Source organism: Ochotona princeps, chromosome 10, assembly GCF_030435755.1.
Source record: "Ochotona princeps isolate mOchPri1 chromosome 10, mOchPri1.hap1, whole genome shotgun sequence".
Taxonomy (NCBI): Eukaryota; Metazoa; Chordata; class Mammalia; order Lagomorpha; family Ochotonidae; genus Ochotona; species Ochotona princeps.
The window spans coordinates 43,257,582-43,401,760 of NC_080841.1; positions in this window are offsets into that span (position 1 = coordinate 43,257,582).

The following is a 144,179-nucleotide window of genomic DNA, read 5'->3' on the forward strand; positions in this document are numbered from 1 at the left end:
TGGTCCCTGCTCTTCCGCAGCTGAGAATCCTGTGAGACTGACCACCATAAAAGGCAAGACTAGCTCATCCTTCACAGCGTCTTCCCTGCACTCTCCCACTCCCTCTTTTATTATATTTTCATGGAAAAAAAAAAACACGTGAGGGTAAGGGAGGGGTCTGGGAGGCTCCACGCCCTGGTCCCCTGGCAGCCTATCAATTACCATTAATCTCAGAGGCTCCCAGCTTCCATGCCCATTGGCTGAAAAAGAGTGACTCCTCCTGACTCAAGCAGCCATGCTGGCAGTGAGCTGATTTCCACGAGCACCTCCACCTACCTGTGACATGTTTCACAGCTCAGAGCCCAGATGGTTTATAAGGGAAACAGGGCCTTTTTCAAGTGACTGAAAGGCTCATGTGTACGTGTAATAATTCTTCTTTTTTCTTTTTTCTTTTACTTTCAGATACAGAACCATCATGAACTTCCTCTAGGAGAAAAAGGACAAGAGAGCTACTTTGGTCAAAGATTGCTGTTACTATCCTCCCATGGGGTGTTGGGGGAGGGTGATGGCAGAGCTGCCTTTTTCTATTCTCAGCCTCCACAAGGTGATCTATAAGCAGCAAGACCCTCTTTTTATTCATTTGTTACCTTCCCAGCAATGACCAATGGCAGTCGCTCGCTACTAACTGTCTTGCTTTTACGCAGGAGAGAAATGAATTCATGGGTAGAAAATTTTATTGAGAGAAGATTTATTTCTGGAGTCCCTTCACAGCAGGTGCCTATGGCAAGAGGAGAGTGGTTATGCAAAGAGAGGAGGACAATGATGTAGCTTTGGAGCATCAAGTGCTGGGCCATGGATTGATCAGTTTCATGGAAGTCAGGTTGTCATGGATTCCATGGGGAGCAGGTGGTGAATCAATGGAGGTAGTGACAGATGATTCATTCAAGTCATTTAGCAAATTGTCTCTGAGATCACGTGCACACAGAAGCAAAAATAAACTTTTTGGGAGATTCCAAATAAGGCAGCTTGGGTCTTGGAAAGAGGTCCCAGTGTGGGAGGCTCAGCCCCTCCCAGATGGCTCTTCAGATGCTTTGTTGGAAGGCATGGCTTTCTCCTGCTTGCCTGCTGACTCATGTTTGCTGAGACCTGATTACACAGGATTTACCTGAGGCGAAATGACGACAGAGGCAAGCTCCTTGGAGCCATGTCTTCCTGAAGCTTCTTTGTTCTCTGCTAGGCCTGGTCACACTGCAAACCTGCCCAGACCCATCTGTCCAGGACTCAGCCTGTAAAGCAGAAGGCGAGGGGAGCAAGCAGTAAGAGAGGAGGCCGGTGCCAAGGCCCCATTCCCGCAGAGGCCCCTGTCCCCTCCGCGGCCTGGAACTGCAAGCCCCACACCCTGGTGGGAGCAATTTAGAGATGTCTGCCAGTTTTCAGCACAGATGCTCCTTTCTGCCTTCGACCCTGAGGCTCAGACAAGGACAAATGTCTAGACTGATAGCTAAGGGATCAACATTTCTGGCCCCTCTTGTTCCCGAAGAAAAATCTGACTGACAGTTGCTCACAGCAAAGAAACTGGAACCAGAGCCCATTCTGACTCACTGTAAGTCCTTCAGATGATCCCTAGGCCAACAGCGTACTATGAGGATAGGGAGTGAAAGCATTCTAAACCAACCACTTTGATTAGGCAACACAGCCTTCCAAGACACATATACCTAGTAGAGCTTTTTTCCTTGTTCTCTAATGACAGGTTGTAGAAATTTCAGAGATACAGGTTTCATTCCTGGGTAACTTGCTGGAGTTCTGTTGGAAAGGCTTTTAACTCATTCAGGTCTTGGTTTCTTCTCCCTGAACTATTTCGAATAATGGTAGTAGAAGCAGTACTAATGATAATGATGGCAAAGCTACTTTACTTGAACTATCATGGTTATGCGAGGGTCTAAAATCATTGCAGAAGTACCAAGTCCTTAAAGTATCATGTGGGGTTATCCATAAATAAGTTCTCTTAAAAGTCAACAGCCAAACACTGCAAGGACTCTTCAAAGGCCTCATGGAAAAGTAGATTTAAAAGGTAAATTTATTTGGGTTCAATTTTTTTTGACACCTGCACATAACTTATTCATTAATATGCATTACCATGGGGTTTTTGAATTATCATTGTTTTTCTCTTTCCTTTCAACACCAGAAAGTGCTCGCTAACCTTTCCACTCTGGATCACACGCTGCTCACATGTTTACCACCTGCTGTGTGATAAAGCCTGCACCGTGCCCAGGGCAGAATTATCAAGTTAAATCAGAGAAATTCAAGTTGAATCCTGACTCTGACATTCATCTTTGACAAGAGATAATCCAGTTTACTTTCCACCTCTCTTAGCTTCAGTTATTCACCTATAACATGGATCCAACAATTCATAGATGGTGGGAGTCTGGCCTTACAGAGGGTAGATGCTAACTTATTATAATCATGTTGCCATCACCACATAAAATTTTTGATAGGTATTTTATGTGATGTGAACCTGCTCAGATCTGCTCTTGGATTCCCCAGCTTTGCATTCAAGGCCCTTGGTACTCTGACCTGTCCTGTCTTCCAACTTCAGTTGCTCTCCACACTTGATGAAACCCTAGTGGCCCCTTGTTTCCCACATGAGCCCAGTGCTCCAGCTCATCTTCTTCTCTGTTTGGGCTGCCTTCCCTTTCCACCCCTGTATTTCTAGCTTTTTTTTTTTTTAAAGATTATTTTTACTAGGAAGGTAAATTTCATAGAGAGAAGAAGAGAGAGAGAGAAAGAATTTTCACATACTGGTTCACTCCCCAAATGGCCACAATGACCACAACTGAGCCAATCTGAAGCCAGGATCCAGGAGCTTCTTCTGGATCTCCTACATGGATGCAAGGTCCCAAGGCTTTGGGCCACTCTCCACTGCTTTCCCAGGACACAAGCAGGGAGCTGAATGGGAAGTGGAACATTTGGAACACGAACCGACGCCCATATGGGATGCTGGTACTTGGAGGTGGAGGATTAATCTGTTGAACCATGATGGCCCCATGATGGCCCCAAATTTCTAGCTTTTGTCTCTGCTGGACTCTAGACCATTAATCCTTTCCCATGGCCCAGCCCTGCCACTCCCGGGAGCTGATGCATTTACTCCTCTTCCTGAAGGTCTTCCCCTAGCAGCTCAGGAAAACATATCCTTTGTTCTCAGCTTTCAAATTTCCGTTATGCTACATTTCACCTTCTGTCCCCCAAGATCAAGGACAGGTCTCCTCTCTTCTCTAAAAGCAAAACTAGCTGAATGAATGGATAAGTATGTTTTCTTCGAATAGTTGATCGATGTTTGTAGTTACCCCCATAGTTCAATTCTAAGCTTTAAAAGGCAGGGGCTCCATCTTGCCTCCAACAGTAATTTCATTAACCACCACATGGGAGGATCCAGTCTGATATGGAGCTGGAAACAACACATCAGGAAGAGAGATAGAGCCTGGGAGGCACATCCTTGACCTGCTAGAATGCACAGCGCAGTTGGAAAGACAATAAATGTACACAATAGGATGCATGGAGAAAATAACCCTAACTATCTGTTAATAGGGAAAGGAATGGAAAAGAAAAAGCATGGGACTTACATGACATGTTCCTACTAGCAGTAAAAGCAACAAACAATTGGTATACTCAATCAGCATTACTACATTTCAAGAATACTACTGTGTGTTGAGTAAAAGCAGCCAGACACAGAAAAAGCTATGGACCATTCGATTCTGTTCCAACAAGGGCACTTCAAAAAGTTTGTGACAAATGAAATTGAAATTCAAGATGTCTATAGTTGGGGTCTGTCCTGTCTCCCGGTTCCAACAAATGAAATTATTTTATCACAAAAAAATGAAGTCCATACATTTATCATAATGCACATTTTCTGTGTACTTTTTGAAAATACCCTCGAATCTGTGAATTAAAAAAAATATTTTCTGCACCAAAACAAAATTATTTTTTAAATTTCCATTTTCCAAAGTCTTTTTAAAATACTCACATATGACAGTCCAGAAGAAGAAAAGCTAAACTCAGGAAACAGAAGTCAGATCACTGGCTGCCTTGCTTGTCTGGGTTGTATTAGTGGCAAGAGGGGACTAAGGAAGAAAGCTAAGACGTAGGCAGGAATTTACTGAAATAATGGCAATGTCTTATCCCAATTGAGATGTTGCTTTATAGATCCACAGTTGCCATCAAATTATATACATCAATTTTGTGCATCTGGTTGCCTTTAAGTCATATACCTATCAAGTTGATTTCAAAATGACTAGAGAATTAAGTGGTTGGTACTTTACAATGTCAACAACAGGGCCCGGTGCAGTAGCCTAGTGGCTAAAGTCCTCGCCTTGCATGTACTGGGATCTCATATGGGCACCGGTTCTGATCTTGGCAGCCCTGTTTCCCATCCAGTTCCCTGCTTGTGGCATGGGGAAGCAGTCGAGGATGGCCCAAAGCCTTGGGACTTTGCACCCAAGTAGGAGACCCTTCACCTCCAGTGTCAGCATCCCGTATGGGCACTGGTTCGTGTTCCAGCTGCTTCACTTCCAATCCAGCTCCCTGCTTGTGGCCTAGAAAAGCAGCAGAGAATGACCCAAGTCCTTGGGATCCTGCTCCTACATGGTGACCTGGAAGAAGCTCCTGGCTCCTGATTTTAGATAGGTTCAGCTCTGACCATTGCAGCCACTTGGGGACTGAACCAGCGGAAGATCTGTGTGTGGCACAGTGTGTGAAATCCCAAATGGAGATGGCTTGTGTTTCAGTCACTCTGTTCCAATTGCAGTTACCAGCTAGTGCATTTGGGAAAAGCATTGGAAGATGGTCTAAATGTTTGGGACCCTGTCACCCACACTGGGAACCCAGATGAAGCTCCTGGATCCTCGCTTCACCTTGGCCCAGCTCTGACTACCGTGGCCATCTGGGAAGTAAGGCAGCAGATGGAAGCTCTCTCTCTCCTTGTCTCTTCTCATATGTAACTCTGACTTTCAAAACAAATAGATAAATCTTAAAAAAAATGACTGAGTGACATCAACAGCAGTTGTATTGAGAGCTTCATGGAAGAAGTCTTTGATTTCCACGTGGTAATCTTCAGAGTAAGACTTCTAGGGGGCAGGGGTTTTTCATAGTGGTTAAGATACTGTTTGAGATATCCCATCCCATATCAGATGCCTGGGTTTTGAGTCCCAGCTCCACTCCTGACTCCAACTTCCTGCTGATGTGTAACCCGAGAGGCAGCAGATGATGGCCTAAGTATTTGATCCCAGGAACTCATATGGGAGACCTAGATTGGGTTCCTGACTCCTAGGTTTGGCCTGGTCTTGCCCCAGCTGTTGTGGACAATCGGAAAGTGAAGCAGCAGATGAGAGATCTGTCTGCCTATGTCTCTCTCTCTGTTCACTCTTTCAAATAAAAATATATAAATAATTTTTTAAATGCAGTAATTTTAGAAGACTGTTGAGGACAATAAAGGGGAGGAAGAGTGTGGGCCAGGTCGGGCACCTCATTCTCCTTTTCGACTTCCCACAGCTCTTACAGATCTAGGACTCGGAATGTACTCAGCAAATAGTTTTTAAGTCAATAAATGATCTCAAAAGAACGAGTCGTTTTGTTATCTGCTCAGGAAGCGTAGACACATGCCAAACCAAAGCCGCGTTCATGCACACATGTTTATAGGCACTTCGGGTCTCTGCCTTTTCCCCAAGCTGTTCCCTCAGTTCCTTCCCTGGCCTTCCTCATTCCTCAAGATCCAGCTTTGTTCCTTACAGCTTGCCAGACTGCACCCTCCCTGACCCTTCAGGCAAGACCCCCAGAGTGGCCAATCGCTTCTTCATGCCTGGCACTCTGCTTTTGCTCCAGGGTTAACAAGTTCCAACTGGGTCTGTGAGCAACCCCCACTAGGTGTTGGCAAGCAACTAGTTACTTTCCTAGCCAGTCTTCAACAAATGCATGCAAGAAACTACACTGTGTATTGGGTGCCGGCTATGAGCCAGTCTGGTTTCATCTTCACCCCAGTCTCTTTTCCTGGGGACTTTGTGCCATTGTAACTGGGGCCAAGGCACTGTTCTAGTGGTGGCCTGCTAGAAACTCTGTGTAGAAGGCTTCCCTCAGAGTCCTTTTTTGTGTGTACCCAGAGGGCTGTGCATGGTCTGTTAGGCCTACCTGCAGGTAGCATAAAGCCAGTCCACACACCAAATCCTCCGGCCTGTTCGCTCTTGCCTACCCGGTGGTAGGAGACTAGAAAAGGGGAGATTGTTTCCAGAATGCTAAGACCTGTAATGGCAGAAGAATCCAAAAATGATCATCCTGTCCTACAGATGCGGAGACTCAGTTTTAAAAGAATAACAGTCTTAGCGTGGAGGCCTGAAAAAAAAAAATGAACAGAGAAGCAGAAGAAAAGCTTTTGTCTTTCTCTAAACACAGGGGGTGGTGAGGCAAAAATAAATCAATCAAAGTCACCAGGAACAGAACCCATCAGTAAGGAAAGACACGCTATTTTCAGGTTGTTAAAAGGATACTAGTAGCGGTAGGGGGAAGGGGAGGAGCCGCACAGAGCAACTGTACTTGATAGAGGCTTTTGAAAGCAGATAAAGGTGTGTTTTGCTACCTTATGGCCTTGAGCCTTTTCACTCTGCTTTGTCCAGCTGGGTTGGGAGATTGAGGTCTGGGAGTGTGATTGTGTGTTTGTTCCAACTGATACTGGAGTTGTTTGCTTTGAACAATGTGACTTTGTTCCTTTGTTGAATGTGGCCAGTAGCATAGCTGTTGCTTAGGAGAGGAACAAACACATCAGGAACTTGCTAAAAGTAAAACGATGTTTTTGTTCGTTGCCTGTTGGCCAAAATACTGTAGCATTGGCCAAGGCAGCCTCCGTGTGGCTGTCAGGACAGTGTCAGCGACTGCAATGGTGCCAGTGGGCTCCCTTCCTGTTGCTCTCCCAGGGCACACACATAAGCACTGGGCTGTTCCAGGAACCAGCTGAGAGCAATTTATCAGGGGTCAGGAACAGCAGCTTATTACTTAAAAATCACTTGCCGCGTGCTTCTCCCGTTCGCTGCATTCTGAAGGGCAAGATGTCCCATATTGCCCTGTGTCCTACCCCGGCTGACAGCCCTGGCTGATAGGAGCCACAGCCACAGTTAGTACTCCTACCATGTGTTAGGCACTGTGGGAGACACTTTTCCGAGTCCTGTCTGTCTACCACCTGGCTAAAGCATCACTGTAACACCGTGTCTTGGTACCAGTGTGTCCTAGAAAAAGCTCAGGAAAAACCAATGTGTGCCTGTCTTCCGGGCTCCACGTTCATGAACAGCATGGTGGTAGCTTCAGGTTGGCCATGGTAGAAGTATTTATACAACCAGAATGGGCAATGGCTATGACATCAGCAGTTTCTCTTAGTTTGTTGCATCAGTAAGCTTTTGAAGAACTGGTTGTTCATTGGCACACCACTCAATAAAGAATGTTCTTATTTATTTACTTTTACTTATTTATTATTTTTATTGGAAAAGAACATATACAGAGAGAAGGAGAGACAGAGAGGAAGATCTCCCATAAGCTGGTTCACTCCCCAAGTAGCCGCAACAGCCAGATCTGAGCTGATCTGAAGCCAGGAGCCAGGAGTTTCTTCTGGGTCTCCTACATGGGTGCAGGGTCCCAAGGCTTTGGGCCATCCTCGACTGCTTTCCCAGGCCACGAGCAGGTTACTGGAAGGGAAGTGGAGCAGCCAGAACATGAACCAACAGCCATGTGAGATCCTGGCACACACAAGACGAGGACTTTAGCCACTAAGTTATCACACTGGGCCCCTAGAGAATATTCTTATCCCCACTTCGCAGGTAAGCTCTTGAGACCTTGACATAACTTGTCCAAGGGTCACACACATTTCATACTCTTGTCTTCCTGAAATGGGAGTCTTGAAAGAAGCCCAAGAAGGACCAAGGGCTGCTCTGAGGGAGCCGGAGGGGGCAGGGACATAAAGCTCTTGGGATCCCAGGTGAGCCAGCCCTTCCCTCAAGCACCCCTGAACTGTGCTTGGGTGGTCCCAGGAGAAGGAAGCAGCCTTATTCCAGCCACTGCCCTCAGGACACTGCCTTGGGACCAGCTTCCCTGCCCATTGGATTCTTTCCCTTTTGGCCAAGGAAACTGCTGCTCCACCTCAATACCTTCAAAAGCACTCTGGCCATTTCTGGGATCAGTGATGCCTCAGAAGAATTCAAGTTCGGGGTTCCTACTTTGGAATTAACTCTTCCAGGTGCCATCCCTCTGGACCACAAACCTCAAACCCATGACTGCCTGGAGCAAGGCTGGAGCAAATAGCAAGTCAGAAAACTGTGCCAGAGGTGTTATGGCAAACCAGCCAGTCTTTCATTCCTGTAACAAAATACCAGAGGCAGATAACGTTGCATAGAGAAGTTCATGTTAGCCCCTGGTTGTGCAGGACCTGGGTGGAGGGGCCTCATCTGTCAACAGATGTTGCTGACAGGTCTCCGAGGTAGGAGCACATCCCATGGTCACAGAGGGAGAGGGTGACCATGTTGCTAATCTCTCTCCCTCTACACATAAAACCTCCAGGATTCAACCGTGGGGACTCTACTCTGGTGACCATACCTCATTCTGTTCACCTCCAAGAGAGTCCTGCATTAGTTTGCTGACTTTCTTTCTTTCTTTCTACCTTTCTTTCTTTCTTTCTTTCTTCCTTTCTTCCTTTAACTGTTGAAGGACAGGGGGTGGCTGTGGAGGCTGCCTGAGAAGGGTCTGTTACTTTACTACCACAGATGCTTTAGGTCATCTCAGTAGCCTCTGTGGGCATCCACCTCTTCTATGTATGACATCTGCTTTTGACTCACACCTGGATTCTAGAAAACTCATAAAGAAAACCGAGTTCTGAGCAACACAAGCAGACACTATCTTTCAAATGAAGCCTATGAAAACACAAAGTGAAGTAGAAACATTGTTTAGTATCAGTTTGCCTTTACTTATGTAAATCAGAATGGTCCTGAGTACTGCTATAAATTATCTCTTCTCATGCATCAATAAATTGCAGGATGGTGGAGATGGGGTAGCGATGTTGTTGGTTTTTTTCCTCTCCCTCTTAACTTTCCTCTGGTTCTGTGGAATTGCTGCCTAGTGAAATAGTAAATGATGTATGAAATGAAATAGTGTTTTCCCCCAGCCAGCCAATAGCTTTGCCATCCTGACTCCTGTATTTATTACTTGAAATTGTGTTTGGATTATAGTCAGAAAAAACGTGGAATATGGGGTAGAAAGGAGAAAAGCTAGAAAGATTTGTGTAACAAGAGAATAGGCGGAATCTATATATAGTAACATCAAAATGGTAGAGTGCGGACTTTGCCCTGGTGCTCTCAGAGAGACGGAGAAGCCCTCTCCACAGCCTCTCTGCGCATCCTCCTGTGGGATTGTTCAAGCAGGCTCATCAGATGGCTATGGGATTTGGAAAACCATGTAGAGTCATCCGGTCATGGTGATTGTCCAATAATATATCAAAAACGGGTAATTATTAGTGGAGATAGGAGAAACATGCTTCCTTTTCTGTGGATATTTTCCCATCAGTTACTTGCCCACAACCATTCTTGCCCCATTCGGTATGTGTGATCTTCTTGCAGTTGCTGCCTGCTATGGATCAAATATTTGTTTCCTTCCCCATCCCCCCCAAGAATATATTGAAATCCTTACCCCCAAGGTGAAGGTATTGTGAGGTAGGATCACTGGGAGGTGATGAGGCCATGATTGTGGAACCTTCATAAGTGGGTTAATTGTCATTGGAAAAAAGACACCTCAGGACTTATTTGGCCCTTCCACCTTGTGAGGACATAGCAAAAAGACATCTGTGATCTAGAGTGGGTCCTCACCAGGTACTGAACCTACTAGAAGCTTGATCTTGGATTATTCAAGACACCCAGGTTATGGTATTCTGTCATAGCAACCCAAACAGACTAATGCGTGCCCCAGGATCACGTAATTAGCTTCATGTTATAACCTATTCTCTATCTCTACACAAGACTTAAACCTTTTTTAGGTAGGCACTTAATTCCATCTCTTATTCCCTAATTATTAATGGAAAGATTTTTGAATCTACAGAACAATTTAAAATCCTTGCTTTGCTACTAACTCATTACGTAACCTGAAAAAGCTTGCCTCCTCATGCATGCACTTGTATGTGTGAAAACACATTGTAACATATGTTTGTGAAAGTTCTTTATTTTCAAGATTTATTTATTTTTATTGCAAGGTTAGATATACATATAGAGAGGAGGAGATACATAGAGAAATATCTTCCGTCCGATGACTCACTCCACAAGTGACCACAACAGCCGGTGCTGCACCAATCCGAAGCCAGGAGCTCTTCCAGGTCTCTCATGCAGGTGCAGGGTCCCAAGGCTGCTTTCCCCATGCCGCAAGTAGGGAGCTGGATGGGAAGCAGAGTTGCCAGGATTAGAACCAGCACCCATATGAGATTCTGGCACATTCAAGCCAAGGGCTTTAGCCTTTAGGCCATGACACCGGGCCCAAAATTCTTTATTTTTTTAAATTATCTATTTATTTTGGAAAGGCACATTTACAAAGAAAAGAAGAAACAGAGCGAGAAAGATCATCCATCTACTTCTTCACACTCCAAATGGCTGCAACAACTGGAGCTGAGCTGATCCAAAGCTAGTAGTCAGGAGCTTCTTCCGGGTCTCTCACATGGGTGCAGGGTCCCAAGGACTTTGGGATATTCTCCATTGCCCTCACAGGTTATAAACAGGGAGCCGCACGGGAAGTGGAATAACTGGGACTTGAACAGGTACCCACATGGGATACTAGTGTTTAAAGGTAAAGGATTAGCCTGTTGAGCCACTGTGCTGCCCTCCTTCCCAAAGTTATTTATTTTTTGATGCTACTTCAAGTATACATTCTCTTCACTTGACACCCCAGACAGAACTTGACTCCATCAAGTCAAGAACATTTGCATTTATCTTTTAACAGTTATAGAATCAAGCACCATGTTTTGTTGATGGGCAAATATTTTTACTTTTTTTTTTTTTCCTATCAGGCAGGATTTCAGCCAGTGCATTCTTAGAAGCCAACAATTATTAGCGTTACTAAGAGCAACACAAGATATGTTCCCAAGTTCAATAAGCAAAAGCAATCGATCTAAATGACAAGCTCCATGTACCAAAAGAGGCCACACATTCATCTTTTTGTGTGATCAATTTTGGCCAGATGTGATACCACTTTTCTTGTAAAACAAGCAGCGATTTTGTGTTCTCTATAATGGATGTATTCTATTTCTACATTTTGACTCCACATGAGCTTTACCTGGGTTTGCTAATAATAACTTCACTTATTGAAGTTGTGGGCTAAGCCTACTATGCTGTGGTGGGCTGACAAACAAGGAAAGCAATAAGCCTTGCTTTGTGGTGTTTACTAATTTTATGGTGGGAATAATCTTGCTGCAGCCAATTTTAAACTTGCCAACGTGATGCCACGAACACAACTGACCCTCACTATCCAGCAGGAGCTGAGCCTTCCAGACCCCGTACTGCATCTGCTGCTTCACCTGTATTGGCAGTCATTTTCACAAGCCTAAAAGGAAGATAGTGTTGGCTCCTATCCTACCCACGAAGAAACAGGCTTGAACAATGCTCATACTTTGTCCAAAATCACATAGCTAGTAGGAGGTGAACTGGGGATTGAAACCTATCATTTTTCCAGGCCTAAATGGAAGAATGTGGTAGCCCACCAATCAGAAGTTCTGATAGGACTGGGTGAGTAAGACAAAGAGCGAGGACTGCCCATGGAATTCAATTGTGAACTTTCCCACAACCCTTGCGATTAGAGACTGTTGGGTTGATTGGGCAGTTATTACCCTGTTGAGATTGGGCATGTTTCCCAATCTGGGATATGACCAAGCTGGTCATATGGAGTCCAGAGGCACCGCAGAGGATCAGGGTGTGGGCGGAGGCCTCATACACAGAAGGACTCTGGAGGGACACAATTGCTCCTGCCCTTCCAACAGCTATTGACTGGCCCAGTTCTTCAGCCTTCAGTGATCCTGTGTGTGAGCAGAGTGTTTCCAACACATCCCAGAGAGCTTTCCAAATAAACCCTACAGGTTAGGAGTGTTCTCTCCAGAAGCTGCTCCCGATCTTTAAAACAGGGCACCATAGTGTTTGTCTCTCTGTAACCCCAGAGGACTCATAAGTAATGCCCCTGAAGGCTGTTAAATGACAAGATGACAAGAGGTGCACAAACATACCATGGTGTCGTTTTCCTCCTGAGACTGCACTTTCTAGATGCAGCACCTTTTTCTAAGCCCCAGATGGGACCAAGGCAAAACCAAAAATTACTTTCTGCACTTACTGCAGTTTTAAAGGGGTCCTGCTTTATGAAGTCATTAGAGTACCAAAAGTCATAAAACGTTATGTTTTGGTAGCACCTTTCTTCTGAGACACTCAAAGCACTTTACGGACACAAGGAAAGTTGTCAACAGACAGACAATTTATAGGGAAAAATTGACTCATGCCTTAAGAAGTTGCCCTGTGGGAGATAATGGTTCTGTTATTCTCACAAATTGACTGGCAAACACAATATCTCTTTCTGGTCTAAGCCAAGAATAGATAGACCAAGTAGGAGGAGGACAAGGAGACTTGAGAGGGGAAGGAAATCAACAGGGTTTCTGTCCCAGCCATTTACCTGGGATAATCTTGACCCCAAGTGACCCCAAGACAACAGGTTATTCAGCAACCTGGATGAGTAGTGTGAAGGCACCCCAGCTTGCATCCCAGACCTTCCTGTGAGCATCCAGATGGAGCCTGCGTGGTCATCGCAGCAGGTGCTCAGCAGGGAGCTAACTCTGGCCGTCATTTCCAGACAACCTGTGCTCTAGGAAATATGGCCCCACCCTGCTGCTCAGTCACTTCCCATGCTCAGCTTCCAACACCTTCTGGATTTACTTCTCAGTTCTTATCTCAGATCTAAAACTGAGGATGCTCAGCTACAGCTGTTAACACTACTGACTTTGAGTAAGAAGAAATCAGCAGACCGTGGCCTTCACCGGGTCATCACTGCGGGTGGGAGTGAGACTAGTGGGAAGGGAAGGAGGATAAAACTATTGATTGACTTGGTAGAAAATGAACCAGATTTGTTACATGAGATATCAAAAACCTGGTGGTGTGGGGCCAATGCTGTGGGCAGGCTAAGCCTCTGCCTGCAATTCCAGCATCCCATTTTGATGCCAGTTTGAGTTCTAGCTGCTCCACTTCCAGTTCAATTCTCTGCTAATGCAGCTGGCAAAGCAGTGGAACATGGCCCAAGTACTTGGACCTTTGCACCTGCAGGGGAGGCTGGGGCTCCTGGCTGCAGTCTGACCCAGTCCCAGGATTTGGTGGCATGGTGTGAACCAGCAGATGGACAACCTCTTTCTCTGGCCTTGGCTCTGTAACTCTGCCTTTTGAAAAAAAAAAAACTGATGACAGAGATGTTTTTAGATAAATGAAGGCTCAGAGAGGCAAGGCAACTTGTCAGAGGCCACACAGCTCTAAAGGAATAGAACCACAATTAAAATTTGGGTTACTAATGGTGGTCTACCTCAGTGAGAAGAAGAGGAGCTGAGTGCAGGTTGCGGAAGCTGGTAGTGACAGCCAGAAGGACCATGTTCAGAAGGAGGAGGCTGGCTGGCTGGAAGGTCACGTGGAAATCATACAGCCCTTGCCAGAGGAGCGGCAAAGCTGGCTAGGACAGGACACTGGAGGGAAAGGTCTCTGGGAAGGACTGCTCCTCAGGTGCTCAAGGAGAACATGTCCAGGATGACCCGGGTGTGCTCCTTCATCCTTGTTGATAAGGAGAGGAGGCTCCTTTGCCATTGACCTAGGGCAGTAGAAACCAGCAGAGACTTCCTTTGGCTCGGTCCAGAGCCATCAGCATTATCCCAAGGGCTTGCCGAGATGTAGGGTTAGCAGGATCACCCTATGTGGGGGCTGAAAGGACAGGAGCAATAGCACCCTCTCATGGGTTGTACAGTTGTCAAGACAATTGTATGTTTGTTCTCAGGGAAAAGAAGAAAGCTATCTAAAATGAGGAAATGAAAGCCATATTTATTCGTTGATCTAAGGGAATGTTTTCTTTTTGTTCTGTGTCTTCTTCAAAATTGGTAGTGGGACAGCCAGAGCTATCACTCATTCCACCAAACCACACATTCTTCTAGGCTTGCAGGTGTCTGTTCTTAAACAGGATACATATTCTAGTTGTGGGGAGAAAGTCATTTGAAGACAAAGCTATAAATGAACAGTGGAGAACAGTGGGAGCCCAAAACCACTCTAGAAAAGCTCAAGTCTTAGCAGTTTCAGGAACAGGAAGTTTTGACATAGTTAAGTGCATGTGTGCATCCAGGGTATGGAGAGGTTTGGAAAATCTGAACACTTACATGAGAAAATGTCACTTAAAGGCCAGCCTCGTGGCATAATGCATTAAGCCTCTGCTTGCAATACCACCATCCCATATTGCAATGCTGGTCTGAGTCTCAATTTCTCCACTTCTTTTTTTTCAGATTTATTTTTATTATTTGAAAGAATTACAAAGAAAGAAAAGGAGGGACAGAGTTACAGAGAAGAGGGGGAGATTTTACAGAGAGGGAAACGGGGAAAGATCTCTCATTCCCAGTTCATTCTGAAGACAGCTGGAATAGCCAGCACTACACCAACTCAAAGTCAGGAGCCAGGAGCTACTTCTAAGTCTCCCACAGGGGTGGCAGGCGCCCAAGCACTTGGGCCATCTTCCACTGCTTTTCACAGGTCGTTAGCCAGAAGCTGAATTGGAAGTGGGTCAACTGGGACTCAAATACTTGCCCATATGCATTGAAAGCATCACCAGTGGTGACTTTTCCCATTATGTCACAACAGTTTCCGATTTCTCCACTTGTGATCCAACTTGCTGCTAATGTTCCTGGCCCAAGTATTTGTGTCCCTGGCGCCCACATTGAAGACCAAGATGGAGTTCCTGGCTCCTGGTTTCAGTCCATCCCAGCTTTGGTCATTGCAAACATTTGCAGCGGTGAACCAGCAGGTGGAAGATCTCTTGCTCGCCATCTCTCTCTTAGCTCTGCCTTTCAAATGAATAGATAAATCTTTTTAAAGAAAGAGGGAATATGTCACTTTAAGTACATGAGAAAGATACAGTAAGGAACAAACAGTGCTTGATTTCTTTGACAGCAAGTCTAGACCTGCCCTCCCCACAAAGATAGGGAGAAAGATAAGCGAAGACAAGGAAATGAGGGAGCCTGGAAAGGAAGCCAGGAGGGACACTGGCTGTAGTTGATGTCTGTAAGTGTGTAGATGTTACTTTCCTCACGCAATGTTGATGTTGCCTGGGCAAGCCTGGGGCAGCACTGACAATGTGTCATCAACCCAGGCTTCCCCAGGAAGGACAATGCCCAGATGCAGGACAGCTGCTTCCAGGGAGGACTGCCCTGGCCCAGCCTCACAACCTGTCCTGCATCCCCACTGGGACCTTGCCTCCTCCAAGGTGGCCTAATTTTCTGACCCACAGCTTATTTCACAAGCATGTGACCGCAGGGGTTTGGGACAGAAGGAAGGAGACTATGAGGAAAATGGAGAAGCAAGGTGGGTAGTGTCAGAGGGTCTCCTCACCTTTTACCTTCTGCAGCTCTGCACTCCGTGTGTGTGTGTGTGTGTGTGTGTGTGTGTGTGTAGGGGAAACACAGGATGTGTGAATGTGCCTGTGTGCATGTGCGTGTGCGCATGCGAGCAACCAAAGTGGTGAGGCTAGAGGCTTTCATTCCGGAAATGGGGAGTTCCTGTTTATAAACCTTCGCTCACTGTTTATCTGTGTGTGGGGGGCGGGATGAACCACAAAACATGAGCCACTGCTTCAAGCCCTCCATTTTCACATCCTTCACACCACTTACACTTTCTCTCTCTTCCTGAAGCCATTGGGTACCAAATAATTTCTCTCTACCCTAGGGGTGAAGGCCCAGAGAAGTGCCTCTCTCCACGGGACTGGGGTTTCCGGGATGGGGAGTCAGATTTCTCCCACGTGTGAGTGCTGGCCTAAGGGACTCACCCCAGGAAAAGTCATCAGGTATGCAGAATTTATTGGTGTCCCTGATGACTGAATGATCTCAGTGTCTGCCTGCGCCCCTTCTCTGGCCCTTGGCTATCTGCCAGTTGTTATGTGTGATACTTTGAAGCAGGGGCTGGTAGTTGCATGCCAACCACTTATTGTAGGTGACCATGACTTAAGCAGGCCTCTTTCTGCACACCTTTGGAGCCCAGAAGACATAGAGCAGAAACATATGTCTCCTGATACTCTCCTGCCAAGCAAGAAGGCACAGCAGGAGTTTATGTGATGAGAAAAGCAACACTCCAAACGACACTGCCTAAAGTCAACTTGTGCCCTTGTGCCGCAAAATCACATAAATGTTGCTTGAAGACTGTCTGGGGACAAGGTCTCAGGCCTGCCTCAGCAAACTTTGACCTATTTTACTAAAAAATTCTGAGTCAGGATGCTCTTTATTATTATTATTGTTGTTGTTATTATTATTAAAGAGTCATTAATTTATTTCAAAAGTGGAGTTACAGGGCCCAGCGGCATGGCCTAGTGGCTAAAGTCCTTGCCTTGAATGCCCCGGTCCCATATGGGCGCCGGTTCTAATCCCGGCAGCTCCACTTCCCATCCAGCTCCCTGCTTGTGGTCTGGGAAAGCAGTCGAGGACGGCCCAAATCCTTGGGACCCTGCACCGCGTGGGAGACCTGGAGGAAGAGGTTCCAGGTTCCTGGCTTCGGATCGGCGCACACCGGCCATTGTGGCTCACTTGGGGAGTGAATCGTCGGACGGAAGATCTTCCTCTCTGTCTCTCCTCCTCCTCTATATATATCTGACTTTGTAATAAAAATAAATAAATCTTTAAAAACAAAAGTGGAGTTACAGAGAGAGAGGGAGAAACAGAGAGATGTTTCATACACTGGTTTATTACTCAAATGGCTGCAACAGCCAGGTATGGACCAGGCCAAAGCCAGGAGCTTGGAGCTCCAGTCAGGCCTCCCACCTGGGTGGCAGGGATCCAAGAGCTTGGACCATCCTCTGCTTCCTTCCCAGGTACGTTAACTGGGAGCTGGATCAGAAGTGGAGCAGCCAAGACTTGAATAAGTGCTTTCAGCCTGGAAAAACAGTGGAATTTGGCCCAAAACCATCTTCTTCCAGGTCTTCCTTGTGGGTATAAGGTGGAAGACCTGAAAGAAGCTCCTGGCTCCTGGCTTTCAGATTGACTCAGCTCTGGCTGTTGCAGCCATTTGGAGAGTGAACCAGCAGATAGAAGACCTTTCTCTTTTCTCTCTCCATAATATCTGTCTTTCAAATAAAAATAAATAGTTAAAAAAGAAAGAAAGAGAGAGAAACAGAAGAAAGGAAGAAAGAAGCTTTCAAGGGCTGCAGCTTGATTTTCTAACCCACAGGGCAGGGAGAGAGGAGGGGCAGTGGAGCAGCTAAAGCTGACTGGGCACATGCCCAGACCAGCCAGCTTGCTGCCAGTGGCTCAGACTTCCATGCCCAGAGAACTCATGAACTTCCTTCACTCTGTGCATGTCCTGCCAGCTCAGGAAGACCCTTAGCAGTGTAGTCAGATACTGTATTATGCATGCGCAGCTTTTCCATCAGAACTTCCTTTCCATAGTTAAAAAAAAAAATTAGGGAGCATTAGTTATGTTTTGGATTGACTTCATAGAGATCCAGAGCATAATTTCAATAAAAACTATCATCTTGACTAGCCAGGCTATTCTTATTTGAATTTTGACCCTAGGAATTTTCCAGCCTGCCAGCCAAACCAACACTCGGGCAGTTTTACAGTTTGCAGGAGCTGAAATCCTAGTAGTCTTCTCCCGTATCCTGGGAGGGGTTTGGAATTCCATGCTCAGATGCGACAGTTTCCTTGCGTGAGTGGTCCCTTCTCTCTCCCTGTGCCTCTCAGAGCGGTAGGATGCCCTTGCATGGGGCTGGAGACTGGTGCTTGAGTCCACATGTCTTTGGGGGTGCTGCTTGCTTCTTGTTCCTTTTACAGTTGCCTGAGGTCACAGAGCTCTGAGCACACTCCCTTCCCATCTCCCACCTTCACCGTCCGTGAGACCTTTTTGGGCAGAAGGTAATCAGCTGGGGATACAACCAGAGTGACTTGCTCACCATCATCACCTCAGATCTCTTCTTGACACCATGGCTGAAACCAGGCACAAACAGCACTGAAACACAGCCCACCGACGGATCGAATGGAAAATCCCAAATTCTGCAACTTCTGTGACCACCCAACCATTGGGCCTCCTTTGAACAAAGCTCCTAACTATGTGAGTGTATAAATCACAGCCATATATATGTGAGACCTATTAGGATGATGACACAAACACACCGAACAACCACACAACCACAAGCCCTCAGAGGTCTCCCGGCTCACCTGTGTCTCAAGCAGCCACTGAGCTCCTGTCGCCTCTCCAAGTTTGTTCTGTGCATGCGTAATTGTAACTGCTGCGTGGTTGGGTATTTTCCTGACAGCAGAGAACTTCCACTTTGACGAGGTGTGAATGAAAACGGCATTTTCTCCTTTCGCTTTGACACATGCGGTAACTGGAAGAACCCTCCACAGAACAGATTCTGGCACCACGTGTTACAGGTCCTGGTTGTGTTTCCCTGTGAATTTGCTTCTGCAGACAAATGCCACAAGGTATATTTATATTTTGATGTGACCTCAGGCCTTGGTCCTCCATGTGGCAGTGCCACCCACATGAGTCAGCATGGGGAGAGAAGGAATATTCCTAGAAGCCATTTGACATCAGAACAACCAGCAATAACTTCATGTATTTTGAAGACATTGAAAATTGCGTAGATCTTTCACCAGATCAAAATCAGATATCTCCCCAACCTAATTTTCCTTCAGGCAGATCCTGAAAATGTCCAGTCTTCAATGCTGCAAGAAATGAACAAAACATGTGGAGGTGATGTTGGAGTGGAGATAAAAGTCTCCATTGACATATCTTATTTCTGCAGATTCTATGTAACACAGACTCTCGGGAATGAATTTTGTTTGGTGTCTCCAGGACCATGACAAGAATACTGCCAGGGACAGCCCTGGAGCCTCAACCTCATTCACCCTACAGTGAGTCCAGCCCTATGCATGGTATTTGGCCATTCCTGATAAATAGAATATGAGGGAAATAAAGCACTATAACCACAAGGAGACAGTTAGAGAGAAGTACCCAAGCCAGAGAGCTCAGACCACGTTAGGAAAGGTGCATTTGGCTAAACAATTACAGACTAGATGAAGCCATCTGGAAGGCAGGCCAAGGGCAGGTCAAGGAGGACTTGTGTAGCAAGAGGCTCTGGGGATTTGCATACCCCAGGCCTGAAGCGGGGACTGTCCCCTCAGTGCCCTGCTCTGAAGAGAATTTGGGTTGTGTGGACAGGCAACAGTGGAATCAGCTAGGAGGTGTCAGCAGCCAGCGCTACGTTCTGCAACGCGTTTGGACAGATACATGCACAGACTCACCAATAAGAGGCAGTGCCCTGGTGCTCTCCCTGCCCTGACCCTTTCACCCTTGGACTTGATGTCAGCCTCTTTTTTTTCTGAAACCTGGCAGCTCTGCTGAGGCTTCAGCCCAGCTTTGCCTGTGGGTCACTTCCTCCAGAACTGTGCCACATGACCCTCCTCCGGCCTTCAGGTTTTGCTACTCCCAGGAACACTCTCATGTAGTACCTTCTGTCTGCTGGATGTGGCCCCTGCCACTTTGGACCAGGATACAAGAGGAGGCTGGAGTTTTCTGCACGCAGGGCTAGAGAGAGAGCCTCCTTCCTACGGGAACAGGACGGAGGCACCCAGTGGTCCTGGGAGACAAAGAGGAGGGCCATGTGGAAATCAATGCCGCAGGACATGGCTGCCTTCAGTGGACCTCTCATATTTGCCTCTGGTGTTCTTAAGCCTTGCTCATAGAGAGAACAGGGGTCCCCAGAACTACCCTCTCCCCTTAGTACCAGAGAGGGCAGGCCCATATCTACTGTTTCATTTGCTAGATGCAACAGTTAGAGCTGGGCCATGGCCAAAGCTGGGAGCTGAGAACTCAGTCCGGGTCTCCCGGGTCTGTACATGCAGCCCAGGGCCCACTGGCTCCTGTCTCTTCCTCAAGTACATCAGCTGGGCCCTGTCTCGAGAGCCTTGTTTTTAGCATTCTTGTTGTTAGAAGATGCTTGCTATAGATCATTATGCAGTGTACTCCAAATGCTACCCCCTCAGAGAGGGCTCCCCTGGGGATCCCACCTGATACCAGCTCCCATTCCTCACAGTCTCCTCAATGTGCTCCTATCTCTACACATACTGAACACTCCTGATCTTACATTCCCTGGTTATTCAGTGGCTCATGGTCTAGCTCAGTGGTGTAGGCTCCATGAGAGCATGGGCATGGGGGAGGGTGATGATGGGAGCTGCCTGCCAAGTGCATGTGTGGCACTGGGCAGGAAGCCCTGACTCAGCAGGAAGAAAGCACTTCCCATCAGCAAAGCTCTGGGGACACAAGGGAGGCAGGGTGAAGTACACACCCAGAGTCTATACCAACCCTGCCAGTAGGACAGGGACTGCCCCCAGAGGTAGATGACTTCAGTAACTCTGGGAGACCTCCCAGCCACAAATAGCTCCGCCACTCACTAGCTGTCACCAGGCCTTAAGTTTCATCATTAGTAATTTTTCTTTTCAGGAAAAAGGGAGAGAATTAAAATCCATACTCACTATACACCAAGTATAATTCAGGGTGACCAACCTTCTCAGTTTGCCTGGACTCAGGGATGTTCTGGAGCTTTCCAAGACAGTCTTGGATGGCTTGCATGGTGTGTTGCTGTACCTGGTTTCTTAGTTTAGTTCTCCTGCCAGCCTATGCACGTCTCAAATCCAGACTTGCAGTCACATGGCCATTGTAGTAGGATTGGAACTTGAGCTTCCTGGCTCCTGGCAGAAGGACCAGGTTATCCTCACCATCTCATACCACTGCCTGGGGTCTCCCACCTCTCTTTGGAAGCAGCAGCCTTGGGATATCCTGGTACAGCACTTTTTCCATAGTACATGCACTCTGGAGTGTTATGATTATGACAGGGATTGGATAGGGTGGGAGCAAGAGATGGCGGCAACAGAAGGGACAGACACTGCTAAGAACAAAAGCCGCTCTCTAAAGCCAAGCGTGGTGTTTGAGTGTTAGAACATCTTGGTTAACTCTAGTGTATGCCCAGTGTCAGACAGTGCTCCTAACTTAGACACCCAGTGAGCTTCCTTAACAGAGCGGTGTGGCAAAGGTTCATGTCCAGGCTTGGATTTGGGCATCCTTTGGTTCAGAAACATGACTTTGTAATCCACCATTCAGATGTGGACGCTTACAAGAAGGAAACGGGCAACTGGGCACGACCGCAAGAGGCTAGTCATAGGCCACGGGTGTCCTGCTCAGGCTCCCTGCAGGCCACATTGGCTTCTCCCCTAGCTGGGAGGAACTGTCCTCAACCCCTCACCATTGCCATTGATGTCCCCTGCCTCCCGCTGCTCCTTGCTCAAGTCTCTGGGTTTGGCACACCCTGTTCCCCTCAGTGTCGTTTGCATCTGACGTCAGCACAAGCAAACTTATTTCCACTGCTCTTTCCTGACCACCACATGTTTCCTGAGCACTACCCTTTAGAAAGTGGTCCGAGCACTTTGAAGCGAGACTTCGCCCACCCACCAGCAGGTGAGGCCGTCTCAACCGAGCCACGTTGCACTCAGAACCAACCACAGGTTTTGGGAAAAAACTTCTGCAGCAGGGTGCTGCTTACTGGGATCTACCAAAAAGCTGGCTCCCACGCCCTCAGGAGCAGAGCACCCAAGAGCTACTGAAGGCCCTGTTGCTAAGATCAAAGGAAGAGCTTGCTGAGGTTGTCTGTCTGCAGCTACCCAGCAATCCTGCAGGCTGCCCCACTAAGCAGGCGGTGAGCAGCGTGCAGAGACGCTCACAGACCTGGTGCAAAGAGGGCACGTTAGCAGCTCATTGCCTCCTGTCCCTCAGCACACCACCCCTGCACCCCTGTGCACAGCACACAGTACATATGCACAAAATCTCAGATACTTACCAAGACGTCATCTCTGGGGACCATGCCAGGTGTAATGGGGCCACAGCTAACTTGATCATAGCCATCTTCAAGTTTCAGTTTCATATCAGAAACACAGGGGAGGGTCCCAAGAGGTAAGATAGCCTGTCCAAATTGGCAGCAATAAAAGGGGTAGACACTGCTCTCCACACCATAATGTCCATGGCTCAGCCGGCCCTTCTAAGATTTATGACTTATCTGAAATCTCAAGGCCTTGGCCCAGAGGCTCTGACCTGTCACCTGAGTGTTGTGGCAGGGCCTGCCCCTCACACGCCCTCCTTTTTCTCAGTGTGAGTCATCGCCTCCTCACTTCACACTCCATTCCTTTCCCACTGTGGTCTTAGTGGCTCCCGATGCACCTGCCCTCCCCGTGGCTTTGCCAGCAATGGGATCCTCTTCACCATCTTTCCAAGGGCTCTGTGCTGCCATGCATTACAGGCACCTGTATTCTGCATTTCTGAGCTATGTGTCTGTTGATCTATAAACCCAGTACAGTACCACTGACCTGTCCTCTGGGTTGTTTGCATTTCAGTGTCTCTATCATGGCATAAAAATCTTGGAAATGCATGCAAACAGGATGTGTGTATGTATGTTTATATGCGTGTGTGTACCTGCACATGCACGAGTGTACTGCCAAGTCTTAGAGAATTTGAAAATGGATGTTCCTGTGATGAAGCAGCATAAAGTGGCTCCTCTGCACATGCTCCATGCATCTGCAGAGCCTGGTGGACACATTGATGGGGTCAGGAAGGACATGGCAGAAGTCTGAGGGTGAAGATATCTGCTGAAGAGGCCTGCTGGAGCCCTCCCCCTCTTCTACAGAGGGCCTTGACACATGTCTGTAAGGGTTTATTAGTTGTCAGCCCCCACACCAACCAGTGCAGGGCACACTGTCCCTTCCCCAGCTGGATTCTGCACACCGGGGAGGGACCTGGAAGCCAGCTGCTTTTAATTAGAGGCATTCCTTTCCTGTTCTCCACTGGCAGCCCGTTTCCCAGTTTCCTGCACCCTCTGCTGATAACCCAAAGTATTTTTTTTTAAGTATCCAAAAAGCCATCATGACGTGAGCTGCATGGTGGCTTCCCAAGCAGGTGGAGCTTGTTACAAGGGAGGCTCACTCAGCCGGGCATGGCTGGCAGGAACCTGGTGTCAACCATCAGCTTCCCTTGCCACAGTCTCTGCTTGACCATGTGCAGCACCCACTGTGTGCCAGTCCCGCAAATGGCCCACCCCCCTGATGTCAAGGAGGCTTCCATGGTCAGGGCAGTGACGAGGGCACCCCAGGCACACAGCAGCACGGAGGAAGAGAAAGTAGCTAGGGCACACAGGGCCCATTGGACTGCACCAGCCAGTGTCTTGGAAGATCAGTGCCCCATTGGCCCCTGATCCCTGCTAAACTCCCTTCCTGCACATGGCTCGTGGACCCTGCTTCATTCAGAACACTAGAAACTGGAAGAACAACCAGAGAGACTGCAAGCAAAACCTAGGAGGCCCAGTTAAATGTGTCCTTCAATTCAACAACACTTTCAGTGTCACGTGTGACCTCAGTATTACATGAGGCATACTTTTGTAAAATATGATAATTAAGAAGTGGCACTGTCGTGTGGCAGACTAAGCTACCGCCTGAGATAGCTGGCATCCCATGAATGTTGATTAGCATTCCAACTGCTCGCTTCTGATCCAGCTCGCTGCTGACACACATAGGAGAGCAGCAGAAAATGTCCTAGGGGCTTGAGCCCTTGCTACCCATGTATGAGAACCAGCTGGAGCTCCAGGCTCCTGGCCTCAGCCTGGCTCAGCCCCAGCCATTGAGGCTATTTGTGGAGTGAATCAGCAGACACAAGATCTCTCTCCTTGTCTCTCACATTCTCTTTGTTACTCTCATTAAACAATATGATATTTAAGATTAATAAATGCATTTTCACTAAAGAATTATTTGTTCTTCATCTGAAATTCACATTTAAATGGGCATTCTGTATTGTGCCTGTCAGTTTCTTACCATGCTCAGCAGAGAGCTCCGTACCATGGCCTGGAAAGTTCATTCTAACATGGGCTTACACTGAATGTATCATATTTGGGGGGAGACAAGCCAAAGAGGGAGAAGAAAGAGAAAATTGATTATCTCATGGCAGCAGGCCAGAAGTTTCTAAACCCTGACAGCATCCACATCCCATGTATAAGGGATATATTTTTCCCCCAAAAGTTCAGCATTCTAGAGTAAATGACAAAGATGAGCCGAGCCACAGGACCTGCTGAAGAATCCCAGTCCACTCCAAAGCCAATGGCTTGACCAGAAAAGAAGGGATCCAAGCCTCAGGCCACTTATGCCTTTGACACTCTGATGTCACCTCTAGTGCCACATGTGTTACCTGGCTTGACGCTGAGACCCTTCATTTAGTGCTTCGAGAATGGTGTAATACTCTTCAGGAAGCCCCAGACATCAAAAGAATAAACTGAAGACTTTCTATCCTGTAAACTGTAATGTTCTAGTCCATCTCCTGAGCAGAGGCTGGCATGAAAGCTGAGGCCAGGGTGGCCAAGTTGCAGCCACTGAGGGATCCTCATTGGAGGATGTGGCTGGGTGGAGGCTTGGAAATGAGCCGGGCTGGGAGGCAGGCATTAGCCCATCCTGGGGACAGCCAGCCACATCCCACTGCTCTCAGAAGGAAGACCGTGTAGGCGGCTGGGCTTCCTGACTCTCCTGGGACAGTGAGGGTCTCCTTACCTGCTCCACTCTGACATAAGGCCCATGCCACACTGTTTCAGCTTGGTCTGTTAAACTCCCAACATGCCTGCTTGCCATAAGTGTTCTCTGATTTCCCACTTTGCACACCTGAGCAGAAAAATCCCACGCGGTCAACAGGGCACTAGGGGTACTGGAGCCAGTTTAACAGCCCTCCTCTTCCTACAACTGGTTCCCACCCCCAGCTCTAGTTGCCACTTGGATATTAATTACCAGCTTTTACATAAGGAGGCGAATGCATTTTCAAAGCCAGCAGATCGTCCACCCAGGTTTGGATAGTTTGGGCTTGAGTTGAAACAATGAAACTTATTGAAAACAAGGGCTTTGAAATCCAATCACCACACTGTTTACATGTGGGGTGTGCGTGTGTGTGTGTGTGTGTGTGTGTGTGTGTGTGTGTGTGTGTTTTCCCTGACAGAGTTCAGTTTTTACTTGCTCCAACACAATGAATTCGCCCTTCACTTTCTGCACTCTAACACCGGTTTTTAGCATTCAGCTTTTCTAGCGCTGCATAGTTGAGAGTGGAGAAAATAACATCTGAGGCATGATGGGCTTTTTGATGCTACCTCCTTATGACAGGCACATTGCAAACGGCTGCTGGTGACTCAGTCACATTCTGTCATACCCGCTGTGAGGAGCAGCAGGAAGTGTGGGGATTTTAAACCCTGAGGCCACAGAGAACTTTGCCGATGCCGCTGCCGGGGCTCTGGCTGCACCCCTCCCCAGTGAGCGAGAGGCCCCCACACATCTGCAGCCCTAAAGCGGTGCGCCAGCCTCCTGCCAGCTCTCTTTGTTCCTTTTCCCTGCCCTGACTTTGCTCTCAGGCTAGCAAGTCAAGCTGTAGAATGCATAAAACCAATAGAAACTTTTTCTTTTTCTTCAAAAAAAAAAAGTCATTGGAGTCCCTGGCTGCTGAGGGTGGGTGCACAGGGTAGGCAGATGGTGCCATGAGATGTGCTCAGGCAACTCGCTGGGGAGCCAGCCAGAAGTAAAGCAAGCTGGGCCTGGCCAGTGCTTTCGCTTCTAACCCCAGTCATTGGCTGTGAGTAACGACTCTTCTTGCTCTTCTGCTGTGCATCTCCGAGGGCCAAAGGAATGAGTTGGAGAGAAGGGGAGGGGGGACAGAACTGAACTGGCTTTAGATGAAAGATTAAGAAGGGGAGTCGGGGGTGGGAGAGGCTTGGGGGAAACAGAAACAAGCCAGATGTTGCTACGAAAGAAGTGATAAATCCTAACCTTGTTTGGTGAAGGGAAGAGGTTGCTAAAGATCCGTGGGTGTTCTGAACTTCTGAAGTTGGTGAGAGCCCAAAGGGAGGCCACAAGAATGGCCTGGCCGGCAGGGCCTCTGTGCCAAGAGAAATCTTTCCAGAACATTGGGCTCCAATAGAACCAGTGGGTGATGTGGGAGGCTTGATGTGGGACTCATTTTGCTCTAATGTGTTTTCTGTTATTGACAATTTTCTTATAGAGATGATGCTGTTTGGGCAATGGCAGCCCAGCCTTGAGCATTTTCCAGTCTCCTGATGTGTTAGAACTCCCGAACAGGCTGGGAGCAGTGTGAGCCACAAAAGCCTCCCAAACATTATAAAGCACTTCTATTGTTAGAGACACCAGCTGGCTCCTAGCCCATACAGAATCTAAGGAAGAAAATCCTTGAGTTTTGGTGGGCAGGTCCAGAAGGGTTCAGCTTGGTGGAAGTGTCAGATAGTTGTAGAAGGGGTAGTCAAGAAACACACACTTCGGAGCGTCCCTGAGGAGGGCAGAAGGAGCCCAGGCAATTCTGAGTGTCTGGAATCCCCACCATCTAGAAGCACACAGGACACAGATAGGATAACACCAGGCGTGATTTTCCTACTGCTATAACCAACTAGCACAAAGTTCCCAGCTTAGACAATGCACTTACGATCTCACAGTTCCAGAAGTTCAATTCCTAACACAGGTTTGACTCCAAAAAATACCAGGGATTGGCAAGGCTGTGTTCCTTCTATGAAGAAGTCATTTGGCTTCTGGGGGGCTGCCTATAGTTCTTGGCTCATGGTCTCTTCACTTCACCTTGAAAGCCAGCCAGGCTGCATCTCTGTAGCTTCTGCAGTCTCCCCTCCCTGGGGCTCTGCTTTTCTGTCTCCCTCTTGTACTTTTAGGGAGCCTTGTATTTACATTGGAGAATCCATGTTATTTTGCCTATCTTAATGTCAGCCAATGTGTAGCCTCTTGTTCTGCAACCTCCGTTCCGCTTTGTCCTGGAACCTAGCACATTCCTAGGTTCTGAAGATTCAGACACAGACATTCCTGGGGACCGATCATGGTTTGTTGAGGATCGGTGTTGCTCTTTGTCTGTGAGTCTTGCCAACCACTAAGACAGTTCCTTGTTTATCTCCTTTGTTAATCTGCTGGAACATTCGACATGGTGACAGTAGCTCTGTGGAGCAGAAATGCAGTCAGATATAAGTGTAATTGATTGTAATACCCATGTCCTATCTGCCAGGCAGCTTTCTAAGCGCTTCACGAGTATTAACTCATCTCATTTCCCTTACAACTCCATGAGGGGGGAACTCTTACCTGCCTTACTGTACAGATGAGGGAAAAATACAGAGTGCTTGTGACAGTAAAGTGTTAGAAGCCTCTGAGCCAAATGTGATTCTTAATAGAGCATTGCCCTCCAAACACCAAGGACAAGAAGCAAAAGCCTAAGTGTCTTCCTGGTCCCTGCCCCCATCAATCTTTCCCCCAGAGAGAACCCCTCTGTCCTCTCAAAGGCCCTGCCCAGCAGGACAGGCTGAGTCATAAAGTTCTGCTCATCCTGCTGACCTTAACACCGTCCAGCTCCTAACCACAGAAGCTGAGCTTCCAGAGAAGAGGTCCAAGAGCCAGAAACACCCAGCCTTGCTCACTCAGTGTAGGCTGCAACAGTTCAAACCCAGTGACAGCTGATACATGAAAGTCATGCAGGAGACAGGAAACAGCTTCAGCAGTGGAGTGTGAGCTACCCTTCAAGGAACCCCAGAGCCATTTGAACGAAAGGGAGACAGTTGAACATTCACTGGGGAAACTGGCTCCTTGTCCACATCGCTCTCAAAGGGTTAACCCTGTGGAAATGATCAGAGCTGGCCTCCAAGGATAAGACCACGCAACCACCTACAGTCTGTTCAACTTTTCCAAATTAACAGAAGGGCAGAGCCAGTCTTGTCCCCTCAGAGCCCCTTGACTGCTGTAGGACTTGTTGTTTTGTTGTTCCCAAATTCAATGGCTGGGCCTCAGTTAGCAAATGACAGCTCTGAGCCAGAGAGAATAAAAAATCATCTTGAAGCTCGGCAGGGCCCCGGGGAAGTAACATGGGGGAGAATCTCAACCGCCAAGTTCCGCAAATTTCACAAGTTTATTACAAACCCCAGAAGTGGTGTTTGGTTGCTTAAAAACGATTTAATTTGTGCAATCTCCCAAAGACAGAGGGTGCCCCAAATTAAAACTGAAGTTTGAAAAGTAATGGCTCTGAGGATAAAAGATGGGCAGGGAACATGCCAGCATAGAGAAGCAGCCTGGGGTGCATGTGGTTCTAACTTCCAGGATGGAGCCAATGCCCCCACCATGTAAGTAGAATATCCTCTGCTTGCTGTTCACTTGAAAATCCACCTGGTTCTTGTTATCTTGAGCTCCTGACACAGTAGAGGAAACATGAGCTTCGGCATCACACAGTCCAGGGTGGAACCATAGTGCAGCCACTTATACTCATGTTGTACCTCTGATGGGTGGAATTGCAGGACTTCAATTGCAAAATGAAGATCAAGGCACAGGCCTGGCTTACTTGTGGGCATGTTGGCTTATACAGCTGTGCTATTAACAACCTGGTGTGACAAGCCAGTGCATGTGAGAGATGGTTGCCACTACCTTTGCCTTTGCATTTCATAACATTATTGCTAGAATGTATATTTTTTATCAGGAAGGCTCCCTGTAATGAAACGTGATCTGAATACCAGAGTTCCTTTGTTTTAACATTTATTTACTTGAAAGACAGAATGACATAGAGATCTTCCATCAGCTGGTTTACTCTTCCAAATGGCTGCAAAAAGTGGAGCTGAGCCACGCTGAAACAAGAATTCTGGTGCTCCATTGAGGGCTCCCACACAGGTGGCAAGAGTCCAAGTATTTGGAACGTCATCTGCCAATTTCCTAAGCACATTAGAGGAGCTGAATAGGAAGTGGAGCAGTCAGGATTTAAAGCAGTGTTTCAATACAGGATGTTGGCACCACAATCAGTAGCTTGACCCACTGTATCACAACATCAAAGTCCTCAGGCAGCAACATTCTTCATACAATTCTGACAAGTTCAGAGGTAAAAGGATGAAGTACATGAAACCTGATATGCTTTGGGACTATACAAAGGGAGCGCTGTTCAGGTTTAGCACTGGGTACAAACATACAGCCCGAGTCATAACTGGCATATCCTTATGCAGGAACACCTGTCTCAACAACCCAACTGGAGACCTCAACCCAATTGGAGAAGTAACATACAAGAAGTCAGAAGGTGCCCGGAGGAGGGACACCCACTCCTGTGGTAAGAACTGCAGATGTGCAGCTGTGATCAGCTGAGACCCAGGCTGTCAGTCAGCAGGCCAAGGGCATGGAGGCAGAGAGGGAGTATGGCCAGAGGCAGTCCTTTCAACCTCCTCTGCTTACAGGAAATGCTTCTATAACCTGGCCTTACGTTTTATAGCTGAACACTAGCCAGCTATGTTAATGCAGTCCTTTTTTTTTTCACATATTTCAGTGACTTTAGTTGTCTGACATCACACAAGTCACCCCTGCTTCACTGGTACAAGACTAATGGGTAGGCAGGTTTGGTTGTTTTCACTAGCCCCTCAAAGGCCGTTGCTGGCTGAGCAAGCTCTGGGGTTGGGCTCTGCAACACTCAGCAGTACACACACATGTGGCCAATGGGAGGAGGAGGGCCTGGGAGGGGAGGGAAGCTCGGGGTCTTCTTAGGAAACCAAGGCCATTTTCCATGATGGGGTGAAAGTTGGGGCTTGGCACAGTGCTTTCTCACCAAGGGAGCTGACAAGATGGCTGAGGAACACTTCCTGAGGGCCTGCAGTAAATCTCCCATGATGACACCCATCCCTGAGGACACTTGCCAATTGCATGTGGCCATGAGGGTCTTGGTCATGTTTCTGTTTGCTGATTACTTCTCTACTGGGAGTGATGAGCATGCTCCTTTCACTCCCAGAGTGAAAATCTTGCAAGATGTCACTCAGATCCAGTAAGGGGAAAAAGGCACAGCACACACACACACACACACACACACACACACTTGAGGTGAACCAACCTCTATTGGGCTGTTTTTTGGATTTGACAATCTCAAACATCTGCCCACGATTGTATAAAGTGGAGACCAACATATAGAGAATCCTAGTAGATGCCAACCACAGCACACATGTACTAAGCATGCGCTGAAGGGTTTTATGTGGAATTAACAAGCCTCAGAACATGAGGTCAGCACTAGTGTTATCCCCATTTTACAGGAAAGGAGACTTAGGTGAAATAATGTGCCCAAAGTTCCTAAGATGATAAGTGACATGGCTGGGATTTGAACACTTAGGCTCTGATTTCTAGGATTACACTTAATTAACCTTGATGTTAGGTTGAATAAAAATAGTCCATTTTTGAAAATCTGACGATTCAGCAGCACAAGCCCAATGAGCAAGGGCAAGGTTATGAGCTGACTTCTCTTCCAGGGAGCGTCCGTCCTGCCACAAGAGGAGCTGGTGGGGCTTCCCTGTTTCATTGAAATGAATCTTGCAGGTGTCAGAACAGCAGAGCTACCCCCTCCTGCTGCCTCCAACACTATCCCCAAGTCCACCCTGCAAGTGCCGAGTGTAGCGAGCAAGCAAGCAGCGGCAGCGACTTTTGTGGTCATGGTGTTTCACTGCAGAGGGGAGAGGAAACCACGTCAGGAAACGGGTGCCACGCCAGTCCCTCATTCGAGTGTGTACAAGACCCGGAAATGTGACCGGGGAAGGCGTGGCCCACCTTGAATGGGGACAGGGAGATGCCTCTATAGAGGTGAGGTGTGGGACTGGCTGAGAACACTCAGAGGCCATCTCGGGCAAGGGCGTGGCCGGGACCAGGGAAAGGAAGGGCAGGATGAGGTGGCCACTCTGGCTCCGGAAGTTGTTCCTCTCTCTGAAGAGCAGTTCTGAGGAAAACCTGGGGCATTTCCCTGGACCCTCCGTGGGCCTTCCCAGCACCCCAAAGCCCGGGCTGCAAGCAGCCACCCCTTCAGCAAGTAGTTAGTTGTCCCAGGCCCAAGTGGGTGAGCCAGAATTAAAGAACTGGCAGCAACATTGTCTGGAGCTTGCACTGTCTCCGGGGGCTACTTGACCAACCCCTCTTGACTTGAGGAGGATAGGGAAGGAGAGGAGCACATATAAGATGTTGCAGGGGTGGGACAGGTCTGGTAGCTTCTACGCACAGGGGCCTCATGCTTACCTTGTGTTCCAGTGGCTGCTGTATGGGTTAGGTAACTCCTGAGTGCCAGAAGGAGAGCATGCCTGCCCCACTCACACATGGTCCAGTCCAGCTCCCATCACATCAGCCTCTGTGGAGGTGAGGTGTGGGACCTCGAGCACAACCCAGGGCCTGTGCTCCAGAGAAGCACCTCCATTTACCCCATCCCCTTCCCTCCTGTCCGTTCAGGAAGCCCATAGATTCTTCCAAACACAATCTGATCCAGAAGACCCTGTTTCCTCCCCCAGCCCTTGGTGCTGGCCATCTTCCTGGGCCCTGGGCCGGGCCGAGGGAAACTACAGCAGGTCCCTGGTTCAGAAGCTGACACAGATCATCACTCAGTCAGGCACCTCTCTGTCTCAGCACCACCCCTGGTGGTCAGCCAGGTGTGCTCAGGTGACCTTGCTTGTGTTGCTGGGTGCGAGCGAGATCACACCAGACATGTCTAAGGTTTTTTTTATGGAGTCTTTATTAATCAAGCTTGGTGACAATAAAGCACAATAGCAAATCACAAGTCCATACAGCAATCCAACCAATCATAATCCCAAAAGGAACAAATGGTCATTACCCTTAAATCCATCCATTAAGCTGAAGACTCATGTCCCAGTTTCCCCAACAATATAAGTTATCCTAAGAGACATGCAACGAATAACCGGGACACACTTACAAAGCTGCAGACATTCACCTTTCCCTGGCTTCTCTGCCCACATTCCACTACTGCCAGGCTTCACCTCTCCTGGAACTCCTGACAGCACACAAACCAGAAACAACATTATTATATCCATTGCCCCATATAAGCAGTACACAGGGACCATGCTCAGGGGATTATCTGTCCTGGGTCAGCCATGAGTTGAGGTGCACCTGGCCAGAAAGAGAGTGAGAGCTGCTGCTTCATGGGCCTTTTAAAGGGGCTTGTGAGGGGAGTGGTTACACGACAATGCAATACTGTCCCCTCTTAGTTGATAAGTGAGTCACAGGTGGGCAGGAGCAAATATCTAAGTGTTGTGGGCTAAGGAGTTGATTAGTGCTGGTTGGGATGGGCAGGAACAGGAACTGGGCTTGTAGCTAAAAATACCTAGTCTAATTGGACTTCCAATATCCTGGCTAATTTAGGATGTGGGGGGGGGGGAGGATGGAATTACACTCCATTGCTGTTAGGGCCCACCTTCAGGACAGAGGGTACAGAACATAGCCAAATTTCATTTGCCCACTGTTAATGGGTGCTGGCTAACATTGGCTGCACCCCATAATACTTGCAGTGACCAAAAGCCTTCTTTTTTCTTTCTAAGATTTGTTTAGTTGCTTATTTAAAATGCACATTGAGAGAGAGAGAGAGAGAGAGAGAGAGAGAGAGACAAGTGAGAGATGGGGCTGGGTAGGCCAAAGCCAGGAACCTGAAATTCCACCTGGGTCTCCAACATGGGTGTCAAGGGCCCACATACTTGGGTCATCTTCTGCTGTTTTCCCAGTTGCATTGGTAGGGAGCTAGATTGGAAATGGAGCAGCAGTGACTTGAACTGGTGCTCATATGGGATGTTAGCTTCATAGGTGGTAGCACAACCCACTACACCACAATGTTCGGCACAGAAGCCATCTTTTCTCAAGAAGCAGTGCTTTCCCTTGTAATCCACAACCTGTAATCCAAGGAGTAATGGGTGCCTTCCCCAAGTGGCAAGTGACTGCCAATCATCAGGCACATTTCAGGCACCAGGCTCTGTCCAGGCCCAGTTAGCCTGCCAGCACAGGATCAGCACCAGGCTCCTTACTCTATGCATGTGAGGAAGGTTTGTCACAAAATAAATGACTTCTTGTTGTAGCCTGGGAAAGCAGTGGAGGGTGACTCAAAGCCTTGGGATCCAGTACCTGCCTGCGTGACCCAGAAGAGTCTTCGGGCTCTTGGCTTCTGATTAGCTCATCTCTGGTTGTTGTGGCTACTTGGGGAATGAACCAAGATCAAAGATCTTTTTCTCTGTCTCTCCTTCTCTCTGTAAATTTGCCTTTCCATATATATATATATACACATATATAAATGATTTCAGATCTTATAGCCAGACTGCTGGGCACAAAACCTGGAGACACATCTTTAAGACTTACTGGCTCTGGGACTGTGGGCAAAGACCTTAACCTGTTGGTATTTCAATTCATCATCTGTAAGATGGGCAGCTGTAAGATCTGGACTGTAGTGTGTTTTTGCGTTTTCCAGCCAGCTCATGACTATGTGTTTACTCATGAATACATAGACTCTGAGGATGAATTCCCATGTGGAACCCAAGCCCAGAACTGATCCGCACCCCCACGGCCACTCATACCTCTAGGCAGGATGCAGAAGCGGCCAAAATTGTCACAGCAAATGTACTGGTAAATAACTCTGCAGTGACAGCTAAAAACATAACAGCCTGCACTTAAGCTGAGCACACACAGGTCCGAGGCTTGTGGGTGTTACAGAGTAAAGCAAAGCTCTGACCCACACTTCAGCCCTGTGCTCCTCCATGTCTAATCCCTGTGAGAGAGCGTGTCCATCAGTACCCTCCTGGAAAGTCTCAGGGGCACTTATGGGGCTGGCGCTGTGGCTCCATTAGGGCCACCTGCCCCTCTCACTAGGAGCTTCAGACAAGAGGATCCTGCTTGTACTGAAAGCACCCAACTTCCAGAGCCAGACAAGCTTTGATTTCATGGACTCCAGGGTACCTGCACATGGGGAGTGAGCCCATTGACAGGAAGCACACACTTAAGCTCCGTGTTGTCCCTTGCAAGCTCTTCTTACTTAAATTTTGTGTTTACTGGGCTGGTTGTGAGGAAGGGGGCTGCCGAGCTGATAGTGGCTGCTATAGTTCCCTGCCCACCATCCCCAAGAATCCCCTATGAATGTCACTATCATGACTCCAATTCAAGAAACTACCACTTAGATTGATGGAACTTTGGACTAGTCACTTAGCATCTCTGGGCTACTGCTTTCTCACTCACACTGTGAGAAGAATCTTTCTATACTAGCACAGTTTTTGGTAGTTGGAGGCACGGCGGAAATGACATGAACTCCCAGGTGAGAACAGCCTTAGCAACACACAAACATCCATGTACTAGGCCCTCACCCTCATATACATTAGTTTCTTCCTGCCCATCTCATTGCTGGCCCCCAGATGTCCTAGAATCCCTAATGAAGTATCCAGATGAGCACTCACAACTGCCAAATTAAAAAAGAAGAAATTAGATTTCGCAGAGGTTTGCCTTTGGATTTCATTGCCCACCAACAAATGAGTTCCAAGGGGAGTCACATCTGCCCTCCACATTGCAAACTGAGAGTGCCCAGAGGCTGGCTGTATTGAAAGGGGGCCTCCACCGACTCAATGCCACAGGCAGCACACCTCCTGAGGATGACAAAGCGGCCGTGGCTACTGACTACAGAATCTTCCCACAGTGGGGTATTTTTCCTCTGAGCGTTTTTATTTGGTTTTGGGTCCCTGTCTCCTGGAGAACTCCAGGATGGTGAAGAGACATTGGAAGCACGAAGCCCAGGACTAAGTTCTTTGCAAGGAATCTCCAGAGTCTCCTGTGGAACTCACAGACTCACTGAAAACTATTAAATGCATTGGCCAATAAAATGAGCCTCTTGATTCATTAATTCATTCATCCAAACTTTCATCCAGGAAGCAGTGACTAAGAGAGGCCCACAAACCTGCATGAGTTGGTAAGATGACATAGGACACAGTCCCATGTCCTGCATTCTCGTGACTTGTCCCAAATAGCAAGCAATGCTGGCCTAGATTGAAATTTGCAAGGTTGTCAGCTGTGAGAGGGAGGCTGGTGGCTTGTAGGGCCACATTCACTATAGCTTGTGTTTCCTTGCTGGGGACCAGCTTCACCCTGAGGCATGCAGGCACCTCAGCGTCAGGTGGCATTTGCCTAGTGTCTGGTCTCGAGCAGCTCTAGTGCATACATCTAGAGAAAGATTTTTTTTCCCTGCAAATTACAGCTTCCTGTGGATTAGAAGTAAGAGGAATATGCCATATCAACTAAATTGCTTTTGAAAACACGATGAGGTTCAAGGTCTGGGAATAAGGGCACTGGGCAGAATGTGTCGCAGAGGGGGGAGATTCTGCAACTCACACCATTGGGTTGCTGCCCTACAATGCTGTCTGCCTTTCCCTGAGCCTTAGCTCTCAAGGGAGCAGGTCATCTTGGGGCCCTCCAGACAATGAGAATTCACCAGAAGCCTTAAGCCTCTAAGGGAGGGCATAGTCTATCAGCATGCTGTGCAGCACTCCTTTGAAACATTTTGGATGGCTTCTCACTGTGGTTTCCCTGACAACAGATTCCACTGCAGCAATAGAGGGTCCACTCAAGCGTGATTCCCAGCAATGGGCCCCAATCGATTTCTTACTAGGGAAAATCACCTTACCTGGATTTCCAGAAGCGCTTGCCTCTGAGGGACCCTGGCAGCTCTGGTACAAGCAGCTAATTCATTGACCCCCACCCTTTCCACTCACCCAGCCTGGGGATGGAGAGCTGCAAGGTAAAAGGATTCTCCATCTCATCCTCCTTCCCTTATCCCAGGTCTGTCTCCCCAGAGTGCTCTGTTCTCAGTTCATAACCTACTGGAAGGAAAACACAACCTACACCCTACTTTGTGCCTGCTGCCACAGCCAGGTGAATGAACCTGCAGGAGCTTGATGTCATGAGCTACACAGGATCTGAAGGCTCTAGGAAGAATCCATCATGTTAAATGAGAATCAGTCAAGGCCTCTCAAAAAGGAAGCGGCATCTATGAAGAGAAGTCAGCTTCCCCTTTGCAGTCGATGGACCCATGCTGTGTGGTCTTAGAGCCTCAGGATCAGGGAAGAGGCTCCAGGCTCCAAATTTTGGCTGAGGCCGTGGACCCACACTGGTAGGCTTTTGTTGTGAGGGGAGGGGGGAAATGTGCATGAAGTTTGGTGGGTGTTTGTTTTGGTTTTTAGTATATTAAAAGGGCTTCATACAGTTGTCATGAGGGTTTAGCAGAATAACATACCTCGCCTGGTTCTTGGCATCTCGTAGAAACTCAGTCAATGGAGGCTATTAAGGTTTATGCATTCTGAGCAGCCACAGATCCAGAGCTGCCACCTTCCCTCTCAGGGACCTGATGGCATTTTGCAGAGACACTGAGCTTGCCCCAGTTCAGCAACCTTAGAACCTTCAGGGCACCTCCTACACCTGAACTGGGTCTTCTCTTACTTATCACTTACACTCAGCAGAAGAAATCAAATGAAAGCGTTAATGGAGGGCTGGGTTAGTCAAACGCCTGCTGTTTTCGGGTGTGCTTTATGAGAGTGTAAGGTAAGCCCAGCTTAGGGCAGGGTTTCGGTGTAACTGATAGTTCCCAGAGCTTTGTGGCAGGGCTAGCATTCATTCTTGACAAAGCTGAATGAGCCTCCATCTCATATTACCTAATCACAAGGAGGTGGCTCGCTCCAAGGAGTTCTGAGGGCTTAAAGAAAACCCTCTGCTTCTCTGGGAAGCATTATATCTGGGCTTTACAGAGAGAGATACCAAGGGTGAAGTGACCTGGCTTAAGACCACACAGTAAGAAGGAACTGGGCTGGGCCCGGCGGCATGGCCTAGTGGCTAAAGTCCTCACCTTGAACGCGCCAGGATCCCATATGGGCGCCGGTTCTAATTCCGTTGGCCCTGCTTCCCATCCAGTTCCCTGCTTGTGGCCTGGGAAGGCAGTCGAGGACGGCCCAAAGCTTTGGGACCCTGCACCCGCGTGGGAGACCTGGAAAGAAGTTCCTGGTACCCGGCTTCGAATCGATGCTGCACCAGCCGTTGCGGTCACTTGGGGAGTGAATCATCAGACGGAAGATCTTCCTATCTTTCTCTCCTCCTCTCTGTATATCTGACTTTGTAATAATAAAAAAAAAATCTTAAAAAAAAAAAAAGAAGGAACTGGGCTGAGACAGGACCCAGGAAGCTAACTTGGGCTCCCTGACCATTAGATATCCCAGATACAAAACCCAGTTGCTTGTAGGGGGCTTGTCCCCTGGAGGCACTCACAACAGCAACAGAAATCAACCACAAGGAGGAGAGACAAGAGGAAGTTTAAAAGCGTCAGCGTGGGGACAGGTATGCCAAGACCTGACTTAGCCTCAGGACTGCAGAATGAAGGACAGTAGCAGGGAGCCATCCCTAAGTCTCCTGATGGCTGTTTCTGCCAGCAGCGCAGCTCAGGGACTGACTGACCTCAGATACGATCACATGGTCACCGGGTTCCAACAAGACAGCATTCCTTCTTGGGCCAGTCATGTGACGAGACAGAAATGCAGACAGTATAACATTCTCCTCTTACATTTTGGTAGGTGACAAAAATGAGTAAATTGTGCAATATTACAGTAACAAGGAAGTAATGGGTTTGTACTTTACATACCTTTTACTTAGTCTAATGTCTAACTTCTGAAGAGATCTAACAGGTGCATTTATGGGTGGGTCTATTGCGGGAATGATGAATGATGATATGGTTTCTGTTTTCAACACAGAGCCCTTTTGACTTTGTCTCTGATCTTGCAAAATTCATCTTTACTATTCCTGTTATACAAGCAGGAGAGGCAGATTTTTTTTCTTGGCCTTTGCTCTATAATAATCCAGGAACACTGTCTTCTGTTAATTTTGAAGAGTGTGTTTCACATAAAGCAATCGATACATAGAGAGTTATGAAAAGTCTGCGCGAAATATACATGGCAAAGATTCATGAACATCCTGTTACACAACACTGCCCATTTCTTTGTTCCTCGGTGATCATTTTTGTTGTCTTTTCGAGATTTTCATAGCTTAAAAATTATAAACATAAATAAATAGACTGGCAGCACTGTGGTAACTCAACTTTCACATCAGGACATGGAGACAATAACATGGCAAAATACATAGCAAAAAGGCACATTCAGAGCTTCAGAAAAGAGATGTGATGGAGAAGCCACACTAAGGAAGGAAAAACACTACCCATGGAAGCAACAGCTGTAATTTAACTGCAAATTTAGCTCAATAGTCTGGGTTTTCTGATAACCAAAGCAAAAAGGGCAATGTGGCTAGATACAGGACTTATGGTGACAGAAAAGAAGCCTCTTGGGAAAGCCCAAAGGACAGGCCCTTGAGAACTCAGAAGTTTCCACCCTGGGGCTGGCAGAATCCAAACAGACAAACGCAGCCCTGCAGCCTGGAGACCTGTTTTTGGCACAGCGGGCATGCCAGCAGGTGAGACACCAGCATCTCACATCAGCAGGCCTAGGTGACATTCTGGCTCTACTCCCCATTGCCATTGACACAACAGAGGATGGCTCAGGTGGATGAACCCTACCGCATGTGGGGGAGCCCTGAGTTGAGTTCTTGGCTTTCAGCTTTGTTATAACAGCCCTGGGTATTGTGGGCATTTAGGGGGTGATCCAGTGGATACAAGCTCTCTCCTGCCAGTCTGTGTCTTTGTCTCCTTTCTCTTCCTCTCGATGTCTCTCTATCAAATAAAGTGAATTTTTAAAAATTGGGAAAAAAAACCTGGAACACATTTTGATTCTGTGTGTTTGATTCCTGCATCCTGATTTCAGACCAAGAGAAAATGAACTTGACAGAGATCCCAAATGCCCTGTGAAAAATCATCAGAAAGTAAGTGAACCTCAAGGATAATATCATTGAGAAGTTAGGATATTTCAGAAGTCAGGTTACATAAATGTAGTGCTAATCCCAAACATCTAGATTAAGAATAACGCGAACAATGAAGAAGTGAGTTGGGCAACCAGGATGGTTTACAATGCCTTCGGGACTCCAGCCACCTCTGGTGGTCTCTCTCCCAGCATGGTAGTCCAGTGCCATGGGCCCTGAGGCCTGGGCATGCAGAGGCCTGCACCTAACTCTCAGCTCTAGGGGATTTCCTCTGGTGCTAATGGTGGTCTGTCTCAGGCACCTCTCCTGCCAAAAACACCAGATAATATAGATCATTTCTTAAAAATTATCTGCAGGCTTCCAAAATCACTACCATGATTAACGAAGGAACTAGGATCCCAGAACCAAGGTATGAGCTGAGAGACGAGTCTCGGCCACCTTTCTGCCTGTCAAGTGATTGCATTTCCAGGAGTCTCTTGGGAGCTGGGACAATGAAAAAGGAATTCTGGATCCTGCAGGAAGAGAGGGCAGAGCTAAATACCTCCAACTTTCCATCCAGGCTCCCATGACCAAAGACAATCCAGAAAGAGGTCAGCCTGCAGAAAGCCTGAATGTCTTCAAAGAGCTGAGCCACTGATTGAATTAAGGTGATGTAAAATGAAGCAATACATTTCTGCACAACCCATGAGTCAAAGTAGGAATCATAGTGGAAATGAGGAAAGATTTTAATGAAAAGATAATAAAACTAAAACATATCAAAATTTAAGGGGATGCAGCCCAAGCACGCTTAAGAGAAATTTATAGACTTCAATGCGTCATTAGGAAAGAAGAAAGGATGAAGAAAGAGCAGACTAAGTTCCCATCTTAATGTTTTAATAAAAGAACGGCAAATTAAACCCAAAGATAGTACAAAGATGGAAATAATAACAGCAAGCATGAATGAAGCAATAATATATCAAAGAGACCCAACAAAGCCAGACGTTGCCTTTAAGTAAGACTAATAAAACTGATAAGCTCCTGGCAGAAGTGATTTTTCTATTAAGGAAGTCACAAATAATCACTATTAGGAATGCAAAAGAAGACATAGCAATATAGCTTATTGCTACTAAATATAAGAGGATGTTCTGAACCAACTTACGACAAAAAAATTTCAAATCTAGATGAAGTATACAATTTTGGGGGAAAACACAATTTGTTAAATGTGATCCCAAAAATAATATCTGAATATCATCTGAATAACCTATCCATTGAAGAAATGCAACCCAAAATGAAACAGCTTTCTACCAGGAAAATTGCAGGCCCAGATGGCTTTACCAGTGAACTCTTCCAAATGTTTAAGAACAGGACAACCCCTCAGACAACTCCTCCCGAGAATAGAGATGATTTCTCAACTGGTTTTTGAGAGCTATGCAAAAGTCTTACATGATACCATCAGGGACACCCACATTTCATTTTGGAATTCCTGGGTTTGAGTTCTGGGTCCTCTGCTTCTTATCCAGCTTCCTGCTAATGTGGACCCTAGGAGGCAGCAGGTAATGGCTTGAGTGCTTGGCTCCCTGATACCCACAAAGGAGACTCCGATTGAACTCCAGGCTTCAGCTTAGTCCAGTTGCAGCTACTGCAGGCATTTGCGGAGTGAGCCAATGGGTGGGATATCTCCCTCACTCTTTCTGTCTCTTTGCCTTTTAACTACATTGAATACATAAACACAAATTTAGAAAATAATTAAAGATTGTGTGTCTTCTAAAAAAAGCCTCACAAGGAATGAAAATGTCTTTCTCCAAAATATGGATAGGATGATTCTGAACAAAATACTATCAAACTGACTTTAACAACATACAAATAAGGACAATATATTACAATGAAGATAGGTTTTATTTCAAAAATTTTCAATCAATGTGCTTTTGGGCTGACGTTGTGGCACAGTGAGTTAAACCACCACTCGAGCTGAGCACATCCCATGTCAAAGCGCTAGTTTGCATCCCAGCTATTCTGTGTCTGATTCAGCGCCCTGCTAACACACCTGGGAAAGCAGCGAAAGATGACTCCAGAGTAATCTATATAACTGGCAAAGAAATCTTATCCACAAAATGTAAAGAACTCCTGCAGATTTCCAAGGTAGAAAAAGTGCAAAAGCTCTGAAATAAGTCGCTATTCAAACGAACGACACTGTACTCAATCTCATTATTAACCAAGCAAACTAAAAGACATACATCAGAATGATAAAAACTAAGAAGACAGGTAGTATCAAGTGTTGATGAGGGTATGGGTCCCCTAAAATGCTCATGACTTTAGGAACATGAACTGGACAACTACCATGCAAAACTGCTTGGCAATATTTACTCTAGTTGAATGCATGCATATCTTGTGATCTAATAATTGCAATCCCTGGCCTATACTACACTGAAATACACCAAAACAGGAATGTTCTAAGAAGCATTTTTTTTTTGCAATAAAACCTACTCAAAAGACCACCAGCAGAAAATGTATAAATGAATTGTACTACATTCATGCTATAGAATGTTTCAGGCATTACAAAATGCAGGTCAATCCTACAGACAAATTATAGATTGATAAAAAAAAAAAGCCAGACAAAAGAGTGCATAATCTACAATTCCACCTTTATAAACTTCATGAACAATCAACCTAATCTTCAGTGACAAAATGCTCACCACTGGAGGAGAGGTAGCTAGTGGGACTTCCGTGATGCTGGCAATATTCTAGCTCTTCCTTTGTTAACAGTTGCACAGATGTGTTCACTCTTGTGAGAAACCATTTGGTTGCTCCCTACACCATATGTCAATCTTCAGAAGTGTATTTACTAATTAGATGTGTGATAGGAAAAAGTTACTTGTCTCAAGTCTGTTCTCATCCGAAGAGACATAGATAAAACAATTAGTTCAGAGTATTGTGCTAAGCTATTAAGGAGATACCACAGGTGACAAGCTCAGCACAGGACCTGACTGAATAAAAGGTAGCTGCTTGGTGATCCCTGCCAAGGATTTGAGCCATTTTATTGTTTACCTCTGGGATTACTAGCGCATGGTAATTTATAAAAGAAGCTAGTTCTCTCTGGGAGCACAATCAGCAGTAAACCTGGAATTTTCTTTTGTTTTTGAAAGGCAGAGTGATAGAAAGAGAAAGACAAAGATCTTCCATCCACTGGCTCACTCCCCAAATGGCTGCAACAATTTGCAAGGGCTGGATTAGGTGGAGTCTGCAGCAAGGAACTCGGTCCAGGTCTCCCAGGTGGTAACAGGAACCCAAATACTGGACCACCATCTGTTGCCTCTCAGGTACATTAGCAGGGAGCTAGGATAGGAAGCAAAGGCAGGACTCCATCCCAGGCACGTTGAAGGATGCTGGCATCACACCACACCACATCACACCACAGCACAGCACACCACAATACCCACCCCCAAAACATATTTTACAAGGGCCGCTGGATCTCACATTCACAGAAAATGCCTCCTAAGGTGAATTTTGGGATCAGGCTGCTAAGGGTGGAGATTGAGCCTTCTGGTCTACCAAACTCAGGCCTACGAGTTCCCTGTCCCAGAGCCAAGGCTTCAGGAGGCCCCAAGACAGGGAAATGCAGTCATCTGATCCAGCGGAAATCATAGCAGTGAAGCCTTCAGAAAAGGGGGTGGAAGGAGGAGTTCAGGCCCCAGACATTTTTAGCCTCAGAGAAGAGGGAACGTCCAAGGTAAACCCAACCTGGAACTTTGGGTGACAGAGGAGTTCACCAGGCACAGCTCTCTGCAGCACCTGGGCAATAATGTGTGGGTTGTGATGGCACCCCAGCAGCACACAGACTCTATTTATTCTGTGTACAAACAGGACCCTGCAGTCAGCTGCTCTTCTGGAAGCCGGAGGAAATTATTCAATTCAGGATACAACTGCTTTCTGCCAATTCACAATTTCTTTTAAAAGCTGGTGTTGTTTTTTCACCCCTGCCTTTCTGACTCAGAGCCCCTGTCTTGGACGTGGCTTGGTTGAGCTGCTACTTTGCTTTCAGAGGCAGCATTTTCAAAGCCAGAACTGGCCCCGTCTTGGCTTGTCAAAGTCACCAAAGAGCCTGCTAACGGTGCGGATTCTTAGGTCTCCGTGCCAAACTAGTGACCAGGATCCCTGAAACCTTAGGAAGACCTTAGGCTTAACAGGAATGCCAGGAGATTCTTGCAATCTTTCAGTTTAAGAAAACCATCCTTCCAACCTGGTGCTGCCTTCAAATTCCCAGCAATTTCTCCTGGGTCAAGGCTTCCCAGCTTGGCTCCCTCCCTTGCCCCCTTTTTTCTTTTTTTAAAAAGATTTATTTATTTTTATTGGAAAGGCAGATACACAGTGAGCAGCAGAGACAGAGAGGAAGATCTTCCGTCCAATGATTCACTCCCCAAGTGAGCCGCAACCGCCGGTGCTGTGCAGATCCAAAGCCGGGAACCAGAAACCTCCTCCGGGTCTCCCACATGGGTGCAGGGTCCCAAAGCATTGGGCCATCCTCCACTGCTTTCCCAGGCCACAAGCAGGGAACTGGATGGGAGGCAGAGCTGCCGGGATTAGAACCGGTGCCCATATGGGATCCCGGGCATTCAAGGTGAGGACCCCAGCCGCTAGGCCACGCCGCCGGGCACCTGCCCCCTTTTTTCAACCAAAGTTTCTCATTTTCTGTGAATTAAGCTCTTGGTGGTGGTTCTAGGCTCTGTGCACCTCAAGTTTCTAGCCCTTTCCTTCTGTTCAGACTTGACATTTCTATGGAGCTGGGCTGCCCTATCTGCAGATCCCAGGATGCTAAGGGAATGCCCAGCACCATGTTTTCCCAATCCAATCTCTAGGGAAATCAGACTGGAGGACACATCATTCACTCAACTGAAATTGCTTTTGGGGGGGAATGTTGGGGTGATGGGTAACATGAGATAAACCCACCTGCAGAAACACTACCAGCTTACAAAACAGTATTTTGAAAGTCACAAACACTACCATGAGCCCTGCTCCAAATCACCTTAATCCAACACTTAGTAGTACAAGGAGGTCTTCAATTAGAAAAGAAAAAAATTCACAGGGACCTTTAAGTACCTTTTAATTCCAGCGAGTTGATGACGAGGGTTTTCCCAAGCGAATCCATTACAAAATGGTACTTTACTAAGAGAAGCAATTTTATTTGGAAAAATTAGGAGCAAATGTTGGATCTTTAAAAATAATAATAACCCCCATAAGGTGTGCGAATGAGATCCTGTGAAGCAGAGCCGAGTTTGGAGAGGATGCCCTGCCAGGAGAATGTTCTTCTCTGCTGGTATCTGGGCTGACCCTCTGCTCAGTCTGCTGGTTGCCCAAAAAGACACGTTGGCGCTCTTCATTTGGGTTTCTACTTCTTTTGTCTCTCAGTGCCTTGTAGGCTTAGAACTGCCAGGGAGCAGAATTTAGTGACAGCTTTGGGGTTTGACTTGCCAGGGAGATCTGTTGTCTGTTTGTGGGTTTTCTGTGGTGTAGCTGGCCCATGGCCTTGAATTTTTTCCCAGTTTTCAGTGGGTCCACAGCATCACCCAAATGGCCTCTTGCAAATGGCATCTCACAAGGCAGCATGAATGCATACATGCACTTGCACGCACATGTAGAGAACACTCAACCTCTTGGATGACTGGGCTTGGAGATACGAGGAGGTCATTGGCATCACCACCTGCAGACATGCCTTCAGCACTCACTGCACGGAAAATGCCATTCTGGATTATGGCCTTCAGAAATTTACAAAGTTAGGAAGCTAACTGTACATGTTAATCAACCCTAACCCATTTACAGAAGTCAGATATCTTTGTTGTATGCCTTTTGAAACCTACTCAGGATAATTTAAGCAGAGTGGGAAATTAGAGGGGAGGTGAAAGGGCCAGGTTTAGAAAATGGGTGTGAGCCAACAAAACTAGGGAGTAGGTCCACAATAGATAAAACTGGTTGCTGGGCCACCTCTACGATGGCCAACCTCCCTCAATTCACCCCCTCATTATCCATATATTGTTAGCCAAGTAAATACTTTCTTGGGTACCCATAAAGTACCTGACACAGTTCCAAGAGTGGAGATTGAGATATGAACCCAAGGAGCCGTAATTGTGATATAGCAAGTTAAGCTGCTGCATTAGGTAACAGAATCCCTTATGTATGCCAGTTCAAGTCCTGGCTATTCCACTTCCAATTCAGCTCTCTGCTAAGGTATCTGGGAAAGCAGCAGAAGAAAGCTCAAGTGACTGGGCTCCTGTCACCAATGTGGGAGGCCAGCATGAAGTTCCAGGCTCTTGGCTTCAGCCTGATTCAGACCTGGTTTTTGGGGTTGTTTGGGCAGTAAACCTGTAAATGCAATTGCTCTCTTTTTCTCTCTGTAACTCTGCCTGGGATCATGCTATGGGAATCCTGTGCTTTTACAATGTGTAAGAACCACATTAACTTTCAACCTAGGAAGAGGCTGTAGAGTCTGGGCTACTGAAAAAAGAATGAGCTTTCCACTGTTTGGTAAGTTCGAAGCAAAGTCTCAATAGTGGACACGGAGAGATTCTGAAGTCAAGTTCTTCTGATGGGGTGACCACTTCTGAACAGAGTGGCACTGGGTGGCATCAAGTCACCATATTTCTGGAATGGAGCTTGGAAAGCTCATCATTTCTGGGGAGGAGTGTCTATGAGATGAAGTGTGTGCCGAGTGTGTGGTATTAGATAGTGTCAACAGAATGTAACTGCAGAAAGGATACAGAACAATAAGGCCATCCCTGAAATAACTGGGAAAAAGTGTGCTTTGCCAGGGGTTGCTTGAGATCATGAGGTTTAAAGTAGTCGAGGCTGCAAGCCCCCATTAGTCGGATGCAGAGGGCAGAGGGGAGCCCAGTGGGCAGCATGGCCAAGAGAATAGCAGGTCAGAGCCTGGCCTCAGCAGAAATGAGGGTGTCTGCAAAAAAAATTCTTTGCCCTTCTATGAGAAAGGCATATGGTGCCATAGGAAATAAAGGTAAGAGCCAAATGGCCTAACTACATCTTTGAGTCAATTTGTTCTTCTGTAAAATGGAGATGCTAAATTCTTTCTCCTGCCAAAAGCAAATGGCTGTTGATGAAAAACTGCAGCAAGTGTAGTTTAAGGAAGAGGGCACAGGAAACAAGAAGGCATGAGATCTGTTCCTCCAGCCACAATTTACTAGCTCTGTGACTTGGGCAAGTCCCTAAGTTTTCTGAGTCTATTTTCTTGACAGTAAAATGAAGAGCGTCAGTCATTCTTGAAAGGTAAAGAACACATGTGATATGCATGTTTAACTGCTTCATAAGATATCAAGTGCAATGCCAATGTAAGGAATGATACTTATATGGTCTTTCAATAAATGCACACAGCTTGGGGGAGGCATGTACACAGCAGTTAAGTTGCTGTTTGGGACCTCTGCATCTCCCACTGGAGTGTATGGTTTGAGTTCTAACTATTCCATTTCTGATCCAGCTTCCTGGTCACGCATACCTTGATGACAGCTGGTGACAACTCAGATACTTGGATCCCTGATACTCAGGTAGGAGACTTGGATTAAGTTCCAGATTCCTCACTTCAGTCTGACCCAGCCCTAGCTGTTGTACATATTTGGGACAGTGAACCAGCAGATGGAAGCTCTCTCTCTCTTTATAGTTATCTTTTTCTGTCCTTTCAGTTAAATGAAAATAATTTTTTTCAAAAAAATGTATATAGCCAGCTATCATTACCAGTAGACTAGAATGAAGACGACAGAGATATTCCTAGATAACCAATTGCTGCTTCCTGTGCATTGCCTTTGGGCTGCCAGCCTACAATGGCCCTGCTGGGACCCTGCTTGCCTCCAACATAATCCAGTGACCAGAGGACCCTTTGAGTCACACTCTTCCCTGGGTCAGCATGAAGTGATAAATCTTTTGTATTGACCCAGGAAAAAGCTCCAGCAATGAAGACCAATTTATTATCTTAATAAATCACAAAAGGTTGCTGCAGCCACGTCCAAGAACTGTGCAAAGCATCCTAAGCCCTAGGAGAAAAAGGGGAGGCCCTGGCTGGACCAGGGCTGAACTGTGTCCAAGCAGTCCAGCAAAGGCTGAGCAGACCCCAGCTGGTCACATGAAGCTGCTTTCTCACGGACTTCTTCCTCTTCAAATTGCTTATGCAGTAGTGTTGAGAGAAGGGGGATTTGAGGGTGTTTGGGTAGCAGGGCATTACAATGACTGGGTTTATTAACATCAACCATTCTCTTCCGCTCCTGGAAAGTACATAGCCCATATATATGTAATGTTTAAATTAAAGTGAATTGAAATGAATTTTGTTTGGGGAATTCCTCAACTTCCTCTTGAGATAAGTGGAAACACCCTGGGGTGATATAAAATTGAGGTTGGGAATTGCAGCATTGGAGTGCTGTGCTAATGAGGTGAAGGTCGAAGGTTCAATCCCCCGGTGAAGGGAGCAGTTAATTTCACTCTGCCTCACAGCCTCAGATTCCACCCTTAACCCTGGCCATCTGCCTCCAAGAGAAGCCACTGGTGACCAGTAGCATGAAGTGAGCTAGAAGGCCGGATCCAGACAAATCCATCAACCCTGTTAGAAAGCCAACCCAAAGCATGACCCACGGGTAATGTGCTAGGATTTTTAATTCTGTGGATGAGAGCATTATTGCATTACCACTTTATGTTAGAGTCAACACATCAGTGAATCAGATGTCAAGGGTTTCCAGATCTCTAAGGCATTACTCTTAGTTCCCAAGAGTGGCTAACTGGATAAAGAGACAGCTTAAGAAATATGAAGTGGATCTGGTGTCTACACAGTCAATTTGTGTTTATCTTTTTTTTATTTATTATTTTTAATTCATTAATTACATTGTATTATATGACACAGTTTCATAAGTACTTGGATTCTCCCCACCCCTCCCCAGACCCTCCCACCATGGTGGATTCCTCCACCTTGTTGCATAACCACAGTTCAAGTTCAGGTGAGATTTCCCCATTGCAAGCATATACCAAACATAGAGTCCAGCCATAGTGTATGCAAACAGCCCCAAGTTGGAAGAAGATCTAACCAGCAAAATACCATTCAAAATAACAGAGAAAAGTATGAAGTATCTGGGAATTAACCTAACCAAAAATGTGGGAGACCTATTTGAGGAAAACTACAAACCACTTAAAAAAGAAATTGAACAAGACCTCGAAAGATGGAGTAACATCCCATGCTCCTGGATAGGTAAAATCAATATCATTAAAATGTCTATATTGCCAAAGGCAATATATACATTCAACACAATTCCAATCAAATTGCCAAAAACATTCTTCACGGAACTGGAAACAATGATCCAAAGGTTCATCTGGAAACACAAAAAACCACGAATAGCCAGAACCATCCTGAAGAACAGGAAGTTAGCAGAGGGAATCACAGTTCCAGACCTCTGGACACACTATAGGGCAGTGGTTATCAAAACAGCCTGGTACTGGCACAAAGATAGAGAGGAAGATCAATGGAGCAGAATAGAAACACCAGACGGGAACCCACACAGATACAGCCAAATAATCTTTGACAAAAGGACAAATGATAATCCTGGCAAATGGGAAGGTCTGTTCAATAAATGCTGTTGGGACAACTGGTTGATAGCCTGTAGAAACAAAAAGATAGACCCACATCTCTCACCATACACCAAGATCAAATCTAAATGGATAACAGATCTAAACCTACATCCAGAAACCTTTAAACTTTTGGAAGAAAATGTTGGAAATACTCTGCAAGATCTAGGGGTAGGTCCCTACTTCCTAAAAAGGACTCCAAAAGCAATAGAAATCAAGACCAGAATAAACAAATGGGACCTCATCAAACTAAGAATTTGTGTTTATCTTTAAGAGGGAAAGAAATAAGTCAGGATCTCCAAACCTTCACATTTAGTATGTAATAGTGATAAAATTTAGGGACAACAGATTGCCCTCCTAAATTGCATCTTTCTGTTGACAATAGTAATATTAGTGTGCACCCTTTGGACATGCTGACTGGTGGCAGGAAGGAGAGACCCAATGCTCAGCTAGCTGAGAATGACAGGAAGTCCAGAATTAAGCATTTGTCAGGGATAATCCACAAAACAGAGATAATCCATCTCCATCCATCAAAAGCTAGCTGTAGCCTAGTAATTATCGACTTACTCTAACCCTTGCTAGAAAATAGTTTCAAGTCAGCTAGTTTTCTCTAGTACTCTCTCCTCTCTTGTGCATCAGCACATGACTGGTCCTCAGAGACCATTGCAAAGGATGCTTTCTGGCCACATCATCCCTGGTTTCCTTCACTGTGGATGTTCAGTACCAGTTAGAGTGTATGGAAGCCAGGTCCCCATTGTGCTTGAGGGCAAGGACCAAACCTTTAGGTTCCCCTACGTCCCACAGGGCCCGAAACAACCTTACATCTTTTGTAGGTGCTTAATCATAGCATGTCTATTCACTGACTGCTATCAGTAAGGAGTTTGGAATAACAGAGCACCATACTCTCTCCCAACTTGACAAATGTTCAAACCCCATTCATTTTATTTTTTTTTAAAGATTTATTTATTTCACTACAGTCAGATACACAGAGAGAAGGAGAGACAGAGAGGAGGATCTTCCCTCCAATGCTTCACTCCCCAAGTGAGCCACAACGGACCAGTGCGCGCCAATCCGAAGCCGGGAACCAGGAACCTCTTCCAGGTCTCCCACGCGGGTGCAGGGTCCCAAAGCATTGGGCCGTCCTCGACTGCCTTCCCAGGCCACAAGCAGGGAGCTGGATGGGAAGTGGAGCTGCTGGGATTAGAACTGGCGCCCATATGGGATCCCGGGGTGTTGAAGGCGAGGACTTTAGCCGCTAGGCCACACCGCTGGGCCCAAACCCCATTCATTTTAAAACTTTCAGTAAGATAAGAATGGAGGTGAACTGTTCCAATTTGCTGAAACATAACTGACATTGCACTTCATGGTGAAAGACTGAATGCTTTCAAGGTTATGTGGCATTAGAAACATAGACTAGGGGAACAGACTAGAAATACATCCACACAAATAAGTCTGATTTTTAGATAAAGATGCAAAACAATTTGGTAGAGGAAAGAAACCTTTCCAACAAATGGTACTAACCCAATTAACACTCTTAAGCAAGCAAAGAAGAGTTTCAATCTAGTCACACACTTTACATAAATTAAGTCCAAACAGATCATGGACTAATACATAAAGTATAACAAACTTGTGTGGAAATAAAGATCTGGGGCTGGGCAAAGAGTTCTTAGACTTTACCCAAAAAGCACAAGCCATAAAAGGAAAAAAGACGAGTTGAACTTCATCAAATGAAAAACTCCTGCTGCGCAAAGACCCTGAGAAGAGGATGAAAAAACAACTACAAACTGGGCGAAAATGTTTACAAACCACCTATCGGATAAAAAAAACCCACTATCTAAAATAAATTTAAATTTGATGAAGGGAATACACAGATGACAAGCATATGAAGATGTGTTTGGAGTCATTTGCCATAAACACAAATCAAAGCCACAACATCCTACATGCCTATCAGAACAGCTAAAACAATAAGCAACAATAAAACCAAATGCTGGGAGAATGGAGAGAAAACTAGATCACTGGTAAATCGCTGGTAAGAATATAACCATGTAGCCTTTCTAGAAAAAGGCTTTATAGCTTCTTAAAAAACTAGACATGCAACTACCATAGGACCCAGCTACCCAGTCCTGGGCATTTATCTTGAAGAAACAAAAAAGTATTTTCACACCAAAGCTTGTATATGAGTGTTCACTGCAACTTTATTTCCCAAACTGGAAACAATCCAGACGCCCCTAGGCAGGTTTTGAAACAAACTGTGGTACACGCATATACATCATGGAATACCACTCAGCCACAAAAGAGAATGCATATGTCACAGCCTGAAGAAATCTCCAGACATTCGTGCTGACTGGAGAAAGAAAAGATCACATGCTGTATGATTCTGTTGACATGAAATATTTCTTTCAATACTGTATTTTAAAGTTTATTTTATGTACTTGAAAGACAGTGAAAGATGATGATAAGTAGATGATGGATAGACAGATGATAGATCACCTGTTGGTTCATTCCCCAAATGGCTGAAAACAGGAGTCAGGACCTCCATCTGGGTCTCCCACAGAATGGCAAGCCCTTGATCCATCCATTGCTGCCTCCAGGATGCAGTAGCAGGAAGCTGGATTGGAAGCAGAATAGTTAGGACTCCAACAAGCATTCTAAGCAGCAGCTCAACTTGCTGGGCCACATGCCTTCCCCAATGGGATTCTTGAAGTAACAGAAGTATGAAAAGGGAGAGCAGATTGTTTGTCCGTGAAGATGGGGAGACTAAAAGTAAGTGGATGTGGCTATGAAAGGGCACCAGACTCAGTGGGGATGGAAGTGTTCTGAATGTTGACTGCATCCATCAGGGTCCTGTGTACAATACTGTACAATTATTTAGGAAATGTTACTCCTTGGAGAAACTGGAAAAAGGTACAACTCTCTTTGTGCTTTTTTTCCTCTCAACCATTTATGAATCTACAATGATCTCAAAGGGGAAAAATTAACAAAAAATCACCCTACATGTCACACATCCAAAGATTCACATTTATCCAGAACACCATGAGCCAGCCTCACTGTCCCCTCCCATACTCCTCACGTAGTCATACCAAGTGCCCAGGGGCAGGCAGACTATGCCAGGGGTGGTAGATTTGCCAGCACAGGGACTCCCCAGTGGCCAAGAAGGCATGGATATAGGACAGGAACTGCCACACATGGTGTTGGGCATCAGCAGGAAGAACAGAGAGCTGGATTAGTGGATGAATCAGTGAACTAGGAATTTCGAAGTAGTTAGTTATCAAAGATAAAGACCTGGAGACTCAAGGATAGAGTCAAGGCTCAGCTGGAAAGCAGAAACATTGGGTTTCTCATCCATTTGCTCACTCAACAAATATTGAGTGGAAAACTCCCAGAGACCAGACACCAAGGAAGGTGTCCAGGACACAGACTCAGTCACCTGGAGCTTGCTATTAGAAAATATAGAGTAGCATGATGGTTTGAGAGAGCTGGGGAGAAACACAACTTCCAGACCAGGAGAGCCAGAGCATGTTTTTTGCAAGGAAGTGATGCAGAAGGGTGAATCCAGGCGAATCAAGGGGAGTTGGGACTCACACAGCAGCAGCCAGGGAAGGGACTAGAGCAGGTACAGGAGCACAGGGTCTTGGAATAAGAGGCTGTAGGATGACTAGCATGGTCTGGGTGAGTGTATAGAGACTGGCAATTTGGGGGACAGAAACAAAGTTGCAGGGTTGGTGTTCACGGGCCATCCCAGTACAAATCAAAACTCAGGTCAGGAAAATGCTATAGAGGAAGCAATTACTGGTACTCTTGTCCAGTGGATTGGGAAGAACCACAGGCCAAGAGAAGCCGGGGCTCTGGGAAGCAGCTGATTGGGAGAATCCGAGCTCTGCAGAACCTCTATGGCTCTCGGGGCGTGTTTTGGATCCCTGGAGCACTAGACCGGCCTGATGGTGCTCCCTCCTCTGCTGCAACTCTCAGACTGTGAAATGGACTTCACGAGTGGACAAGCTATGAGGCCATTTTACTCCTCTAAATAACTCTCTTTTCCTACAATAGACCAGAAGACTTCATCTTCCAGGCTGAGTAGGATGGGAGAGCAAATGAGCAAGACACACACACAGAGAGATAGAGAGAAAGAGAGAGAGAGAGAGAGAGAGAGAGAGAGAGAGAGAGAGAGAGAGAGACTGACTCTGAGACTCATAACCCCCAAGGGACCTTCAGCAGCCCAGGCATGCTCTCTCTTTGACAGCTCATTTCATGAGCACAGTCCATAGTTGACCCCTGACAGAGGCTGCAGTAGCCCAAGTGAGCAATGGGTCAAGAACAACTCACACCCTTTGCAAAGCAGAAGTCCAGATGCCAGAGTAAAACCATAACCCACTGATACTTCCAACAAGTATTTATTATGTGCTGGGCAATTGATGCCAGCCCTGACAACCTCATGGTGAACAAACCATGTTCAAGAGTCAGAGGTATTAACAGAAGCTCACACTAATAAGGTTTAAATAATATGGGGCTTTATTTCTCTCACACATACTAGTTTAAGGGTTATTAGTTGAGATCCCAGGTACCTTCCAGCTTGTGGCTCAGACACCCCAGGTATGTGGCACTTTGTCCATTTAGTCCAAGACGATTCACCACTAAATCCACATTCCAGCTGGGAAGGAAGCTAGAAATAGAATGGAAGGTATCAAACCCTCCACTAAAACCTGAAAGTTACACATGCCGCTTTAATTCACAATCTTAATAGAGAAGAATCCCAAAGCTGCCAGGGATACTAGGAAATGTAGACTAGATGCTAGAAAACCATGTGCAGGCTACACTTGCAATTAATGTAGAAGGTGAGCTGAGAAATTGGATGCCAGGGGGAAATCTCTACTGAAGCAATAGACAAGGAACAAGAGGAGTGGTTCAAAGCTGAACACAAAAAGGAAAAAACTACAAAGGCACAGGAACTGAAGGACCAGAGAAAAGGAGGGGAATAGCCAAATACAAGGGCACATTGGTTCAGCTTTGGGACATGTAGGAAGTTTATCTCTGTTTCCTTCGGAGACAAACATCACCCCATGAGTGCCAGCTGCCCAGCACATCCACACGGGAAGGAGTTGGAAGAATGAGGCGGATCTGATAAAATGAGCTTCTCGAGGACTCACACTTTGAGTTCCAGAACTGTCCATTATGAAAAATTACTTATTATGAAAAATTATGAAGACTAATAGCATCATCCATCACTTCGTGCCAGCCCGTTGCCTTGCCAACCATCCTAATGGCCACAATGGTGCTAATGATGATGGCAACGTTGATGCTGGATGAACTATTTGTCTCACAGCACTCCTGGTAGATCCCCCCGCATCCTAGACCAAATGATACAGTGAAGTCGAAACCTTAACTGGTGCAGTGCTGGTGGGCAAAGGAGAAAATTAGAGCAAACCTAAGTCCCCCTTCATAGGATGAGGTATGGAATAGTAAAGCCGCTCTGAAGGATACAAGCCTAGGATTCTCAGAAGGTGTTCATCTCCTCTAACCCAGTTCCCACCATGCTCCTGGTTTATTATGCTTTTCAGGTTTTCATGTGAAAGACACAACAATAGTCAGGAAAAGATTCCAATGATTGAGCCCTACTGCATTGCCAGGCTTCACTCCAAGCATTCAGTCACATTTACAGAATGGACTCTGATAGCCTGTTCATTTGGTTCTTCCTCTGTGAGCTAAGCATAGTAGGAGGCAGAGCTATTCCTGGGTCATAAAGGAAGAAAGCATGATTGGTGCTTCATCCAGGAACAATCACATGGCCAATTCACAGCATTGTTGGCCAGCTTGCCTCCTCCTTGTGGGTCACATTCACTGACCTTGCCTGTTATCCTGCAGGCCGGTTTATTTCTGGGACTTCTTTTCTCACACTGCTTGGTGCAACGCACAGAGGTTTCCTCATGTAGGTCAAAACCCAGGCTAGGCATATTTCACTCATTATCTGAAAACACTAGAGTAAAAATAATAATCATCAGAAAAAGCAGAGGGCGATAATTCTCTTTCTCAAAGAGGTGACTCACAATAGTCTTGCTTTAACACTGTTGCCCAGTCACCTCTCTGGAGCAATTACAATCTGATGTGTGTTCTAGAGCGACTCCTTTGCCATCTCATTTTCATGAGCCTATCTGCTCCAGGGAGGGCAACATCCCTGTCCCCACATTTGGGGAAACTCCCATGGAGTCCATTGGTACCCGGGTGGCCTCAGCACTTTAAGTGAATCTACAGGGGTAACGGAGACCAGTGCTTGGGCTTGGAAATTTCTTTTCCTTAAAGCCTCTGTCTTGGGCCTGATACCAAGGGAGTGAGCAATGCACGGTAGCTGGATTGAATATTAGTCCTGCTGTGACCTGTGACCTACCAGCCAATTACCCCGTCTTCCTAGAATCACTTTGCAGCACACCTGCGTGGCTCTCCTCCTACTGATCCCCTCCAACCTCCCTTGCAGGCTCCCTTCTGCTCCCTAGGCGCCTCAGAGCCCCACTCTTCACTCAGACTTCTAGCTCCACCTGCACTCCCTGCCTCTGGCAGTGAACTGGTCTGCATTATGAATTTAGACATGCTTCCCACTGACAATGCCTGAAGCCTCTCCCGTCCATTTCACTCCCCTGGACCCCAGACACAGCGATCCAGCTGCCTGCTTGTCTTCCTTGCTTGCATGTCTGACATCGCTAATGGAATTGTCACAGGCACAACCTCTGATCCCTTTCCCAACACAGCTTCCCCAGTCAGCCTGAGCCCAGGAAAGAGCAATTGGAGTTTCCCAGTGGCTCAGGACAATCCTTTCTACACCCGCACATGCACCTGTTGGCAGATCCTATCAGTTCTATTTTCCAAATGGTTCCAGAACATGACTTGGGTTAACCCCACAGCCTCCTAGTAAGTAACCCTGCTTTTGCCCCTAGTCCTCAGTCCACTTTGGCCCTGAAACCAAGAAGGAGGCTGCTAAAATCCACTCAGGATCATGTCACTTCTCCGCTCAAAAGCTGACTCCCAGCTCCCCAGCCTAATAGCTTGCAGGATCCTCAGGATGAACTTCAGGGCCTGCTGGAATGGTTGCTACCCATGTCCTCACTCTGACTTCATCTCATCTTCTTCCTATCCCCCTCTGTCTCTGGAAATACTTGGCTTCTCGGGCCCTCTCTCTTGCAATCTCAACGGGAGTGGCTCCCTCACCTCCCTCTGCTTCGTCTTCAATGCCAGCTTCTTGATAAGGGTTTCTCCCTTGAAACCTGCAGCTTCCCAGGCCCCTCCCTACCAGCACTCCCCCTCTGCCTCCCCACTTCTCATCTGAGTGCAGCCTCTGCACCGTGACATATTTTATTCATCGTCATATTTGCTGTCCTGCTTTCTTGCTAGACCTGGAGCTCCCTGATCCTGGAATGGTGCTTGGGGCTGACAAGTAATAAATATTTGCTGAATCAATGAATTGAATGAATGCCTCTGCCACCTTTTAGCCTTTGGTGGGACACTGAGTCTCTCCGAATGCTAATTTCCACACAAGTGACATGAAGATGTTAATGGCTGCCTCGCAGTGTCCTACCAAGGATTATATTAGAGGCAGTGTGTGCAGAGCATCAGCTCAGCACCTGGCGTGCTGTAATTCATTGCTGCTATAGCAAGCTGAAGTGGCCCTCCTCTGAAACACAGGCTCAGAAGGAAGCTTTAGATTTCAGGTTTTGGAATATTTGTAATGAGATAGCTTGGGGATGGGACCAACATATAAACAGAAAATTTAGTTCTGTTTCATAGATTCCTTGTACACACAGCCCAAAGGTAATTTTACACCATATTTGCAGTGTGCCTGCCTTTTGGCAACAACCTGTCCCAGCAGGTCAGGGGTGGAATTTTCCGCTGGTGGCATGACATTGGTGAGCAGGAAGTCCTGGATTTTGGAGCATTTCGTAGTTTGGATTCTTAGGTCAGGGATGCTCAGCATGTACTGTGGGTTCGGAGGAAAACAGAGCCACTTCAAACAACATTACCATAAAGCCAGCAGATGGAGATCTTCAGGGAGCTATCCAAGCCCTCTTGATCTGAATGCCCTCCAGACTGGTTATCGGTGCCTGGTACCTTCCTTCCCATGGGTATCGGGGCTGGTCCAAGTTCACAAGGAACCCCTCCTGTGATGCAGCCACTCACACAGGCAACGGTGATGTTTATAGCAGGTCAGAAACTGGAATCCCAAAGGACATGACCTTGCCTTCTCTGCCTGGGGAGCTCCTTGCCCTCCCCACAAGGTGAGTAGACGAGGCAGCTGGGGTCAGAGAGTGTGGGCAGCGCTGGAAGTTCCGGAACAAGTCTGTTGCCCTGCCAGCACCTCCCACCCTGTGTCCACCCCCCACAGCCTCACATACAGAATCCTGTCAGGGCTCCAGGCAATCACACATAAAACAAAACACAAAAAAAGAAACTCATGCTGGTGCATCCAAGGGCAGATAGGCCAACTCTGAAGGGTATGAGACTGGGAAAGAGCACAGCCTCAGTATGGAGGAGAGTCTTGGGTTGAACCCTTCTACTGCAGGCAGGGCTCACGGGTTGGTCACCATCTTGGGAAAAGATGAACTAGTCCAGAATCCAAGGAGTTCCATGGGCTTCTCTGGGCCCACCAAGAAGCTCAAGGGTGCCTAAAACAGGCCAGGGATGCTTCTGACTCAGCCTTGGCATCTATGCGTTCTGGGCCTTTCCAGTCACAATCTCCAACCTCCCTCAGCCACTGGAGGGTCAACTTCCTGCCTGGTGCCAGCAGAAGGTAGGTGAGGATGGTGAAAGACAGGCATGAGACTGGTGCTGCCTTACACCCCATCTGCCCAGCCCTGCTCTGGGGCATCCCTCCCTCCTGGCATTCCTCAGCCTCCATATCACATGGGGGCCAAGGTCTTCCCTGGGAAGGGTGCTCCCAAAAATGATTCACCTGAAGGATGTGGGTGAGCCCTTGGTAGGAGGGCGTTTGGCTCCCCCTGTAAATGCTTAAGCAATGGATGAGTCATGGGCCAGTGCACGGGGGTGCTGAATCTTCCTCTCCACCAAAGTCTGGGACAGCCTTTGTTAGACTGTGGCATTTTCCCCATGGTTGCGGAGGTGCCTGCAGCTCCTGCAAGATCCCACTTGAAAAGGCAGGGCTTGGAGGGTACAGGAGGGAAGGGCCGGGTTTCTGGCTGGCAGGCAGCAAGTGGCAGGTTGCACAATGGTCCACCCCCACCCCAAACCCCAGCTCTTGCTTCATGCCTATGTGGCCTTGCTCCCAAAACACTCCTCAGTGAGTATATCCAGAACATAGCTGGCTGGCCCTAAAGCAAGCTTTTCTCTGCAAGAGTCAAGGGGAACAGTTCCCTCCAGTCAGCCAGGGCCACATGACCTTGAAAGCTTTCTCAGGCCATGATCAAGTGGCAAGTCTTCTGGGGCTGTGTTCCACATCCCATGATGCCAGGTTACCCAACTGCACATGGAGCCTGCTCTGAATTCACCAACTTGGCTTCCCTCTGAGCCACACAGGCAGACAGGCTCCTACAGGCAGAAAATGCACCCGCAGAGAACACCAAGTGTGCACATGTTGGATACAGACATGGGACAGACCCCAGCCTGCAGCTTGCTAGCAAATCCAGGACCAGCCTCTAAGTGAGAGCCTGGACTTTGCACCTGAACCAGCTGTGTCAGGAGTTGAACAACTATTTGGCTCAAGGGGTGAGTTCTCACACCTTTCTGAGTCTCTACAAACCCAAGGGTGATGATCTGGATGTGGCAGGAGGTGGTAGACGCTCCCTGTGCTTATAAGGAGACTGGGAGGGAGGAGGGCAAGCTGTGTCCTACTGCCTCACTTAATCCTGAAGGATTAGAAAACTTTGTTCTCACCGTCTTCTGCCCGTAATGCACTCCTCCTCCTTCACTGACCAAGTTCTGACCTGTGCTTTCAGACCCAGTTCTGCTGTGGCCTCCTGGCCACTGGCCTGAATTCTCAGGCCGAGTTCCTGGAGCCTCCACTCTGCGTTTCTGTGTAAATGTGCTCTGTGTGGTATGTCCAGTGTTTGCATTCATCTGGCCCTCAGAAGGCGCCAGCAGCCCCAGGGGTGAGTGCCAGGCGTGGATCTCCACGAAGGCAGTGGCAATGGGGCAGCCTCCTCGTCATTTGTACTCACTTCATTCCTGTGGAGCACCAGTGAGATCACTGGTTGTCAGCTGCAGGGACGGCAGGCAATTTATCAAAGGTCACTCAATTAAATTAACAACAGAACCCAGATGAAAACACACCGCTGCCTCAAGCTGGCAACGGGGCTTGGCTCACACCACCACTTCCACAAACAAATGACCAGCCTAGTCCGCTAAGAAAAATAAAAGGTGGACACAACAAGAACTTAACTTGGATCACCACATCGTGCAGAGAGAATCTCTCTCTTGTCTTTAGAACCCAGGACAGGCCATTTAGCTCAGCCATGATGACTTCATTTGGAATGCCACATGTGCTCTAAGTGCCTGGTTCAAGTCCTGACTCCTCCATCTCGGGTTGAGCTTACTGCTGACGCACACGCTGGGCAGCAGCATGTGATGCCTCAATTACCTTCATTCCTGCCATCCATGCGGAAAAGTCAGTTGGAGTTCTAGGCTCCTGACTTCAGCATGGCTCACCCCTTGGCTGTCACAGGCCATTTTACAAGTTAAGTGGGAGATGGGAGATCTTGCTTTCTCTTTTTAAAGATTTATTTATTTTTATTGGAAAGGCAGATTTACAGACAGAGAGAAAGATCTTTCAACTGCTGATTCATTCCCCAAATGGCTACAAAAGCCAGAGCTGAGCCAATCTGAAGCCAGGAGTCGGGAGCTTCTTCCAGGTCTCAAGGCTTTGGATCATCCTCTACTGCTTTCCAAAGCTATAAGCAGGGAGCTGGTTGGGAAGCTGAGCAGCCAGGACACAAACCAGTACCCATCTGGAATCCCAGCACTAGCAAGGTGAGGATTTAGCCACGGAACCATCACGCTGGTCCAGATAGAAGATCTTCTCCCTCTTTCTGTCTGTCTGTCTTTCAAATAAAATGAAAATCCTTGGAACCAAGGCAAAGTGCATTCAGTTCTTAATTCTATGGTGTGTCTCCTAGCAGACTGGCTGGCCCCAGTGTCTAAGTCACGTGTCCTTTCCTCTTCTCTGTGTTTCTTTGTCACAGCCCTTGCCACATCAATTTGCGTATCCCTTATTTATCAGATGACGTGTGTTTTGCCCAATTCTCTTGTATATTCATAGAAGTGAGGGAAAAGAGGTATCCAAAGGATTTAGGTTATAATAAACTCAGTCTGTTCCCCCACCATCAGTAGACTTCAGCTTCCATCATCACCTCTTCTCGCTCTCTTTTATATCTTTTACACGTTCATCATACAAAGACCTTTGTGACACCAGACCTAGCTAGATCATCTAGAACGATCTTCTCACCTCGAGTCTTCAGCTGCAATTCTCTGCCAAGCCCTTTAACCATGTCCAGTAAAACATCCACAGGTACCCAGCATTAGGAGGGCCCACTATTTAGCTTAGCACCTTGCTCTAGAACACTCAAATTGGGGAGTCTTTGAGTGAAGGGGCTTCCTAAATCCCATGAGTCTTGTTTCAAGCCTCAAAATGGCATAATACATCACATAGCCTATACTTGGGAATCCTCATCAGCTTTGCATGTTTATAAATTGTGCACATGATGTGACTATCTGTCTTGGAATAAGGAATCACCTCTGCAGCAGGTTGTACCCCCCAAAAGATACATGGGTGGCCTAATCCTAGTAGCTGGAAATAGGATCTGACTTGGGAATAGCATTTTTGCAGACATACTCAAGTGAAGATAACATTCTACTGAATTAGGGTGGGCCTTTAAGCCAATGCCTGAAGTCCTGATAAGAAAGAGATTTGAGCACAGAGATGGAGATAGAGGAGGATGGCTGTAGGGTGCCAAGGGCAGATGCTGAGGGGATGCTGCTACAAGCCAAGTGATGTCAGCAACTCCCAGGAGCCAGGAAGGAGCAAGAGAGGAGCCTCCCAGGAGCAGAACCCTGTAGCACACAGATTTTAGAGTTCCAGCCTTCTAATAGTTTGTTCCAGCACACCTAAAAGGCTAGCACAGCCTGTCTCAGCTCTCGAGCCCTGCTCCAGGGGATCCCACAAGCTCTCCCTGGAGGTCCTGCAGGGCTGCTGCTGAGCACCCAGCTTCCCCAGGCTGGAGGGCTGGTTTCTTCACTGTTGCAGGTGTTAGGGCATAAGGAAAGGCTTTGCAACAAGAAGGGCCCCTGGCCGCCCCCAGGCCCTAGGCGTATTCCCTAGACAGACTCCAAGTCACCTCTGTAAATTTCACTTTTTTTTCCTGATTTCTTGGAAAGCACCTCCTAGGACACTTTCAAGAAAAACAGATTGTGAGGTTTGCTAGGGATCTGTTTGAAGTGAATCACCAGTGCTAGTTCTAATAACAAACCAGAGCTGGGCCTTGAGGAGCCATGGTGGTGTGTACACAAGTGCAGGTCAGGCAAGTCTTTGCGCATATGTCCCTTGTTGCTACATTCCTGACTCTGAGCCCCAAATGGACACAGTCACCCAAAAAACAGTTTTTAAGGCGCTCTGATGCAAGATTTACCACCATGGCAACAACAGAAACACATTGAACCCATAGAGCTCCTTCCACCCAAAAATCCAAAACTATTTGATCATAACCCGATTTCCTGTGTGCAAAACTTTCCATCCCAGCCCTATGGGGGGCTCTGTGCACCCAGAGGCTGGGTACAACCCAACTCAGGTTGTAACTTATGTCTGCATCCAGCTGTGCTTCAGAGCCAGTCAAGGGCTTCTTATATTTGAACTCTGTGCAGCTGCCCTTCTGCAAGCAGTAGCAACAGAATAAAGTGGCAACTCCATTTGAATGTCACTGGAGTCCAGGCATCGTGGCAATCCACTGGTGAACACTTTTCTCCATGGGGGTGGGTGGTAAACGAGGAGAAAGGAGAAAGGAAAAAAAGTCAAAACAAAAGGTAAGCAGACAAGGAGATAAAATAGCCATGGATTGAAAACATTGTCATAAGGGAACCCAGTTGCTAAGTTAGGACAGAGGAGGATCTATTCTCCACCAGATGAATGGGGAGTGCCCACTGAGAAAACTAAGGTCTAAAGGGTATAAAGGAGCTGGCCATGTGAGGGTGCTGGAAGTAATGTTCCTGGCAAGGCAATGGCAGGTGCAAAGATCCTGAGATGGTAGAGAGATTGACCAGTGTTTTAGGGACTTGAACAAAGCCTAGAGGAGCACAGGTGGGGGCAGGTGGGACTACTAGGGCAGAGCTGCATTCCACATGTGGATTTTATACTAAGTGCAGGGGAGCTACTAATGGGGTGTGATGGAATGCAGGTAGAGGAGACTGGGGCCAGGATAAGGACATAAGCTCCTCTTCCTTCACCTGTGCAGCTTTACAGAGGGCAGGTGTGCAACAAGCAGTGTGCAGGGAGGAGACCTTTCAGGAGAGATGAAGCAAGGACCTGGACTTGGCAGGTGGCATTTGCAGGGAGGAGATACCCCACCCCATCCAGACCCCATCAGATGGAAACCATGGTCAGGGATGGATGGGATTTCCACACAAGCTGGTGAGACTGGAGGATGAGGGGGCGTGCCAAGTGGTTAACAGCACCTACCCTTCATAAGAATCTCTGTCCTACCAGAGAGTGGCAAGGCCAGCTTGGGGCCAGAGGTGGCCCTGGGGAAGCTGTTCTGAGTTGGTCTTCAGGGTCCCATCCAAGCTTCATTCACAAAGTCAGATGGCTCTGCTCTTCTCTAGGGCTCGTCTGGGTCTGGGGCAAGATACTCTAGGATGCTTAGCTTTCCTTTGCTGTATCTGTGCAGCTATTGCCTACAATAGGACTATCCTTCATTTTTCAATTGTGTACCTGCTAGTACCTCCTTGCCTTAAGTTGGGGGCACCGCCCATCAGAACAGATGGTGAGTCCACTTGACCAGAGCTCAAGGAGGTGGCCAGAGAAAGCCTGATCTGTAGCATTAACCAATTCTCCACCATTGTCACTTTCAAGCCGTTGATTGATTCACACTTTCCCCAGATAGCTAACAACTGACGCTCAGCAGCCGAGAGTCGCCAGCTCTAGAATAATACTACGTGACTTCTGGTCCAGAACACCACATCCAACAGCCTCCTCTGCTTCTAGCCTCTGCTTGTAACCAATTGTTCAATGGAGGAGCAGTGTCTCCAAGAAACCTGTGATGTGCCAAATCCATGCTCAGTAACTTATTACCTGCTCAGTGTGCCCTGATGAGCAAGCTTGTAAGTCAAACATATTCCTCAGGGCAATGTTTTTCCACTGCTGATGGTGAATGACCTGGTAGAATATTCCCCCCGAGTAGTTTTGTGATGGAGTGGATAAAGTCAGAAACTCTGACAGCCTTGGCTCTGCTGTTCATTGTCTCAGGGACCTCAGACAGGTCACCTGAACTCTCTGCATGTCAGTCTCCATGTCTCCAATTTAATGTGCAGTCACTGGGTGTATTCCAGGTCCATGGGCTCCACGCATCCCCTAACTTCCTGGAGGATCTGCTTCCAACCTGGGCATCTGTGACAACGAGAAGTCAGAGCAGACTGTTAAGCATAAAGTTTTATACCCACAGTCTTGCAGTGTGAGGCTAGAAGCAGCTCCTTAGTCCAGCCACATGCTTGAACTTGGTAGAAGCCATGGGAATCGAGAAGCAGAATAAACAGAGACAAATTGAGAGAACAGCAAAGGGATCTGGTGAGTGAAGTGTATGGGAAGTGCAGACATGAATCAAAGATGGCTTCTGTTTGAACCAATACGATACATGGAGTTTCCCAGGCAGTGTAGTATTTGGGGATTTTCCTGAACAATAAAACTATTCCATGCATCTACAGCCTGCACCTTCCAAAGTTGAAGAAGTACTCCCCAGAATGTCCCCTTGTGTTCCTCCTCTAACATGGCACCAATACTGCTCCATGCCGTTATTTCAGGATTGTGTCTGTCTGGTGTGTGAGCTATAAGAGGCTACCAAGGGATCCAGCTGAATTCGCTCACACATGGATTGTGGTCCGCCCTCACACCATCAAACACCTCCTGCATTGCACCTCCTCGGGCACACATCCTGGAATGCCTTCCTCTTGTGCCATGAACAGCACTCTTATCATCTTTTATGTAACACCAATGAAACCACAGAGGCAGAAGCAGCCAAGGTCAAGGTGTTTAAACACCTGGAAGGTAAGACTTGAACCTTTCCTCAACCCCTTCCCTGTTCTCAAACTTCTCTATAAAGACTTCCAATACTGGCTGTTGACACTCGAAATACTGAAGAACCTTGTTAATGCACTTAGCACCTTACTTGGGTGAATGTGCCTTTTCAAAATCTTGATGTTCTGTGGTGGCTTTTCTAATGCAAAATATGAAAACATCCCCAAACAGAAAGGAGTACTGATGATAGCCATAGAAAAAAATCTAAGCTGAAAAGATAAATAAAGAAAGAAAGAAAACCTGGACCCAGTGAGTACCAAAGAGTCCATGGTTTCTGCAGGCTGTTGATGGAGTTCAGCATTTCTAGCAGTGAGTGGGATGAGATGCTTGCCCAAGTAGGCACACATCCTGCAGAAGGCAGCATCCATGCCCCACATGCCACAGTCCCAATGTGCTTCCCTCCCAGAAGGACATTTGGGGCCTCCCAGAGACAAATCTCACAAACTTCCTATTTTCCTCTCCCCACCTTTTGGAGAGCAGAGATGTGGAAATGCATCTTGACAATGAAGACAAATCCAGTATGGAGGGCAAGACACTTAGATGAGAAGAAATGTATCAGAATATTCCATCAGAAACGTTCCATCACCAGCACTTTTTGTTTTAATTCCCACAATAAACATCTTTTTTACTTTTACTACTAAGGACCCTATTATTTTTAAAATATTTTTTGTTTCCAAGGAGCCAGGGCAATTGATCATGTACCTGGCCAGCTGATCCAATCTCAAAAATCTTCTGATCTTCTGAAAAGGCTCCAATTTTCCCTCCCCTTTAATGCCTTTTGCTTATCTTCTTCCCAGCAACATCCAGCATATGGGCTGGGCAGGCAGGTGGCCCAATTCATGCAAACAGGCAGGAAGATCTGATTCTTTCCATTGCCTCTCCCCGCGCCCAATCCAGGGTCCCTCCTCCTAAAGGACTGCTAGGAAGAGAGAGATGTCTCAAAAGTATTTTGATGTTTACAGGTAGATGTGTTAAAAAATACTTTTTAAAAACTTTATCAGAAATGCAGATTTACAGAGAGAAGAGACAGAGATCTCCCATCTGCTTATCACTCCCTAGATGGCTGCAATTGCCATAGCTGAACTGATCTGAAGCCAGGAGCCAGGAGCCTCCTCTGAATCTCCCACATAGGTACAGGGTCTCAAGGACTTGGGCCATTCTCTACTGTTTTCCCAGGTCACAAGCAGGGAGCTGGATGGAAATGGAGCAGCCAGGACATGAACTGGCGCCCATATAGGATCCTGTCACTTGCTGGTAGAGAATTAGCCTGTAGAACCACCAAGTGGCCTCAAGAGGTCAACTTCTTAGAACCCTTTGAAGATGTCAGAAGCACTCATTCAGGTAGAAAATGTTTCCCTGCTCTGTCAATGCCTCCTTTCTGTCCTCCAGAATCCAAGAGAGCAGCACAAGGATTTGGACTGCAGCCCTGCAGACAGAATGTGCATCTCTCTTTCCCAGAGAATGAATCGCAGCCCCTCAGGCTAGAACAGGCAGGTGCTGTGAAATCTAGCTGACAGGTCAACTTCAAGGTGATCTGCGTGCTGAGTCTTCTCTCTGTTCAGCTAAGCTCCCATCACAGCTCCAAGGCCTGGTGGAGGGAAATAATTATGACTCAGTCCAAAGCAGGAGGGTCTTTGCACACATGTAATTACGGCCTGGCAAGTGCCTGCAGAGCCGGGGAGTTTCCCAGGGGGCCAGCGGGGCCATTGCTGGAGAGGGTAAGTCAAGGTGGGGCCTCTGGGCAAGACATAGCAGAGGAACCAGAGTGAAAACGGATGTAACCCGACAGGCATTTTGTCACTTGGCCGGAAAGACTTGGAATCACAGTCCCTAGGCTCCCAAGCTGTTATGAACCTGCTGGGAATGCTAATACAATCTGTGAGTGTCTAAACAAAGCCTGATCACCTAGCAGCAGCACTGTCTATGGAGCTACATGTGTCACCTTGAACTTCCTAGAAGCCACTGTGAAAAAGAAATGAGAATGACATTTATAGTATAGAGGGACTGGCATTGAGGTGTGGCTGGTTAAGCCACTGTCTGTGACTTCAGACATCCCATATGAACTCCAGCTCCTTGATAATGGCCTGGAAAGGGCAGCAGAGGATGACACCTGTTACCCAGGTGGGGGAGCTGGACGAAACTCCTGGATTCTGACTTCAGTCTGACCCAATCCCAGCTCCGCCACCATCTGGAGAGTGAATAAGTAATGGAAGATCTCTCTCCTCTCTCTCTTTCACTATGTCTCTCCTTCTCTGTAACTCTGCCTTTCAAACAAATAAATCTTTAAAAACAGATAAAAATTAGATGAATACTAATTTTATACATCTAACTCTACTGACCCAAAATATAACCACTGCGCTATGTGATTGATATAAAAACCTGTCCATAAGATATTTCCCCCAAATCCCAGTGTTTATATTTACAACACCTCGCAGTTTGAACTGGCTGCAGTTCAAACCCCAACAGCCACATGAGTTTGTGTGCCACCCAAACTCAGTACAGACTGAGAAGGGAGTGTTTCTACCTCTCCATATTTTTGCAGAGTGCCTGGTCCATGGTAGACTTCCCACCACAAACTTTCCACATAGAATGAATGAAGCTCTTGTGTGTGAGATTTAGTTTGCTTTAAAGAGCCAACACCCTTCATAAGAGAAGTTTCTAAACACTGAAGCCCAAGGTTGAGGAATCCCTCAAGTGCTGATAGCCATGGCAGAACACCATGGCTTGGGTTCCTACAGCATTGCTCCTTACAGGGGGAAGAGTGGACAAAGATGCCTTCTGACTACTCCAGCCATAGAGCAGTTTGCTAACACTTGGATGAGCACGCACAGGTCCTGGGCTCTGTGCCTTGGGAGCGGGCCACAGACACTGCCATCCAGGGCAGCATGGCCCATGACAGCCAAACAGACCAACAAGGCCCAGCTCTGTGTGACCAAGGACACTTTCTGGGTGGGAGGCACCAGCCCTGGCTTTTGAAATAGGAGTTCCTTGCGGGAGGAAAGCAAGATGCCAGTGTCTGGGCAGAGGGAACTATGGGTACAGAAGCCTTCCAGGGTCCTGAAGGAAGCATCCAGGGCAGGGACGGGTAGGAACGACACTGTCCAAACAGAGGCTCATGAATGTCATTTCTCAGCAGCCACACTCAAGACATGAAAAGGAAATGAATTTTTACTGATTTTACTAATTTCTACTGATTTTTACTACTGTGTTTTATTTAGTGCTTTATGTGCAAAATATTCTAATTTCAACAGTTGCCATATCCAATGTCCTTTTCACATTTTGGAAATCTAGTGCAAAAATCAATTAATAGCTCATTTCCCACACCCCATAGCCATTCTGGGCTAGTGGCTTCCACCACACAGATACCCAGCCAAACAGGTGGAGATATGGCTGTGCTTCCGATCTCAACCTGTTCTCAAGTTCTTGGGTCCAAAAAAAGGATTCAGGCCAGCTTCAAAAGAGACGGGTTGGAGATGAAAAAGGAAGCCAAGTGGCCCACCAGTGCCAGGGGCAAACCCTGTTGCCTCAGGAACAGGGCTGCTTGTTGCTGCTCGCGCTCTGGAGTGTTTGCGTCAATAGCCTATCGGCGTGAAAGAACACGAAGGAACATTAGCCACATGCTACCCAGTGCCTGAATGCCAGACCCCGAGGCTGACTCAAAGAGCGAATACACCTGCAAAGCCGGGAGACGGGAGCCTGGTCCACTGAGGTCGTCCCAGGTCAGTGCGGTGCCCTCCCTCTCACTCCCTGCCAGGAAGACACACAGGCTGCCTAATGTGGAAATGTTTGGATCTGGGGCAGTGAGGCACACGGGCTGGCGGGAGGAGGCTGGGGTGACAGGAACCAGCCGTGCACCACCACCAGTCTGCACCGGGAAGACGGTGGGAGAATGACGGTGGGAGCACGGCAGCGCCTGTGCTTGCTGAGACCCCAACAGCATCTTCCCTAACAAGCTTGGCTATGCCAAAGACCCGCCTCTGAGGTTTTTCCCCTCCAGTATTTAAGGGTGAGAAAGTGAGCCAAGCCCAGCCAGGACATGGGCACAGCCCTGTGGTCCGGAGCCACAGTTCTGCCACATTCACTTTGTGAATGAAAGGGGGATAGAAAATCTCCCCACCATGCCACCCTCTGCCCCTCAGGCCTCAGCAGCTACAGCCGTCTCCTTCTGCAAGGGGAGGGGACCAGCTGGATACCTCCCTGCACCCTTTCCTCCCCCTTGGCCTCCTCCTCTGTCTCCTCCTCCTTTTCCTTCTGCCTCCCATATCCTGGAAGAATGCCACCTGCCTGACTTCAGAAGGAAGCAACTTGCTCTGCAGCCAAGCTTCAGAATTGCTGCATCCGGAGCCAGCCCCCGTGACCTGTGTGGCCTGGCCACTTGGCCTGTCACAGCAGGAAGAGGTTTCCTAGGCAAGTGTCCCAGCCCCATGCAGAGGGAACACAGGATGACGCCACATGTGTGTTTGGGCCGGGAGCACTTTAACTGTGGCTCTGAGAAAGAACAGCTTGTACCACCACTCTGCGTCTCCTGGCAACAAAGAATGTACCGTAGATTAGCCATCGTTGTGCTTGCAAAACAATCTCAAAAAAAAAAAAAAAGTGCAGCTTGGTCTCTTTATAGGGTTCTGGAGCAATGAGGACTGGACAGAATAGCACAGAGCGCCAGCGTCACCAGCCGTTTGGTGGTTTATGACCTTGGGAAGCTAATAAGCCCTTGTAACGTGATTACTAGAAGGGGTTTTGCAAACTTATAGACCCAGGTGTGGCTGAAGGTCAGGTGCTCAGGGACAGGGGTGCCCTGCCGTTGGGAGAAGGTTACAAACAATGATTTTCCTGCCCCAGGGCTTGTAGATGATTAACACGTTTCTTTCTGTTAACCAGAGAGTTAATCCTTATTCAAAGCACTCTTTGATAATGGGGGGGGGGGGGGGGGAGGCAGAAAATGAATGTTAACCATTAATCGAGGGACAGGCCATAAAAATTAGGGTGGGAGGCCCTGGGCCTGGCAGAGGAATTGGGACTGCTTGGGTCAACCCTGAACACCTGAAGAGGGCCAGCAGATGAGAGGCTCTTATCACTGGGCAGCAGTAGGGGTGGGATCTGGGTGGGTTTGGCTTTTGCCTTTTTCTTGGGGGAAACCACAAAGTCACAAGCGTGGGAGCATTACAGATGAAGCCAGTGTCATTGGTTTCCCTCCTTAAGTCCAGGAGGACTCATCCTCCCACCTCAATGGGATCCTTCTTTAAGCCTCTTTGGGGAGCAGGAAGGAGGACCCAGGCGCTGAGAGAGGCACGTGGTCACCCTGGCTAGCACCCAGGCATGACTGGCCAGTTGGTGCCCCAGTCACCCTAGGGTCCAGGGGTGAGGGTAGGGGGTGGTCTTGTGTAACTTGCAAGGGCTAGAGGGCCTGGAGGAGACTCTGCCGGTTTGCTGTGATAGCGAAAGGCAGTGTCTCCAGCAGAAGTTCTCCTTGTCATAGCAACTTCCAAACACTTCCAGGATTCCAGAAATACTCCTGGAGGAGAACCCAGCATGGGGCCATCCATCCCTGCTGACATAGCACACCTTGGGAGAGGGGCAGGCGTGGGGTGCATGGGCTGTGCCAGTGTTTTCTGGGGTATAAAGGCCAGATCCTGTCCCCAAGGAGTTTATAGGCCATTAACGAGAAAAGATAAGGTATGGCAAGTGCTGCAAGAGCAATATAGGCCAACTGCTGAATTACATACAGCAGGAAGGCAAGACGCTGCCTCTGCCTCCCAGGGAAGGAAAGCTGACTGAGGCCGTGCCTAGCTGAGAAGTTGAGAAAGCTCTCCCTTTGCCCCCTCTCGTGTCCTACTGCTCAGAGTAGAGAGGAGAAAAGGAGATCAGGTCTGAAAGCAGGGCTAACTCCAGGCTGGCTGCATCTGCACACAAAGCTCATTGCACTGGGAAAGTTTGAGAGGCAGTGCAAGTCCCAGAACAGGAAGAGGGGGGTGTGTGAAAGATGAGAGCAAGGAAGTTACTTCAAGGTCATGAAGTCAGCCCAGGTCAGTCAGAGTGGGCCTGGAAGACAGAGGCAAGGACCATTCCCCCACCCTGTCTCCTCCCCTCCGCCGCCAGTAGCAGGGATGGATCCAGACATGGGGTGATGGTGAGCAGGGCTCAGAGAGGGCAGGTGAGCCACATGTGTCCTGGCATCCATGGAGGAGGGAGCAGAGGGAGGGCTCAGCTGCCCCCTGGGAATGTGGGTCAAGTTCCTGACTCCTTTGCAGGTGAGGGAGGCCAGCCAAGAGATTTTGCTATAGGGAATCCTGTTCTTATTAACAGTGTCTGAGTTAGACCGCCTCCTGAGAGCCTGGTATGTGAGGGCAAGGGTTGCAGACAGAGGGAGGGCTGGAAAGGGAGGGCTGCTAGGACGAAGGGCAAGTGACTCTGTGGACCCGGCAGCTAAGTCATCTGGCTCTTCCAGGTGTCCTAGGGGTCCAGAAAGTACAAGGTACCCAGCCTCTACACCTACTGAGGGTAGACTACGGGCTTGCACTCTCGGAGGCACCAGGGTGGGGAGGTAGCTTGCTGCACAGCAGGGACGAGAACAGACAATTGTGATATGGTGGAATGGTCCTTGACCTTGCCCATCAGAATCACCTTTAAATATGTTTTAGAAATACAGACCAACTGTTCACCCTCCACCTCAGCCCTGCCATCACCAACAAAACTCTCATGATACAAGGACACGAGTGAATATGTATGTGTATGTGTTCGTGTGTTTCAAAGCCAATTCTAATGTGTAGCCAGAAATGAAAAACACTACAATGAGGCATCAAGAATCTTACTGCCCCTTACTGACTAGATGTGTGTATGTGATTGCTCCTGCCTCAGTTTGCCTATCTATAAAATGGTACGATAGCAGTACCTCCATCATATGCCTACTGTGAGGAATAAATATGGTAGTGTTCTGTGAAAGAACAGTACAGCAAGAGTGTAACCCATGATGGCTGTTAACTCAGTGGCATCAATGGGTGAATGAAGTCAAAAAGAATGCTAGACACATGGCAGGAGGAGTGAAGTCAGAAAGGAAGCTCTTGGGTCAGACGTGTTTGACATGTTTGACCCACATCTGTGACCAAGGAAGACACCAGGGGGGGCGAGTGGTGTACTCACTAACTGGTCCAGGAGACAGACCGGGTAGGAAAGAGTGAACTGGGCATGGAATCTACTGGGAGGCCCAAGAAGACAGGGCCAGGGATGAAAAGCATTTGAAGAGTAAGGATGGGGAAACAGCTTTGATGATACCAGAGCCAAGCTGTGGAGGCGTCCCACCTTCCTCTCAGGGACTTGGATGTGTTAAAGGTGGGGGTGCCTCTATACCTGGCTCTTCCTTCTGCCTCCTCAAGATACACTGACCACGTGGAGTCAAATTCAGCAGCAGCCATGCTGGAGGAAACACTGGTGTGGCCATTCATCCAACAGTGCAGGGCACAGGGAGTCATGGCTTCTCCCATGAGCTCTATTCCTGACTCATTTGTTGATTGAGAGCCTCAGAGTTTCAGTCTATTAAATGGAATAATAATTCTTGACATCTGCTTGCCTCATTTGGACACCATGAATATGAAATTTTTCCCAGTTGTTTCGTGCTCACATTAAAAAGAACTGCCTAAATATCAGTGCACTTGCTGCTGTGTTTTCTTGGACACTGATCAATTTAAATGGGCAATAATAAATTCTCCTAGCTATCTTTGTTAGATTAAAAGAGAGGGAGTCCCACAAGACCTTGGTTCTAGAATCTTCTGCTCTATAAAAGTCTCTTTTAGGAAAGGACCTGATCATATACCTATGGCTGAAAGATGTAAAAGAGGTGTCTCAGAATTTTTTGTTTGTTTTAGGAATCCCTTCCCTGAACCAAATGGATGAAAGCCTCTAGCCCAGAAGACTACAAATACTTTGGGTAATAATGTGGGACCACGCACAGAGCTAGTATGGACTCCAGATCCATTCATGCATTCATTTATTCCATGAAGTTTTTTTTTTAAAGATTTATTCATTTTATTACAGCCAGATATACACAGAGGAGGAGAGACAGAGAGGAAGATCTTCCCTCCAATGCTTCACTCCCCAAGTGAGCTGCAACGGGACGATGTGCGCCGATCCGAAGCCAGGAACCAGGAACCTCTTCCAGGTCTCCCACGCGGGTGCAGGGTCCCAATGCATTGGGCCATCCTCAACTGCTGTACAGGCCACAAGCAGGGAGCTGGATGGGAAGTGGAGCTGCCAGGATTAGAACCGGTGCCCATATGGGACCCCGGGGCTTTCAAGGCGAGGACTTTAGCCACTAGGCCATGCCGCTGGGCCCTATTCCATGAAGTTTTACAGAACATTATCACAGGCTGTTTACAGAGCATCCAGCCACCCATTCCAGGGTTTGTCTGTAGCTGTCTGGCCATAGAACCAACTTTGCCCCTTTGGGGTCAGGTTGCTTGCCTTGTAGCCCCATCCCTACTCATTGTCCTCTCTGACTGGTCCATTGGGGTGAAACAGCCAACAGGAAAGAGTAACAACAAGAATTCCCAATGACCACTGCACCTGCACTTATCCAATACCCTAAGTGAATCTTCATTGGGTGAGCGTGGGTAAAATCTACAATAAATTTGTTCAGCTAAAATTTTTCCTACCTCCCTTGACAATTTGTAAATTTTATAAGGACCAGAGTAACCATATCCTGCAGGGCTATTTCAACAGAAGTTTGTTGGGTGGCAATTGAATCAATGAGGCATTCCGGGAATTTCGGAAACGGTTCTTTCACTTGAAGTCTGTTGGTGTTCAGATTCAGGTGGGCTTCCCATGTCTTTCCTGAGATTGCAGTTCCTCATTGGACTAGCATAGCCTCATTGGAAGCAAGGCACAGAATCAACACAGCCACAGATGCTGCCCTTGCAAGCTGAATCATGATAAATTCAGCCCACGCAAAGACTCATTTAGAGGGGCCTCCCCTTGCCCTGGTTAGTAAATCAATTCAGAAAGAATCACAACAGGGATGCCTACAGGATTCCTAAACTTCTTTCATTTCTGCTCAGCAGGTTCAAGGGGCTTCCTATACTTCCAGATTCCAGTGTAGGGAGCAGGTGTCCATGGGACTGGCATGAGTATCCTTGCCTTAAGGAAGAACATTCTGCAGCCAGATCCATTAAAGGACAAAATGAGAGATGCCTTCCCAAGCCAGAAGCATAGGCCCCAAGTTTGCCAGCAAAGCCTGTGCCACCACCAGCCTGAGGTCCTGTGAAAGGAACTTTCACCTGGGTGGTCTCTGGGGATCAACCAATGGCAGGCTCCTTTAATTCTATGGTGATTGGTAATGAATGGCAGGACATAGGACCTGAGCCTGTAAGAAAGAACAAGGGGTTGAAAAAGTCTTGATTTGTGTTTGGGGCCATCGTACCAACAGACCCACCATATGTGAGCCAAAGCCAATCCAGTTCCAGGGCAGAACCTAGGAAGGATAGAAGAGTGAGTGAACCACACACATCCTCAGTGGCCACGTACAGCTCCAGCCTCAGCGGAACAGGAACTGTAGGGTGCACTTGTTCTGCGAGTCCCCACCCTCATCTCCTGAGCACATTTCACAGGGTTGGCAAGATACAGCTGGTCCACGATGTGTGCGAAAGGCACTCGCATCAAAGCCCCTTTATGGCCCTGGCTTGGGTTTGTAAGCCGAGCAAACAGAAAAATCTCAGGAATAAAAGGGGCAATAAAATAATTACCTAATGCTTTGAACTCACATGAAATACCACCTTTATTTCAAGGCCTTTCACGTGTTTCACAGACAAGTTTAGAGCTGTAGTCGCATCCCCTTTTATCAGCGGGGAAACTGAGTCACTGTGCAGTGAAAGCTGGAAAACACACAAGATTTGTCTCAGGGAGAACTCTGCAAGACCCACCCCTGCTGGGCTGGAGCACTTTAGTGGGTGGGCCAGTGAGAGAGCACCCCTGACTCCCTTTTTGTCCTGAGCTTAAATTTACACACACCCTTGGATTCTGTGTTGTGGTGCAGCAAGTTTAGCACCTGCTTACAACATTAGCATCCATAACGAAGCACCAGTGTGAGTTCCAGCTGCTCCACTTCCAATCCAGCTCCCTGCTAATGTTCCTGGGAAAGCAAAGGATGATGGCCTGAGTACCTGGGCCCCTGGCAGTCACAAAGGAGTCAATGATAGAGTTCTAGACTCCTGGCTTTGACCATTGTGATCATCTTGGAAGTAAATCAGTAAATGGAAGACACTCTCTCTCTGTCTCTCCCTCTCTTTCATTCTACCTTACAAACAAACAAACAAATAAATAAAATAATGTACAGATTCTCATCCCTAGGTGAAAGTTCTACACAGCCTAAGCCAAGTTTGGACTCCAATGGGTAGTTCATTGATGCTGGCATTAATCATCCAAGTAATAGCACCTACCAGTTTTGATGCCTAACAGCATCATCTCTTCCGAGCCTCACTACAATCTTGTGAGGTTGGTACGGTGTTATCAGCCTAATCATATACAGGGGGTCCATGAGATGCAAGCAAAGTCAGCTCCCTGGCCAGTTTCCTTCATGGGATGTGGCCCCAGAGCCTGTACCTTCTCCATCAGGCACATCTACATCTGAAAAAAAGGACCCAGACTGACAAGTTTGCTCAAGTGCAGCAATTTTCACTTATCCTGCCAGACTTCATTTCAGAGCATAGATTTGGACAAGTTCTCCTATAATCCAGAGAAACATTTTAGGAGACAGCAAACACATTAGATCACAAGGTGGACTAGACAAGGCATTAGCTAAATTCACAATATAAAGAGCTCAAGAAATTTGCAAGAGATGATGATGAGAAATTTTATTTACTGTTCTTGCTTCTTATTTGGTGGCAGAAGCTGGGGGAAGGCTTCAAAATTGAGAAACTGTCCCATTCAATGGATTTTAGCTGTTCAACATGAAAACAACTTGAAAGACTTGACACCATTGACCCAAGCACCACCATTTTATTTATGGATATGTGGTGCTCACTCTCTCCTTGGCTATACCAACACACCCTCCTAGCCCCTAAGGCAACCCTGTCCAGCTGGTCACTAAGTGGGTTCCCTTTTCTGTCTGGGAAAACTAGGTTCTATTTCCCAGTGTCCTTGCATCTGATTGAGGTCATGTGACTGAGTTCTAGGAAAATCAATATCTGGGTAATTTTTAATTGTCTTGCAATACCATCTCTCTTCCAGATGTCAACATCCAGGGTAATCTTGGCAGGGAGAAAAACACATTGAGAATGGCAGGGAGCTGTCATTCTCTGGAACCTAGGAGGGCTGGGGTGAAGCAGAGCTCCTTCCCCCATTCCCTGCTGTAGATTGGACGTAGTTGATTTGGTATTTAGGACCATGCTTACTGACTTGTTCAACAATTGCACATGAATCCAGTTCACAAGGCAGATGTTGATCTTGTTATCACCTAAACAACAGTCACTAAACAATCTCACTCATACATTATAAAATATGGTAAAAATTCTATAACTGATAAAATGATCTAGAGATAAGAATCTCACTTTCCAGGCTTAAAGTGAAAAGTTCAAACGTCGTCTTTCCCTATAACACAATAAAAAGAAACCTGAGGCACCAAAATAGCCCATAATTTTCCTTCTTTGTTGAATTAGTGACCTGTGATAAAACCTAACTCCTGCAGTACCTCGTGTGAAGACTCTAGGCAGAGGATAACAAATTGGTCCTGTCTGGAAGCCACCTCCAAATGATTGATAGTTACTGCTTGCACTGAGAAAGGATCTGAGGCCAAGTTGGGGCTTAGTGGCAAAGAGCACTGTGATCAATAAGCATTATCTGCCAAGTGCATGGAACAGGAAGTGGCTGCAAGGGCCCGGGTGTCAGGCTGATCACTCCAGGAACACTTGGGATGCTTGGTCATGATTTAGTCTCCAAGTCCTTACCCTCTCAAGGCTTGCTGCATGAAAATCTTTGCATGTGAAACATAGAAATGTAATGTTATCATCTTTTCATGGAATTTTGATGTAGAGTCAGCTTTAGAAACTACCCAGTAGCATGTGAACACCTACCTAGGTGCTATCACTAAGTCATATCTAAGTCAAGCTGTCTTCACCACCTGGGCCCAGGTGACCTTGAGTGAGTCACATAAGCTCTGTGCCTCAATTGCCTCATAGGTGTATTAGGGACAATAATAACACCTTCTTCCTAAAGATACTAGAAATAATAAATGAGATTTACATTAAAGATACTTAGCAGAGATTAGCCTTTGTTATATTATCTTCTTTTAAAGATCTGTAAGATGATTTGCCCACCACTGAAATCATAAGCCAAATATCACTTCTGAAGAGTTCCAGAAGCTTGGAACCTACTGCCCCTGCGACCCGGAGGATGAGAGCAGGCAGGCAGGGCCTTCCTTCCCTTCGTTCCCTGCTCACTGCGGCAGACCTTCACTGCCAGGCTCAGAGGGTGGTGGAGAGGGGCCTGGAGGAGCACAGGGGATGAGTGCATGGATATTGACTTGGTCATGACCATAGTGTTGCAGTGCCAGGGGCAGTAGTGCCAGCAGCAACAGTCACGGCGATGATGGGAAGAGCAATCACAATGTGTTGTGATGATGGTGTGCCAACCAAAGGGCTCCAAGCTGCTGGAGAACAATGAGTCAGACTTTTGTCAAATGCCAACTCCTAACCTTCCCATCCTTTCTAGCTCATGACATTTGTATCATCTCCACTTAACCCACAGTTACATGCTGACTCTGATTACTCTTCACTCTCCATGATGAGAAACAAAAGAAAAAGAAAATTCTCATTCCGCCAACCTGTACCTACCAAGATAAAAAAAAAAAAAAAAAAAAAAGCCTGATTCTTGAGAATGTTGCCAGGAAAGGAATTTGGAGGTCAGCTGGTAGCGCACACATCAACCCAGATGTTTCTGGAAGTAAGCAAGAAACACAGCACACCAGGGGTCAGCAGCTATAACCACAACCAAGGTCATGTTCAATGGGAATCCGGTGATGATAGTGACAGCCTGAGGATCTGATCATTCTGCTAATCCAATGTCGCCACCACTAACAGGTGTGGGGTGCTGGAACCTCTACCACCCACTCTGACTCCAAGTCAACAATGACCTTTTATTGCTCCTCATCACTTTCTGCACCCCCAGAGTTCCATACACAGGCCTCCAGAACTTGTGTGCTTGTGTGCTTCTGCCCAGACTAGGAGAGCAAGCTGTTTCCCTGGTGGGCAATGGAGCCCAAAGAGCAGTGAGTTCGAACGCAGTATAGCCACAAAAGAGATGTTTATTCCACTCACCTAACCCTGAATATTTCAGCTGACCAGCAAGTGGAAAAGCAGGACACCCGTCCTCCTATTATTCCTGCTTTTCCTTCTGTGAGCCCTTAAAGCAGGTGTTGGAGAACAGACAAGAAAATCCAGCCCCGGAGGAAAGAAAACTATAGATGGCTGTTGGGAGCATGTCTCCATTTCTATTGCCTTTACCCTCAAACAGTGACCTTTCAGGAGCCAGGGGACATTGGCCTATCCCAAAGAACTGAGAGAAGAGTCTTCAGTGGTAGTCGGTGGTGCTGTCAGGCCCTAGGCAGTCAGGAGCCTGGACATGCCTAATCCAGCACATTCCATGCAAGTGCTCACCAACCAAGGAGCCGGGGAGTCTGAGTTCTCACCCTGCCCTGCCTCAGCTCCTGGCATGGCTTTGAGCAGATCTTTCAACTTTTGTGACTCAGTTTACACACCTGCCAAATGGAGATAATCATGTGGGGCTCAAAGGACTTTTGTAAGACTCTAATAAGTATTTATAAAGCACTTTGTAGGAGTTTATAGTTATTTGAGCTGGGAAAGGAATTACAAATTCTTCAGGAGTAAACAGTATTTACAATCTGGGTTTTCCACAGTCAACAGGTTTCCCTGGATGTTTACAAGACCATCGTAACAAGACACCCCGAGGTCCCATCCATGCAAATGGCTTCCATGTAAGTGGCTCTCCTCCCTGAAAAGCATTTCCCAGACTTGGGGAGGGTCACGCCACTGCACATCATGAACTTTGTGGCTCACAAACCAATGGAATCACTGGATTCAGAAACTGAAGACAGACCGGCAGAGTTGTCAGAATGAAGAAACTAGGGAGGATTATTTTGAAAGCCAATTCAACCCGATTTCTCACTAATTCCCTTTCCAAGTTGGATGCTTGCTACACACATCTGAAGGAGATTCTGTGCTACCTGTGACAATCACCAGTAATCTCTCACCAAGAAGCACTGATTTCATTCCACCTGGAATTTGGAATAGAAAAAACAGGGTACTAGTGCACAGGGTCCCAAAGACACAATATGGCAGGTCCCTGTGCCTAGTGATATAAGACAGGCTTCCCTTGCCCTCTGTCTCTTTGTATGCTCAGTGTCTCTGCGAGGGTAGACAGATGCTACCCTCTCCATTTTACAGATGAGGATACTAAAGCTAGCAGGAGAGACCCAGTAACAAAGGCATAGTCGTAGCCTGTGAAAACAGAACACACACACGCATACCCAGACATACCGTTGTGCTGCTGTGCTCTTGTTGCCAAACCATCATCATCCACCACAAACCACAAAACACACAAGTGCTACATGAGTACTCCAAACTCTGCCATCAACACTGGCCCAAAACCCCACACCTTGAGCCACTGTGCAGAGGGAACAGGCAGGATATGCGGGACAGAAGTGAGAGCAGGTGTCTGGGGAAAAGCTAGGCACTGACTGTTCTTGGATTAGCCAAAGGAGAAGGAGCAGCAGGAGAAATAGGCTCTCTGAACTCTTAATATTGGCAGAAGAGTTTAATTCAGATTTCGTTTGATTCTCTATTTCCAAGACCAGCCTCTGCTGCACAAGCGTTTGTGGCCAAGTTCCCTAGTTGTCACCATGTGCTAGGGAACCAGAGCAACCAAGTGTTCCCCCTAATCATTCCTGCCAATACAGGAATGTGCCTCCTACCTCAGCCCACATTCAGAAGAACAAATCCATGGGAAAAGAAGACCCACCCTTTCAGGAGACAGAATCCTTACCCATGAGGCATTTTCTTTTCTTCTCTTTTCTTTTCTTTCCTTCTCTTTTCTTTTCTTTTTTCTTCTCTTCTCTTCTCTTCTCTTTTCTCTTCTTTCCTTTTCTTTTAGATGATGTTTACATAGTTGATCAGGTTGGGAAGGATCCAGGGTTAGGAAAAGTGGGTGTGATCATTGTTTCCAAGTTGTCTATTTTTTCTTCCTGTTTCTGGGGGGAGGGGGAGATAAGGGGAGAAGTCACACCCAGCCTCCCAACCGCCCCAGTACCCAGGGATGGGGAATGGCCACCCAATATCAACCCAGGGTCCCAATGTGGCACATACTGCAAGGGTTCTGCCCAGGTGTTTCCGATAGTTCTGAAATGCTGTCAAACTTGCTGATCCAAAGATGAGGGAACATTTTCAATGTCCATTGGCTGACATAGTCAACCTTAGAGTCTGCATTCACCCAGATATTTGCTGTCATCGTTTGGTTGGGGTGGTTGTCTAACTTATTTTATTCTCCTTCCTCTGGTATGGTAACAAATGTCTTCTGCAGGCCCCAATGGGCTGCCATATCCTCCATGTGAATCTGGGACAGCTGTCCACTACTCCATCTTTTCCACTGAAGAGTATCAGAACTTGCAGAGAGGCCTAAGGACCCCGGGCCAGGAGACCCAGGCCCTACTGGAACCCCTGCCCCTGGAACTCACAAACCCAGCATCCATTGCACCAGCAGGCCCAAGGATCCCCTTGCACCCAGGGCTCACATGCCTGACACCCACTACACAGGCAGGCCTAAGGACCCGGGCCAGGTGACCCAGACCCCTCCTACCCATGAGACATTTTCTTAATTTTTTTTTAGATTTATTTATTTTTATTGGAAAAGCAGATATATAGAGAGAGGAGGAAAGACAGAGAGGAAGATCTTCCATCTGCTGATTCTCTCCCCAAGTGGCCAGAGATGAGCCAATCCAAAGCCAGGAGCCCAGAGCCTCTTCCAGGTCTCCCACTCTGGTACAGGGTCCTAAGGCTTTGGGGCAACCTCGACTGTTTTCCCAGACCACAAGCAGGGAGCTGGATATGAAGCAGGGCTGCCAGGATATGAACTGGCTCCCATATGGCATCCTGGAGCATGCAAGGTGAGGACTTAAGTCACTAGGATACTGTGCCAGGCCATATGAGGCATTTTCAAGCTCATGATTCCACTGAAAGCTAAGATAACAAGGAGCCCCATGATGTGATTGTTCGTAACCAATTTTGGTTCCTGTCGTGGGGTACACATTTCACTTGGGATCCCTACCATATGCTAGCTGGGGAGTGTATAATAGGGTGTGAGGGCTGTCCCTGGCTTCCTGGAGATTACAGTCTTAAGGGGAAACACAGAAACAATGGTAGTTCCCAAAACCTGCTTTCAGAAGGGATGACTAAACTATAGAGTAAGAGTTTACTCAGCTAACCATGGCTCTTCATTGTTCAAAAACCATAGGCGTTTGGCAGCAGGTGTTAGCTCTTGTCACTTCTGCCTGGGAGGCTCCCCAGTCTCCCAGTCCCTTTAAGTCTTCATCCCCTGGTGGATCACAGTCCCGGCTCCTCCGAGAACCCTTGATTGATGCCCCCATGCTCTTGCTCTCCTTTGAACTCTGTGGTTCTCAGCTAGAATCTCTTCCTTCATGCATTCTTTTTTGGCCAGTTTTTTCTTCATTGGTCTCGAGACCTACAAAGTACTGTACCCTGCCTGAAGATGGGACTACATTCTTCACAAAAGAGGTATTCAGTAAGCATGTGTGGGATGTCTCTGGAAAACAACATTTGAGAATCTTCTCAAGCAAAACAATGAGGATACATAATTACAGTTACTGACATTGAGAGATTCTGAAAATAGAGCATCATTATCTGCAAAAGTAGGGTACAAAATGGAATATACCATAAGGCTGTGTATGTGACCACAGATCTGCCTTGTTTCAATCAGAGTCCTGGGAGGAAGGAGCGTTCATTAGATATAGTCCGCATCAAGAAGTTTTATTAAAATGAGCATGTCAAGAACTTGGGGGAATGTCAACTAGGCATATGAGGTAGTGACACCCCAACAAGCAAGATAGGCAACCTTACCGTCCCATGTGCGTAAAGACCAAGCCCCGGGGAGGGGGAGGGTATTTCCAGAGCCTGATTTGGACTGGAACCATGCAGCAGGGGCTAACGGAGGGAAGTGAAGCGAGGAAAGACAAGTTACAGCAGAAACGTAACTCAGAGAAGGGTGGGACTCCCAGCCTCCCTTGCCCACAGCTCTGCACCTGCTGATGACTGCCATGGACCAACCATCGTAACAAGCTAGGGGTAGTAAAACCAGAGCTCTATACCATAGACTGTTCCCCCTCCTGGAAACAAAGGAGGGCAGAGAATGCATCTTGAGGAGGGGAGCAGGTGGTCAATGGAGACTCTGAAGAACTCCCTTAGAAGACTGTGGAAGAACTTGCTCTAGAAGATACACAGATACTTATGTATGAGTCACAATTAACTCTTCCCTTCCTTCATTTTATCTTGTTTGGTTTTTAAGATTTGTTTTGTTTAAAAAAAAAGATTTGTTTTGTTTATTTGAAAGGCAGAGTGACACAGAGAGAGGAAGAGATAGAGAGATAAAAAGATCTTCCATCCACTAGTTCACCCCAGATGGCTTCAACAGCTAGGGCTGGGCCAAGCTGAAGCCAGGGGACAGATACTCTACCTAGGTCTCCCATGTGTTGGCAGGGAGCCATATGCCTGTGTCTTGCTACTGTCTCAGGTGTATTAGAAGGGAGCTGGAGAGCAGCTAGGACTCACTCACGCAGCATTTGTTACATGATGCTGGCATTACAAGTGGCAGCTTGACCCTATATGCCACAACTTCTGGAACTTTTTTACTTTAGTTTTACAATGAACATTATATTGCTTCTAAAATCAAAGGTGGAAATTTAGCACTTTCATTTAACACTCTGATCCTCTAGAAATGCATGCAGACGACAAAAATGGGGCAGGTATATTTAATAGTGATTCTCACTTTTTAAATGTCCTTCAGATGTTTTGATCCCTAACTTATAAAGCTGAATAGGCATCTAACTCTTCATGTATCCATCCACTCGTTGATTCATTCATTCAACAAATTTTAACACACTCTATGCTAGACCCAGGCAACAAGGCTGTTCACAAAGTGAATGCAGTCCTGGAACCACAAAGCCTAAAATCTGACCAGGAAAATGGTTGGGGAGCATGACATAACATGAAAGGGAGAGAGGGTCCCCAATGACAGGCTGGAGATCCCCTGCCCCCCCGGGGAACCCCGAGTGATGCCCCACACTCGATGTGGTTTGTCTGTGTTCACACAGGGAAGGCCATGGGGGCTACTTCCAGCAACATATCAGGTCTGTTACTCCTTCTCATAGTAAGCCCAGATCACACATAAGTCAGCATCTCCAGCTCTCCTGGATTCACTGTCCAAGCCCAGACACGGTCTCTGAATGTGAAGACAAATGTAGTAAAACCTCATTTTAAAACTCAGCAAACTTGGTGTCAGGCCTAGCAATTAAGATATCAGTGAAAGCATCCATGACCCAACTTGGGGAGCTTTGCTACTTGGTTGACTCCTGACTCCAGCTTCCTGCTAATGTAGACCATGGATGACAGCAGTGGTGACTCAAGTGGTTGGGTTCCTGTGACCCATGTAAAAAACATGGATTGCATTTCCCAGCTCCAGGTTTCCATCCAGTTGAGAGTGAACCAGCAGGTTGGTCATCTCTCCCTCCTACCCCCCTCAAATAAAGAATTATATTTTTAAATGAAAATGCATAAGCAAAATGTAAATATTTAAATAAATAAATCTCTTTCTTAAAATCAATGAACCAAGTGGGAGTGTTTTGTAGAAATGGTACTATGACAGACCCTTCTAAGTGAATGGGGTGGTTCTCTGCTCCATTAGAATTAAGCTCATCCGTAGTCTTGGACCCTTTGTTCTAAATCCCAATTTAAGATGCAGGTATCAGCTTGACAGAGCCTGGTGTTTGTAAGGACCACCACGACACTAACAACTCAAATATAAGAACCTTTTCTATACCCAAAACATGTGATTGCATGTTTGTTGACTCTTGTTTATTAAACTATGAAACTACTTCTGAAGCTTCATGAAAGATAGAATTCAAAGATGAGTTCTTTTGGTGCCCTAAAAATCAGGAGCCTGTGCATAATCTTTTCATGATACACAATTCCCATCAACATTTTGAAGACCTCTTACACAAATGGATTTCAAAAATTTTTGCACAAAAATAAACTTATCGGGCCCGGCGGCGTGGCCTAGCGGCTAAAGTCCTCGCCTTGAATGCCCCGGGATCCCATATGGGCGCCGGTTCTAATCCCGGCAGCTCCACTTCCCATCCAGCTCCTGCCTGTGGCCTGGGAAGGCAGTTGAGGATGGCCCAATGCATTGGGATCCTGCACCCACGTGGGAGACCTGGAAGGGGTTCCTAGATCCCGGCTTCAGATCTGCCGTTGCGGCTCACTTGGGGAGTGAATCATCGGATGGAGGATCTTCCTCTCTGTTTCTCTTCCTCTCTGTATATCTGACTTTAATAAAATAAATAAATCTTTTAAAAAATAAAATAAATAAACTTATCTTTTTAATTCAGTTTCCGAGAACTCGCTGAAGTCCTCTCACACAGACGACTTGAATTCATTTAGGTACGTTTTCAAATAAATATTTCTTTTTGGTTATAGCTATTCACATATATTCAGACTATCATGGCTGTCTTGTGTGGAAGATATCATTTACTCAGTTTACACATGTGTTCTCAGTCTAGAGCCTTGCAATGACACTGCTGTCCTCTCACCTAGGATTCTCAGATTGGCTGACATCTCATCGCAAGCTCTACCTGCTCATTCAGAGTCCTTGAGTTGCTTCTTCAAAGTGCAAGAAGAGGAACCTGCAAACCCAACCAAGATAGACTTCAACCCTCTTCATCCAATTAGAAATAAAGAGAAACAAAGGGACATGCTAGATTCACATCTGTCTCTGCTCTCACCGCATCATCATCCTCATCTGTAGAGCCCATCTACAAATGACATGCAGCAGTTTCACTGAGTCTGCTGTGATTTTAATTTATAAAGAAATGTGATTTTTCTTTATTTTTATTTACTTTTAATATTTCCTATTATTGTTTCATACTGCTTTTATACTCGGGAAATAGATGCTTGTTTAAATGCTTTGTACCAAATGCTTTATGTAGACTATTTCCCCATTGGTGTGGTAAGAATGAAAATGAGTGTGGCAAGAGATTGAATTGTGTGTGCAATACATTTAACATGGGGCCTGACATGTAGAAAACACCTGGAGTTTTATTTATGTATTTGATAATCAACTGTTATTGCTATCAATGTGAGTGATAGCAGATTACAGCCCAGTCTCTGACCTTTGCTCTGACAGCTCCCCACAGGCATGGTGGGGACAGTTCAGTCCACCTTCCCCAACCATTGGAAAAGTATACCCGAGTCATGTCCATAATATCAATGTCATCAGAATGTTGGCTGCTCGAGAGCTAAAAAGCAGCACTGCTTTAAGGGCGTGCCTTGAAGTCTGAGATCACTGCAAGACATGCAGTGGTCCTGGGGAGAGCCCTTTCTCAAGGTCCTGCATCTCACTGCAGTCTCACAGTGAAAAGGAAGGTTCTTATCACTACCTGTACAAGGGCATCAACTCTCTTCCTGAGGGCTCCACCCTCGTGATAATTCACATCCTAAAGACTACCCTCCTAATAGTCTCACTCTGGGATTAGGTCTCAATATACAAATCTTTATAACAAAGTACCTGGGAGTGCGTCCAATATTCCAATAATCCTTGAGAAGTTGCATAAAGTGCTTTTTTCATACCTTATCTAATTTTGGCTAACAACAATTCTGAGAAAGATATGATCATATTCTATGTCTCAGATGATGAAATTAAAGCTTAACACATATAAGAAATTTGTTCAAAATCAAATAGCTAGCAAGAGGCTTTCTCATTCTGATTACAAATGCCTTAAGTATCTTTTCTAATTTCCACCTACTTGGCAGACTTCTAAAAGATACTTCAAGTGATGATACTAGTCTTCCAGTATTCCAAGTGAGGAGACCACAAACATAAGATCTTGGGCCCTTCTCTTCTTCACTTGTCTGCTTCTTTATCCCCTAAAATGATAGAGAAAAATACAGATGCTCTGAGATCCTTGGTAAATAGAAAGCAGCCTTCAATCCAAGTTTGATGGTGTGTGGGGTGAGACATCACCAAGTCCTTTCACTAATTAAGGAACCCAGTTACAATGGAAAATGGAAGGAAAGATCAGTATGGCTGAAAGACCTGTTCAAATATAAGGATATGGTGATTCAAATAAATGGAAATCAATTGTGAGATTCAGCAAATGTTAAAGTGGCAGGCATTTGGCGCAGTAGTTAAGATGTGATTTTGGATGTTCATCCATTCACACTGGAGTACCTGGGTTTGAATCACAACTTCTCTTCCAGTTCCAGCTCCCTGCTTTGTGCACTCTGGGAAAGCAAGTGATAGTTCAACTAATTGGGTCCCTGCCGCCACATGGGAGACCTTAACTAGGTTTCTGGCTCCTAGTTTCAACCTGGTCCATCCCTGGCTATTGTTAACACCTAGAGAGTGAACTAGTGAATGGACATTATCTCTCCATCTCTCTTCCTTTGTCTCTGTTTCACTCTCCCTCCCTCATTCCCTCCATCCCTTCCTTCCTTTCAAATAAAATGAAAGTAAGTAAATAACTTTTTAGAATAGATTTATTTATTTTTATTTGAAATTCAGGTTTTTATAGAAAAAGAAAGAGAGAAGTCTTCCATGCACTGAACCAGTGCCCAAATGGCCAGAATGACCAGAGCTGAGCTCAGCTGAAACTGGGGGCCAAGAGCTTCTTGCAGGTCTCCCATGTTGGTGTAGGGTCCCAAGGCTTTGGGCCATCCTCTGCTGTTTTCCCAGGCCATTTGGAAGCAGAAAGCTGGATTGGACATGTAGCAGACAGAATACAAACCAGCAACCATATGGGATGCCAGTACCACAAGGCAGAGGATTAACCTGATGTGCCACTGCACTGGCTTCAATAAATATCTTCTGAAACAAATAAGATTTTACTGTTGAAAATGCAAACATGAATGATGGGAACTAAGTCTACCATTATTACAAATACCATTAAGTATTTATAACATAACAATTAAATTCTGTCCCCACTGTGCCCTCACCCTTGCCTCCTCACAAGTACTTATTAAGATCTATGATAATTCTCAAGCCAGTGAACTCTCAAAATTAGGTGCAAGAAAAATAATAAACTCATTTATCATCAGAGATTGGAAAGCCCCTAACTAGAAACCACAAAACGTTACCCCCATCAAATGTCATCATTTAGCGATGATGAAAATGGAGCCAGGTGGCTGAGGGGCTTCCCTGGTGTCTTACAGGCCTTTACATATGTGGGTGCTTGGAATGACCTAAGATAAGCAGACAGGATTTCCTGGGGGCTTCCACTCAAAAAGTCACTTGAGATTTTACAGTTGGACACACCAATAATCTAATTCAGGAGAAATGAAAATAGCCCTTAACTTCTTGGTGCGGGGCCTGTATGTCCTTAGGCAAAAGGCTCCATAGTGAACAAGGCCAACAGAAGCGGGCATGGAAGCTAAGATGAGGAAGTGGAGAGAGGGTGAAATGTCCCATTCACACCATCTCCACCATCCCCAATGAGGGCAGCCAGGCTGAACTGTGCCCTAGACCAGAACAACCTCAGACTGCATGTGCCATCGGTCTGTTAATCTTCAAGCCAGCAAGACTCATTACTAACATACTTGGTCCAATCCATCACTTTGGAGATGTTGTAAGACATGTGATGAGCAGTGAGATAGCTGAGGTATGGGTCCTTCCCGGAACATATTAGGGCAACGCAAATTCTGGACTCCAAAAGGGTAAAATTGCCCAAGTTTGGTATTGTTGAAAAGTGCACAAGGAAATATTAAAAGTAACTATGATCAATGACTGTGAGTAGGAGTTCAAATAACTCAAAGGGAGGATCATAATAGTCAAATTTATGTGAGCCTAAGATATGTTTTTCTGTGAATAGCATATAGTATTCTGTTAAAATTTCTGACATACCAAGGAGGTGTTCATATACATTCTGGGTGCTAGTGGGACCCCTGTTCCCCAGGAAAACCCCAGCTTAGTGGATAACTCACCAGTCTGGACAGGAAGTTGATAAAGCCCAGTTAGAACCATTTCCTTATAACTGCTCACTCACCAGAAGGGCCTAGACCCCACCAACTCACTGGGTGAGAGCAGATGTTTGTCTGGGCATCTGAACATGGCTGAAGTGCTGCATCCTCTTCTGGCTGCTTCATCTGGTTCTCTGTATCAGTCAAGTGAGCAAATGCCCTGTATGACTTGGTCACTTTCTCTGCCATCTAAAAAGAGCGACAATTCTTTGTCAACAACCTCAGCAGCTCTATGAACTCTGGAGGGACAATGTCTCATGCTGTGAGACATGCCAATTCATACTCCATAACTTTCTGCTAGGACATAATACCAGCCCATCACCTCTCTTTGCAATGCCTAGTTACACTGAATAAACTGGCCCCAGATTTCACCTGGAACCAAAGCGTAAAATGAGACGCTTTCATGGGAAGGTCTGCCGACCACCAAATACAAAATCCTTCAGAGCCTCAGACATTGGGCAATATTTCATGGTGTGGCTAAGAGAAGAGACGACTCATTGGGTAGACTGCCAGAATAATAAGATCATGAGTACACTGATGCAGCATGGAAATGTTTCTAATGTCTCCACTGTGCAGCCTTTGCCTCCATCCACTTAGATAGTAAGCAGCAGCAACTCCATGAAACTGACCACAGAGCCACCAACACATTCAGATTCCCAATATTACTGCCAAGGACACCAAATGTTCATGCAAGTCCTTCAGTGAATCCAACTTGAAGAATCCATCCTCTGATGCCCAAGCCACAAAGAAAAACCTGTTCCCAGACTTAGCAGGGGTTTTAAAAAACTAGGTAACTATCCGCCAAAGACGCATTGAAGACATTTGCCTGCCTGTGAAGTAATTGTGATTCAAAGGAATCAATTATGGACCCATCTGCAGTACATTAATATGATCCACTGAAAAGGAGGCCAAATTCACCATGTGAACCTGCAAATCTAAAAACAGAACAAATGCAAGGCTGGCCCAGTGTGTGTCAGACAATAGAAAGATTCCTCCATCTGCTGGAGTAGGGGGACCTGGATGCTTCTCACCCATTACTAGTTATCCTCTGCGGTAATTGAGAATAGAGGCGCTTTATTTTCTTTCCAGCAACATTCCGGGAAGCTGGCTGTGGCCAAAAACATCATCCTGTGTGAGTCAGTAAGCAGGATCAGAGGTTCTGTCCCGTAACACAGACCTCACGTGTTCCTAAAATGTCTGAAGCATCTCCTTTTAAATCCCTCAGAAAGGTGCCAACCATTTGAAGAGAGGTGGAAGAAGCTACAGCAGCAATTCCCCAGTTATGATGTAGGTAATGACTTTCAGAGGAACACAGATAAATCACTTTTTATAAGACTTTTACGTATCATCATAAGTGTTAGTAAAAGTGTAACCAAGTGACTGGCATACTGGCATTGCAGGCTGAGCTGCTGTCTGCAATGTCAGCATCTCATATGAGTGCCAGTTTGAACCCCTGCTGCTCCACTTCTATACAGCTCCCTGCTAATGCAGCAGAAGATGGCCTAAGTGCTTAGGCTTTCCATATAGCAGACCAGACTGGGGTTCCTGGATCCAGGCTGCAACCTTGCCCAGTCCTGATTATGGCCAGCAGTCAGTCTCTCTCTCTCTCTCTCTCTCTCTCTCTCTCTCTCTCTCTCTCTCCACTCCCTTTCAAATGAATAAATTTTTTAAGTATAATAAGAACATTCAACATGACTTCAAGATGTTGCTTAGAATTAGGTAGGCTCTGAAATGAAATTTATAAATGCAATTGTTCAAATATAAAATTAGTAAACACAAGTGGTGAAGGCACTAGGCAGAGATGTAAAACAGGAAGTCAAAGTAATGCTGAAAGATTCCTCCCAAGGCCTGAAGCCAGATGAGTTTCCATGGTTAGGCCAATGATGTGATGCATAGCTGTTTCCACCGTACCAGTAGTCTCCCTGCCTGTGGAGGACCTCAGCCCAGTTGCCTGACTGTGTTGGAGAGGATTCCCCTAGTGAACTGAGCAACAAAGGGAGCTCTCTATTATGACTGAAAGAGCCTGGGTCCAAGTCCCTGGAACTGAGCCAAATGTCTCTACTGTCCTGGAGAGAATAAGGACTCCCCTGCCATTTTGGATGAGCTTGAGGCTACAGGCACAGCGGCGGAGGAGCTGCTTCCAGTTTGGGATGCTTTGAGCCACCCCCCACAACCTGTTCTCTGCTAGGACTAGCAGGGCTTTGGAAGCAAGCTTGCCCACTGCCTGGGATGATGAGGGCTGCCCCAGTGGGAGGCTTGCGCTCTCTCGATGAACCTGTACCAGTCTGTGATTTTAGCAACACCTGCAAGTTGGTGGAAAGATAGACTTAAACTATGAACCATTATCTCTCCAGGAGAACAGAAACAGCTGGCGCCTTTTTATTTTACCAGGCAAGTTCTTGTTTCTGGTTAAATAACCTTTAGCTCATTTCCAAGGTGGGATACTATATGGTTATTAAAAAGAATGAGTTAGATGGGATATGGAAATAGAGAAAAAGAATAATTACAAAACAATATTTCAGCATCTTTTGTTTCTAAGCACAGTAAAAATACTAATATATACTTGCACACAGATTATTTCTGAAAGGATTTATCAAATCTGGTTCAGATAATCACTTATCCAAGTAGGGCTCTTGGGGGTTGTGGGAGGAGGATGAAGATGGGGAAGACTTTTAGCTCCACATCGTATAGCCTGTGCAGCGGCAATTTTTTGCAACAGCCTCTGTTGCTTCAATCACAAAAGATTTTGTGAACAATGGCAGGCAATGGGGCAACATTTAAAAGCGTATGTCAATGCCCCAGGAATATTTAGTCCACAAGACATATGTTAGAATGAGATGATCATTTGCATTTACATAATAATCACAATGGATAATCCATATTACACAGCAATCATTATGAAATATACTTGCATTTACATAATAAGCATCATACAGAATGCATATTGCATAACAACCGTTATGAAGTCTATTTAGACAAAAGCATAGGCTTGGACATGAAGCACTTACAGTAGTAAGAGGCAAGGATGAGAGCAGACCCCTCTTGCTCCAGATGAGAGAGTGTGCCTCTCTCACTGGCAGTAATTAGGGCTGGGAGTTGCATGCCCATTGTATCAGGCACCAGATTAGTAGCCTCTTATACACTAGCTCTGATCCTCACAATAGCTAAGAGATAGGTTCCATTTTCTCTGCTTCATAGGTGAGGGAATTGAGGCTTTGGAAATTTAGCCCATTATCCTGGCAGATAAACTAACCATGCAGCAACAGTCACATAACCCTTTTTTTAGTACTTCAGGATTGTCCCTGGGATTGGATTTCCTGGTCTCCCAAGTCAATGAAACATGAATGGAAGTGATTTGTGTCACTTCGGGTTAATGGAGTGGGAGTGTCTTTGTGTGTGTGTGTCTCTCTCTCTCTCTCTCTCTCTCTCTCTCTCTCTCTCTCTCTGTCATCTTCCATCTATGTAGAGGGTCCAGGACCACAGATCAGAAGAAAATGTGTCCTTGAACTGCCTGCCACCTGGAGAAAGCCACCAACTGGCCTAGACAAGGTACAGACATCAATGTCAAGGCTCTGGGATCAGAAGGTTGAATTGTTACTGCTGCTGGTGTAACCATGTGTCATACAACAACTGAACAGGTGAGCCAGTGTACTGTTAGATTTCCAAGGATGGAGAGCAGCACTAGCATACCAGGACCACCGGACTTCAGAGCCCACACGTGCTATGCCATTCTGAAATGCTTCTGCAACTAGGCTATTCACCATGGGCCCTACCCAGTCACCAGCTCAAATGTAAGCCAAGTGGAGAAACATGAGGTGTTACTGCAGACAACACCCATGCACCACTGCCTACCTCGTCTGTCATTCTCTGCACAGGAGGTAATCAAAGAGTGATGGTGACCCTGCAACTAGGCTGCCACAACCAGTGTTTTACTTGCAGTGTCATCAGGTGTCTCTGTGTTCAAGAAAGCCCTGGAGCCCTGAGGGCCTCACCCTCAACCTCCTCTGCTACCTACCTTGGCTCCTGTTCTTCCTGGGCTAACATTTACGTAACCAAACATGAACCCCACTATAACTCCAACCAATCAACTTCCCAGAGAGTGTTAGCCTTGTTAACACATCTTTCTTGCCTGCCACAGTGACTAGCTGCGCTGAGCTGGGCCCCTTTCCCACAATGACTCATGCTCCTTACGCTTGTCCATTCACATTGCCACTAGAAGGATGGGCAGAGCTTCCTGGGAATCCAAGGAGGTGTTTTTCTAGTTTAAAGTGGGATATAGATGAGTAAATGAGGTTTAAAGCTACAAAAACATTCTCTACTCTCTACTAAGCTCCCAGTGTGTTATTGATTAGAACCCAGTGTAGTGATGGGTAGAACTGGTCCCTTGATGCACAAAAGAATTGGTCATTCTATTTTCTGGGGTCCTTCTTTATTACTCTGTGAGCACAAGGCAAGCAGAAATATCAGTTGTGCCAGTCACCAGATATAGACATCATAAGAGTATGTGTTTGAATGCCTTTGACCACTAGATTTCATCTCATGATGTGTGCTTGCAAGTATCTGTTGTCAAGTGAGGCAGCCCCCTAACCGGCCATGGAGAATGAGAAAGCCACAGTACTTGTGGTATGGCCTTTTTTATTCTTCAATTCTACATGTAGTCTCTGACTAATTTATCCAGTCATGGTCTCTGCAAGGGGATAAAGAATAACCCAAAGATAAGGGCACAGATGCCAGGAGAGAGCATTCACGTGTTCCCAGATGACATTTCAGGGCACACTGAGAAAAAGTTCATCTTTGGATTGTTTGTCAACCCCTGTCCAACACCTGTCTGGGAGAAGCATCTACTGGTGACAAATACCACATCTGTGTGAGGGTCAGAGAAGGCAGCAAAAACCACACCATCTGCTAAAGCATGACCTGTGTAGAGGCACAGGACTGGCCAGTGGTCAAAACAGAAGTAGGGCTGGCACCCTAGAGACAAATGAGGAAGTCCCCAGTCACAGCCAACTGCAGTCCTTCAGGGAATGAGATCAATGTTTGTGTGTGGTAAAATAGTAAAGAGGTGCTTCTCTGAGATTTTTCATGACTCAGGTTTCTAATTTTTTTAAAGAATCTTTTTCAAGAGCAGTGTTCCACAGAAGTCCTGCTGCATCAGTTGCTTCACAGAAGTTGCATCCATTTTGTCTGTCCTGGAGAACCGTAGACTCACAGCCTGGAAAATCAAGTAATTCATTTCCTCTTTGAATTCTAAGTATTTCACAGATGCACTGGTAAGAATCTGCAAGATGTGTTAATCCTTGGGGATCAGTGATGTTATTTTAAGAGACAACAGCTAATTAAATTTTAGACAGAAAAGAATATAGAACTAGAATCATTACAAATTCTTCTAAATGAAGTAACATTGGTGCATTTATCAGTGATATCATTTTCTGGCTTCTAACAACCTAATTTTATTTGAATGCCATTTTATCCAAGTTTCCTGATAGGTGAAATATCCATGCTTCTTCTGGTTGATAGTTGTTCACACTTGACCCCAGACTTTCCTGTTGGTGCTGAGGTGAGAGCAGCAACCTCCTGGTCCTGATGGAGTTCCTAATCCAATGGGACAACATGTAGATCCCAAGAGACTGAGCTCCTCTGTTCATGGCAGAACAGACTCCACCTCAGCAGACATGTGTTGGCTTCATATGTGAATGTCTCCAACACTTTCCCAGTTCTCCACATGACTTGAGGTCCTTACTGAACTCCAGCTAGATAAACCCAAGTGTTTCCTCTTCCAACATGGGACAGTTCTTAAATATAACAGGTGACTCCAAAATCATTTGTGAGGCATTGGTGAGTGTCTGAGTGGTCCTCAGGGAAGATTTATGTAGACAACCCAGCTACAAGCATCCTCAGGGCGTGGGCTTCCGGCAGGCATCTAAGTAACAGGACTCTCTGTATGCTCACCCTGGAAGCCCTTAGAACCACACAACTGGCAGAAGCCAGTGGGGTCTTCCATGGAGCCAATATCCCTCAGCTCAGCACCACACTCCCTGTGAATGTCTTCAGGGCATAGCAGGTTTCTAATTAGAGTAATAAGAGCAATTGACTTGAGCTAATTAATATCATGACATCCCGCTGGAGTCCTCAAAAACTGGAAAATGGTCCTGCTGTTGTGGGGCTGAGAACACTGGAATAAAGTTGACTCTTCGTTGGACCGAGCCAAGTGGTGATTCCATCAAACACCTGGCTGCGATGTTGAGTTTCTATCAAGCATATTTCTTTCAGTTAAACATATGACAGGTAAGCCAGATGTAAAATGACATGTACTTATTATGCCACTTACATGAGGTGGCTAAAGTGGCCAAATTCATAAAGAAAAGACAGCAGAAGGGAGTTTGCCAGGAGCTGAGGGGGTGGCAAGTGGTGAAAGGAGTATGGGGAGTTCATACTAAATGGGAACAGAGTTCCAGTTGGAAATGAACAAGTTCTGGAAATGGGTGGTGGTAGCCATTACCACAGCACAGTGTGAATCTACTGTATGCTTAAATATGGGCAAAATGGTAAGTTTTCTGTTGTGTATAGTTCACCTCATTTAAAAAGTCATAAAAACATTTTGATTCTTTAATTAGATCATTTGCAGATTAATTGTATATTAAGCTAAAATTGTCTTTCTGCCTATGAGGGCACTCCAAAAAGTTCATAGAAAATGGAATTATAAAATCAGTTTCTATGGACGCAAAAACACCTTGAAATCCGTGCACTGTTGTCTCGCATTATACGTTTTCATAAAGTTTTTGAAAACTCTTTTTTGTACAGCCTGTCCCCACAAAGCATTAAACTGTGAGGCAGGGACTATTTTGCTTCAATACATCTAATAAAAAACCCAACATAGGATAATCCTGGGTAAAAGTTATTTGAAAGGAAAAAAAATGAACAAATGGAATCAGAATTCCCATGGCATGGCACCATGGTTTCTTGTCAATGTCTGCAAACAGAATAGTAACAAAAGCAGTCAAGTGTTTTTGTTTCAAGATCTCAATCCAGAAAGAAAAGTTAAGTCTGGATATTTAACTGTATTGAAAGTTACATGTCTAACGTGCACACACCATCTTCACATTCATGAGAAGTAGGAGTGATGGAAAATGAATGAATGAGCGCAAGCTTTCCTTCCTGGTCCACAAGCTTGGATTTTTCCAGCCTGGAGGCAGAGCAAGCTGTTCAAGTCTCTGAAAGAGTCTGAAACTTGAAGCTGGATTGGCTGAGACATTCCTTTCCGGGTTTTCTCCTTCCCTACTGAGACAGGAAGTGCTAACTGCCTTCCCCTGCCAAGTCATCTGTGAAACCCTTTACAGTAACTTGACCTCACTTCTCCGGTGTTTCTCTGGGTGAAGGCTTTTCTTGTTTTCTGGTAAAGCAGACATGGGGGGGGTGGAGCAGGAAACACAGCAGCACAAGAAAAGGACAGAAGAGAGCAGCCCTGTGCATGTGGAGGGCAGAGAGCATGCGCAGTGTTTTCCCTGCTGGTTTTCTTGTGATGCTGAGAAACACTCTCAATGCTCTCAAGTTCCTACGCTAGTCATTTTTAGCAAAGAGAACTTCAAGTGTTTTCTTTGTAGAACAAAACCGAAGTCTCATCTTAATAAGCACTGCACATAGAAATGACAGGTGTTTTTCTGATTAACAGTAAAACAACTGTGAGTTCTCAATATCCAGGGAGATTTAACATCATATCATCACCATAGCAGAGATTTTTCTGTGCTAAGAAATTCAGAGGGACAAGAACTATCATTTGTGGTGATACCATCTAAAAGAACCTGAAAAACTTCTGGCCTCAAAAACCTATACATGCTGCACAAAGATAACAAACTTCATTTTTTTCAAGATTTATTTTTATTGGGAAAGCAGATTTACACAGAGAAGGAAAGACAGAGAGCAAAAGATCTTCTTCCATCCACTGGGTCACTCCCCAAATGGCCACGACAGCCAAAGCTGAGCCAATCAAAGCTAGGAGCTTCTTCTGGATTGTCCATGTAGTTGCAGGGACCCAAGACTTTGGACCATTCTCCGTTCCTTTCCCAGGTTATAAGCAGGAAGTTGGATCAGAAGTGGTGCAGCTGGGACACAAACTGGCATTTATATTGGGTGCTGGCACTTGTGGGCAGAGGCTTAGCCAATTGAACCATTGCACTGACCCCAGCAAATATGTCTTTAAAGCACAACTAGATCAGTAAAGGTCCTTGAGATCAAGCATAAAGCAGGGCCAGAGGCTAGAGAAGATGTATATACTTTGGCTGCAGGGAGACTGGGAGATCTGATAGGGACAACAAATCACATTAAATTCAATCCATACAGGTCACACTTCACAAAGTTTTGAAGTTTAAATGTATCCATCTGCACTGCCTAGGAGTACAACATTAATTAATCAGTACAAAGGAGTCACAACCCAATAGCATCACAGGGGCACTTGCATAGCAAATGTAAAATTTCTCTACAGAACCAGATCCTCAACTTCTGCTGCAGAAGATTCCCGTAGTGAACTTTCTTCGAAATATAAACTCACAATCAGAAACTAGAAAATGGGTTATACAACATTAGCAGGGGTCCACCATGAAAGAATCAACAGAAAGTATGGGTAATGAATGATTCCCAAGAATCCCAAAACATCAGTTAAAAAAACCACCAGAAAAAGACAATGTATTACAGTTAAAATAATCATCAAATAAACGGTGAAATTAAAGTCATGAGAAAATAGCCACTCTATGCATTATTTAAAAATGAACAAGTACAACTTCTAGAAGTAACGTGTGTATCATTAAAAATGAAAGTGATTCAATCACCAAAGGAAATGGATTGGGAGCTGATTACTCAAAACACAGAATAGAAAAAGGAAAGAATAAATTTTTTTAACCTGAAATACATATATGATAAAGCAAGAAGCTCTAGTGTGGGTTTCAAGCTCAGGGAAAGAATAGAATGGAGTAAAAGACATCATTTAAAAAGATAATAGCTGACATTTAAGGGGGGGTGAAAATGAGATTTAAGACACATAATTAGTTCAAAGAAACATACAAAAAAACTAGATGCAATGTAAGGAAAAGCTGCCAAAGGGAAAAATCAATCAGGAAAAAGTACAATAAAAAAACACTTTCAGACAACAGTCAACTTGACAGCAGACCTTATAAAAACAACAATAGAAGACACAAGTCAGTGGAATATTTTCAAAGCACTTAGAAATAAGGAGTGATCTCATTCAGTTTGCATGTGAAAAAGCAGAAGAAACAAATTAAAGCTAAGCCACAAATAATTCCTGGGGTTATTCATAAAAAATGCAGACAAATAGGAGGAGCTGGCTTCATGAGGGTGTGACCATATACAATGTTCTGCTGTCACCAATCTGAATTTTTTTTTTAATTTTTGAACAAGAAAATCCTGAAGTTCTATTTGCTATTGAACCTTACAAATTATGTGCTAGCCCTTTATGTATAGGCCTTGAAGACCTGGCACCATCAGAAAACTTGAAAACAAACAAAGCAAGTGTTACATTGAGAGAAAGCTGTCCTGAACCTTGAAAGATAAAAAATAAGGATGTATAGGGTGATGTTATAGCATAGCAGGTGATAACACTGACTGTGACACCATCATCATCATTTTGTGTCTTGGCTATTCTGTTTCCAATCCAGCATGAGACTTATGGCCTGGAAAATAATTAAAAAAAAAAAAAAAACAAGAGAAGATGGCCCAAGTGATTGGGCCCTTGCCACCCGGAAAATATTCCTGGCTCATAGCTTTGCCTATTCCTGGTCATTGTGGCCAGCTAGGGAATGAACTATTGGATGGAAAATCTCTCTCTGTCTCCCTCCACCTCTTTTATAACTCTGCCTTTCAGATAAATAAATAAGAATTTATGCAAATGTGTTTGACAGACTTTTTAGCTAAAAGTCCTCAGTTTCCTTGCCCACGGGAAGGGGAGGAGGAACTAACCACAACCAGGAATAAACTCAGAAAGAGAAAGAGGAAGACACCAGAAAGCCTACATCTGCTGGGGCAGATCAGATGCACAGCACATGGATGATCTGGGAATAAAAAAGGAATATATAGAGAAATAGAGACAATGCCAATGGAAAGAAAAATATCTTTTACAAGCACATCTTCATAAACACTCCTCATTAGCAGCATCAGTGATGTCTAAATATTAGTACAAATTAGATAGATAGAAACACAATAACACCAATGAAAAAAGTAACTTCCCTAGTCCTTCAAATGAAACAAGGATCTTGCAACAGATATGATGAGCAAAAACTACTATAAAAGCTTTCATGGTGAATCTAATTGTTTAACCCTTTTGTTATCAGAAGATTCCAGTAATATTGAAAAGAGCCTTAAATGGAAAATGGCTATACTAGTTTAGAACCATCTATTCATTATTTTTTTTCAAAGACTTAAGTTTATGGTCTTAAATGATAATGGATTCTACCCATTAAAAAAGTTTTTCAGTGTTACCTTGATTTCTGAAGAAATACAGGGTTAATTGGTCTATTTATATTATATTTTCAGCCATACTGGTCCATTATATGAAAATTCAGAGTTACAGAATAGATAGCCTTGTAATATTAAAACCAAAGTGGAACTTCTCATCAGTCTTTTCTGAGGTTGCGTGGGATGGAATGGAATAGATTATGAGGCAACATGAAGTGATAGGAAAGAGAAAAGAAACTGTGAATGCAGTGATTTTAAGTCCATAAGTCTACACTGGGTCCTACTGGTCAAATTTTTAGAGAATCTGGAAATTTTTTTTAGGAACTGACTGTGACTATCCAAGCTGAGGTGGAAAGAGGAGCTGTCTTGGCAAATAAAATTAGTGAACGTTTCTAAAGAAAACAATCCAGTGCAGTGGAAGGGTACAGTCTCCTTTTGTGGAGTTTGTTCAAGGGCAGATGGCTTGCAGCAGTTGACATACCACTGGGACTACTCATAGCCCATATCTGAGTACCTGGGTTTGAGTTCCATCTCCTAGGACCCAGCATGGTAGCCTAGTGGCTAAAGTCCTTGCCTTGCACACGCCAGGATGCCATATGGCCACTGGTTCTAATCCAGGCTGCCCCGCTTCCCATCCAACTCCCTGCTTGTGGCCTGGGAAAGCAATGGGACCCTGCACCCACGTGGGAAACCCAGAAGATCCTGGGATCGGATTGTACTCCAGAATCCTGGCTTTGGATCAGCTCAGCTCCAGCCGTTCCAGACGCTTGGGGAGTGAATCAACGGACAGAAGATCTTCCTCTCTGTTTCTCCTCCTCTCTATATATCTGACTTTGCAATAAAAATAAATAAATCTTAAAAGAAAAAAAGAATTCCATCTCCTAATTCCAGCATTCCTGTGAATGCACATCCCAGAAGTCAGCAAGTGATGCCTCAAGTAGTAGTTCCCCATTCACGTGGGAAACTTGGGATCAAAATCCCAGCTTCTGGCTTCTACTTGGCCAAGCCAGGTTATTGCGAAGATTTGGGATGGAGCATGCAAATTAGAGATGTGTATATGTGTGTGTGTGTGCTGTTATTTACATAAGTAAATAACAACTTGAAAGCAATTTAACTCTCCAGTAATATAGGACACAGCTCCAAGCTGAGTTGGTGTGCTGTGCAGCACAGCCTAAAGAGTGGAAACACGAAGGGCTGGAGAGATGGGCACAAACAGGGCTCTCCAGACTGAGCTCACACAGGCATTGCCTGCTTTTCTCCCTTTACTCACTCATTCTCTCTTACTCAGAGGGCTCCATAAAAAATAGCTCGCCCTCCCTCCCGGAACTTGCTAGGTTTGGACATGGAGAAGATGGCAGTTCAGGGAAGGCTGAAAGCAAGGACAAGAAGGATCAGGACTTGCCTGAAAACACACACGTGCACACACACACAGATTCATACAGCCTCGTTCTGGAGGCTTAGATTTTTGCCTCCTTTGATGATTTCTTCAGATGGGCCTTGATGGCCACACACCTCTTAATCTTTGTGGAGCGTTGTGAGTCAACAATGGCGCCTGTATCGAGCATTTGCTTCTCTGTGTGCTTTGGAGATGTACATTTCATGGAAAAAATTTAAAACACACACAGAAGGAGAAGCTCTTTTCCCCTGTAATAAAAGCTTAGATGGAGCTGTGTTTGGCCTGTTGGTTTTGAGCCAGATGCCCTGGACAAACCACATGGCTGGATGCTCTTTCAGCAGGATAAATGCATCACCTTGGCGAGCCCAGTGAGTTAGACCTAATTAAAATATGAAGCCAGCACACTGCAAAACGCTAAGGGTAAGAGAAAAAGGGCGAGATGAGGTAAGTAATGGGTCATTAAGATAATGAAGACCAAAAGGACAAAGAAAGCAATTTAGAGAACTGGCACTGCTTTCCAGAGAGTTCAGTTTACATCTTTTCCCCACCCCCAGGGTCTAGGTGATGAGGACAGCCCCTCCAGGATCCACCAACAGCTTCAGACACGCATGCACACTTTTTTTAAGTCAAGGTCTTTATATACTACAGGAGCTGGTGCACACTGGACACAGACACTCATGGTATTTGGGGAATAGTACAGTTATCCAGGAAATCTTTGAATATTTTCAGAAGGTGGCAGGTAAATTAAATCAAAAAGCAATGGCCCTCTCATACTTCTTATTTATTTGTGTTTAGTGTATCTACTGGATGTGCTGCTACATAACAGTGTTACATGCTTACAAGAGTATTGATAATGGGTGGGGAGGAGGGGAAGGGAAGTCCTTGCTTTTTGGACTTAGAATCCATCCTCTGAAAACACGTGTCCATGGTAAGCTGTCTCAGGGACTCATTCTATGTGTCCGTTGTCCCCAAACCCCACCCTACCCCCAGCCAAGCCCCTGCTAATGGCTGCATGTGCATGCCATTGGGAAGAGGAAATCTTCAGGCTAGTCCTCAGCAATCCAACACTAGACTAAACATTCATCAACCTCATGTAGACTGGCAAAATGAATCACTCTGGACACAGCTCTACAGTAGTAGAGGATGCACTGACGTACCTGGGTACAGACACAGTGTTCCAAGGGCAAATATCTGCTGAAATTATTTTTTTCAGCTTAAAAAAAAACCCTCTCAGCTCTTTACAATGCACAATTTCAGTTCAGTACAAGGATTTAAAGGCAAAAGAAGCACATTTTCTTAAAAATCATAGGAGATGACGAAGTAGAAATAGACACAGGTATTGCATTTCATGAGAAAACATTCGAGCACTGAGCCCCTGAAGGGAAAGCCAAGCAAGCCTGTCCACATCACTCCACCTGCCCTCCTGGAGGACCATGGGCAGCCCACCCAGACACAGCAACCATCCCCAGCAAGATGCATGGTAGCTTTCTCACAGTTCTGTGTCTCATTTTGTTTGTCATTTTCTCACTTCCCCTCTATCCTCACTCAGAAGCAACAGTTAAAAAGAAGGAAGAAGGATCCAAAGAATAGCAGGGCTCAGAGCAAAGCAGAAACTGCCCTATGCAATAGGGCAAGGAGAAGCTTTTGATCTCCCAGAGGAGGGGGTTCTTGGAAACCCAGCCCTGGGTTTCAATCTGGAGGCCTCTTCACGGTGTTTTCACTACAAACATCTGTCATCTGTGGCTGTTTGTCAGGGGGTTGGCCTGTAGGCCAGAAGAGGGGCTTTGCTTGCACCTGTAAAAAACATATGTCCTCCCCCAGGGTCACTAACCAATGACCAAAGGACAGCTGATGGTGGAAGTACACTGCTCTGTGGTCCTCATGCTTCAGAGCTGTGCTGTACGCAAGACTGGCAACAGGAACGTCAGGGCTTTGTGTAAAATGAGAATGCAGGTGCTTGGTTCAGATATCACAAAGAATTTTAAGACAGTAACAGTGTCACAGCATGAACTCAAATGTGAGGTCCTTCTGAGTGCCAGGCCCGTCAGACTGCACAGGGGTGCATCTTTGCAACCAGCCCTGCCTGCAGGGTCAGGTGAAAGCCACCTTCTGCGTCCCATCCTTGTTCCTTTCTCTTCCACTACACCCTCCAGTAACAAATCCCCAGCACATAAATCTTCAGTGTGGGGCGCACTTCTAGGTGCTCGGCTTAAGACATGGCCTTGGACATGCCGTCTTAATACCTTTAAACCTCACATTCCTTTCTCTGTTAAAATGGGAGAAAATTACAGTACACTTTGTAGAGCTATTGAAAGAATTGAATGAGATAGCACCTGCCAAGTCCTTACTGTCCTGGCAAGCACATGATGAATGTTCAATCAGTGCTGGTTAACATTATAGTCATAATCACCATCAAAATTAAACGTCCTTGTCTTAACAAGGGGACCAAGAATAAATACAATATGGCTTGTTCTTTCTTTCCCTTCCTTGGGAAACCCACACCAGAGTCTTTGGCCCAGGTTTCCTTAGATTTGACAAAGACAGAAGCCATTGGGAATGAAAGCAGAGAAGCCCTTTAGAGAAAATAATCAGAGAGAGAGAGAGTGAGTGAATCTGTCTTAGGAGTGCTTCTGGCCTTCTCTTGGCCCAAGCAGATGAAGTTTCTGGTAAGATGACTTGACAAGAGCCTTATAGAATTGCTGGGTGTCATCAACTTTGCAAGTTTTTCTAAAGTAGACAGACACATTGCCAAGACAGATAACATAGGCAGTTGGAGGAGGGCAGTTGACCATTAACATTCTCTTTACTGTCATCTAACATAGAAGCTGTGCCCAGCACAAGTTAAATAGAAACCACATTTGAAATCCCACATTTTCTAACACTTCTGTCAACAAAGGCAGGTGACAGTGACCTTCAGGGTTGCTCAAGGGCTGTGGACAGCCTCCCTTGCCTGTCTCTTGGCTGTGTGGACTCTGAATAAAGTGGGAACCTGGGTTAGCCTGCTCTGGAAAGAAAACCCACACATCTTTTGTGAACTTTAGAAATGTATGGATTCATTGTTCAGCACATTCTAGACACATAGTAGATGACAAAAGCTCACTTGGAGTCCACATCCTAACCAAGCCAACATTAACCAGTTAGAACAGAACCAAGGAAATGACTTCACTTTATCAAATGTGTACTGACTGATCTCCCACTAAATCCTAACTGACTTCTGAAAGCATCTGAGGTTATCAACACTTCTAAGAAAAGAGCCCTGTCCTGAAGGAGTTTCAGCCAAACCTCTCTGGCCTGGGAAGATTTGGCTTCCAGGAAACCTGCACTTGACAGGTGGCAGGTGAAGGAGGAACCCCTCCTGCCCTTTGTCCTTTATCTCATGGTCCCTGATGAATACAAGAGGAAAATGGCTGGTTGGCACAGAGGGCCTCCACAACATTTTGGGTGACTCTGATCTGCCAGCCTCCCAAAGGCACAGCTGAGGGCATAGCTGGGAATATTAGATCCACTTCAACTCAACACATCGCTCCTGAATGGGGAGCACAACTCCATTCACAAGGTAGGAAGTTGATTCAACAGCTGGGTCACTTCCTGACCAGGACTTGAGCCAAAGGAAAGACAGTGCTCTATGTCAGCAAAGCTTTGAGTCTTCTGTTAGGATGCTTCTGAGGCCTAACCAGGGACCTGTGGGGAAGCAAACACGACTCACTGAGTGATAGGTCTATTAAGGGGAACAGACCAATTCAGAGCAAATCATTGGGTTTCATTTGACTCTCACCCAGAGTACAGTCTAAGTGCTCATCACCATTGTGTGGCGCTAAGAGGCACTGTACCCAGAGTGGAAAAGCAATGTTTTCCATCTTGATTTACTGCACAGCAAAAACTGGGGCTGTAGCTATTTGCAAATGCCATTGGCAAACTCCTCTCAACAGGATCTGCCGCTTGCCTCAGGTACTAGCTGAGCTCCTCTTGTCCCTAAGAATGCATTCACCGACTTCTCTGTCAGGACTTGCCAGGCTCCTCATGCTTGCCAATGGGGGTACATTTTCAGGCACAGTACCTGAAAGTGGCATGTGCTGGCAGGTGTATTGGACACAATGGTTAAGCTATTGCTTGGGATGCCTTTATCCAACACCAGAGGACCTGGGTTCAAATCCCTGCTCTGCTTCTTATCTCAGATTCCTGCCAAGGTGTATCCTGGGAGGAAGCAGATGATGGTTCAAGAACTTAGATATCTGCCACCCGTGTGGGAGATCCAGATGAAGTTCTGGGTTTCTGACTTTGGCCTGGTTCAATCCCAGCTATTGTAAACATTTGAAGAATAAGTCAATGGATGGAAAAAATCTCTTTATCAAATAAATATATATGTGTGTGTATATATATATGTATATATATATACACACACATATATACAATTTTAATGTTATATGCCAATGCCTTGATATGCCAGTTCAAGAAAAGGTTCTCATAGCCAGCATTGTGGCACATCAGGTTGAACCACTGCCTGTAATGCTGGCATCCCATATGAGCATCAGCCCAAGTCCCAACTGATCTACCTCTAATCCAGTTCCCTGGTAATGTGGCTGGGATAGCAGTAGCAGATGGCCCAAGTGCTTGGGCCCCTGCAACCCATGAGGGAGACCTATATTGAGTTCCAGGCTTTTTGCTTCTGCCTGGCCCAGCTTCTGTTGTTGCAGTCATTTAAGGAATGAGCCCACTGATGGATGATCTATCACCCCCTCTCTCTAACTGTGCCTTTCAACTAAATCAATCAATATTTTAAAAGAAAAGGAAAATAGTCCCTGTTGATAGTAAACTGGAAGCATATGGTCATTGTTCAGGGCAGTGGTGGGAACCATCACAAACCAGCAGCCCAGCTCCTGGCATATGGTTAATGTTTTGTATGTGCACATTTGAAAAAGCAACATATCTTAGGACAGAGAAGTCCTCCTGGTAGAAGGAATGTTGTGCTTGGAGACATGGATCTCCCTGACATCCTGCCGATCCTTGGAACAAGCAACACGAGTCTAAGACCATCATCAGAATCTCCCTGAACTTTCAAATTCAGCTCATTACTCACACGCCTGGGAGAAGGCATACAGCACATCCGCATTGCAGAAAGTCTAAAGAGGATTCCACAATGCTCAGATGTCTTCATTTGCATCCTGGCTACCACTCTGCGGACGACATTCACCACTGAGGAATCTGTCTGGTTGGAAATCTCCATTTGTATGGCAGTCTGGAGACACAGTAATGAGTTGAGGTTGTGGTTTCAGGTCTGGAATTTGGAGAAAGTATTCCCTTTTCATTGGGTAAAGTCAATCTTTTCTCTCAAGGCTTTCAACTGATTGGGTGTGGCCCACCCATGTGATGCAGGTCATATGCCTTCCCCAAAGGCCATGGGTTTGAAGGTGACTCTCATCTAAAACTCCACACATCACAACATCCATACTGATATTTGATTAAGCAGCTGGGCACCACAGCTCAGCCAAGCTGACACCTAAAATTAACCATGATATCCCTGGCATATCTGCTAGTTATCCTCACAGCTGAGTGAAACTATAAGCTCCTCATAACTGTGAGCAAAAGCATTGGATTGGAATTTTGACTTGCCATTGCCAAGTTGAGAACACAGCACAAAAGAGATGCTTCATGAAGAGTAGGTGTTGCCATGGTGGACTCTGAATCCAAGTGGGCTGGTCTCTGAAACACTGGCTGTGCAATTTAGGTCCAGCTATTCAACCTTTCTGTCATTGAGTTTTCTCATCTGGAAATAGGGATAATGCAGCGGGAGTGATTGTCGTTGAGTCGCTATTTATAAAGTGTTTGGAGTATTCTTTGGCTGTGTGTTAAGCAGAATAAAAATGTTGCCCTGCTAGAGATCAGAGATGATGCACCCTTGCTTGTTGTGTTGCACCACTGTCCCCAAAACTTTTAAGCCTGTTCCCAGGAAGGAAAGAACAAGTTCTAATGGAAAGTTTTGGCATCCTCAGGTTCATGGAAACAGTGCACAGTACCCAGGTTCAAGTCTGGTCACACCTGTTTGTCTACTCATAGCCCATTGTTGCTTGCAAAATGTGGTCATCCTGCCATGGAATTCTACCCAAGACATGAGAGCTTCACAAACTAGCCATTCACAATGTCTGGGGAGGGAGGAGCAACACATCTTTCCCAGGGTTTCCCATTACCTTTTCAAAGATTGTGGAGGGGGAAAAAGGCTCATCTCCCTAAATGGTCTTTTCCCCCTATTTCTTACACTAAGTTTTCTCAAATTTGTTATCAGGCCTGGTACTTTTAGCTCCCTCTATAAAATCTGATGATTGAATTCAGCATTATTTTAGTTGTAATGAGGATACAAACTGTGTTGCTGGCTTCAGCTATCAGTGCTAGATATCACCCAGATCTAACCAAAGGAGGGACTGACAATGGGTGCAGCAGGCTGAGCCTCTTTGCTTATAATCCCAGCATCTCAGCATCTCAGATGACTGCAAATTCTAGTTCCAGCTTCCCTGCTTCTAATCCAGCTCATTGCTAGTGCACCTGGGAAAGCAGTGGAAGATGTCCTTGTGCCCTCACCATCAAGTTCCAGGCTCTTAGCTTCACCCTGGACCAGTTCTCACCACTGAGATCATTTGGGGAGTGAACCAGCAGATGGAAGGTCTGTGTGTGTGTGTGTGTGTGTGAGAGAGAGAGAGAGAGAGAGAGAGAGAGAGAGAGAGAGAGAGAGAGACTTATGCCAAATAAATCCTTGTCTTAACCAAGCAAAAGTAGGAGGAGGCTAAAGAAATGTTCTTATTTTTACACTTCTCTGGAATCACTGCGGAAGATGATAATAGAAGCTCCAAGGAATATTAATTATAAAACACAAAAGAAAACTCAATCTGCAAAAATGTAGAAAGAACTCAAGCACCTTATAAATATCCCAGCTTGGTTTGAGTAATTTCTGGGTTTCTAATTCTTAGCAAAGGTGCTGTTGAGGACTTGGCACAGTTATTTAGGAAATCCTTTGGCTACAGAAGGCATGGAGAGAGGCTCATGGTTTTTTCCCATGACAACTCTTCAGAAACACATCAATTCTCTCTCCCATAGAGAAGTTGGCTGTGCCAGTGGGTTGGAGAGGGCCAGGGCTGGGCTGAGACATGAGCCGCTCCCTCACAGTTACCACTGTTGTCTTCTGCCCTGAGGCCCCTCTGGGCCCCCAACACTCAATCCTGCCCCTCCAGGGTGGATCCCCTAGGCAAAAGGGAGGGCATGGTAATGGAAATAGGGGTAGGGGCAAGAACAGGAGTGCCAACCCCAAAGCCACTGCTGGGAGTGCGAATCATGAAAGAAGAGACCTATCTAGAGAACACAGACCTTTTCGAAAGTCTCTTTTAACTGAAGCTTCTTGAGAACACGTAAGCAAAGCAGCTAGAAGCCACATTGCTTTCATTAAATGGAGTGAGAAGGGAGCCCAGAGCTCCACTTCCTGACCCCTCCGCCTCCTCCTGGGGCCCTGCAACAGCTTCTTGTCAGCTGAATGGTGTCCAGAGGTTGCTTGCTTTTCTGGAACATTATCTATTCACCTATGAGAATGGGAAGACTGCTTGGAAGTCCTGTTTCAAAGATCAAAAATGACAAGGAGATTGCATCATGCAGAGGTGCAGGAGAGCAACTCCATCCCTTCTTCTTATTTCTGTAGGGAAAAGATGAATTCTTAAATCCTTGGCTGAAGGACCTCTACTGGAAATTTCAGAAGGACTGGGGTATTGAGGCCAGGAAGCCCATTCCTGTCTCTGACCAAACAACAAAGACAAAGAAAATGCACTCATTGTCTTTTATATGCTACCTGTTATTTCCCTTCTTGTTTCACCTTTCGATGAGTGATAAGTCTCCATTCCTTCCTCATGTTCAGAGAGGAGACTGTTGGGTGTTTCATTTGGATGTTTGCTAGGGGAGTGCAAAGCTAAGGACCCATGCCCTGCACTGCCCCTTTCAGAGCTGCAGGTGCCTCAGCCAACACGAACCCTGCTTCCCACCCCATCTGGACCTTGGTCCCTTCCCCTCGCTGCCCTGGGAGCTCAAAGAAAACAGTCCCAAAGAAGCTCTCTATCAGGTCTTTTCCAAGTGAGTGCTTGTTCTCTCTCACCTTTCCCTACCTGATGCAAAATAAATTTCTGAAACTGAGTTACATCTCTCAAAGTTCCCTGGACTGAACGACCCCTAATTCTTCCGAGGCACATGCCTTAAGTGTCCCACCCTAATTAGTTTTTTTTTTTCAAGACTAATTGAGGTTGACATGCCAATTTCAGATATTTACCCACACAACACTTTTATTGTTTAAATGAAAGTTTTTCTCAGAAACAGTAAAGCAACCACAAATCATATTGTTCAATAGTGTAGTGAGACCTACTACACATACCGAATGGCAACAGTTTAGCCAGTAGCAGCCAGGAGGGAACACAGTGGCTCCTTCCAGAGTATTTTTTAAATAATGAAAATATAATTAAATGCCTTCAAAAAAAAGAAGAACTCAATAGAGAGGCAAACAAAATGTCTGAGTGCAAAAGCTTTAAAAATGCAAAGGAAGTGTAGAACCAGTGGAAAGAGACTGTGTTCTAAGAGAAGATTCATTGTCATGTCAATTCTTTTCACAGCTTATAAATTTAATCTGATCCCAATGCAAACATCAGTCTTTGAAGAAAAACTAGATAAGCTGATGGTAAAGTTCTTATGGAAGATGAGAAAAACTAGAAACATCAGAAGATTAGAAAAAGGAAATGGAAAGTAAGAATGACCAAAGTAAAGGAAAAGAAATAGCTCTACAGCCTATCACATCTAAAGTCTCCACTAGAAAAAATAGCAGAGTACCAGTTAATGGGAGACGGCCCCATCAATGGTATGAGCTAAACATACAGACTCTGTTACGACCAAAAAATCAAAAACTATAAAGATGACATCCCTAATTTCTGGAAATATGGTCTCAAGACAACTAGAAAAAAAGGTAGGTCCAAGTTACACCAGCATCAACTGCGTATAGATCCAAGATACCAGAATTTGTAAAACAAACCAAAAAAATACTATAAGGAGACATGGAGATATGGACAAACTCCTTTACAACTTTGAAGTATGAAAGGCCTTCTTCTATCTAGAATCAGTATAAAATAACTATACCAACATACACACACAAAACATAAGCCAAACCAAAACATTGAACAGTTCAATGAAGACCAATTCATATCACAAAGAGCTGACCTTCCTTAATACACAGAGTTCCTAGAAACTGCTAAGAAAAAAGAACAACTACTCAATTTTTGTTTAAATGAGCAAAGGATATGAGAGGCAGATTAAAGAAAGGAAATGAAAATGGATATTGGGAAAATCAAATGTTGCTCAATTTCACTTTAAGAAGAGACAGACAAATCCACAGAACGATGAGCTGCCTACTAGCAAGGAGTTGGGGAAAGGGGTTAAGAGCTACTCATTCACTACTAGTGGCAGCATATAGTATTCAACCACATTGAGAGAACCCGGAAAACCTTATCAGAATCAGTAATACCCTTGCCCTTTGACTCAACAGCCCTATATACCAGAATTTATCCTACGGGTATACCTGCACAAACAGGAACTATCCCAGGTGGCACTGTCTGTAGTAGCAAAAGATTGGAAGCACACCAAATGCCCACAAATAGAAAACTGGTTGGATAATTTTATGATGCGTCCATAAATAGGATACCATAAAGCTATAAAAATGAGGACCTTTTTATGTACTCATTTGAGAGATGTCTGTGATATATAGTTAAGAGAAAAGAACAAAGTCCAAAAACAGTTTGGACAGAAGGTTATCTTTGTCAGTCTTGCCACATGAGCATTTCATTATAGCTTTGATTTGCATTTCTCTGCACCCGACATTGTGTATCCTTTCATTCTCTTAAGAGTCACTGAATTACTGAATTTTCTTGTCTATGAGAAGAGAAGAGAAGAGAAGAGAAGAGAAGAGAAGAGAAGAGAAGAGAAGAGAAGAGAAGAGAAGAGAAGAAAAAGAAAAAAAGGGAGAGGGAAATCTGCTAATATTTTATAAACATCCAAGAAATATATATATATATATAGTTTATACACACACACACACACACACACACACATGTTTGCTTGGGCTGCAAAAGGAGAAGACTTTTTTACAGATTCATGAACCAAGAATAATAAAAGTAAACCAGAAAATAAAAACAAACCAAATAATGTCTTTCCTCCTTCCAATTCCTCAGACTCTAGCTAGGCCTATTGCTTTCATATTGCCATGTATTTTCCCCAGCAACAAATCTGACTCTAGCAGAATGGGGCAGGGTTAAGGATGAATGGGTAGCCAGGGATGACCATAAGGCTCTCCCCACATGGATGTGTTCTCTAGTATATTGGCAGAAGATGGGGCAACAGAGAGGCAGCTGGGTTTGGGGTGTGTGTGTGTGTTTTCCCAACAGAAGGAGACAGTGCCTCCTTTGGCATGACCCAGGCCACTGAGTCACAACTGTGGACAAATTGAGTTCAAGAACAGATACTAGGTTTTTGCGACAAGTTGAGGATTAGAGAAGGCTTTCAGCTCTGGAATATACACCCTCCCCAACCTTCAGTACTGCAGCTGGACCCAACCTGACCTGACCTCCCTGTTGTGTTTTGAGCTTTTGCCGGGATGACGAAAGTGCAGCTGCTCTTCGATTTCACCCTTTTATCAGCTTGTCTCTTAGAGTGTCAGGGACAGAAGCCTTCCTTGGCACTTTACATGTTTCCCCAGCCAAGGAGGCTACTGGCCACAGCTTTGCATTCCCTCCCATTAGAAAAGAGAAAGAGCCAGCCAAGGCCCTGCGAAATGAGACCAGTGCATCTGCTCACACAGAAAGAAAAAAAGCAGTGGGAGTCTCTAGAGATGCCAGTCCCTGTGGGCCTGAGCGCTTACAGCTTCTGCCTTTGATTGCTCCAAGCTGATGAGCTCAGAGCACACCATACTGGAAGTTAGCAGAGCAGCTGCCCCAGGAAAAGATGCATTCATTCCGCAGCTGTAGACTTGAAGAGAAAGCACTAGGTAGTAGGGGGCCCAGGCAGGAGGAGATGCCAGGCCTCCAGAATGCCCAGTTCTTACCAGCTCCAGCCCCTGCCCAGTTGAACGAGTTGAGTGGGTTGGGTGAGACTGTAGTCCCTGGGCTTTTGTAAAGGACTGGGAGGAATACATTGACAGTTAATGATAGCAGGAGCAGATTTAATCTTACCCCCAGCTGGACTGCAGGAGACAAGAGAAGACTAACCTGAAGGGGCTCTAGGCAGCAACACTGCCTGCCTGGGGACAAAGGCTGGAGACTGAACTCGGTCCCCACTTCCCTGGCTATCACACAGAGCCATAGTCCTTCCTCACACACACACACACACACACACACACACACACACACACACCATGGCCAAAAGAAAGTCCAGATTGCTAGTACTGACTTCTGCAAGACCACTTGTCCCCCACCTTTGCTAAGGACTGCAGAAGAAAGAAAGGCTCCTCTCTGGCTCACAAGCTCAGTGGCCATGACCAGGACACTGGGTCCCCAGGGGCCAGTGATTCAGGCACTTTCCAGGAGTGACAAGGCACTGTGATGTTTGCTACAGAAAGGCTGAAGGGACAGGGGACTCCCATCAGCAAGGCAAATAGACCAATACCATCTACAGTAGCCAGATCATACCCAGGGAAATCATGAACAAACCAAAGGGAGATAGAATCTTTTTCTACCCAGCTCATTCAACATCCCGGATCAGGGATGCTGCAGAATTACAACATTGGTAGGACTTCTATTCTATAGCCCACAGTGTAGAGCAACACATCTCTCTAAGCAAAATAGTTGAGCCCTCCCACTCCCATGGACTCCCATCTCAGGATAAATTCCTGAACCAGGCAGCTCATCTCCTCCTGAAGGACCACGATATGTCGTTAAGATCCATGGCACCCTTTTCTATGCTAAGCGCCCCCACCCACCCATTGTACAGTATGGACCCCTAAAAGGCAGGTTGGGTCCCCAAGCACAGAAGATGCCTTGCTGCTACAGAATGTAGCTAAGAGCCTCCATGTGACCATCCTAAGTGCCCCCATCCCAATCTGCCCCTCAGTCATGGGATGGAAGCCTCTCGCTAACCTTGTCATTTAGCCCTGTACTCCTGCACTGATTTCCTTAGGAGAGCTCCAGGACACACCCAACCCCTGTCCCATGTTTTTGGGAGTGGAGACAAAGTTGGGAGACCAAGAAAGCCTCAGTCATTCGACCATTACTTATTGAACACCTGCCATGGGCCAGGCAGCAGACTCCACGTATTCCCTTAGCAGTCCTGCCAGTGCAGAAGGGTTCTGCCAGTTCTGATAGAAGATGTATCTAGTCCCCATGGTCCCTGGTTTGAAGCCCTGAAACTCATTGGTGACTGCAAGACTAGGCTCCTTCTGCATCCCAAGTGGAATCTCACAGTGAAGAGTTCCCAGACTGGGGCCAGCAGGGACGGGGGGCGGTGGTTGGGTGGCAGAGGTGAGCAATGTTGCCAGCTGGGGTTCAGGACCACTACATGTTCATAGGCAACCCTCCTGCACGTTTGGTTGTCAACTGTCCATGCTCTCAGGGCCTGTGTGGTGCTCCAGCTTCTGTGGTGCCCTAGCGTAGGGTGAGCTTCAGGGTCGGGAACAGAACAATGAGGGTCCCCAAAGTGATCCAGACAAACAGAAGGCGTGCCAGTCCAGAGAGCACCAGTGGACAGGTGACAAGGCTGGGTGAAGACAAAGAAAAGTGTGAACGGTGCCTGAGTCCAGCCTGAGTCACAGATACCTGTGCACCTGCCCTAGGTGTAGCTGTCGCTAGGTAACGAATCAGCTCAAAACTTAGCACTTAAAGCCAACATGTTTTTTGTCACCTGTTCCTGCGGCTCTTGAAGCAACTTTGCTGGATAGTTCTGACCCAGGATCTCTGGGAGAATGAGGAGGACTGTCAGGAGAGCATCAGACAAGGTCTGATCAGGGTCAGAGAATCAGTGTCTCAGGTGGTGTCATGGTCCCACAACAGGCAATAGCAGTCATCATAACACACCTACTTGAGTGGCAGCTGGCTTTCACAGAGCGAGTGCTCCAAGTGAACAAGGCAAGAGCTGCAGTGCCTTCAATAAACTGTCCTCAGAGGTCACACGTGGCCCTTTCCCTAATGTCCTATGAGTCATACAGGTCAGCCTTATTTAAGATAGGAAGGGACTCCCAAGGGCATGAACACTGTGAGGTAAGACACCTGGGGACCATCTCAGAGGCAGCCTGCCAACAGGTGCATTTTATCAGAAAAAAAAAGGCCCCAAGCTACAGCTGACCATAGGCTTCATGGAAAAACATGGTGCCTCCAATATCCCTACCTCTGTAGTTTCATGGGGTCAAGTTCATAACTGCAGCAGTTATCAGGTGTTGAGGCACAGAGAACTGCTCAGCGGAGGGGTGGAGCTCTCTGACTCACCCAGAAACAATGGGGTCAGCATTCAAACCAGCAATAGAGAAAATAACACCACAAACAGGGGACAAAGGCCACATCCAAACTGCCCTCTCTCAACCTTTGCCAAGGGCCTGCTGAGGTGATCGAGCTTAAAATAGATACCGTGGCCAACTGTCAGAGCAAAGGGACAGTTTCGTGGGCAGTATTGAGGACCTTTCAGTACGTTGTCTCTCCATGCAACCCTTGACTCTGTCATAAATTTCTGGGGCACAGGGAGCATTGAAAGAAAATAGAACAAATCAAATGTGGGGCTGTGATTTTGAAGGAAGAATGGACTGTGCAAAGTCATGGCCTTGAGTAGCCAGGAAGCAGGGGGTATACCAAGGGAGGGGGCTACCCTCCCCTCCCCTCTCAACAGATGGGCCTGGATGGTGCACGCCATGCACTCAACACTAGGAAGACAGGAAGAGAGATCTCAGCGTGGCAAGAGCTAATCTCAAGGTCACATCAAAGCCAAACCACACCAGGACAGCAGCCTCACGGCAGGGCAGAAACACAGGCAGCAGAGAAAGGGCTCTGGAGGCACAGCCACCGTGGGAAGCCACGTCCCACCACCGAGCAGCTTCACACGCTCTCCAAACCTCACCTTCCAGGCAGAGGGAGGGCTCGGTGCCCGGGGCCCACGCCGGAGGGACTTGAAGCACCAGATAAACACAGAAATCCACTAAACACAGACAACTTTGAGAGTGGAGGAAACACACGGTGCCACAGCTACTGTGCTGTCAGACTCAGCAGTGGGGGGCAAGATTTTCATATCCACAAATAGAAAAAACAGCTTAAAACCAGCTGAATTCCCACATGGGAGAAACCCATGCCATCCTTCACCCTCAGCCAGCAAGATATCCCAGTTTTGCTATACATTCCAAAGAGTTATGTGAAGTTCTCCATACTATTCAAAGTAAACTCTTAATTTTTCAATTTATGAAAAATTTGAGATTGTGGGAGAGAGACAGTCATAAATAGAGAGCTCCCCCTTGCTGGGTCACTTCCTCAAATGCCTGTAAAGGCCGCAGCTGAGCCAAGCCAACGCCAAGACCCCAAAACTCAGTCCTGGTATCCCACCCAATCCCCACTGCTCCCCAAGTTCAGCACTAGTAAGGAGCTACGGAGTCAGGAGCCAGAGGCAGGTACTGAACCTAGATATTCTAGTGGAGGGTGTGGCGTCAACCTCTAGGCTAAATGCTCAGCCCCACTGAAATTTTCAAATAATTTGTTGTGGTAGAAAAAGCATTGAACTTGAAAGGCAAGTGTCTGAGTTCAAATTAGAGCCTCGTCACTTACTCACTATATGAACTTGGGCAAGTTTCTGCACCTTGAATCTCTTGACTGTATAAACAAGATGATCCTAACTAAACAGCCTGACATCCACACATCATTACAGTACCATTAGTTATTCTCATCACGTTGGGCCTCTAACAGTGTGGGAACCCCACCCAGAAGAGACAGCAATGCTCAACAGTTTGGGGTCTCTGGTCTAGAACAGAAGGACTCCATCCTTGTAGGTCACCTAGCTTAGTGGAGGAGCTCATGGACTGAAAGGCAGAATGAGAAATGCCCCCTTCACAGATGGGAACACTGAGACCAATTGCTCAAACACAGGCAACTAATAAACCCCCACTCACTCCCTTAGCATTTTGTTTCTTCCTTGAGTTCTAAAAGGCAGCCTGGTAAGTGGCGGAACAGGACCTATTGAATGTCACCTACACTGGTATTTGTCCCACTCAGGAACACATCACCTTTGCCTTCTGGCACTTGGTGGAGATGTTAAAACTAAGTCCACTGCTGTCACCAACACACTGAGCACTCCTGCGAGCACCACAGACTGCCTGCTGGCTGTCCCCAATGGGTCCTGCCTAACTCGCACCTGCATACACCTAGTTCACTATGTCAGTGTGTTGTTCTCTGCCCAGCCCTCCCTTTGCCTTCTAGAAATTTCTCTTTTTTGGTTGACTTATGCTCCTGGGAATATCCCCTTGCACCTGTCCTCAGCCTCCCACACCTCTTCCTCTGCCTGCTCACTCTTGAGACAACACACAAGCCTCTCTCCTGAGTCCTGAGCCAGCCCCCAGCCTGGATCCCCAGCTGAGACCCATGGTACAACCAGCCTCACACCAAGGCATCCTCTTCCCTCCAAAGCAGCTGCTTTCACACTCCCTGGTGCTGCTGACCATGCAACAGCCTTCTGCAAGTCATCTCACTCTGAAGCTCAAAGTCACCCTGGGTTCCTCTCCCCACCACCTCTCCCCACCCCCTACACTCCACCCAATTAGCCATGGAGTCCTGCAGGGCTTCCTTTTAACAGCACTCATATATATTTATCTCTTTCCATTGCCCTTGTCAGCAAAGAACCTCTAAAAAGACTTCCTTTCCATTGCCGCTCCCTCTGGGGCAGTGCACAGGAGGCTCCAGTGGGGGGAACATCACCCAGGTTGCCATTTAGAGACATGAACCCTGCATCCCACACCTCCACATCCACCCCACCCCACTTTCTACACTTACCTCCTGCTGCGCCTCCCTGGCAACCGCAGCCTAAGTCCCACTACTCGCTCAATCAGCTTTTCGGTGGGCCTGGCAAATGGCTACCTAGGCAACGCTACCTTTCCCAGACCACTCACGACAGCAGCAGCTACTTTCACACCACTTCCACTCCAGCCTTGCACACATCCAATTCGTAAGCCCTGCAACATGCCTGGGAGATGGGGAAATCAAGGACAGGCATAGGAAGAGGTGAGGCCGGTGCTCACCCCACTCCGAGGCTGTCCAGCTACCAGAGGCTCACGTGGGCAAGCTGACCTGCTCATGCTAAACAGCACAGCCTGCACTCAGTGCTGTAGCATTAACTACAGTAGGCACTGTGCTATGAGGATTGAGGAGTACAATTCCTGAAGAAAAGAAGGTTTCTCTTTCTGACCTTCAGGCTTGGGAGAAAATGATGAAACATTAAGTCATCCTGTCGTTAAAATTAAGTCCAATCACCCCTAATGGAAAGTCACCTCCACCAGGGCCGTTAAAGTCACCAGCCTCAACGGCAGGCAGGCCCCACGTATATCACCCTCAGCTTGTCCCTCTGACTCCCTTATGGCCGGAAGCTAAGGAGGCCCCAGGAGACACAGGGGGCTGCTGAGATCCGCCCAAGGTCCATGAAGGAGGCTTCTGGGTTACCATGTGAGATGGCAAAGGGGATGGCTGAGTGGTAGCAGTCACACCTTGTATTCCCAGCCCCTTGTTCACTGTTCACCAGGCAAAAATCAGATTCCATTATGGGGAGAATTTGCCCTGTGGCCACCCGCCCATGGGACCCCACCACTGGGCACCACATGTGGTCCTGTTCTGAAGGACAGCGTCCCCTGCCAGCCTGTTAGTGCCCCACACAGGATCCTGGAGGGTCGAGATCCCTCCAAGCCCTCACACAGCACCCACTGTGCCTCACTCAATTCTGTTACTCCTCCCCACACAGGCACGGAACTCACATAGGTCCTTTGTAACTCACACAATTGAATGAGGCTATCATTTTATGTCCATTTTGTGAATGAGACAAACAAGGTTTAGGTGGTTGATGGACTAGATGTAAAGCTCAGGGACGATGGAGAAGAGAGCTGTGCTGGGACTCCCTCTGCCATGCCGTGCTGTTTATTTGGCCCCTACTTAGGTTCTTGTTTCTTTCATGTCTGTAATTCATCCTATAAAGCAGATGCTATTATCCACAATTAACAGACGAGAAAGCTGAGACTCCACTGGCATGAAAGAAATTGCCCTTAAGTGCACATCCAGCAAGAGGCAGAGCTGAGTGTGGGCATGGCCTCCACAGCCCCTGAGCACCCCACCCTTGGCATGCGCTGCTGCTGCAGCCCCTGTCCCCCTTACTCAGTCGAGGTTGACCCACCAGCTTCCCCATAAGGGGGCTTGTTTCCAGCTCTGCCCCTTTTTCGCTTCTCCCTGATTCTGCTGAGTTTTCCATACCCAACTTCTCCACCTACACATACACAGGGCCACCTGCCTCTCCACCAATGCCAATGCCTCTCACCCAACAGGGCACCAAGACCAAAGGCACTTGGAGGTCTCTGTAACAGCAGTCAGCCTCCTTCACTGTGGTGTTTATTGGTGCCCTGCATGTTGTGATTGTTTTACCTGGATGGACTCTGAATCCTCATGACAGTCTTATGAGGAGGGGGCGATTATTGGCCAATTGCAAATAGGGAAGCTGGGGCAAAGGCTGAGTAAATTGCAGGTTGGAGCTGGATTCAAATAGTCTGACTTAAGAACACAACCCTAGGTACCTCCTATCATACACCAAATGCAATCCTGATACAGAGGCAAGAGAAGCATTCTGAGTCAGAATTCTTCCGTTTTTTTCCATTTTTTAAAAAAATTAATTTGTTTGAAGGCAGTTTCGAAGAGAATGCTAGTTCACTCCCCTAGATGACCGCAATGGCCAGAAATGAGCTGATCAAAAGTCAGGAGCCAGGAGCTTCCTCTGGGTCTTCCATGCGAGTTCAGAGGCCCAAGCACCTAGGACATTCTCTGATGCTTTCCCAGGCACATTATCAGGGTGCTTCATTGCAAGTGGTACAGGAGGGACTCGAACCAGCATCATTATGGGATACTGACCCCACAGGACTGGCCCCTGGAGTCAAAATTCTAGATTTGATTCTTTTCTTGACAGTGGTAAGATTTGGCCTCCTAGAATTCATTCCCTCTGTAAAATCTGGACTATTGTCACTGAGATTAAATAGAACAACATGGAGAAGTTTCCAGAATAGGGTCTGATACGTAGTTGGTGTTGGGCATTGTTGGCTTCCTTGCTTCCCGGAGTTAAGGAAATCTTCGGGGTCAGTGTCATGGTGTAGCACATTATTCCTCCACTTACAGCACCAGCATCCCAGATGAGCACCAGTTTGAGTCCCAGCTGCTCTATGTTCCAACTTCCTACTTGTGGCCCTCCTTGGGCCCCTACACCCACATGGGAGACTCAGAAGAAGCTTCTGACTCCTGGCTTTAGACTGGCCCAGCTCCAGCCATTGCAGCCATTTGGGGAGTGAAGCAGTGGATGGAAGATATCTCTCTCTCTCTCCTTTTCTCTCTGTAACTCTGCCTTTTGAATGGAATAGTTAAATCTTTGCTGAAAAACAGCAAGAAAAGAAAACCGTCCAAATGAAATGCCTACTGCTGTGATGCTCACAGTGCCAAATAATCTCAGGGCCAAGGGGTTTTTATAGAGCCGATGTAGCTATGCCAGTGGGAACACTTTCAATGTTCTGGACATATTTCAGCAATTACCTGATATGGAGAAGAAAAGAAAATTCTTTGTCTTCTTCAAGATTGTCGTTGGGAGCAGGTATACGGCACAGCAGCTAAGATATTGCTTGGGATCCCCGTATCCCACATTGGAGTAGTTGGCTTTAAGTGCTAGTTCCACTTCCAGTTCCAACTTCCTGCTAATGCACACCTTGGGAGGCAGCAGGTGATAGTTCAAGTGCTTCATCACTCATGTGGGAAACCCAGATTGAGTTCTCAGTTCCCGACTTGGGCCTCACCCAGCCCAGTAGTTGTGGATATTTAGGGAGTCAGTCAGCAGTCTAGAAGATGAGTCTCTCTCAGCCTTTCAAAGTAAAATTAAAAAAAGAAAAAGAAAAAAGATTGCACTTAGAGTAACCATGGTTAATATCTATCTCATTCTCCCTCTCTTTCATGCCTCTCATAATTGTTATACACAGAAAATAAACCATTGACTAATCCTACTTGGCCAGTAGTCTGGCATTGCTACTTCATTAGGATGCTGATGCAGAGCAGGAGAGGCATCCCATCCTTAGAAAAAGGGTCCCAAGCTCTGCATTCCCCGTCGCCAGGAAGCCATGGGGATGCTGGGAATGGCCCAACATGATTCTGCTTGTGTTTAGACCAGGCCAAAAGTTTCTTCCCAAAATGTCTGCCCTGAACTCTCTAGCCCCAGTAACACTTCTCTGTTAGATTCAAATGAGAGACTTTTTAGCTTATTAATGGAGGGTGGGGTGACATGGATGTGCGATAAGGTCAGGCTGCTGAATCACTTCCCATTGAGTTTACGATCATAATTCTAATCCTTCCTCCACTTGAACAAATCATTTTAACCTTTCTGAGGTCTATTTTTTCACATCATAGTCCATGTATCTCTGTGTCATTTCCCTTCCCATATGCTATTCCATTTCCTTGGACTTTTTCTGCATTATAGTTCTCCTTCCCTTCCCTGTTTTCTGGCAAATCACTGTTTATCCTCAAGAATTAGCTTAGAAACTGCCTCTCTCGGAAAGCCTTGTCATACCCCTGTATTCTAAGGTCGATGTCATTCTCTGTCTCCCACAGCAATGGGGCTTTCTTCCACCATGCCACTGATGGGTGTCCCTGTCATTAAACAGTAACTCCTGGCCATCAGGGTAGGTGATAGTCATCTTCGGCAGAACCTAGGCAGAACCTAGAACATGACAGTCTCAAAAAGAACTTGTGGAACAAAAGAATGTTTAAGTTAATTTCACAACCCAAACCCTATTTTCTAGGAACCTAGCATAGAGATTGTGCTTCTGGAATAAATAAGTTCCAAGATTATAAGAACACAGAGTTGGGTCAGTAAACAAGACGAGGGACAGGAGCTTCCACCACCCCAACACACCAGGCCTCTGGTACCAGCAGCCTCAACAAATGACCCAACAGCCATGGGAAGTGGAGGAAAGCCTTCCTACCCCTTGCCTAGCTGAAACCATGCCCTTAATTTCCCTTCTCACATCAGGCCAGCTTGTGAAATTTAACCACAAGAATATTGGTAAGTTCCAGAACAAAGTTTGAGGACAAAGTTGCTATCTGACCTCAGCGAGTTTCTGGATGCCATAAATACAGAGTCATGCTAGGAGGGAATTGGAGGTCAACTGGTCTGCCCTATGTACAAATCCCTTTGAGCCACTGGACACTCCCAGGCATTGGGTGGGGATGGGAGTTTGCAAAGCTCACAGCTTCAAGCTTAAGTGGCAAGTACATATGTCATTCCATGGTTCCTCCAATACAGTGATATTTCAGGAATTCATAGAGTATAAATGGACAGCATACTACCTGGGAAACTACAGGGAGGTGGCTGCCTAAAAAGATTCATGTCCCAAAACGGGCATAGGGGCCAGTTCCATAGCCAGTGTAATTAAGGGCACCCATAATGAGGTCTTAAGAGGGTGCACTGATGGGGGAGGGGAACAGAGGCCAAGTATGGGGACAACTGCAAAACAACTGACTCCATCCCTTCAGAAGTTCAATGCGCTATTGGCTGCTGGAAGATCCTGGGCCAAGTCAGACTCCATGCTTGGGGCCCTGGCTCCAGCCATCTCAAACACACGGTGAGCTTTCCCTGGACCTGCCCAAGCTCCAGAGGCTTTTCCCTTCCTGGTGAGTATGCTGAGAGGGGAATTCTGGAGAACAGGGTGGGCCCGGGCTCCATCTACCGCCAACATCTTGCCAGGAGTACTGAGGGTACTGAGACCTGGTACTTTGGAGGAGAGAGATTGGACAACCTTTATGGGTCAAACTGATATACCAGCCTACTTTTGAGTCCTGTGTAGAATCTGTTATCATCAAACAATGCTGACCACCACACACCAGTCCATGTGAAAGCTTAGTCTGGGGGCTTGTCTAGCAAGACCATATCCTATTACCTGACAGAATGTTGGATCAGAGGATGGGTCACATTAGGCAGGGCCATGACATTAACCAGGATACGCGAGAACCATTTCCAGGTATAGATTCTATGGGGGATGTGTGAGCCAACCCTGTGGAAATACTAGTCCCCTGGTTAGCTCAAAAGTTAAGGAGGAGATGGGCTGAGCTAGATGTGACCATGGAACCTGGCATCACTCACAGGTAAAGAAACCAACAGTCTGGGCTGGTCAGGGCAATAGCACCAGAATGTGCATCCTAAATAGAGTGTGGGGTGGGCAGGGCTGCAACATTCACCAGCTCATACAAGGCCAAATGGAAGGCCAACCTATGCTGGGTACTGGCCTAACACCCACTGGCATATATGAGAACAGGGTCTGGGAGTGGGTCAAGTGGAGGAACTTGGGAAACTCTCCTAGTGGGTCATAACTCACACTGGTGAACACATGATCCAGGCCTGGGGGTCAGACAAGCTGGGCAAAGTAGCTCCAATGTTTGGCTAATGTTGGGTTGGTTACGAAAGGGGGCAGACCGGGCAGGACTGAGCAAACCTTAGTTTACAAGCAGAAATAGAAATCAGGATGGTCATGTCGAGCTAGGCTCTTATACTTACTAGTCTGCATGAGCTAGGGACGTTAGGCCCCAACATCGAAGGCAAAGGCCAAGACAGGTGAGGGGCTATGCCAAGCTGGGTCAGAGCATCCCCTGGCATGTGTGTGATCTGTGGCTGGAATCAGGCCCAGTTGGGGAGCTAAGAAGACACCGTAGCTAGGTTGAGGTTCCCACTGGTATTTGGGGGCTGGAGTGGGGGCTGCGTTCTGGTCTGGATATGGCTGCGGTCTCCCTTGGCACAAGTGTGAACTGGAACTGGATGCACCAGGCCAAGCTAGACTCTAGCACCATCGGTGCTCCGGAGGACCAGGGTAGATGTAGGACAGACTAGGCTAAGTCTCTGCCCCTACTGAGCCATGTGTGAGCTGTGTTTGAGTATGGACAAGCTTTGGCTGGGCTGAAACATCCAACAGTAAGAACTGAAATGAGTTGAAAGCCGGTCAGGAAAGGCCACTATTACTGCCAAAACAGGAGGTGCACTGAGTAGGGCTGGCTCATCGACCCACCAGTATGCGCGAAATCTGACATTGCGCGAAATCTGACATTGGAGGAGGCTGGGCAACTCCCCTGGCAGGACACAGTCCCTGCAGGTGAGCGCAAGAAACACAATAAGGAACAGCCCAGACCAGGCCAGGGAAAGGTGCCCACTGGCATACATTTGGCATAGGCTGGGGGCAAACCAGGCTGAACCAGTTCACATCACCTGCTGGCAAATCCGAGCACCAGAACCGTGAGGGTTGAGCCAGGTATGGTAGCAACACATACCAGTACACATTACAGCTGGGATTGGGTGCATGCTGGGCTGGGCTAAACTGTAACCCTCACCAGCTGGAATTGGGTGTGGGCCGGGCCAGGCCAGGCTACTTACTGTACCCACTGGTAAATGCCGAGGCGAGGCGGGCCATGCCACACTGGGCCACAGTGCCTAACCAGCACATGTAGGAACCAGGGAGGGAGGGGGTAAAGCTGGTAGGGGGAATGTGGAGGGCCCCCCTGCTGGAACACCTTGTCCACTGGAGAGCATGAGTCGGGGTTGGGGCAGACCAGACTGGGCAGAGCTATAACACCTGTGGGCCTCATGTGAGCCAGATCAGGGAAGAGCCAGATTTGGTAGACTGTCCCTACTGGTGCAAGCATAAATTAGAATGAGTGAGGGTTGGTGGGGCTTTGCCGCAGCATCAGATGGCAGAAGCTGGCACTGGGGGCTAATTCTGTCAAATTAAACTGCAGAACCACCTGGAGATGGCATGATCCGGGAGTGGGCCCAGGAGGAAAATAGTGGGCACCTCCCTCTTGGGTAATCACTCCCACTGGAGAGCATGAAAACCAGGACTGGGGCAGATCTGGCTGGACAGAAAGGCACCTACCAGCATGTACGTGGGCTGGATAGTAGGCCTGGTTGGGTTGAACCAGTCTTCAATGCCCATTGACATGTAGAAGGGCTGAATGGGATGTGGGACAGATCGGACAAGTCTGTGGTACATATGGACAAGCATGGGAACCAGGGCAGGGGGCGGGCCTGGTTGGGGTTACTGTGGGTCACTCCTACTACGCTACAGCTCCCACTGGTTTATATGAGGGCGTAGTGTGTGCTGGGCAGAATCAGGCTGGACTGCAACACCCATTGGTTCCAGTGGAAGACAATGCTGGAAACAGAACCGACCCAGCAATTGTAACCACCAGCTGATCAGGGAAATGGACTGTGCTGGGCCCTATACTGGCAAGTACACACAAGAATCTAGTCTGCACAAGCAGGGAGCTGGATTGGAAGTGGAGCAATTGGGAATTGAACTGGTGCCCATATGGGATCCCAGTGCTTGAAAGTTAAGGGTTAGCTTATTGAGCCACAGTGCCAGCCCCAGATATCTTTTTCCCTCTTTTTCTGTCTTTAACTTCCTTCTCAAAATTAGTCCTTTTAAAATAAAATAAATAAATGTAAGTTTCATAATCAAAAAAAAAAAAAGAATCTGGTCTGGGATCACCTCAGATGAAGTTTCTTTGGGGATCTCCCCAATCGAACTGCCAGACTAAGAACCCCAACCATAAAGAGAAGTGCAGGTTCCATGGTCTGCCATGGAGTGCAAGTGTCAAAGCTGAGCCTCCTCAGAGGCTCAGACGGAGCAGTGGAGCATATCCAGGTGTGCATGGAGGATATGGCAGTCCATCAGAGCCTACAGAGGACACCTGGTACCACAACAGAGAACGGAGGATGGAACAAATCAATCAACTACCCCAGCCATGTGTTGGCAGTGAAAATTTGGACAAACGAAGACTCTAAGGTAGACTATGTTAGCCAATGGATTCTGCAGCAATTTCATTATGCTTGGAATGGCGAGATTGGCAGCAATCCAGAACTGTTGAATTATCAAAACCACTCAAGCAGGACCCTCGGAGCATGCCCCATATCGGGGACCTGGACTGGGTGGGAGGCTGGGTGGGGCTTCTCCCTTTATCTGTCCCTTTACCCCAGATACAGAAAAAAAAAAAAAGCAGTTATGTGGAAACAATAGTCATACTCACTTTCCTGTGGCCCTTGACCTTTTGTGCCCCAATCAACTATGTAAAGATTGTCAAAAATAAAGAAAAAAATGAAAAAAAAAGTTCAATGCAGTCTAAGGACAAATGGCTCAAAACATCAATCATTTGGGAAAAAAAAAAAACGGGATAGTTTGGGACAATATGGGCTGCATATTTAACTGCAGCAGGAAACTATTGATGATTATAAGCCTATTAACCATACTATCAGCTCACATGAAAATTCCCAGTTGCTAAGACTTGCAAGATCTGATGTATAGAAATGAAATGATATGATGTTTTAAAATCATTCAGGAGTGAGAGAAAGACAGAAAAGAAAGAGGGGAGAAGTTTTGAGAGCCATAGTCTCTTGGTAACAGGGACCTGGGATGCAAGATCTCTGCTCTCAACAGTTGCTTGGAAAATTCATGATCAACAAAAGTTTAAAAAACAAAAGCAGGTGGCACATGGAGGATCTCCTGGCTGGAGGTGGGCAGGAGGCCAGCCCAGCCATAGACCCCAGGGGAAGGAGGACTGGCCATAGATTCAGGAGCCCAAGTTGTCCCCCAGGCGGCTCAAAGCTCCAGCATGGAGCCTGAGGGTCATGAGGGCCACCTATGCTGACTTCCTTTTCCAGGATGTGGTAAACGCTGATGAACAAATCAGACAGAGGACTCCACAAACACCAGGCCCTGCGTGCAGGCTGGAATATTTTCCAAAACAACCTGTTTGTTGTTACTGTGCTGGCCGTGGCCTCAAGCACAGTCAGCTAGAGCCTTCACGGATTGTGTAATCGTCCCTCCTGGTAGATTCAGGCTCTAGGCTCCCTCTAGACACCACCAGCCCTGTGTGGGATCAGTTCTTTCCCTGTTTGGAAAATCTATAGTCCTCTTGGGAATATGCCTGCCCTTCTCCCTCCTTTGGTTTTTCTGGCATCTCCAAAGGAAAAAGATCACAGGCCCACCAGTTGCCTAGCCAGCAGCACATGCACCTGTTCTACACTTGGGTCCTCCTGCCCCCAGTCTGCCAGACTCCTGGCTTAGCATGGGCCCTGGGAAGACACTAGCTTCCTGAAGGATGCAGCTGATGTTGATGTTCTTCTCACAGGCAGCTCCACCATGGGCCCCTCCTGAGAAGTCAGCTCGGCTGGCCAAGGGAGGGCGTTCAGGTCTTGCTGCCAAGTCCTACCTACCTCATCTCTGGGCTTTATCCAGTTGTTCTGAGATCATGGAAAAATGAACCCTGGCCCTATCTACAGAGTGACCTTGGCATTCACTTCTCTGGGTAATTGCCTCTGACAGCCCAGGAGCCGTGCAGACACAGCCCATGGTTCCCCGCACCGCAGTGGGTGGCTCCTCTCTTGCAAGCTTATCTGCACTTTGCAGCCCTGGTGACTAACTGCCAAGGGTTGCAACATCAGAGAGAAAATATTTACAATGAGGGTTGACCCACAAAGACTTTGATGGGGGCCTGTGTGCCTTGAGCTCTGCCTGAATCCTTCCACGTGAAGTGACTTTGGACAAGCAGCATAATCTCTCTGTGCCTTAGGGAGAGGCGAGCGGTGTGCTGTGAAGATCAGGGACTTTGGAGTCAGATCAAGGTCTGTGTTCAAATCCTCCCTGACTGTCTCCTGGCCTCAGAGTTTGGGCAGCAGGGCTCATCTCAGACTCTGTTTACTGTCTCAGAGCATTTAGCTGATGCATGAAATGGAAGATGAGAGGCATATCCCACCTCCGCTTGCCATTCCAGGATCAGGTTACTCATCTTTGCCATAGTAGAGATGACCATCAAGGCCATGTGCAGCCCAAAACTTCTGCTGCTCTAGGAAATGGTACTCAGGCCAGGAACTGTCTCTACACCAGCCCTATGCCAGAGCCCAGCTGATGCTGGAAGCCCTGAGGAGACACACGGCACGGATATCCTGAAACTCACATCCATCCAGGCCCCAATATCCCGCTCCACCCACCCGAGCACCTCGACCATGGCACGGTGGGATTTCTCATTTTCAGCGTTCTCTGGAAGGTCATAAGTTAAATACAGATGACTTTTTAAACATCTATTTATATTTTATTTTTATTATTTTTTATTTTCATTTTTCACTGAAAAGTCAGATATACAGAGAGGAGGAGAGACAGAGAGGAAGATCTTCATCCACTGCTTCACTGCCCAAGTGGCTGCAACAGCTCGAGCTGAACTGATCTAAAGCCAGGAGCCTGGAGCCTCTCCCACGTCCCCCACGCAGGTGCAGAGTCCCAAGGCTTTGGGCCATCCTCGACTGCTTTCCAAGGCCACAAGCAGGGAGCTGGATGGGAATCATGGCTGCCGGGATGGGATCCTGGCACATTCAAGGCGAGGTGAGGACTCTAGCCACAGGCTACCATGCTGGGCCCACATCTATCTATTTTTATTGGAAAGGCAGATTTACAGAGAGAAGAAATGGCAAAGAAAGATCTTCGATCTACTGGCTCACTCCCCAAATGGCTGCAAAGGCCAGAGCTGAGTCAATCCAAAGCCAGGAGCCAGAATCTTCTTCCCAGTCTCTCACGTGGAGGCAATATCCCAAGGCTTTGGGCCATCCTCTGCTACTTCCCTAAGGCCACAAGCTGGATGGGAAATGGAGTAGCCATGACATGAGCCCATGCCCATGTGGGATGCTGGTGCTTGCAGGTGGAGGATTAGCTTGCTGAGCCATCAGGCCAACTCCAAAATTACTTCTTTGTAAAATATGGATACTTTATTTGGTAAACAGAGTGATAAATAAACACATTGGTGAAGGGGTGGAGAGAGAAAAAGAGATCTTCCATCTATCAGGTCACTCCCCAATGCCCGCAGCAGCCATGGCTAAGGCAGACAAAAGTCAAGAGCTGGGAATCCAGTGCAGGTCTCCTACATGAGTAGTAGGGATCCAAGTAGTGGAGCCATCAGCTGCTGCTTCCCAGGATGCACACTGGCAGGAAGCCAGAATCCGGAGCAGAGCTGGGTTTGAATCTTTGTACTCCAGTAGGGAATGTGAGCATCCCAAGCGGCATCTTTATGGTTGCACCAAATGGTCAGCCCTACAAACAATTCCTGAGAGACTCAAGCCATAGCCCTTGTCCTAGTGGCTAGTGTGGTGACCAGAATATTCCCTCAGCCAGACACCAGACAATGAAGTAACTCCTTGGCAGACAGATGGCTTTGGAGACTTCAGCTGCTCAGTGACCTTGCCTCTCAAACAATAGCTGGCCCCACCCAGCCCTGGGCAGGAGGTTGAGATTTTCTGAGGGGATCGCTGCTCTTTTGAGAATGTTTTGAAAATTGTGAACCCTGCAAATGGGGCAGGTTTTATGATGCCTCCAGTCAGGGTGTCTGATCTGGCCCCCAGGAGGGGGCCCCCTCACCATTTGAGGAAGGCCCTGTTCTCCTTTCCCCAAATGTCCTTGGTGAGCAGCCCATTTCAACTTGGAATACTGGGGCTTTCTTTGCCCTTTGCTGAACCTCTAGGTGGGGCCTAGTCATGTTTCCATGGAAACTATTACACCATGCAGCCAGAACCCATCAGCAGCAGGGCATGGGTCCCATACCCAGTTTATCCATGCTTACCAGGAATTATTAACTGCACTTCCATTCCTGTTCAACAAAGTTCCAGAGGGCTGACTTTGTGGCATCAAGGGTTAAGCCATACCCTGAGACACAAGCATCCTAGTATCCGAGTACCAGTTTAAGTCCTGGATGTTCTATTCCCTATCCAGCTGGCTGCTAAATACATTTGGGAGGCAGCAGATGATGGATCAAGTGCTTGGGACCTAGTCACCCACATGGGAGACCTACCTAGTCAACTTTCTAGGTTCCTGGCATTAGCCCAGCCCAGCTCTGATTGTGTGTGTGTGTGTGTGTGTGTGTGTGTGTCATTATGCTATTTAAAACAAAATACCGGATTTTAAAAGCTGCCCCAGTTTGCACACTAAAGTCCAATCCCCTTGTGCAATTCCTTATCTTAAGCTTCGTTGCCACCAGTATCATCATGAGAAGGCACAGCCACCTTAGAGTGGCTTCCAAGGCCCGACTGCAGCTCTCTTCCAATGAGAAACCTAGGGACACCAATGACACTCCTTGCTGGGCAGACGGTCACCTCATCCCTGACCCGAGCTCTCTGCTCTCATCACCCCATCATAAGGAAACTTGAAAGAATGCTTAAGGAAGCCACAGAGTTGAACGGATGATATTCCAACATTTCCCTCCTCCTCAGCCAGCAACCCTATGGTTATTTTCCTATTCCTCTGCTAAGGCAACAAAGAGCTCCTGGGACACTTTACATCTGCCAAGGTTCCTCATAGTGTGACTTGTACAGCTGTGTGCCTTAGAGCCACATCGGAGTGGGGGTGCTGCTTCCAATGTACAAATGGGGAAACTAAGTCCCACACAGAAATGAATTTTGGTCTTCAGCTTGGCCTCATGAGTCAGGCTACCTTCTGAAGATAACAAACCTTTGATCAGCCTGTTTCTCTCTCTCTCTCTCTCTCTCTCTCTCTCTCTCTCTCTCTCTCTCACACACACACACACACACACACACACACACACACACACTGCCTCGTTCCCCCAAGTGACTTTCTTTGGTTTCTCTGCTTTGGTTTTACTCATGATACTTTCCTATTTCCTGGCTATAAATACACCAAGGGCAAACATTATCTCTTGGTTTCACTCCATCAGCCAGAGCCGTGGTTACCCAAAAGCAGTGAGCACAGAGAGAGGTGACAGCCTGGTCTGGGGCAGAGGTTTCGTCTTTGTTTTCTTTCAGGTGCAGCTGACACATTGCTAGCCAGGGAGGCCTGGTCCCACCACACACTCCCAGGGCCTACACAGACTTTTTCCGCCAGTCAGAAACCAGGTCAAGCAAGGGTATAAAAATTACTCTCAGTTTAGATCCTGCCAAGGCTGCAGAGGCGGTAACTCACTGTGCCACACACTCAGAGCCAATGCCAACCATTGGCCCTCCTTAGAAACCCACCTCTAGCCTTTGTGTGGGAGGGGGGCTTCACAGCCAGACCCCAGGGAAGCCATCACTTCTAATTATCGTGGTCTTCTTCCTCACTCACTTTCAGAGTACATTTTTCCTCCAGTCCTCCTGGATTTAAAGATTTTTTAAAGATTCTTGCTGCTGCTGAGCTGGCTCTGCACTGCCATTTGTTGTTATTGATGTTACTATTGGCAAGTATTTCCTGGCTATTTTTTATGAGTCAAGTGCCTCACAGGCATTATCAGAGAATCTCCTCGACAGCCCAGAGAGCAGGTGACAATAGCATAGAGGTGCTGTTATCGTCCCATCACACACATGAGGGAACCGTGGCTCAGAAAAGCAAACATCCTGCTCAAAGCCACACAGCTAACAGGTGATGAAACTTTGATTTTGTGAAAAATTCTAATTTGCTTATTTCAGGGGCAGAGAAAGAGAGAAATAGAAAGAGAAAGACAGACAGCTTTCTTCTACTGTTTCACTCCCCTTGTCCACGACAACTGTGGTGTGGCCAGGTGGAAATTGAGAGCAAGGAGCTCGATCTGGGTCTCCCATGTGAGTGGTAGGAACTCGGTCCTGTAAGCCATCACCTGCTGTGTCTTCCGGATGCACGTATTAGAATGTTGGGATCAGAAATGGAGCTGGGACTTGAACCCAAGTACTCCAAACTGGAAAGTGGGTGTACAAAGTGGAAATCTAATCAACAAGGCCAAACACCTACCCCTGATCTCCAAACTGGAAAGTGGGTGTACAAAGTGGAAATCTAATCAACAAGGCCAAACACCTACCCCTGATTTATGTTCGAAGCCAGAGGCCAACTGACTCCATGCCCCAGATAATTGCCTATCATGGAATTACACCTTTGCAGATAGAACATCTCTTCCAATGCTCTCCAAGTGGAAAACTGCTGGCAAGAGATGATCTAAAAGGGGTGGGGGCAGGGATTCAGGATCAAAGAAAGTGCAAGGAATGTGAGGGTCTACAAACAAAGTTCATAAAAGGCATTGTTTAAACTGCATGGATTTCAAAATTTTTGCCCCAAAGTAAACATAATTCCATTTTTCCATATACAAACATTGTTTTACAAGATTTATTGATTTGAAAGACAGAGTTGCAAAAGCAGAGCAAGCTCTCATCATCTACTGGCTCATTCCCCAATGGCCACAACAGCCAAAGCCAGGAACTTCATCTGGGTCTTCCACATGAGTGCAGGGGCCCAAGGACTCGGGCCATCTTTTGCTGCTTTCCCAGGCACATTAGCAAGGAGATGGATCTGAAGTGGAGCAACCAGGACTTAAACCAGCACCTATATGAGATGCCAGCACTGCAAGCGGTGGTTTAAACACACTATGCCACAGAACCAATCTCTGCACAGATGTTCTGAGATCTCCTTGTACCAAAAAATGAGCAATTCTCAAACTTTGGTCTCAGAAACTTTACATCCTGAGCAAGCTTCTCATGCCGGACTTAGAGGGTCCAAGACTCCAGGAGAGGTGCTCCTGTAGACTCAGAAACTGCCACACTGTGCTGTCTATGCCCAGAGCTATACTCAAGGCTAGCACAGTGGACTGGCGTAGGCTCAAGAGGGGCATGACCTATGAAAGAGCAGGCCATGTCAGTGACTCCCCACACCCCTTCGCCCAGCTGATGATGGTACTGGAGAGCAGAATCCTGGAGAGAGTGCTCAGGCTTGTCCTGATACACCTTCTCACACCAGAGTTAGCCGGGCTGTGCACATATACATACACAGGCTCCCAAGCCAGCAAACCAGGATCCACACAGACCCTGCCTGGAGCGCTTGGCTGTCCCTGACTAAGAAACTAATATACCTCATGCTTGTGCTGACCCGCGGCTTCTCTGCTGCACTGTTCTATTCCCCAGGGCACCACCATCAGGCTTCCAGGCCATTTGCCCCCAGGCTTCTGCACACTCCAGCCATAGTCTGTGTCTAGCTCCTGAGAACACCATACCTGCAATAAGCACCATGGGCTTCCATCCTGCACCTGCAGCCTTAACCTTGAAGAGGGCCCCCAAACTCAGGGGGAAATTTTAATTTAGAATGTAGGGCTTCTCAAAGACAGGCTAAAGGTTATTGGAGCAGGAGAGTGCAGCCTGAAGATGACCTCTCTCACCATCCCAGAAGACCCAAGGCACACAGTGAGTGCAGGGAGCTGGTGACCTGGTGCTGCAGCCCAGCCCCAACACCGGGCAAAAGGGCATTGATGGAGTAAGGGACAGCCAGGGCACCACTGTCTCTCTTGTGGTGCTCATTTACATAGGGAGGAGACCAAGGGGGAAAGCCAGAGCACTTGCTTTAGCTAGAACATTTTATGTTATCAGCATTTACAGAAGCAAAGACACCTCTGACCCAGCCCCGGGGACACCCAGGGGCACCACTGTAAAAGTTGCTATCTCCCAGTTGCCCAGAACCCTGAGCCTTAGCTGAGAGCACTGTGTGCTAAACCTCTAGCGGACCTTGGTAGTGGAGCCACCTTGACTGGGAGATAGCACCACTATTTTTGGAAACTAGTTGAAAGGGAAACACTTAATAAATTACCTATCACTTCAAGGGCAACTCCAGATCTTTTCAAGGAGGTTGTGAAATGAACCTTGAGAGTTTTCTTCCTGGTTGGGGACTTGTATCTCCTTCTTTAGCTAATTAACAGCACCATGGAACCTACAGCCAAGAAGGCACTATCAGTGCATCTAAGTCAGGTGGCTTGATACAACACAGTCACCCAACTGTCCTGGGATCTGAGGAGCCCATGGCATTACCTCTCTGGCCAACATGGAGTGCTTGAACTAAGCTGACCATCTCAACCTTGGCGATGATTGATCCTTTCACATCCAGTCTTGATGAAGCCTTGCGTATCATGGCTCCTCCATAGCCATGCACGTTCACCTCAGTCCCCCAACTGAGTCCCTAAATACCAGTTCTACCAATTCACCCAGAGCTTTGAGGTCATGCAGTACTCAGAAAAACATCTTCCCTTTTGTTTTGGTTTTGTTTTGTTTCTGAGGTTCAGAAGCTGGGAACCAAATGACATAATGTGAGGGTGAGATCCAAGCTCTTCGTCCCCAGGAGCGTGGCAGATGTGACAGGGATTAAGTCATCCAAAGAAGAGTTATGGGGAAGAATGTCACACACTGGAAAAGCCATGCGATCTGTCCCATGGGGCGTGCACTGGAAGTGGAAATGAAGAGAAGTTTGACATTTCAATTTAAAGCTCCTGTAAATTGCAGGTAATGTTTCAAAGGTGTTTGCTACATCAGAGGTAAAGGGAGACAGTCACTAAGAGAGGATGGAGACTAACTCCTTTAACCACTCTTTTGGCCTTGATCTTCTCATTTGCAAGCAATAGCAGAAGGCACTAGGGGAAAGGAGGAAAGGTTCCCTGGGCCAGTGGCCAAAGGCTGATTCTGGTTGCAAATCATCACATGCAAGGACAACCTGAAAGATGTACCAGCCCTTTTGGTCTTCTGGGTAATAAGACAGGTATTTGTTAGTCATTTAACCAGCTCAAAAATAAGAACAGAGTTCCCATGTGAGCTTAGCCCAGGGTCCTCAAGGAGAGTAAGCCCTGGATGGCACAAACCCAGATAATCTAAGTATGGAGCAATCAGACAGCAGACTGTAAGGTCAAGGGAAGTTAGGACAAAGCATCCCAGGGTCAGGGCTGGGTGGCTCAGTCTCTTGGCTCCAGTTATCCATTAAGAAGTCTAAGTGGCCTCCAGCCATAATACATCAAAGTTCGGATATCCCCAGGGGGATGGGGGTGATGAAAATGCATGTGTACAGGCTGCCAAGCCCTGGCACACTCATGGCCTCCTGGAGTAGCCCCACGCTGGTCATAGGAGGTGATGCCAGGGACCTAGGGAATTTCCTGCAGGAGAGCAGTAGCTTTAGGAAGCTGGAGACTGAAACAGGGCACAAGACAACAGTGTCTCCTTATCTGCAGGAGACACTCATTGTGAATGAGTCAGGTGGATCCCTACCAAAACACTAGGGCCTGGGGAGCCCAAAACGGTCCACACAGAAAGCTATTGAACTCAGTTCTCCATCTTGATAGGCCTGATCCCACTTGCCAATAGAAACAAATTCTCTCCGGTCTTGCTGTAATGTTGCTGTCTAACCCCACACCTGAGTATGACTTCCTCTTCCCTGACAGCACAAAGAGTTCTCATCCTGTATACCCTAATCTTTTCCTGTACATACATCCCTATACATAATTTGTAAATGGAGCACGGTAATAACTAATGATAAAACAGAAAATTATAAAAACATACTGCAATGAAGTTAGGAGCATGAAAGCTGTCTCTGTTTTCCATCTCTTGCCACACCGTGCTCAGCCTTCTTACAATGATGATTGGAGATGATACGGCACCATGTGATGAGAGGAAGTGAAATGGGTGATTCAAGCATTAGACTGCTAGGTAGGAGCTACTTGATCTGACGGTGGAGCCGATAACCAAGACAACAACAGAATGACTAAGGCGCAGGTAGTGTGTAGAGTATGGATGCACTGGACAGAGGGGTGAGTCACACCCCAAGCAGGTCATGGTGTGATAGTGAGAAATTTTACCATGCTACTCAGAACAGCATGCAATTGAAAACTGGTGAATTGCTTTATTTCTGGAATTTTCCACTTAGTATTTTCAGACTGCTGAAACCCTTGACAGTTAAATTACCAGTGGTGGGAGACAACTGAAGTCAGAAAGCACCCCTGCACCAGTAGGCGTGAAAGAGAAAGGACCCACTTGGGAAAAGAGCAGAAGCAGGTGCAGGAAGGGGAGCTCAGAAAGAGAACCAGAGCAGTAGGCTCTGGCCAAAGTAGGCAAACCAGAAGATTTCATTCCCCAGCTGTCCCCTTAAGCAAACTTGCTTACCCAACTCTGCCAAAGGTTCTCTGTGGCAGTGCCTTGCCTGTGGGCCCTGTTTTATCTGATGCTCGTGACAGTCCTGAAAGATGACTTGGGGATTACTCAGCCGTTTTACAAATGGGAAACTCCAGCAATGGTAGCCCACAGGCTAATCAGCAGCTGACCGTCGCATGGCTGGTGCCCTGCCTGTCTCCCAGACATGTGACCCCAGGGCTACGTTTGGAACTGAATCTGAAAAATAGAGATTTTCTTAAGTCTTCTGATTTCCTGAAACCATTGAACTAAGATATCAAAATACTCTAAAAAGCTATCCTTTCTTCCAACACTGAGGCCTTCTGCAGAATGGGTCCTTTGCCAATGGGTAGGGACAAGCATCCCAGGTCAGCTGCAAGGGAAAAAAAAATCATGAGTGCCAGGAGGACAGTCCTCCAGGAACACGAAATTCCTGTGGTTTCAGTGTCTGTTATTTTTTAAACACAGGGCATAAGACAAACTAGGGGAAAGGGTACATTTTTTCAAACTCGGGGTACAGATGAAGTCCAACAAGAAGATTAAACCTTAAGGTGGGATATATTGAAAAGGATTTTGAAAATCACCACCCTGTCTGAGACCTCCCCTTTGGGAATGACATGCTCTCAGAGGACATATGCAGGAACATGCACAGGAAAAGCATCTGGTCCTGAGACCCTAGAAAGTCTCAGAGCAGATGCTCCAGGTTCTCTGCCCACTCCCAGCACCGGCCCGTACCTCCCCCTGCTCCCGCAGCAGTAGTCCCTCCCACGCCAGTAGGAACATGAGTGTGCCAGAACTGACACTGCTATTGCAAGTCCGTGGACAGTGGCACAGCTCATGGGCTGCTGCCACAACCTCTCCATCCGACAAGCCAGGATTGGAAGGCTGTGGCAGGAAGCCAGGCATGGAGAGGTGGCCTCCCGTGAGATGATTGAAGATGGGGTCTGCGAGCCAGCAGCGGATTGGTTTGATAAAGAGCTATTCCAGTAGATGCGATGGAGCCAGCTGGATGCAAACAGGCAACGCCTGTGTGATTCCATTTATCAGGCTCTCAAGAACAGACAAAGCGAATCCAAGGTGAGAAAAGTCAGAAAAGCAGCTGCCTTAGGGTGGATAGTGAGGGGCTATTCCCTGGGGAGGATGGAAAAGAGACTTTGTGGGGTGATGCAATGTTTTCTCCCTTAACCTGGAAAGTAGTTGCCCAGGTGAATGCCAGAGCAAAAGTTGGCTGGCCTGTGCACTGAAGATTTGCACATCTTAATGTGCAAAAATTATGCCTCAATAAATTCTGATGGGAAAAAAATTAATCAAGACTGGAGATCAAACAGGCTATATTAGGAAGGAGGGACTATTCAGACGTCAGCTCCGTAACTGCTTGGCTGGACTGAGGATTTAAGCATCCTGGGGTATTGGGTTGTACCACTTTTTAACGGATCCTCATGGCATTGGAAGTCCCATGACTGGCAGGGAAGCCAGTTCATCACCTAGCCCCAGCTTGCCCCCGTGGTCTCCTGGAGACTGTGGGAGCTGCTGTCCTGTGTTACTGACTCCCACCTGACCTCTCAGGGACACACAGACGATCCCCCACCCAGCTCCCTCATCTGCCCATAGCCCAGGCTCTTGACTGACCTTAGCCTGAAGAAATCATCTGCCCAGCCCCCTCCACTTCAGCATTCCAGAACTCCCCTGACTTTGAACAGGTTAAAGGCTTGCAGCCACTCGGGGCAGACCACGCTTGTCCAAGCTCAGGGCTATACAACTCCATGCTTGTATCTCCTGAGCTCCCAAGCTCCAGTGTGCATCGAAGACCAGACTTCGAACAGAAGGCCCCAAATATCCGTGATGATGCCTCTTCCAGGTTGACCGATATTTGCCCCCCTGGCATGGCCAGACACTTGACTGGATAGAAGTTCCTCTTCCCGCCCTGCACCTGCAGGACAAAACTCTTTCCACGGCCCATAGCCCATGTGCAGACAAGCAGCCTTCATCATGGAGTGACACGCCACTCATTGATCCCTAACTCTGCGTCAGAAGCAGGCTGGTGAAATGTCCTTGCCCTGAAAAGGAAAGCCATAAACCCCATTGCTCAATTTGGTGACATAGGCAGATACGGATTCAAAGGCTTTTGCCTCCAAGGTTGCTCCTTTGGGAGGAACAGACTGTAATCGAGAATTCATCTGTCAGGAAGCAGAGGTAGAAGAATTTGCCAAACACAAACATGAAAACAACAATAAATCAAGAACTAGAGAAATGAGATTAGACACGAAGGCCCTTCCCAGTAGTGGCTTCCTAGAGCTGAACGGCATGAGACTTGGGGTCCTCAATCTGAGCAACGGGTGAGCTACATGCCCATTTCTATCTGTGCTCTCAGTGCCCAGTCTACCCCAAAAAGGGAGACTAAAGTCCCCCTCCCATTCTCCAGATGCAAAAGAGGAGGTTCTGCAGCCTAGTGAGAAGCTGGTGGGCAAGAACAGAGGACAAGCCACTGAGCCTGCCTCAGAGGGCCTTAGAACACAACACGAGACACACCCAAGAGCAGCAAACCCCCATCGCAGGAGGACGCGGGCTGCCACATTTCCAAGCACCTCCATTAAGCATCATCACACACTGTGTGTGTTCGCAGGTTTAATTTTCATGGCAACCCTCTTAGGAGGGGACTGCCAGGATCTGCCACTGGCTGTCTAGAGGAATCCAGATGCTGATAGGTCACGCAAGCACAGGGCCAGACAGCTGACAAGAAAAATGCTATGCTTGAGTTATTTCCTGTCCGCTGCCTGTCTCTCCCACCAGAACAAGGGCAAGGGTTGACGGCTGCATCTCCATTACCCAGTGGGGAACAGGGCACACAGTAGGTGCTCAGTCAATATTTCTGAATGAATGCTGACTGAACCACGTCTTCAGCTGTCCTCTAATAACACTGCAGAGCCAACACAGACCAAGAAAACAATGCAAGAGGAGCTGGCACTGCAGCACAGTGGGTCAAGCTGCTGTTTGTGAGTAGGCAGCCCCATATCAGAGCTCCAGTTCAAGTCTTGGCTGCTCCACTTTCAATCCAACTCCCTGTTCATGTACCTGGAAAAGCAGCAGAAAATGACCCAAGTGCTTGAGACCCTACCATGCACATGAGAGACACGAATGGAATTCCAGGCTCCTGGCTTCAACCTGGCCCGACTCTGACTGTTAAAGACATTAGAGGAGTAAACTAGCAAGTGGAAGGCAGATCTCTCGGTCTCTACCTCTGCCTCTATCCATCACTCTGTCAAATAAATAAAACGTTCTTTAAAAAATAAATAGAAGGGTTGTCACCAGGTAACAAATAAGTACATTTCAGTTAGGTCTAAGGAACAGAGTAACTGTCAGTTGGATCTGAGGAAGACCAAGAGGGCTAGGGATGCCGGGGTAGAACAGCAAGAAAGAGCTGAAATCATCTCTACGTGACTCGCAACTAGTCAAGGCCAAGGTGACCTCTCCAGCCTCCTCTCCACATACTGGACACCAAACCTTGGCTGTGAAGGACAAATAGGGCTACAGCACTGGCCAACTAGGGTTCCTGCAGGGTGTGAGAAGAACCCTAATTTTTCTGGTCAGCCAAAGTAGCTGCTTTTCATGAATCTTCCTACTGTTCACCCGCCACAATTCAGACTGCAGGGGTGAAGGGGCTGCCAACAGGAGCTACCCCTGGAGCTGTCCCTTGCCCCTATGCCAGAATCCACTGATACAAATCAGCCTCTTGGGTAGTGACCCTACTGCCCAGGGAGATGCTGGGCTTTGCAACTGGCAGGCAGTCTCCTACTGCTGTGCGAAGCCTTAGGCTCTTTGCCTCCAAGAGCTGAAAAGAGCAGCCCAGCAGGAGCTTGGCTTGTCTCACCTGCGGGAACCTTGCACACCCCCAACATGGGCCCCTTGCAGGCTGTGGAAGCTGAAGATGCACCTCCTGGGCTCCTGAAGTCACGGGTGTCCTTCAGGCTTCCAGAGGATGCCCCTGCCCACGGCTGGCCCCGGTCACCCCTGGAAAAACAAGATAGCAATACTAAGGCCTCAATGGCCCTTATTTTTTCTCTAAAACGTATTTTTCAGCTCAGCTTGAGGAAGGAAACGACTATAAACATGTGCAAAGACTGAAGATCTCCAAAGGGTTTTTGTCTGTTAAGGACCTTCTGTGTGTGAGAAGCTACAGGTACAACGGCATGCAAGATGGACACCTGCCCTTGTCTGCGGCTGTATCTGACTAAAGAATTCAGAAAAACCAAGGGTCTGTTTCCTACAGCCTGGGAGGTGGGGAATGCCGGGGAGAGGGCCTTCCTGCACATTATAACACAGTGAAGAACAGCTCAAAGTGAGAAGGCACCAGACTGCCACCTTGGGTCTTTGGCCTCTTATAAAGCCGCTAGCCCCGGGGGCGGGGGTGTGGCCCACCCTCATGACCTGATCTAACCCTGATTATCCTGATTACCTCTCAAAGGCCCCCACCTCAAAATACCATCAAAACATTGAAATTTGAGGACCAAATTTTCAACACAGGCACTTTGTACGGGACCATGTTCCAACTATAGCAATGAACAACGCTGATGCAGGGAATAGGTGACTGGGGGCTGAGGGGAGACTTCCTGGAGAAGGGGCTGTTGAGCCTGATGAATGGAAAGGGTGTATGGGGACTCCCTCTCAGGATTCACTTTAGCTGTTCTTACCTAGGGCTGCCAGTTCCTGCCTCACAGGCCTCTCAAATAGTGCTTCCAGAACATTTTTTTGCCATGACCTAGTAAGGATATGATAATTTGGGGGGGGTTGGAGGTCGGAGGGCTGAGGGTATCACCACCCCACACACTCCTGGCCGCTGCTGGTACATCACTGAGATGTCTGCCCAGCTAGGCACAGGCCACAAGGCCCCACCATGTGACATTTGCAAAGTGCTGATTTTCTAGTCACTTTCACTTGTGTTGTCCTTTGAGTCTCACAAGCAACCAGAGCAGGCACTATGAATCCCATGTGATGGTAGGGGGCGAAAAACAAAACGAGACACGAGGTGACTCAGCAGGGCATCCAGTGGGTGAGTCAGTACAAGGCTGGGCAGACAGGGCTGTGGAATGGCATCCAGGCCTCCAAGGAGGCCAGCCACATGGCCATAGAGTTTTCATAAGTATCAGGCTGGCCATGCAGGGATATCACCCTGCCGGGAAAGACGTTGGTTTCTCTTCAGCGTCCTGGATTCCTCCCGCCTTCCTGTTTTGATGGGTTCTTTTGTTTTGTTTTGTTCTGTTCCCCATCTGAATCTCTGCCCAAGATTCCAAGAAAGCCTACAACTTCACTCCCCAGGGAAACGCTTGCTCTTGGATGGGACAGAAGGTGCCCCCCCGAAGGGAGCAGGAAGACACAGTGACAGAACCTGGAAGGGGTGGCCTGCCAGCGGCAAGGAGATGCAATGGCAGGCCCAGGATGCTCTCCAGACTTCTCTGCAGCTGCATCAACAATAGCTATAGGGAAGAAATCAAGACAGTGCAGAAGGCTTTGGCCTCAGCTCCCTGGCCCCTAAATCAGCCTGCCTTTGGAAGGAAGCCACTTCAAATGTTCATGTTAAAACAATGCTGCAATATTTCTTTGTTTCCACTGAGGTTTCCACTGAATAACAGCTGTCAGCAACTCAGGAAGACCAGGGCCTGGGCCAAGTCTTTCTTCTTCGCAAGTGTTCTTTTATAAACATTCTATTGCTCTTTTCAGCAAGAGCAAAATAAAGGCCTGGACAGTGACTCCAGAGGAGCCAAGTATTTCCGCATGTGTTTGTGCTTTTGTTTGCGCCTACCTTGGAGAGGTCAAGCGAAGTTCATACAGGAAAAAGGAGCCTTCTTCCATGTGCGGCTGGAGGAGGTTGTTTCAAACACCTTCTAGGTGAAGCTAGAAGGCTTCTTGGGTCTTTTCTAAAGTTTCAATAGAATGAGAAGTGGCTGCTGGGGCTGTGGGGAGGGCTGAAGGACTACAGAAGTTCAGCTTGGGAAGATGTAAAGGTTGCCACGCAGGATGGCAGCGACAGTTGCCTAACAACGTCCACATACTGAATGCCACAATCGAACACCTAACACTTGTGAGAAATTGAACATGTGACAGTATGTATAGTTTGCCATCATGAAAGTCATGCCCAGAGTGTTTTAGGAAAAAAAAAACAAAAAAACAAAAAAAGAAAAGAAAAGAAAACCACCCCACCACCCTGGCTGAAAAGAATCCAGGGGTGGGTGTTTGGCACAGAAGTTAAGATCACACTCAGATTGCACACATCCCATAGCTGATGGCATGGGTTCAAGTCCCGGCTCTGTTTCTGAATCCAGCTGCCTGTTGATTGACACCCAGGGAGCCAGCAAGTGATGCTCAACGAGTTCAGTCTCTGACACACATGTGGAAGACAGGATGGAGTTGGAGGTTCCTGCCTATAGCCTAGCATCCTGCTTCTACAATACAATGAAAAAGAAATACATAAAGAAAGAAAAACAGTAAACATCATTTGATTTAAGAGATTTAAGAGATTTTGCAAGTTTATTGAATCTTAAGACCAGCCAATCTGATTTTACCTAATGGCTAACTCTGCTGTCAAGACACCTGTTTCGCTGAGCCTTCTCAATGCCTACCCCCACTAAACTCCTCTCTGAACAACCCTCCTCCTGAGCCAAGGGGCGTATCTCTCTCTTCAGAGTGCTTTCTCCTGAGGCATCTATGGGACTCAGCAGGCATTTTCCTGCCTCCTCTCACTCAGCCAGTGCCATCCACCACCCAGGGCCTCCAAGCCACCTGACTCCTGAGCTCATGATGAGAAGTCAAGAACCAGTCTTCAAACTGTTGGCTCAGCCAGCCAAAGTTGAATGTAATGCATAGCCCCACTCCACTCACAAGCATCTTGAGATGATCCACAAGCTGGCAGGCTGGACCATGGCCCAGAGGCCCAGCATTCCTCACCTGCTTCCCGCAAGAGCTCTCGATGGGACTCATCCATAGTGTGCCTTGTGATGATGATGATGAAAGAAGCCCCAGCATGTGCTGGAAGGATCTCTACTCTCCTTCCCAACACTTTTCATCTTTCCTCCATGAATATTTGGTAGCAGTTCCTCCAAAGTTACGTTTCCATGGTACATATGCAACGGATTGTCTTTCTGATACCTTTTCCAGAGACAAACTCCCAGACAATCCCAGCCACGGCTATGGAGGATCTATTATGTGCCATGTACCTGCTGTGACATCTTTGAAACTGTCCCAAGAGCCTGCAAAGTTTCTTTTTTTAAAAAAAAAGAAAAAAGATTTTATTATTATTGGAAAGCTGGATATACAGAGAAGAGAAGGAGACAGGGAGGAAGATCTTCCATCCGATGTTTCACTCCCCAAGTGAGCCGCAACGGGCCGGTGCGCGCTTATCCGATGCCGGGAACCTGGAACCTCTTCCGGGTCTCCCATGCGGGTGCAGGGTCCCAAGGCTTTGGGCCATCCTCTACTGCTTTCCCAGGCCACAGGCAGGGAACTGGATGGGAAGTGGAGCTGCCGGGATTAGAACCGGTGCCCATATGGGATCCCGGGGCATTCAAGGCAAGGACTTTAGCTGCTAGGCCACGCCGCTGGGCCCCCTGCAAGGGTTCTTATTGCCATTTGAGAGAAGCAGAGACTCCGAGATGTTCTGTAACTTTTCCCAGCTATCTAGCCAGAAAGCAACAGAGTCAGACTCAAACAGACCCACCTCACCCCAAAATCACGCTCTCACCAAACACTGCTGCGGAATGCTGAGGGCTCACCCCACGTGGCTCATGCTAGACAGGTATCCAGTTGCAAAACTGAGGAACCCAATATTTGCAAAATTCACAGAAGCGGTCTCAAGGATTCTGGGCACCCAAGCTCCCCCCACTATAACTGACTGGGCCAAGGAATGTTGGCCAATCACAGAGATCAACATGGGGCGCCATTTATGTGAGCTGCCCAGTGGACCCCCACTCAGTAATTCATTGAGCAGGGCAGTTAGTTACACACTATATGAAGGAAGTCAACATGCTATTTGGGAGAGTCCAGATGGAACATAGCAACGCCAGGGCATCAGGTTTTCCCCTGAGATTAGAGCACCTGGATGGGATTGGCAATGCTGTCTGGGCTTTTGCACAAAGTGCTGATCTGGCCGGTTGGCAGCATTCACTGACAGAAGCTATCCCCATGGAATACTTATAAAATCCTATTCATGGCCATCACCCAGACTCTGGCCAGTCCTCCCATGTAGAGTGAGGCCAAGGTGAGAAGAAAGAGGGGTTGTGATAGGATGGAGGACAGAACCACACAGGGGCGACACACAGTGAGAAAAGTGGAGTGATCCCACTAAAGCATGCTGATAGAACTTATCAGTCAAAGATGTGGCTCAAGCGGTCCGGGGGGTCTTCCATCTTACCTCCAGGCTTTCTGAGTCAGCAGGTGCTGCAGTGGCCTAAGAATTTCCATCTGCAGCAAGGTTCCCAGTGGTGCTGACAACAGTGGTTCCAGGACCACATTTTGAGTACCGCTGGTCTAATGACCAGTTAAAACACTGATTTGGATGCCCACATCCCATGTTGGAGTGCCTGGGATGAAGTCCCACCTCTGCCTCTGATCCAGCTTCCTGCCAACGTGCTTGGGAGGCAGCAGATGATGGTCCTAAGCACTTGGGTCCCAGGCCATCCATGTGGGACGCCCAGACGTGGCTGTTGAGGACATTGGAGGAGTGGATCATAGGATAAAAGATTTCTTGCTTTTTTGCTGTCATGCTGCCTTTCAAATAAATAAACTTTGAAAGGGGGAACAGGAGGCACCTGGCAACATTGCTCTGAATAACAAGGATGTTATTCCTCCACATGGACAATGCTTCTGACAAGTTGGAGTCGGCCTCTTCACTTTATAGACCAGATCTTGGGGTTTGGAGACTTCCCCAAAATTACACAGCCAACCACTGGCACAGCCAAGACTTCCTCTAAAGCCAGGGTGACCAAAGTCCCCCTCCTTTTCACCTTCTTTCTCATCTTGTCTGGTGATCCTATGGCAGGTCCCATCCTATGGTGGGACAAGGAGAGGACCCATGGAAAGCAGGGTCATGGACCAGGATGATGGTGGCTAACAAAGCAAATGAATAGAAAACCCAGATCTGGAGCTCATAGATGGATCACAGGCCAGCCCCCTATGGCAGGGATACAGGGGTCCAAGCTTCAGCAGAGTCCAGGGACCCTGAGCTGACCCGACAGTGGATTCTTAAGTGATACATATTCTTAAAGAGAAGCAGTACCCTGATTTGAATTCCATTAAGCTGGTGGTGCTCACTCCTGGAGTGAGGGGAGCAGCCTAGGGTGAGTGGTAGACAAGGTCTGCTCCTCAGAGAAAGGTGGCTGTGCTGCCCAGGGGCCTCTGCTAGCTCCGTTATGGAGAGGAAGGACAAGCAGTAGCCATTTATCCAACCCTGAGCCAGACCACTCCCCACACCAGCTGTCCCTTCTAGGCATCAAGAGGCTATGGTACAGGGAGTTTGAATGTCTTGCCCCAAGTTGCACAGTGAAAAAAAAAACTGGGAGGCGGACTTGAAGCAGGCCTCCCTGGTTCCGAATCAAGTTCAAATTTCTGGCCCATCTCCTTCATTAGGCAACCACAAGAGATCTGCCCGGGCCCATTTCCCTCATTAGACAACCACAAGAGGTCTGCCCAGGCCCGGGCTCCTCTGTACAGCCTACACAGGGCCCTCTGTGGAGTCTCAGACCTGAAACCCACACACAGGATTCTCTCTAAGCATGCATGTAATGCAGTTAGCAGCCTGCCTGTCAATGACAGCTGTCAGGGGCAGGACTGCCAGACCAGAGACAAAGGGCTTCCCACCTGGGAGAGGGCTTTTCAGAAAGCCCCTGCACTGCAGACAACCTGAGCTACAACCTTGTCACAGCATACAGCCTTCTGAAGTCACCAAACACCAATTTGAGCAGAACAACAACACAACAGACGCGCCTGCACCTGCCACCTGGTGTGGCTGCATGCTGAGTCATCAGCTGCCTGCAAGAACCATTACCCTCCCCATCCGACACAGATCTGTACTCCAGGTCTCTCTCCTCTGTTGTCTCAGCTACATCTCCCCCACCGAAGCAGCTCCAAAGCTGCCACCTCCCCAAGGTTTTTGGCTTGGTCAATTACATAAGCAAAAGCAGCCCTTGTGTTGCAGGGAGGTGAATCAGGCATGGTCACTTCACCTCAACCAGCTTGTAGAGAAATAATCTAGCTGCATAGCAGAATTCTCAACATGTTTCTACTTCAGAGTGCAGAGAGAACCCTCCCATACATTAGGAAGCAGTCAGGACACGTGGCATAATCAGACGTGACCCTCAGTTGGAATCTCTGGAAGACAAAACATCCAGGCAACAGCACACAGACGTGGGAGATGCAGCCACTTGCTGCGGCTATCCCCTACCGTTTCATGTTGTGTCTGGCCTTGTTTGATAACAAGATATTTTGTGTCTCCATGTAAACACGGTCTCAGGCAGCATATGGCTTGCAAAGCACCATTTACAACTATTAGCGTGCACCAGCTTTCTGCTCTGCGTCAATCGCGGCTGCCACAGAGCAGAGTCGTGGGGGTCCATCCCCCACCCTTGGCCGCCATCTGTCTGCTGCAGCTCCCTCTGATGCTAATGGAAGCGAAGTATGCAAGGCCCAGGGAGACCATGTCCCAGCATGCGGCACTAAACGAAAGCAAGCAATTGTCCAAAGTGAAATATTGAATTGAAATGAACCTGCTGTTTCCTTGAGAAGCTGTTTGAGGCTAAGGCAGCTTAAAAATAAAACATCTGTGAAACCAGAGAAACGGGCATCCTTGAGAACAAGCAGATCATAGCGTCATTCAAGCACATCTGAACGTGTTTTCAGATGCACCTAGTTTCACCAGGCACAAGGTTTAATGTATGGAGAAGATTAAAGAGTCAGGCAGTCATGTAGTCTCATGTTTTCACGGTG